Source organism: Alosa pseudoharengus, unplaced genomic scaffold, assembly GCF_046254945.1.
Source record: "Alosa pseudoharengus isolate Yale_2024_CS ecotype anadromous, Long Island Sound unplaced genomic scaffold, YU_APseudo_1.1 YU_APseudo_1.1_scf_9, whole genome shotgun sequence".
NCBI classification, from domain to species: Eukaryota; Metazoa; Chordata; class Actinopteri; order Clupeiformes; family Clupeidae; genus Alosa; species Alosa pseudoharengus.
This window is the reverse complement of record NW_027468881.1, coordinates 2149348-2271243: the sequence shown is the minus strand read 5'-3', so window position 1 is coordinate 2271243 and position 121896 is coordinate 2149348. Positions and strand designations below refer to the sequence as shown.

Below are 121896 nucleotides of genomic sequence, written 5' to 3'. Positions count from 1 at the left end.
CTTATTGACTTTAGCATTTGCTTATATACAAATAAATTGTTTATTCTTATGGACCAAATAAATCTAAACCATTGTGTCTGACTTCATTATTAGTTTTTATGCATACTTTTATGTTGTTGGTGAGAAAGAGAATATGAATTCTGTCAACATTCTAAATCCCATTTCCTGCATTATTTTACACTGATCACTAAGACTACGTTTACACGAAGCAGGAAATTTTCCTAAACGAATATCTGGCCATCTACGTTTGCAAATAAAACTGCATGTACACGAGATCGTTTTTTTTAAAAATGTGTTTACACGAACCCGTGTACATACATGCTGTCATGAGCACGCCAAACCACAGTGGCAGTCTAACGATAGCCTCAAGCTCACATTAACCAATCAGAACCCTGAAAAGTCGCACGTGAGAACATGTAAATGTAAACATTGGTCGCACATTTGGTGTACTTTTGTCGCATACTGTGACGTTGGCTGCCCAAAACTCCGTTTACCACAGTTTAGAACCAAACGCATAAACGGAGTTTTTAAAAAAAAACACTTTGGCCGGAGTTTTTTTGGATAACCGCTTTACGGGGCGAATTCTCCGTTTGCGTCTAAAGGCTCAAACGTAGGGAAATGTCTTCGTTTATAAAAATACACATGCTCGTGTAAACGGGGCCTAAATTTATCATAACTTTTGAAAGGTTCATGATATTCCAATTCAGTCTTTTTTTGTTAAATAGCCCACAACTTGCTGAACATGTCATACTCTATATTTTTCTCTATCTTATAGAGAAATATGCTGAAAATAAATTTTTATGTGAATGAAATTAAATTTTGACGAATTTCGGTATAGATTTGGAAAGGATTTTCAAAGACTGTTCATTACTATATCAACATTACCATATGTATTTTACATAATTTCATAGAACTGATCCTTCTGATTACAATGGTATGTATATCCCATTGATGGTATGTATTATACACGTTTTTTTGTGTAAGGAGGTCATCCAGCACCAAAAATGGAATGTTCGGCACGGGCACGAAAGGGTTAATGGCCGTATTGTGATGTTATAATCACCAATGTTAAGTTTATGGGGAAATTTTGAGGAGTTTTTATTAATAAATAGTTTAAAAAGTACAAAAGTTACAACAATGAAAAGTACATAGCAGCTATGTCCTTTAGAAGACCTACATTACAAAGTTTGAATGAAGTTTCTAAGTTAAACAGTTCAAGAGAAATTGTGCACAGAAAAAACAGTCAGCGGAAGAAACAGAAGAAGTCTAGGAGGTATAGTGCGTTTTCATGCACTATAATAATAAAAGATAAGAAGCCCAGTGATAACAGTACAGTGCATTTTTATGCACTGTAACAAGTTTATTTTTCCCCATAGACTTGCATTGGCACTATGACATCATAAAGGGCCAATTAAATTAAATGTAATAGAGTACCGAAGCCATGACGTAGCGTTGCCAAGGCAGCAATTTCACTGGATCTAAACAAATCAATCTAACCATTGAAATCACCATTAGCGGTGGCTTTCTTAACCTATTTTTACAACGTTTCTAAGATGTTAGTATATTTTTTTACACTGTAGGAATCACATACTACAATTCGTGACTACAGAGTTTTATTTTAGCATGGGTTTCCTCCGTAAAAGAGATCTGCATGTAACTTCACAGCATGCGGTTAAAATCCTTAAATACACGGACGTATTTTGGCTTTATTTTTTAAGCAAAAAACGCCACTCTTAACAGCCGCCAGTCTTTGAGAAGACATGAAATATCCACTGGAATTTTGTTTCTTTATATTACACCTGCCAGTGAATCCGTATTATATGGGTAAGCTACTGCCTAGCAGGTAAAGCACATTTAAATGGCGAAATGGTGCCACTGTCTACATTCAATGCTATTTAAGCCACTTCAAAAGTTTGTTTAGATCCAGTGATTCTGCCGTCATGGAAACGCTACGTCAGACTTCGGTACTCTATAGAGTACCGAAGCCATGACGTAGTGTTGCCAAGGCAGCAATTTCACTAGATCTAAACAAATCAATCTACCATTAGAAATCACCATAGCGGTGGCTTTCTTAATCTATTTCAACAATTTTACAAAGTTTCTAAGACGTTAGTATATTTTTTTTACACTGTAGGAATCCCACACTACAACATATATTCATATCAACACGATCAAATTCGTCACTACAGAGTTTTATTTTAGCATGGGTTTCCTCCGTAAAAGAGACCTGCATGTAACTTCACAGCATGCGTTTAAAATCCTTAAATTCACGGACGTGTTTTGGCTTTATTTTTTGGCAAAAAACGTTGCTCTTAACAGCCGCCAGTCTTTGAGAAGACGTGAAATATCCACTAGAATTTTGTTTCTCTCTATTACACCTGCCAGGGAATCCGTGTTATGTGGCTAAGCTGCTGCCTAGCAGGTAAAACACGTTTAAATGGATATATTTATTTTTATTAGCTAGAAATGATGCCACATGTCTACATTCAATGCTATTTATGCCACTTCGAAAGTTTGTTTAGATCCAGTGATTCTGCCGTCATGGAAACGCTACGTCAGACTTCGGTACTCTATAGAGTACCGAAGCCATGACGTAGTGTTGCCAAGGCAGCAATTTCACTGGATCTAAACAAATCAATCTACCATTAGAAATCACCCTAGCGGTGGCTTTCTTAATCTATTTCAACAATTTTACAAAGTTTCTAAGACGTTAGTATATTTTTTTTACACTGTAGGAATCCCATACTACAACATATATTCATACCAACACGATCAAATTCGTCACTACAGAGTTTTATTTTAGCATGGGTTTCCTCCGTAAAAGAGACCTGCATGTAACTTCACAGCATGCGTTTAAAATCCTTAAATTCACGGACGTGTTTTGGCTTTATTTTTTTGGCAAAAAACGTTGCTCTTAACAGTCGCCAGTCTTTGAGAAGACGTGAAATATCCACTAGAATTTTGTTTCTCTCTATTACACCTGCCAGGGAATCCGTGTTATGTGGCTAAGCTGCTGCCTAGCAGGTAAAACACGTTTAAATGGATATATTTATTTTTATTAGCTAGAAATGATGCCACATGTCTACATTCAATGCTATTTATGCCACTTCGAAAGTTTGTTTAGATCCAGTGATTCTGCCGTCATGGAAACGCTACGTCAGACTTCGGTACTCTATAGAGTACCGAAGCCATGACGTAGTGTTGCCAAGGCAGCAATTTCACTGGATCTAAACAAATCAATCTACCATTAGAAATCACCATAGCGGTGGCTTTCTTAATCTATTTCAACAATTTTACAAAGTTTCTAAGACGTTAGTATATTTTTTTTACACTGTAGGAATCCCATACTACAACATATATTCATACCAACACGATCAAATTCGTCACTACAGAGTTTTATTTTAGCATGGGTTTCCTCCGTAAAAGAGACCTGCATGTAACTGCACAGCATGCGTTTAAAATCCTTAAATTCACGGACGTGTTTTGGCTTTATTTTTTTGGCAAAAAACGTTGCTCTTAACAGCCGCCAGTCTTTGAGAAGACGTGAAATATCCACTAGAATTTTGTTTAGATGTTTAAATGGATATATTTATTTTTATTAGCTAGAAATGATGCCACATGTCTACATTCAATGCTATTTATGCCACTTCGAAAGTTCTTTTAGATCCAGTGATTCTGCCGTCATGGAAACGCTATGTCACACTTCGGGACTCTATTGATTTGCACCTGTATCCACTACCAGCTGCTTACCTAGACCCTCTCAAAGAGCCAATTAAACTGATTGCACCTGTATCAACTGCTGCTTGCACCTGTATCAACTGTGTTCTGATCAACTAGGCAAACTCTCTCTGTCTCACTCCATTCTACAAGGCTACAAGACACATTCCATCCAATGTTCTATCCATCCATCTTCTTTAGACCATTCACTCATCCACCCATTAAACTATCTATCAACATCCATTCAACGTTCTGTCTATCAATATCCATTATACTATCTAAATCAACTTTTAAACTGTCTACTCTGTCTCCAGTGTTTCCCATACGTTGACTAATCTGTGGCGGGGCACCAAGAAATCAAAACCGGCCGCCACACATTCATGTTCTATGTTGTAGGCTACTATTTAAATTAAAGATAAGATAAAAATCCTTTCATTGAGCTGTGCTTTTTATGCACGCAGCCTTTCCTTGCCCCGCCCTGCTCTCTCTCATAACCAACCCGCTGCCCCTCCTCTGCATGTGCATTTAACAAAACATTAATGATTGTTGAAGGATTGTTGTTGCCACATAGAAGCCTTGCATAGAGGACGGCGGGCTAAATTGCTATTAAATCCGCTTAGCATTGTGACCATGCTGCGCAAATTTGTTCAAAACTGCTGCATTCAAGTTAAATCTGCTAAGGTCTTATGAATGTTTGCAAAATCCCGTTGTAAATGGAAAAGTGTTTTCCAAGACTCAAAAGTGCTTGTCCTAACTACGTAGAAAACCTTATGAATTGCATCCACACATCAGCAGCCTTTTAACTGTGTTGCAAGTGTTCCCTCACGAACGTCTTAAAGTGACAGGCACTCAATTAGACCTATACAAAGACAACCTTAAACCTACACATGTAACCCCTCCCCCCACCACCACCACCATCCAAGTCAGCAGCTTCCGTCAGCACAAATTGAATCCAATTATGTGGGAGACACTGGTCTCAGGCTTTAAGCATACAATCTGGCTTTTTTTGATCATACTCACTGAAACCGACACTATGCTCCGACAGAGCAACATAAATCAGCTGGTTTTAGAAAAACAACCTGCACTTTGAATTTCCCCTTGGGGATCAATAAAGTATCTATCTATCTATCTATCTACTTCTATAGAGCCTGTTATTTGTTTTGTAAAAATCCACAGCTCCCGGTTCTTCTGGTCCAATCAGAGCAGAGCTGTGCGAGATCTGACTGTCAATCACAGTCTGGTGCGCACTGACAAACTCGATGAGGGGGTGCTCTGTGGTAGTGGGAGAGGGACATGAGAGTTGTAAACATTCAAAATTTTGGCTAAGTCCCCTTAATCTGTCTGACTTGCCAACTGCAGCTTTAAAGGAGAATTCCGGTGTGATATTGACCTAAAGTGTGTTGAAACATGATACCGAGTGTGAACGTATGTCTCATAGCCCATCTCGGCTTGTCCCCTGCACTCCAAAATCTGGCGCTAGTTAGCCAATGCTACCAACAGCTTTTTCAATGGTGGTGCTTCGGCATCGGGCTAGCCATGCAAATAAATCACTGTTTTACACCATTTACGAGGCTCAATATATCTCCACACTTCATTGGTAGACTCCGACAAAGTTTAGCGTTTGCAGCCATCTTGAATTTAGTCACGATAAGTCGAGCGACGAGTAAGAATGAACAGGTATGATAAGGGATCAGATTCCAAAAATAATTCCGTGGAAATGCATGGATTTCAGTTTCTTCCAGTAGCAGCAACTGGAATCCATGCATTTCCACGGAATTATTTTTGGAATCTGAGTGCAGGGGACAAGCCGAGATGGGCTATGAGACATACGTTCACACTCGGTATCATGTTTCAACACACTTTAGGTCAATATCACACCGGAATTCTCCTTTAAGACTACAGATCCTGTTCAACTATTTCCTCTGCCCACAACTGTTTCAACATAAATGTCCCCACTACAATAATTCACTATTAAATATTTTAACTATTTAAACTACTCAACTATTTTACTGTTCAGCCATTTCAACTGTCAGTCGTCATCAACTATGACTCCCGCCAGCTGTTTCCTAATAAAAGTTTGTTTTGCATTTTATGTTAATATAGCTTATGTTTTGCATGTTTTTCATGTACTGGTAATTTCCTCGAAATTACATTTTTCTAGTTAATTAATTAATTATTTTAGAGTTATGGTTTGTATATTTATGTTTAATTCCATTATATTTAATATTGCTATTGATATAACTGTTTTGATATAATTTATATTATTTTGCTTAATTTATGCTTACCAATATTTTTTATCAAGAACTGTCAATTTTGTTTATTGTTCATATTCTGTAGGCCATCTTTGATTATCTGCTAACTATAACCATAACCTAGCCTGGGTGTTCCCATGCTGCCTTGCGCGCAATTTGATTCACGCTGCTAAGGCAGCCTGGAGACCATGGAGCAAATTTTCGCCTGAGATAGGAGACCAATCACAGAACAAGGGGGAAAGCAAGACGATGATGAGCTATGCACAGACGCATTTGATAGACATCCGTGGCACCCAATAAACGGATCTGGGCATTTTTTTCAAATACGAGAAAATGAACGCTTGGTTCCCAGACCACGTCTCATTGAGAAGTGGTGGCGCTAGCCAGGCTAACCATAACCAGCCATTTTGTTAAAAATGAATTGTTTACATATGTCTTCTTTTATATCAACATGCCAAAACCATATCTTAGAACTTAAATGTATTCTAGACGTCTTGTGCCTTGAAATACACCATTATGAGTCTTGAGGTAGCGTATGCCAGAGAGAGAGAACATGTGCACATTCACAGGTTTAAGAAATGACTGGGTTTCCAATTACTCCTTGTCATCTTTCCACCCAGCTGTCTGAGATACTCAAGCTTAGGCATGCTTGATGACAGCCGCCACCCCCCTCTTCTCTAGTCAATCCTTAAGCAGAAGGGACAATGTGCAGAAACTTATTTCAGAAATATATGAGCAGATATAGATTTATTTTGGCATATTTCAATCCTGGACTGTAAGGGTGAAGTAACAGTTGACCTCAAGCAAAGGTAAAGTATACCGACAAAGTACTCCTTCTTCAAACCTCTCATTTTTGATAAAGGTCTGACTAACTATTTTTTTTCCAAGTTTAACATAAATGCAGAGAGATATTAATTATGCATTCGATCTGATTCCAAAAGACCAATTGTATTCACTATCAATACGATTTATATTATTAGTGTAATTTTTAAAGACTGTGTCCAAGGGCTCTGTATTAACAGAAGTAAATAATAAGCTTAAATGAATTAATCCATTAACTAATCAATCTGTTACAAAATCAGAGTAGAAAGGTAGAAAGGTATTACATGCATATAGAGAGACTGATGGCAACATAGATTATCTGTTACTTACAATAACAGCTATATAAATATATATATATATATATATATATATATATATATATATATATATATATATATATATATATATATATATTTATATAGTTATTTATATATATATATATATATAAATAACTATAACTATATAGAAATAACTGAGAGTAACGAGATAGATAGCATTACCACAATATTTGTCCAATGTATATGTAATTATCTTATATATTCAATACAGTTCATATTGATAGATTGATTGATCACCTTGCAGGGATCATACAGGAATCATTACACAGCCAAAAGCCAAGCAAGATCTATGTATGCACCCCACAGGACACAAGCAGAAAATATTAGGTGGTCAGAACTAGCCAGTAGAGCACAGATAGCCCTTTTCCACTGACAGAGAATTGGTTCCGTTCACATTCGTAAACCGTTCTGAGCATCTCAACCAAACAAAAAACGGTTCAAAATGTGGCACTTTGATTTGGAGCTGGAGCCAAAAATGTTTTTGTTTTTTCCTGTGAACTGGAGTGAGTGTGTCATTCTGCCATTCAGAGAAGAGAAAGCTAAAAGCCTGAGCTTTCCCTCCATATCAACTGTTGCCATGAATAGACAAAAAGCACTACACTGCAGATGTTACGGGACAACTGTCATATATCATCCTCCTGTCATATCATGTTGCATGTCATTAACTTTTGTTTATGCATGCAACACCATTGTTGTCCATTCAAACTGGTGGAAATGCGGGCTGGTACACTAGATTGCACCAAGGTTAAACAAATTCTGAACTGAACTGGTTCAAGATCGTGTTCTCTGTTCTGCTTGAAAAACGCTCAGAGAGAGGTTAGTGCAGATCAAGTTTGTTAAAATCAATTTAAAAAGAGAGTGAAAGGGATCTTTGGAATACTGGTTCAGAGTTCCATGACAGTCTTTTAATTATTGTAAGGATATGAGTGACTTCAGCTTATGGAAGCTTGTCCCAATCAAAGTAAAGCTCAATCTAAGTTGTGTCTTAAATAGATAGATAGATAGATAGATAGATAGATAGATAGATAGATAGATTACCCGGTGGTACGCGAGCTGCTTCTAGGGGGTACGCAAGATGAAAAGGGCTATGGCGGACAGGTGTAAAATGAAAATTTTAAATCTTTTGTAATTAATTCATGAATAAATACATAATTTCGAATCAGGTCATAATGATATGGAAACATGAAATTAAAGGATATAATTTATAAACTCTGTATGTGTTCATCAAAAAAGGGCAGCTTATTAAACATGATGCCTGGAATAGCTAATAGAATGCGTTACTTTTGAATGCGTTAGATGGTCCGTGGGGGAAAGTTTTGAGCCGCGAGCCGAGTCGGAATGTAGGCGGTGGTACGCGGGGGGAAAAGTTTGGGAACCGCTGCTCTATATTGTATCAGAGTTGTGTTAATACTTTGTAGCAAAAGACACTTTCATGTATCATCGTGCTTCTCAACTGTAGGAGTACCCCGAGAGCAAATCTTCTTAAGTGCTGCTTTAAAAGACTATTCGCCTTATTCACACGGTGGCCAGAACGAGGCTACAGGGTACGCCATCACACTTCAGTCCAGCAGATGGTGGTAATACACTCCGTTTGCAAAGCTCAGGTTGGCTGGCTTGCAGAAATTGGACCTGCTTTTTCTTAGTTCACAGCAGGCTGAGGTTAGTCAAATGCTGTTTGAAATTAATCTCCAGCAGATTTGCCAAAACCTGTCCTTTTTTCTTCTTCACATGGACCTTTTCTCTTTCACCATCATTGTTTTTACTTTTGTTTGAGAATAAATCTAAGATTTTGCTCAGTGCTTTTTTATTTTACTACTATTTTACACAAAACTAGGCAAGAACTTACTTGTATTGAGATAAAAGATGTTGTGACCTTTTGATTCTGGAGGGAAATTTCAAAATGGCATTGGGTAGAACAGAAGGCTCACATTGATATCACATGGCAGTGACTGGTTAAAGAGTTGTTGTTCCAGGAACAATATTAGAATGTTAATCCAGGAACAACTGAAGAAATCACGGTCACCTGGCGGGGATATAACAACATTTTGGTGCGGCACAGGTCAACCTGTTGCATCCAGGGAGACCACCCACTGCAAGCTATGTTTCTTGATTCACAACATCCTGCCACTGGGTCTGTCCACAAATGCTCCTATACATCTTTCCCCCTATTCACACTCATCTCAGTACTAGGGGGCAGGGCTCAATTTGGCTTACAAACCCAGAGAGCTGGCGGCTAACCACTTGACTTCTGAACGGTTGAGACTATTGACTACCGAGCTACCCCTCTTAGCTGTGGAGACAATGCAGTGTTCAGAGAGAGAGAGAGCACCATCTACACAGTCTCTCTACTCTATGAAGTTGTTGGTGTTTGCTGACTGGTGTGCTCATAATATCCCATCAAATCAGTGCTTACGGTCTCAACAGTGCCAGTGCCCCCATGGGACCTCATGATGGTTCTGAAAGCTATCGCTAATGCCACTTTCCAGCAACTAGACAACATCAAGCTGAAAATACTGTCCTTTAAAACCACACTGATAACCGCCTTGGCATTAAGAAAAACGTGTGAGCAACCTGACAGCCCTGTCAGTCAACCCTGTGTGTATGCAGTTTGCTGTAGGAAATTGTCAGGACGCCCCTGGAGTCATAAAGTCATGCTGCTCAAGAGTTGCTATCATGACCCAGCCACAGCCAGACACTACTTGAATTTCCCCTTGGGGATCAATAAAGTATCTATTTATCTATCTATCTATCTATCTAGCGTGGTTAGTGTGCTGCTTGTGCTGCGTTATTGCCTTCCTTCTGACTTTTACCGTGCGTGCAACATGAGTGAATGCTTGTGCATCGTCATCAATAAGGGCCCTGTGGCATATGTGTTCCTATTGGTTAACATTGAGTGAACTCGACTGAAAGAGAACGTAAGTTTATGAATATAACCTTGGTTCTCTGAAGGAGAACACAAACCCTCTCATGTCTTAATGCATTCTGGACCTGGTCTGAAGGATTGCTTCTGAATGTCTTGGGAATGGAGGAGCAGATTATGTTTTTAATAAGTCTCTTGAACACCTTCACCTTCATGCCTTTGTATATCTGCCAAATAAAGAGTCGTGCCAAGGCAAAAGGCAGTAACTTCCATAATAATCCAAAATAATAATGGTCAATATCCTTAGGAAATAATATCATTTGGAACACGGTGTATATATTGTAGCGCCAACGAAGAAGTTAGGAGACTGCGAGGCTGTAGCCTGGGTGCCATTCCGAACTTAGTCCCGCCCACAACATTTGAGGTCGGGAAGTTCAGTCTGGCATTGCTCCATTGTGAAGCAAGTATCAAATCGGGCTTTACAATGATGGACAGGTGAGCAACAGCGCCTGGTCTATCACGTCATCTGAGCACGCTTAGATTAGGTTTATGTTTGAAACAAAAACGCTGTGGCTAGAAGGATACATGGCTTTTAAGACCCCATATGAAAAATGCATATTATTTAATGAGGTTTTATCACTGAAAACGATTATATCTGAAAATCTTGGCCAAAGTTGAGATGTGGGAAAACTTGTGGTTTCACTTTCATCAAGGGAAAACAGCGCTGTTGCATTGCAACATGTTCCCTCGTTCGTTTGAAATCTCTGATTGACCACCTGTTCGAGGGATTTGCGACAGCCTTTCCCAGTTGTTTAACATGTTTGTAGCATATCAGTGTTCAACAGAATTATTTTTAAAAATGGAGGGGATATAGGCTATCAGTTTTTCCTAATAGCCTACCCTAGTCCTACTACGTATCTCTTAGATTTCACTAATGAGTGTTGTAGGCTAGGAGTTATTGACGGCACTAACTTTTACAAAAGACCAGAAAACAATGTTAAGGCATTTGTGGAGAAGAAGGATGGTTCATGTGTTTTCTTCCTACACCTCATGGTAAGCTATTTCGTTGCTCTGATTGGTTAGGTCTATCCAATTGAGTGCAGAGGCATTCCCCCCCTGTATCGGTTGAAACACGTCCCATAATTACGTCCCAATGGAGCAGTATCAGACTCATATTCTGACTAGAATTGAGTATGACTGCGTCAGGCTAGCGAGGCTGATTATCGTTCCGAAAATCCGGTAATTTATTTCCTCTACTTAAGTACAGGCTAGGGCACAGGCAGCAGGAGGTGTCCACTAAAAAAAACAACAAACTGATCACTCTAATAAATCACGGTCTCAATCACTCGTCATACACACTCATCGGCCCACAATGCAACACAACTCACTCGCACATAATCCACTTCTATTCTGACTAAACTTACTAGACCCCCTTAGAACCCTCTATTCTATTCCCTCCCCTTATCAATCACTAACCTATCTGAACCCCTAAATATTCCCTCCCGGACACATCCCCCCAAACACATCAGGTTTCATTGACACATTCTATGACACAGAAGGGAGAGGGAGACACAAACACTCGCGCACGCACACAGACACACACACACACACCGGGAAAACAGAAGACACAGGGGAAAGTCCAACACGGTGGCAAATAGCCTCGGCGCTACACTGCCCCCCCTTTTAAGTTCCTCGCCCTCGAGGAAAGATGGCCTCATCAAAGCGTCGAGGCGGGCGAAGTCCTCTCCTGGGCCTCAGGCTATACGCAGGCTGATGTTGCTGGAGCCACTGCGGTGATTTACCTGGAAGCACACAGCACCAAGGGGCGACACAGGAATGTCGTCCGGTGCTGCCGGTCTTCGGTGGGCACGTGGCCTCCGTCCCCTCTCCCTCCACCCGGACGAGATGGTGCTGGACACGTCCGCAAACCGGTGAGCTGAGCTCCTATGAGCCCTCTCCTCCCTGTGGTCGTCAGGCACAGGCGACAAGGAGCACGCCGCCGCTGGATGGCCCTCACACGCTAGTCTCCGCTTGGGCCGACGCCCGTGGGACCTCTCCTCCCTGTGGTCGTCAAGCGCAGGTGCAGCAGGCTTTGGCCAGCACAATCCCAAGCCTGGTTGATCCTGGTTGCCTCCAGGTCCACCTGGCGCTGCGTGTTTAGCTCCTCCAGGTGTTCCTGGAACACTCCCAGGGACCAGGGCAATGGAATTATAGTCCTCGCACTCCTCTGAGGTTCCCCACCCATCCCCTGGCACTGCATGTTCAGCTCCTCCAGGTTCAGGGCAGTTCACCCCAGGAGAACGACGTGGACTTCCACGGACAAAGGGATTACGATTCCCTCGGTAAGGAGCCAGCCTATCACGGTGGATGACCACACACCGCGCTCCAGGTCTTTTACAGATGCGATATGTCACTTCCCCAACTCTCCACTACGTACGCAGGCCCGTCCCATGCTGAGACGAGCTTGGGCGACCGTTCTTTTTGCCCAGACCAACTCACCCACAGTAAAGTCGCGCCCTGTACTATGATGGTCATATGCTCTCTTCTGCCGAATTCCAGCTTGAATGGCTTGATGGCGCGCAAAGTCATGAGCTAGCTGGAGTCGGTCCTGCAGTTGGTGTGCATACTCAAGCCCAGGGGCATCTGGAGCATCAGGGGGTAGGCCCATGAGGAGTGAGGGTGGGGTCCGCAGTTCTCTATCAAGCATCAATAGCGCTGGACTGCAACCTGTGGACTCTTGAACTGCAGTACGACTTGCCATGAGGACCAGGGGAATCTGCTGGTCCCAATCTCTCTGACCCTGCTGCACACAAAAGGCTAGCTGTTCGGCAAGGGTGCAGTTGTACCTCTCAACAAGGCCATCACTTTGAGGGTGGAGAGCAGTGGTCCGAGTCCTCCGATTGGCCGAATCGCTGACAAAAATCTGCAAAGGTGTGGGACTCAAAGTTAAGTCCATATTCCATGACCATCGTTCACTTTGTGATACAAGCACCAAAATTGGCATGAATAATCACTAGAACTTATTTTTTGAGGAAAGCACATTAGCCATCTGAAAATCCAACATGGTGGCCATTTTTCAAGATGCCACATCAAATGTAAGAAAAATGTTTTTGCTGTATAACTTTGATGGCTGGGCGTATTTACATGATAGGCATCAATTTGTATGTATTTTAACATGGCGAAATAAATGGTGCATAGAAAGGAATCTATTTCAAGGCTAGTTTCCGAGATGGTGGCCAAAATTAGTTGGACTGCACTCGAAAATCGTTTATCGAAGCTCACTCTTGAATATCGTTGATCCTCTTTCTATCTCGAATATCATTTATTCTCTCTCTCGAATATTGAAAAAGGCCATACTTCTTTAAGTTGGGAAGACTGGTGTGAGAAGAGGCAGATGAAGAGTCCACAGTTTAAATTCTGGGAGCTTGTGATGTCAATGCAATTGGTCAGGTCTTTCAGAGAAGCAAACTTCACTTTGTATTGTCAGTCATTGTCTGCACTCATCCCCTTTTCTTTGCGATCAATAATGTCAACTATACTAGATGTTTTTCCATACACTTTAGGGACATGGTCTCTTTACAACAAACACATCCTCAGTTGGCCAATGAATTTCAGCAAGGGAACTTTGTGGTCCACAAGACCCACAAAGAGTTTTCCGGATTGGCTTTTGACCAAACCCATGAACAGGCCAATGCAATTGTCAAAGGTGATGGTGGTGCCATTGGAATAACTGAGAACCCATCAGCCCTAATGCGATGGATGGTATCTGGACCAGAGTTTAGTTATTTGGTTTCTCAGTATAAGTCTGCATCTCAGGCCAAAGTAGCCAGTGAAGATATCCGACACCATGAACAGACTAACCAGTCTCAGAAATCCTTAACAGACAAGGTCCAGAAGTTGTTTGGTGTGATGAAGGACCTGGGCAACCCTTTTTAGGAGGAGTCCAGAGATCTTCTCACACTAGTACAATTACTTGTAATTCTCTGTTTGCTTCCTGGTCTGGGGACTGAGAAAAGACCTGACGGAAAGTCGAAAGGAACATTATAAGTTTGTGGAGTGTGACGTACTGCCCAGGCAGAGGTCAAGTGTGCAGGACAAGAGGGGTGTTTGGGACGTTCTGGTTATTTATGCTATGAATTAGGTTATGAAATTATATACTAGGATTGCCTTGTTATGAAACTGTGGGTTTTATGGTATTGACTGTGTTTCTGGATATTTATATAGAGAAGGTGCATTTTATTAGATAATTGATTGATTGCTTGTGCATTGGTTTAGACTGCAGAGTTAAATTCTCTGGTGGGGCAAGGGGAGGTAGAATGGTCTGAGGTGAGCAAGTGATTGCCCCTGCTTATAGGCCTAAAACTCTTTTTGTGATTTGCAGCCTGTTTACCCTATAATTGAAGAGGGTTGTCAAAGTTGATTTTGATATATTGAAAGTTTTAGATAGATAGATACTTTATTGATCCCCAAGGGGAAATTCAAGTTTAGTGATTGATTTGAGATTATTGTTTGGAGAAACCTCAACTCTGTCTCCTATTTCTATTACCGCAACGCCATCCCGATCACACTACTGCTTTAGTCTTGAGTGTACTCAGTTGTGTGCCTGCAAATGCAATGATTAAATTAATTTGTAATGCAGACATTCTAATATGGCTAGCTACAGAGCAGAGGCGTCACTAGACTTAAGACGTTACTGGGGCCCCGTCTTTCTTTCCCACACATTTCCTGTTAGTCTTTGTTGTTCTATTGAGGTATATATATAACTGAAAAAAGAACATGCACTTACTTAGCCCCCCTGTTTTTTATTAACAAAAACAATTTAATTATACTAAAATTAGTACTAAAATGTGCTATTTTCACATTAATTGCATCAATCTTCACAATTTAACACATTCTTTGATATTTTATTGTAGAATTGGAAAGTCCAGACCCTATTACCTATATTTAGATATCAAGATCATCAAAATGTGATTATCCAATCCCAATCCAAGTCAAAAACTAAGTATAACGCTTTCAATGGCGGCCATCTTGGAAAATGGCAGCCATATTGGATTTTTTGCGTGGCTAATGTGCTTTTTGGATAAAGTGGGTCCCAAAGAATATTTGTGCCAAGTTTAATGCTTGTATCACTGGTGCTCTACACAAAGATGCTACTGTAATATAGGCTTGTATTGGGTTTGTTCATCTTATGTCTGACAGATGTCCATTTATATCCACAAAAGTCACCAGAATCTATCATTTAAGGGACTATTTATGAAAATATGTTATCCCATGTTTATTGAAGTTTCTGCCTGCAACAAGTTTTGCGCTTGGGTCCTCCTGCATATCCGTGACACTTTTAGCCTAATTAGCTGTGAAACATTACTCCTTTTATTTTCTTTATCATTACACAACTTTTCCAGCATTTTGTTACCCCCAACTTTTTTTGAAACTTGTTGCTATTATCAAATTCAAAATTCAAACATATATTTTCCATGAAATAGTCAAATTTGTCATTTTCAACATTTGATTTGTTGTCTGTGTCCTTTTTGCAGCTAAATATGAGTTTACGAGATTTGCAGATTATTACATTTAGTTTTTATTCTCAACTGACACACCATCCCAACTTTTTCTGATTTGGGGTTGTAATTGTGAATTGTTTATTTGCGTGATTACTCTGAATTCCTTTAAATTGACAATGTCTTCTGTTTTAACCAACATTCAGACACTGAGCAGAACAGTCATGGCACAGTATGACCAGTAAGTTTACTTTTCATTTGTATGTGGCATAAATGTAATAATGACACTAAAAACAGCAGACTTGTTCTTAAATGTTTTCCCCTCACATTCAGGTTAGAGGATAAGGATTCTTTGGACTTTCATGATAACCCACCTGCACCTGATAATGTGGTGAAAGAAGATGATAACACGGTAAGTGCAAGTCACAAAACTAAACACAGAACAGAACGCTGTTTATGTATGTAACTGTGGCTCTATGACTGGTGGAAGACCGCAGTCATAGAGCCACAGTTTAACTGGCACAACTGGCACAGTTTAAGTAAGTATAAGTATATATAAGTATATATACTCTTTTGATCCCGTGAGGCAAATTGGGTCTCTGCATTTATCCCAATCTGTGAATTAGTGAAAAACACTCAGCACACAGTGAACACACAGTGAGGTGAAGCACACACTAATCCTGGCGCAGTGAGCTGCCTGCAACAACAGCGGCGCTCGGGGAGCAGTGAGGGGTTAGGTGCCTTGCTCAAGGGCACTTCAGCCGTGCCTACTGGTCGGGGTTCGAACCGGCAACCCTCCGGTGACAAGTACTAAGTGCTAACCAGTAATTATTTTCCTCGAGGCTTTGTTTAATGGACTCTATGCAGGACTCCTTTTAATTTGCTTCTTACTAGGCAACTTCCTGTTTACACTTTACACAGTAGGCTATGACAGAAAATGACGGATTACTAGCCTATCTTAATATACCGTATTTTCCGGATTATAAATCACATCAGTCAAAAAATGTGTCATGAAGAGGATAAAAACATATATAAGTCGCACTTATTTAAACATTTATTTCACAAAATTCAAGACCAAGAACAGATAGACTATGTAACTGGACACATAGAGGCCAAAAAGATTGAGAATTCTACCGGAAGTGTTAATGAAGACGAATGAGTGAAATGAGGTGAGCTGGGCGATATGAAGGCGGCCAATTTACAAAAGAATCACTAAACAAAAATGCTGATTTGGTACATGAATATTTAGCTAGAAATGTGAAGAGTGCAATGCAATCAAGTATTTTGGGTATGTGGAGACACGGAGTGAATGGCTGCAAGCTGAGGTGAGCTGGGCGATAACTAAGGCAGCTAACAAGGGCTGGACGGTAATTGTAAAGCTTTTTTCAAAAGATTCACTAAACAAAAGTTCTGATGTGGTACATGAAAACTTAGCTAAAAATTTGGAGAATGCAATGCAATCAAGCATTTTGGGCGATGCCAACGCACAAGCCTGCAGCAGAGCAAATGCTCGGCAGACTACCCCCGAGAGAGCGAGAGAAGAAAAAAAGATCAACGACGCTATACTAAGGAAGCTATCCTTATTTTAGAGACTGTTCACATGCCTTTCTTAACCAGTACGCACATTTAATCTGGAAAGGCAAGTTATTCAACTAGCACACAGAATAGGGTGACCAGAAGTTGCCTGTCCCGAGTCCCAACAAATCCCTGTTGGGACGCTAAAATGTCCCGGTTTACAACAACCACTATTAAAGTGTGTTCTTATTATAGATCCTTAACTAAACCCATGTAGAAAGACTGTAGCCTAAAACATCCGGTGTATGATTTCGATAATGTGTGTATGTTTGTGCGCGCGCGTGTGTCAGTCAATAGTAACAGTCTGCATAATCTTTGCAGGCAACCTTACAGTGTATTTCTGTAAACATTGTTGACTTGGGCTTGGAGTTTTCTTGATGTTGTCTGCTTATCAATACACATACCGTAAAACTTCAAATAATCGCCGAGTCTCTTTTAAACGCCTGGCGTGGCTACAGGTTTGGGTTAAAGGCCGGTCTCCAATAGAGGCCTGGTCTGTTTTTTAGTTTCGGGTTGTATTTAATCTTCTAAAACCCGTCAGATCATCTGTTTAAAGATTCGCAATGACACAAAACCGTTACAGAAAGGAGGTTACAGCAGTGTGAATTAGATGTTGCACGTTGTTACAAGCCGTCGCAAAGCATTCACATGTCTGGTCACAGTTGCAAGGTTTTAGAATGTTGCATCAAGTTGCTGCTCATCTCGTTGCGAATCTTGGGTGTGATTTGGGCTTAAGTATGGCACAGACTGCGCACGCTATGATTAGATGGCATTAAAAGACTGTGGTGGGGAAAAGCTACAGTTCCAAATTGTATAACTTTTTTTCCAATATGAACTATATGTGCCGACTTCGTCATCGTTCAATTCATCCCTTGTGTTTAACATTTGTCGATAGGCCGATTGGCGGATAGGCCGAGGCTTGTTTTTATGCTGGCAACAAAACCAGAACGGTTCGCGAACGTTATTCTTTATTCTAAATGCCATGGCGATAAAGAGAAAGAAGTCAGAAAAGGAATTTACCTTAGACTATAGGCTATATCAGAGCCCGTCTACGGACATTCTCTGGCTATATAACCTACATAAATAGGTTAATGATGTAAAGTCAAGTGCGCTTCTATGGGACTGGTGTGTGTGCGCACAGTTTTTATTGATGAGTCGGAGTGGCAAATGCTGCGCATAGTTGCAGTGGAATGTGGCTGCCCAGGGCATTATAAAACTTCTCACTCTTAGACCTACTCATACACGGCGGTGAAATGGCGTAGCCTATTTAGCTGTCTAAATTCGAATCATATGCTGGGGGAGAAATCGTTGGACATCCATGATTATTTTGTTATTCAGCACCCCTGGTCAAAAATATGTTCCCGCGAGCCTGGAAGTAGGCTATGATTTGAATGTAGACTGTTGTCAAATTTGGCAAATACAAAACGGGAGAAACAGTATGGTTCATGCTCTCTCATGCTGTTTCATTCGTGCCGAAAAGGAGGGAGAATGAAACATTAAGCACGTTCCACTTTTGCATAAATAATTCCTGAACGGTTTTGGTCAGGGCTGATAATGCAACTGTATTTGACAAAGGACCGATATAGGCTATTTGCTAGTGACAAAATATGAGCTTTCAGTGTGATACGATCTCTTTGTAGATTACGTTTAATTAAAACGTGTTTCATCTGTTCTGGCTATCCCCGCTATTTGGATCTTACTGTATCTCACTCAATGAACAACATCTCAACACTAAATGAATGATGATCCGTAATTGTCATCAGATAGCCTAGTCATATAGGTAGACATTCAGTGTGTTTGAAATAATTAATTCGATAATATTTTCCATCTTTGCAGAGGAAAAGTTTTGTGTAAAGGAAATTAAAGGCCTGTCTCATATAGACGCCTGTCTGTAATACTAGCCGGTGCAGTTTGGCGATTTAGGAAAATAAAAGCCCGGGCTATTATTTGGAGTTTTACGGTATGTACCATGTGAACGTGACTTTCCAAAGTTTAGGATTGTCTGTGGCTCAATGGGATAATGCCTTGTACAGGTGATTCTTAGGTTGAGAGTTCAAATCCTGTTTAGAGCATTGTAATCAAGCTGAACATGAAATTCTGCCATTGCTCTGCAGCCCACTAACCTCAAGGCTTTGACACGGTATGTCATTAAAGGAAAATTCCGGTTTTTAGCACTTTAAGGCCCTTTTTCTGGTTTGTTTTGGATGAACTAGAGTGGTGGACACCGACATTTTGACTATTGGTCCTGCCTCGACTTTTCTGACTCGTTTTGAATCGCCTTTTCACTTCTCAGGGTGGCTGGCAATGGGCATACTGTAGTAGGCTACTCAAACATGTCCTAAAACAACCCTTAACGTTCGTTTTCAAAACTGTGCAACTCACGAGTGGTTAGTGGAGTTCGTTGACTATTAAAAGCAAATATATCGGCGCAATGTATGATTCGTATTTGAACCTGAAGCATAGACGGTGGCGCAACGTGCAATGAGTCTTCCAACAGAAATCAATGGGATTTTACAAAATGCCAAATAAAAGACGACAGAAACTGTATTTCGCTACGCTACTTGTTTTGGAACATCAACGAACACCACTAACCACTCTGTGAGTTGCACAGTTTTGAAAACGAACGTTAAGGATTGTTTTAGGACATGTTTGATAGCCTACTACAGTATGCCCATTGCCAGCCACACTGAGAGGTGAAAAGGCGATTCAAAACGAGTCAGAAAAGTCGAGACAGGACCAATCGTCAAAATGTCGGTGTCCACCACTCTAGTTCATCCAAAACAAACCAGAAAAGGGCCTTAAAGTGCTAAAAACCGGAATTTTCCTTTAAGGGGAACATCTTTCCTTCATGATTATGTGTCATATTGATATATCTTCTATGTGTCATATTTATATATGTTCCAAATATATGTTCTTGACTTTTCAGATTTTTCAAGTGTACTCAACAAATATCTTAATCTCATTATGAAATGAGTGCTTACAGAAAGGAGAAATGATCAATAGACTTTTTGACTATGTGAATGTAACATTGCAAAAGGTAGGGAAGACAGTGGCTCAGTGCAATAATGCCTTGAACTTTTTAATCTTACTCTAGGTTATGTGTACAAACCCCAACCAAATCATGAACATCCTCCATGCTACTTTCAACAAACCATTTTCAAGATTTAATCCAATCCGATAGCCGAAATCCGGTAACCGAAATCCGATAGCCGAAATCCGGTAACCGAAATCTGATAACTGAAATCCGATAACTGAAATCCTGTAACCGAAATCCGGTAACCGAAATCCGATAACCGAAATCCGATCACATTTCTTTTCAACAATTGGGCCCAAACAATCAATATGTAAACTAGAAAGCTATTAGCCTGACGTTGTCATACTCAAATTCTAGTCAGAATATGAGTCTGATACTGCTCCATTGGGACGTAATTATGGCGTGGCGTGTTTCAACCAATACAGGGGGGGAATGATAGTAGGGTAGGCCAGTGGTTCTCAAATGGGGGTATGCGTACCCCTGGGGGTATGTGAAGGCACTCCAGGGGGTACGTGAGATTTTACCCCTTAGAACCCGATTGACGCAAAGTGCGTCAAAAAACACACCCTTTCTTCTCTGTTCCATTGCTTCGCAACTGTTCATCGCAGCGAGATGAATCCGTTATTGTATTATATTATATATTAGAGCAGAAGTGGGGCTTTCCAATGAGACCACACACTTGTCTGTACGTTAAAGTATGAAAAATAAAATCATGAAATTAAATCAAATTGCATCATATTTACAGTCTATACTTCTCTGCGTTCACCTGCGCACCCATTACTCTCGTTTGAATTACTCGCGAACTCGTGAACGCATAGACATGGAAAGCATATCAGATGAAAGAGGAGACACAGGGCTATCCTTTGGCACCAAGTATGTCGATCTTTCTGGCTTATGAAAACAGACGAAGTGACTGCAAAATAATAACGTCATGTACAAAAACCAACGCTGCACACCCATTACTCTCGTTTGAATTACTCGCGGACCTGTGATCGCATAGATATGCCACGCATGTCAGATGAAAGAGGAGACACAGGGCTATCATTTGATACAAGTACATTCTTCTGGGTTATAAAACAGACGAAGTGGCAGCAAAATAATAACTTCATATAGCTCGACTTACCTCACGTTTTTGTCTGCTTTTGTGGCAAAGCATGTTTATAATCCAACGCTATTGTGTGTTTCTATATGTCAAATAATGTTCATAATCCGGTTTTGAGATCCTAGCAAATTCCTGCATGGCATCCAATTCAAAGCTCACATTGCATCCCAATTTATTCGACAAAAAACACCTTTTTTGCCTTTACTTTGTTCATGGCAATGCAGTAAAAAGTATCATAGGTGCAGACACCATAGGCACACCACAGGCTAAACTCGGGTCAAGTCAGGTCAGATCAGTTCTGTCACAGATATGGAGCGCAGAAAGGTCATTTTTAGTAAATAAAAAATGGCATTTATTTCTGTAAGGCGCACACCACATATGTCTGTAAATTGCTCAGCCCCAGAGAATCCCTCCACCATGGCAATGATATTGCCAGATTCAGGACAGTCTGCCCTACACACACATGAAATGCACGTAAAGCTGTAAAGCTATGTGCTTGCTGTGATGAGATACATGTCAAAATATAAGATTTTTTATAATACGCTTTTTATATTTTAATTCTTTAAAAATCTAAATAAAATCAATGCTAGTACTAAAACATGAAAACATTAAAATATACATATATTTAAAAAGTAGAATCCATGCAAAAATACTTTAAAAACAATTATTTAATAAATATTTCAGGAAAATATAAGTTTATAAAATGAATTTTATATTTCAGCAGGCTATTCAATTTCATTATCCTAAAAACCCAGAGTCCCCCCCATACCAGGATGGTTCGACCCAACCTGTCACATGGCACCCGCCATCACCTGTCAATCACTGTCAAAACTCAAACGATGGAGTCGTGGTTGAAGCGTATAGCGGTAATTCTTGTGCGCTGTTTAGGGGATACTTGGCTGAAAAAATATTTCACAGGGGGTACATCACTGAAAAAAGGTTGAGAACCACTGGGGTAGGCTATTAGGAAAAAAACTGATATCCTATATCCCCTCTGTTTTTAAAAATAATTCTGTTGAACACTGATATGCTACAAACATGTATAAACAGCTGGGAAAGGCTGTCCCAAATCCCTCGAACAGGTGGTCAATCAGAGATTTCAAACAAACGAGGGAACAACATGTCACAATGCAACACGCTGTTTTCCCTTGATGAAAGTGAAACCATGAGTTTTCCCACGTCTCAACTTTGACCAAAGTTTTCAGAAATAATCGTTTTCAATGATAAAACCTCTTTGAAATAATATGCATTTTCCATATGGGATCTTAGAAGGCATCTGTCTCCTTCTAGCCACAGCATTTTTGTTCCAAACATAATCAACCTAAGCGTGCTCAGATGACGTGATAGACGAGGCGCTGTTGCTCACCTGTCCATCATCGTAAAGCCCGATTTGATTGGTCTGCCCAGCTCTGGTGCGAGCATAGTTGCTCCACAGCAATGCCAGACCGAACTTCCCGACCTCAAATGTTGTGGGCGGGACTAAGTTCGCTGGCACCCAGGCTAGAAAGCTATGCTACCTCATGTTCATTTTGCAAACCTTGAACCCCGTTAATCACCGCTTGCGGTTATATTTGGGGGCCTAGAAGCGAAGCTTTTCCTATTATTATTCCTCTGCCACTGAAGTCTATGGCAGCCCATAGAATGCCTAGACCATACTGAGTTCATCGAACCCTATCCCATTACTTTCCGCCAAATTGGATGTCCGCCATATTGGATTTAGCCCAAACTCTACGAAAAGTTTCAGCGGTTACAAATTTCATCCGATATTCACAAAACTTGGCGGAGATGATCTTCAGACTGTGCTGCACAAACGATACTTGTCAGATTTTTTTAATTTCAAGTTTATTTGCCCGTGACAGCCAATCAAAAAAGACGATGAAGCCACCAAACAGGAATTGAGCTCTTACCTCAGCAAGGCTTTAATGTATGAAGTCCAAACTTGGTAAAGGGACTTGTCACCTGATTGAGAGGACGCACTAGAAAATTGGCATCATTTGGCCTCTATAGGGGGCGCTGCAATACAGGAAGTGAGCTTGTATCTCAGCAACGCTTTGATGTACAAAATCCAAACTTGGTATAAGGACTTGTTACCTGATTGTGAGGACACACTAGGAAATTGGCATCATTCAGCCTCTATAGAGGCGCTGCAATACAGGAAGTGAGCATCAGCAACGCTTTGTTGTATTAAGTCCAAACTTGAAACAGGGTCATGGTAGTTGATTTTGAGGACATGCAAGAAAAGTGGTCTCATTTGGCCTCTAGGGGCACTGTAATTAAGAAAGTGAGGTCATATATCTTAGCAACGCTTTGATGTATGAAGTCCAATCTTGGTACAGGGACATGATAGCTGATTGTTAGATTATTGTGTAAATTGGCCTATGTGTGGACATTGGTGTATTTGGCCTATAGGGGCGCTGTAACAAAGTAAATAAATTGATATCTCAGCCTTCTTTATCCAATTGCCATGAAAGTTGTGCTGTGAGTGCTTGCTTATGCCATGGCAATGCCATTCCTGCTAGTGTACTGCGAGGCCCCCACATTGCTGCTTGCAAAAAAATATCTGCATTACTTCAAGTGTCAAAACTGCAGTTTTAGAAGAAATATTTGCAGTTCTTATGCAGGAAATACAGTATTTTGGATACAAAAAACTACATTGTACTGCATAGTAGGGGTGTGAATCTCTCATGTAAAAGACGATACGATTCGCATCTAGATACATGGGCACGATTCGATACAAGAAAAGATACATGTTTATAAAAAACGATTCAGTACGATTCGATACGATGCGATTCGATGCAATTCGATACAGTTCAAGAATGGAAAGCATTCTGAAAGATTTTTTATAATTTGCTCAAGGTGCACATTCATTTTATATTATCAATTATCATGGTCATGGTTGTCAATTAGGCAACAAAATGTGTGAATATGATTATCTAAACTGAGGTTTGTTTCATATACTGTATTGAAATGAAAAAATGATAGTCTACTGTACATTTCAGTCAAGCACAGCAGCCAAATACAACATAAAAATACATTTTTATAGACTTTACAGATTTTTTAGAGTTATATCTGATTGTTTTCATGGAGCTGTAGCCTTGTTGAGGTAAGATAATACCGAAATAAAATAAAACAGTACTTAAGACACTCTTGGCCTTTTCTCATATAGGCCTAGCCTACCCTACAAGAATAAAATAGGCCTACAAATCAATTAACTCTCTGGGCTTATTTTGTTCAGTAGACCTACTGCAGAAACCTAAAATGCCACAAGTAGACCTAATGCAGAAACCTAAAATGCCACAAGTCTGAGTGAATATGAACAAAATCATTGGCTAATAATTTATGCATCATTTTAGCAGCAAGGGCCAAATTATTATTTAACATTAAGGAAATCCCTTCATCAAAGGTAAGGCTACTCTACAGACTATCGTTGCTGTTTAGGAATGCTATAAGTGCTTAATTTCGCGCTGGATTTCGAAAAACAAAAGCCGACCGAGTGCAAGTTGTCACATGGTTAAGTTGCAATAGATGTATGGGTAATGAGGTCATTTGGCAATGAATGTAACCAAAAACGAACTGCATTACCCACAATTCCGTGCCACGTATAGTTTCAAAACCGGAAGTGGGATGAACGCGCTGCTTGGAACGTAAATGAGTCTGAGCGAGCAGAAAAGGTTGTGCACCGATTCATAACAAGTAAATCGATATAACGACCGGTTCATTTCAGTTTTTTCCGATACGGGGCTTCACGTATCGATGTAGCCGTATCTTACACGTTAAAAACGGATACCAATACGTATCGGTTAATCTTTACACCCCTACTGCATAGCCTACTGTACTTCACTGCAGAAATACAGTATTTTGGAAATACTACTGTACTGCACTGTAGTATAACTGCACTGCACATTATTTGGTAGTGGAAAATGCTACAGATGTACAAATCTACATAAAACAGATATATTAATTATGACCGCCGCTAGCGAAGCTAGCGAAGCGGTCATATAGGGATTGTCAAAGTTTTTTTTTTTTTTTTTTTTTCCCGTCATCTACTTCCTGAAATTTTGGTCAACGATACCCGGGGCACCGAAACACCAGGGCACATGAAATTTGGTGGGTATGTAGCCCCACTAGACTTTTACGGAAAAATTTCGTTTGGTCCCCGGGGGCCACTCCCCCTCCGCGCTGGGCCCCCCGAAACCCAAAAAATGCAGTTTTTCCTCAATAACTACCTGAACCGTGGCACCGAGGATGAAGAAATTTTTATGGTATGTTGGTCTCAAGGGCCCACATCAACTTAGCCCATAATCACTCATTTGTGATTTGCACCCCCCCGGTAAAAAATGAAAATGCAATATCATTCTGCTTTAATCGCCCCTCTCTTCAGTAAAGACGTTCAGAACTGCACCAAATTTTATGTGTATGATTAACCTGACATTCTCTGGGGGTATGCCAAGTTTCGTAGAATTTCATCCATGGGGGGGTCTAAAAAATTAAGTTATGTGTACATTTAGTGACTCTACACTCATTGGCCTGTAGATGGTGGTGCACACATATACACATGCACACACACACACAGGCACCCACATACTATCGGTATTAGAACGGCCGATACATAATTACAAATTCAGTAGGATTAAAAGAAAGCCAAAATAAATATTCATCATCATCATCATGGCTGCATTTCCAGTATTGGCGATAAGTAGTCGTTTGTCCACTAGATGGCGCATCGTTGCAGTGAGACGTAATTTTGTTGGAAGTTAATCTTAAATGGGTTGGAAAGACACTATGCTTCCTACAAGGACAAGACTGTAGGCTACAGTAGTTTACCGCAGAGAACGTCTAAGGGTAGGATGATTTCTGCATGACATGTAATTCCCATTTCCTCTTGAAGCCGAAATAAATCTGAGAATGTTTATCGGACATGCTTGTTTTTTACTGCAGGTAGGCTACGTTAATCCTATCAATAGCAGAACGTAGGTAAAATAATGTTACCGTTAGCATAGTTGAGTGATGGAGGCCAATTTGATTATTGATGTATTTGTAGAAAACCATAAATGCGTTTATAAGCTACCAAGCAAATCGATAACAGCACTAATTGTATCTTTCGACTGTCATCTCATTTGCTTATGACCATAACCTAGGCTACTAACAGGAGCTAAGTGAGTTAGCCACAACACGTTCGCTACGTGATGGTTTTTTAATGGAAAATATATAGGCTACCTGAAAGATAACCTGTCTATGATCCCGTGATGATCTACAATCTCCATTTAAACCAGATGTTTTAGAGCGCACGTTGAGATGTATTCAGGGCAGGGCTGTACCTACACATATTTGTTGCACGTGCTACAAAAATCATTCTTTGCGATGAATGATTTAGTACCAACGTTACAAGGGTCAGATACAGTTTTGCCTATGGCTATTCCGTGAGACTGAGGCGCTTTTTGTTTGTTCGAAGTGCGTGTTTAGGGTGTGAGAGGGGAGTCGATGTGCTTTGATTCCAGCTTGGTAGTTGTAGTCTATGCGATTAAAAAACACGTGTGTGTGAAGTATCCAAACAATGATAACGCTTTCATTATGGCTGCTTTAGCCACAGACCTTGAGCTACTGAACAGTGGGTTGGGTTCCGTTTAGAAATGTCCACTTCATTCGCCCTTTCCGTGATTCACAGCTACGTGAAATGTATTACTACTGATATGCAAAACTATTAACTTTTTCGCCAAGAGGTGGCAGCTTGATACTGTAAGGTGTAAGCCATTGGTTCCAACGGAGATTTTATTTGGGTCGCCAGCATAGCCTAGCGACAATTTGTGTTGTGTAATAGGCCTAGCATAGGGCCTACCTTATATAGCTTATAGTTTGTTAACAGTCACGGTTTTGTCATAACTCCCTCTATGCATTTTTGCATTTAGAATAGCTCTAAAACCGGGGGGCGAACACGTCGCAGGGGGGGCGCCAGTGCGTGGATATCTCAATCGCAAAATTAAACAATATTTCTATCGGGCGCCTACCATGGACTAGGCTGGGTGACCTCATGGTTGCAAAATGCAAGGGAACATGAATCAGCATATTATTTGCACAAACAATAACGGAGAGTAGCTCTTCAACTTTGCCCGTTAAAATGTGTATGAACAGTCTCGCAACGCATTTCATGAAGGCCCTTTGGACATGTCAGTTATTTGCACCACTGGGAAAAACGGCATTTTGTTTTAGACTACTGGTATTTCATTTGTGCATTGACAATAAAGCTGAATATCATTTGAACTAGATGACTAAACTTATGCATATGTAGAAGAAGAAACATTCACAAAAATCCATGACATGACCTCTCTTCTTGATAGCTGTTGAAAACTGCATGGAACTGACAGGGATTGTTTTGTTTAATAATAAATAAATAAATACATTATGCTGCTACCTTCTGCTTTTCCCAAATACAATGTAGCCTACAGGTGTACCTTTCATCAGTCCAGTTGCAATGGATGGACTGTGATGAACTGCCCTACTTGTGATTGTTTAGAGATTTTAAAGGTTTTATAACAATGTTACAGATTTTTTGGCCCAGAAACAAATCTATTCACCTTTGCAGCGCCAGTAGGCTACTTTGTGTGCGGAATGTGTGCAAACACACATTTCAAACAAGCATACACAAAAGTTTCAAGAGTGGGGAATGGAGTAGAAGATGGAGACAAATTCATTAATATGATTTATTTTCGCGGAATGGATGTGCAGGACTGAGCGGCGGTCATATTTTGTACCGCTACGCGGTACATCTAGTTTACTATGAAGTGACTATGGCTAGTTCACAGCATGACATTTGTTGTGCATATTAATAAATTGCACTTATTTTTTATCCATAGTATAGAATATGCTTCAGTCTGTCTACCACATATCGCATATTTTCTTCATTTGCAGAAACGTACATAAACATGTTCTTCCTATGTGGAATTGACTTTGTTTTGACACAAACTTAACATTCGATGTCCCCAATCAATATCACAACCAAGCTTGGAATTTCATAATTTTAGGGGCAAGGCCACTTGGCCTTCAGTTGGGCATATTTGGTGGGGGGCACAAAGGCCACACGTCAGGGCACCAAAGCCAAACTTAACTATACCGTTTTCTACATAAAAATGATCAAAGTTGTATTTAGCCTATTCACAGCAGTAGACCTGCATCAATATGAAACATGACAAAAACATGAAACATGACATATTACATAGAATATGACCAATTTTAATATTTACATATATCTAGACTATATTTAACATTTATTTTCTATTTGGTCTGTTGAAATCATGTATTGAACAATTTAAGCACAACTCAGCTTTAAGAAACTCAAATAGCCTACATGCATGCTTAGCATTTTGTGTTCATTAAGGCTATATTGGCAAACTCTTAGTCAGCTGTTTATCCTCTGATTTTAATATTTACAGATATCTAGGCAATATTTGTAACATTTGTTTGGTATTTGGTCTGTTATGAAATAATGTACTGAACAATTTAAACACATTGTGAATGTGAAATGTAAAGCCCAAAGTTGGAGACATGCATGTGGAAATTTGCTGAAAATTCAAAACTGGATTACATGTACTCTGGAATGGCTAACTGTACAGGGGAATGCTTTACACCTTTGAGTTCGGTAGGGGTTCGTAAAGTATTCCACCGAGATGAATGGGTAGGGAGATGGGCGCAGAACTGTATGTAAAATAATATGATTAAATTAAAGTTACTTTTCTCGTGAACCGTTTACCACAGCAACTAGGGGCTAACATCGTTAAAAAGCTGAGAAGTTTTTTAACGATGAAAATACCTCCATCTATTACAATTCAGCAAGCTTGTAGATGGGGCATATAGTGTCCCTATTCGCCTTATTCACCTGGCGGCCATTTTGAAAATTCGAACGCCGTTGAGGGGTACACAAACCCGGAAGTTTGACTCGGACGCATACGATTCAGCAGCACCAGCAATGGAAACTCCAGAATGGACCACCAATCTTTCCTGTCTGCCCGAATTAACGATACAAAATGTGGAGCAGTGGGCCAGTACCGACTGCAACACCACCCGGGTTGTGTTAATTAAGGGATACAGTAACTGTATCGAAGGTTTTATCCACGACATTGAAGGTAAGAATGGACGCTAATTTGCCTCAATTTCTGCTAGCTTGGAGCAGCTAGGGGTAGTAAGCTTAGCTGTGATATGTTGACTGTCTGTACTATGCTAAATGTTCATTATGAGTTTATATCAACAATGTACCTTTCCCTGTCTGACTGAAAATAACATGTCTATTTTATCTTATTAACATGTTATCTGTATTTGATGTAATATCATATAAGCCTCATTGATATCTACTCAAATATCTTGTTTCAAATTAGCAAAGCCAGACAGGGCTAGGTGCATGTTGCTATTGCTGACAATGAATGACAGTATAACTATTAGGTAAGTGATAAGGTAAGGTAAGTATTAACAATCATGTTAAGATAAGAGTTATACTCAGTTCTTGGAGCAGTGTATCCAGGGTTGAGGAAGGTTCTTCAAAATGTAATTAGTTTACAAATCACTTGTCTGTTTAAAATTGACATAGGATGAAATCCATACTGTTCAATCTTAATATGAGCTTTTCCACAACCCAGACTTTTTTGTACAATGAGTGTCCAAGATATTAGGTATCTTTCAAGTTGTGTTCGCAAGTATCACATCTGTAAACAACCTACCACTACCAGCATGTAGCTGTAATATTTTCATGGCAGATAATTTCAATGCCAGATGTACCTAATTCACTGCACACTCAGTGTATGTGCGTGTGTGTATATACACACACACATGTGTATGCCATATATTTGTTAATAGCAACTCTGAAGTGTCAAGTGTCTAAAGTTTGATTATCTTTTCAGGTGGAGCTGTCACTTGAGCAGCCATTGATAAGGGAGACGCAGTGCAACTACTTCTATGTACAGGGTTACTTACAAACCTAGACCATTGTGCCTATCAATGTTTTTTGAACGGCCTGTTTTGTGATGTTCTGGTTCCTTTTCCATGCTTACAGTATACAGGCAGGCCTTTTTACATTATTCCCCATACCAACTTCTATGTACAAAATTACCTTTACAAACCTAGACCAGTGTGCCCATCAATGTTTTTTGAACGGCCTGTTTTCTGATGTTCTAGTTCCTTTTCCATGCTTACAGTATACAGGCAGGCCTTTTTACATTATTCCCCATACCAACTTCTATGTACAAAATTACCTTTACAAACCTAGACCAGTGTGCCTATCAATGTTTTTTGAACGGCCTGTTTTCTGATGTTCTGGTTCCTTTTCCATGCTTACAGTATACAGGCAGGCCTTTTTACATTATTCCCCATACCAACTTATATGTACAAAGTTACCTTTACAAACTTAGACCAGTGTGCCTATCAATGTTTTTTTTTAATGTTCTCTGATGTTCTGGTTCCGGTATATTAAATTATAAAGTTATGAAGGACATCATCCATGTGTAATACAATTGTACTTTATTCTTTAGATAGATAGACATCCAGTAGCTTATACATACACACACACACGTAAACAATCAAATCACTCACAGGTATGTAAAAGTAAAGAGCATGAGAAGTGATTATGAGGTCTGACAGGTACTGATCCTGTGATACATTGACCATGATAATGTGCTATGGTAACAATACAAGTTTGCATATTGTATAGATTTGTAAAGATGAACAATAATATTGATTAAGGTTTTGTATTCATAAAGATGAACAATAATGGTGGTTAAGGTTTTGTATAGCTTCATAAAGATGAACAATACTGATGGTAAAGTATGTGTATAGATTAATAAAGATGAACAATAATGGTGGTTAAGGTTTTGTAGATTCGTAAGATGAACATTAATGATGGTAAAGTATTTGTATAGATTAGTGAAGATGAACAATAATGATGGTAAAGGTTTTGTATAGATTCATAAAGATGAACAATAATGATCCCACCATATTTTCTGCAGTAGGTTTATGGGCCATAAACACAGCTTTAAATGCATCATAATCTGGGAACCCTGTATAAAATGAAATCTGTTTATCGTCACCTTGAAATCAAAAACTGTTTTTGTTGAAGCTCTAAAATGAAAAGTTCTTGATCACCGATGGTCTTGCGGGCTTCCCCAAGTTGATCTTGAAGTGAGGGAGGCAGTGCAGCATATTCATGGTCTGGGTGCGGAGGGGGTGTCTTCACTGGAAGTATAAGAGAAACATATTGATGGACACATTAGGTCTTTTACAAGGATATTCATGCTCAATTCATGTAACCAATTACACCATGTCGATCATCGAGATCCGTGGAAACATGACTGGAAATCTTCAACAGAGAAATACTGTCACTACACAGTTAAATGCATTACAAACTAGTATCTTAATTCATCTAAACAACACTCCTCTGGTCTGACAGAACTCCATGCAAACACAGTTGGCACAGCTCCCTGTTTCAACTTGGTAATACCAGTCTTGCTTTTCACAAGGCAGTCTGGGAGGAAATGCTGCGAGCACACTCGTGTATGTGTTTATCTGCATCAGCAAATAAAATGTAATCATATAAGCATTTTTACATGTACAATTTTATTGATCAGACTCAATGTGACTCCTGTACATCCTCCTAGCTAGGAAAAATGATGTGACGTGTTCCCTAGGTTAGCTTGTGACTAGAAGCTAACAAGGTCACTCAGAATATGCTTATACTAGTGAATCTGTGGTGGTAGATTTTAATAACATACTAATTTTGGACTAGGCTGTATATTTCAGCAACCTGTCTCTCTGCCTTAATCTATCTATTAAAACGTGCTAGTTCTAGCTAGTTGCTAGCGATACAAGCTAGTTATGGAGACTGCTCAGCCTTACAGCACCAGACATATAATAAAACTTACCTTAAAATTACGACCAGGATCCCCAGGATGTTTATTATCCATTGTCGACGTAGTCCCTGATCTTTGGGGAAACGGTGAAACGTTTGTCCTCTGTTTGATGTTTTCCTGTGTGATGAAGTGCATTGGGGAACACGGCAGTGTGAGAATTCGCGTTGTGAGAAATCCTGGAAGTGGTAAGTGTACCCCTCAGGCTCGGTGGAACGTTCGAGGTGAATAAGGCGAATAGTGTCCCTCACCCCCTGTGAACAGTCTAATAATACACTGCATGACCTCCCAAAGTGCTTCAGTTTCTGCGGTTGATGATGCCACAGACGCCCATTCAACTGGGTCAACAAGTCTACCCTGACTGGTAATTGGCTGGGTGGCCACGTCAAGAGTGCCTTGAGAAGGTAAAACCAAGGGCTATGGACGTGATATGGTGCTATCAGAAGCACTGGCTGGTTGGTCATCTCTATTTGCTGGAGTGTCTGCCAAAGTAACGGAAACGGTGGGAATGCATATAGCATTTAGCCACTGGTTCGCCCTGCAGCGAAAACCACCTCACACAGTGAGTCAAACAGATCCACCTCTGCTTGCCCATAGGTGCTCCAGATCATCTGAACAACCTCCTCATTCAGACACCACTCCCCCATATTACATTGAGATAACACCTGACTATTTGAAAGATTTAATAACCCACTGCTGTCCGGCTTGGCCCCTCAAATCCTTCAGTCTGGGACTTTTAGTTGAGGGACAAGGGACAAGACATCGGCAACACAGGGTTTGTCCCGGGCACTTGAATCGCCCTCAGACATAGCAGGTGTGCATCTGCCCACAGCCAAATATGTCTGGTGGGGCTGTTCAACACTGGCTCCCCTTGGTAGTTGACAGATGGCAGACTGTTGATGTGTTGCCGGAATGAATCAGAAAATGTTTGTGTTCCAAATGTTCTCTGAAGTGCTGCAGTGTAAGCCAGACTGCACACAGCTCCAGATATTTATGTGGTAGGTCTGAAGCCTGCCTTGCCACACACTGTGTACTCCCTGGTGATTCCAAACCCCAGCTCCATGCTGGCTGGCGTCTGTGGTGATGACCTCCCTCCTTGCTAGGGGTGGCCTCAGTGGAACCCCCCTGAGGGGAAAAGACCTCAGCATCCACTGGTCTAGAGAGGCAGCACTCTTGGGGGGACAGTCATTAGCACCTGTTTTTGTGTTTGGGCTGAAAGCCTCATGGTCCTCAGCCGGTATTAGAAGGGCCGGAGATGTAGCCTCCCCAGTGTGCCAACATGCCTGCCAGGCGTAGCAGCATGCCATACCGCACAGTCTGGCTTGATCTTACACGTGTCACCACTCCCCACATTTTCCGAACTCTTTCCTGAGTGAGGCCTGCATGCTTGGTGTTTGATTCTAATAGGATACCTATGAAGTCTATAGACTGGGAAGGTTTCCATTTGCTCTTTGTGAAGTTCAATGCCAGGCCAAGAGCTGCAACATGGTGGAGTAGTGTCCGAGCATTTAAACTGTCCAGGTTTGGTGACCCTGCGTAAAGCAGCCAGTCGTCCAGGTAAGAGAGAACACAGATGCCCTGGTGGTGTAAGAGCAAAGCCTAGTGACAGAGCCTCGTGTATGCATTTGGTGAATACCCAGGGTCCAATGATAGCCCAAAGGGTAGCACCTTGAACGGGTGGCCTTCAAAGTTGAAACAAAGGAAGAGACGGTGTGGAGGAGCAATGGGTATATGTAAGTGTCCCTCAGATCGCCGCCAGACGCCGCCAGTCTAATGAAGTAGGTGGAGAACATGCCCCAAGGGTCTATCTCCTTGATAGCATTCTTGTCTAGGAGGGATTGTATTTCTGAAAGTAGTGTAAAGTGTGTAAAGAGCTGGTAGCGAAATTGAAGGCGGTAGCCATTTGCAAGGGTGTTGAGGACCTATGGGTTTGATGTTCTGGAGCCCCATCACTTTAGCTGTTGAGGAGTGAAACACCCTGCCGCCGGCTGCGCACCTTTCTCGCACCAGTCTCGCACCTCTGTACGGTGTGTAGGTTTGGGAGGGCGGCCATGAGCAGCCTGCTCTGTCCTAGGAAAGGAGCCCTCCTCGTTGAGCAAAGCTGTGCTCCCACTTTTCTCCTATATGGTTGTTGGTTGGCAGCTTGTGTACAGTGGGTACTACTTCAAATTGTCCAGCTTCACACGTGATTCTCACGTGACCTCAAGCGTGAATCATGCGTCTTTTATTTATATTTCCCCAGTGAAGCTGCAATGACCCAAACAACCACCAGGTAGCACTTGTGAGCAGGGTTAGGAACATCCACTTTTGCCGCTTTGAGTCTATTCGCGCCAGTATCCTACAATATGGACCATATTCTGCACATAACTGTATTTAACCTACACTAGCCTAAACATGCCATTAGCCACGGCCACAGGACGTGAGGTAATTGAGATTTTGTGCGTTGTGGACATGATCAATTTTAACATACTCCTCCTAGACAGTTGATCCAATTCATGTCAAAGTTGCTATACAAAGATGGCAAGATGCTCCTGATTCTAAATTGTGAAGCTTTTTTTGATATATTGTAATTTGATGAAATTGCAAAATTATTAATTTTAATACCCTTCCACATAAACAATAAATGTGTCTTAATTCACCATGCATGGCTTGAAATGTTTTATACTTCACAGGTCATTGAATACCATGGCAATGATAATATTCACACACCCATAATGCATATTTGGCATAGCGCCACCCACTGGCATCAGATAGAATGACAAATATAGCCACAAGCGGAAATGGCGGGCCTGAGCACCTGCGGGCCGCAACCCGTGACATTTCGGAATCCAACAAAGCACTGACGTGGTGCGTTTGTGAAATGTACATATTTGATGCGTGGTATCCACTGGTGTCACCAGGCAACAGCAATAATAAACAACAATGTCAATTCAATCAATAGCCTAATAAAATAAACAATGAAAATGAGGGGAAAAGCAATAATAAACAATAATGTCCATTCAATCAATATTATAAAAACAATGACATGGTAAAACTACATTAAGGAGAATATCAATAATAAACAATAATGTCAAATTAATCAACAGCCTAATAGAAATAAAACAATATTATACAAACCATAATGCATAAGAAGTGCTTAAAGAACTAAGTGCATGTTGAACAGAATGTCTTTAGACCCCTCTTAAATGACCCAAAACTACCACAGGAACGGAGAGCACTGGGCTCATTCCACCAACATGAAACCACTTGCAATGCTTGCAACTTGTAATGCTTGCAATCATCACAGCTGACACATAGGAATGTATGGTTATATTTGTAAACAGAAATTTTTTTAGATGTTATCATACAGCTAACGCACTGCAACCTGGGAAATTTCATTCATTCATTAACCCTGTTTATTCTCCATTGACCACCCGCATACATGTTACAGTATATCACTAAAGATATTGACTGATGTATTTCAGAAGTAAAGTTCCAGAGATATGAACACATGCATGTTTGTCTCTCTATCAGTGCATTTCCACAAAGTTGCCAGAGCAGCACTATTAAATACACATATTCACATGCATGTGCTGTTAGATTTGAAGGATCATATGGATAGTGGTTGATTGTTACAGATTGTAGAGAGGTTAAATTGCAATTTTAACAAAGATGATGAACTAATTTTAATTGGAACTAAGACTCTGTTGAAAGGTATAATGGTATGATAACATGGACTTACATACATTACACCATGTTTTTTTTTTTTTTTGGAGGGGGCGGGGGGCTATTGGGTGGGACCGAGAAATTTGGTTTCCCGTCTCAAACGGCTCACTGTAATGTTATTAACTCTTGAGAAGTACAGTGACTGTCTTTGGATGTTAAACAGGCTACTAATATAATAATGTAATAATAAAAACTAATAATGTTTTAAACCTTGCCATGCACGCAAGTGTAAACGCGAACGTGTAAACGTATAGTGGAAATTGCAGTAAATGAAGTGAAGAGTGTTTCATGTTGACAACGAAACGGCATGTTGTTTATTCATTCATACAAAAAACTGTTAAAACGAACATGATGCCACCCGTGATAGGCTATCAACAATCAAGGTGCGCTTCATTAACTCATTGAGTGCCCCCATGCGTTGAGTGCCAAAAACGTAATATTACGTTTTTAGCTTTTTTTTTTAATTACGAAACTAGACACTCTAACACACCTTATATGTGATTTTGGCAACTCTGGTTGACTTTGGCAACTGTGATGAATGGAAATGAAATATATGACGATCGTGAAACTCATGAAAACGCACAATCTGGACATTTTATCTGGACATTTTATCATAACTCGGTTGCCGCTTTGAGTCGAATCAGTGACGCATGCACATCAGGTCAAAACCAGGCCATTTTCGTGGGTCTTCACTAGGTGGCAGTCTCGCCAGGTCTCGCTGATCACTTCCCGGAAAGTTTACACAAGTAAGTAACGGGCAACATATTTCATGAAAGACGTTATATCTCCATTTCTAGAAAAAAACAGCGATTTTGATGAAAACTAGCCACTGTTTAGCTTGGGATTTCTCAGGAACAGAGGCGCGTAGAAATACACGGTTTGCACCCACCAAGAGCTTAAAGTCTCACCTTTTAATCAAGCTATTTAATCAAAGCTCCGAAAACAGCTTGGCATTCAATGAGTTAAAGAGACAGCTTCCCTATAACACAAAACGAGATAATACATTGACGTGTCGTGTGGAATGCATCTCAGATCGTAGCATAACTCACAACACAGAACACACTTACCACAAGCATATGTGTGTAAGTAAGGGGATACACGTCAATAATACAGTATGGTGAATTATGTCCATAGTGTCCATTACAGTATACTATAGCCTAATGGAAATGCAGATACAGTATAGTATTACAGACAGTATACTATATAGCCCAGGGGTGGGCAACCTTTGTGACATGGAGTGCCAGTTTGAAAATTTCTTCTCATCTAGTGTGCCATTATCAACAATAACGCAAAGTTAAATTATGACACAAAATACAAAAACATTTCCAATATACCTGGAATTTTATTCTCAACAATAACAGTATTTGTATTCTTAACAAAATAGCCACATCAACATTTCAAAGACTGAAAAACAGCTAGCCTACACATTTAAACTAAATAAATACCGCAGCATCATTTAATCCAGCTGTTTGCTGAGCTCTGACATTCTCAGCCATTTCATCAATACGTCACTGAACACTTCTAGCTGACGTGGGAATGTCCTTTATTTGTAACTTGATGGTTTCTTTATTTGGCAAGCTTTAAAAAAGAGCATCTGAGCAACTGAGAAACGCCTCCTTAATAAATTCGCCATCCATAAACGGCTTCCCATGCTTCGCAATGCAATGCACAATGCGATAGCTTGCTTCTGTCCCGTGATCTTTAGCAGTGGTAAAAACCTTGGAGGAGCTAGCTTGTTTTCCATATCTGGACACAGCAAGTTTAATTGACTCCACTTTGTCTGCTTGATCTTTGAAGGTCTTCTCGTCTTCTGTACACAACATTCTCACAGCATAAAGTGCACACAACACGGTCCTTCACAAATACACAAAACCAAACTCTTGTGTCCAGCAGGACTGGGATGGCCTAGTTTTAGCCTTTTCAGCAGCCAGCGTTGCCATTGTTCACAATATCATGCTCTGTCATTCATTCATATGTCAGCACGAAGACAGCGGACAGTGCGTTTGGTCACGTCACACACTTTGATCTGACATTTGCGCGCCTGCAACTTAACTGACGCAAATCCACGCAGTGGTGTCCTCTGGGTCCTAGTGCCGGCAGACAAACGCTCACAGACACACAGGCAGATGCTTTTATTTTTAATACGGGACAGATAAAGTGAGTATCGTAATAATACTGAGGTGCCAGCGTGTCAGTGTTTATTCCGCAGTGTGCCACCCGTGGCACTCGTACCATAGGTTGCCGACCCCTGCTATAGCCTAATCGAAATGCAGATACAGTATAGTATTACAGACAGTTAACTATAGCCTAATGGAAATGCAGATACTTATATGCTTAGATGCTTAGATTGTTAATACATAATGTTTTTGAACAGTTTACTTTCTAATAACTAAATAAATCTTCTAACAAAAGTAGGCTGATATATGGATGACATATGTTTTATGTTTTGGCCCTTCAGTTGAGTTCAAAATAAAATGGACATAACAATAACACACCTTATTTTTTTAATTAGTCGTTTAGATTAGTCGACTAATCGAAAAATTTGTTGAAAGATTAGAAAAAATTACAGTGGGTCTCATTTAGAAGTGGCCACTTCATTCACGCTTTCCGTGATTCACGCAGCTGCGTGAAATGTATTATAACTTATAACGTACAACGTATTAAAACTTATAATGTATTACAACATATAACGTACAACTTACAACGTATTACTTGGTTGTTTGGGTCATTGCAGCTTCACTGGGGAAATATAAATAAAAGACATGTGATTCACACGTGAAACCGGACAATTCCAAGTGGTATCAACTGTAGTCGTTAGTGGCAGCACTAAACCTGGGTCCCCATGGGCCAGTTGCGGCAGTTTGTTTACTATTGTAAATAGTTACAAATTGTAACATTTCTGATTATTCTGTTTTCATTTGCCACAGGTTTATTTTCTATATGATGAAGAGGTGGAGGAAGAGGAACCTCCTCCACCCCCTCCCCCAGAACCTGTTGTTAAGGTTAATGATCACCCACACAAATTTAAAGACCACTACTGCAAGAAGCCCAAGTTCTGTGATGTTTGTGCCCGAATGATTGTTTGTAAGTTTTTTCTGACTAATATTACGATGTTTTTTAAAAATAAATAAATAGCCTACAACTCTAATAAGTCTTGTTTGAACATCAAGGATTGTAACTTACAGGCTCTTGTACATTTTATATAACTGGCACAGACACTCCTCAGGATGAGAATTGCGTTGACCATTAAAGGTTTAAACATGTAACATTGAATGTACGGTAAAACTCAGGTAGGTCAATATACTGTAACAAAGTAACACAAAAATAAACTAGAAAATGTAATTCCGAGGAATTACCAGTGCATGAAAATGCAAAAGTTGTGATGTAAAATATCATGTATAGTTAAAATAGATAATGCAGAGATGGTTACTAAGGTGATGCTAGGATAGACATGGTGGTTACAAAGCTTAATAAAAGTTGATAGTTTAAAAGTAGACAGTTTAAAAGTTGAATGTAGATAAAGTGGTTGATAGACTGATAGTTTAATGCAATTTGATAGGCAAATAGTTTAATGGATGTTGATTGGCAGATAGTTTAATGGATGTTGATAGAGAGATAGTTTAATGGCTATGTATAGGTAGTTCACAATAACTGACAGTTGGAATGGCTGAAGTAAATTTTTTTAACTAATATTGCTAATTAGCTAACTATGCTAACAGTGTGCTAACAGTGTTATGAAAGTTAACTTAGCTACAAAGTTAACTATGCTAGCAATGTAAACAAGCTAACTGTAGCTAACTTAGCTAATGTTTGCTAGCAGTTATGCTAACTATGTTAACTAGCTAACTAGCTAGTGAGGACTTATTTTGAAACAGTTGTGTGCAGAGGAAACAGTTGGCGGGAGTCATAGTTGATGATGACTGATAGTTGGAATAGCTGAACAGTTAAAAATTGAGTAGTTTAAATGGTTAAATTATTTAATAGGAAATTATTGTAGTGCGGACTTTTATTTTAAAACAGTTGTGGGCAGATGATACAGAATAGATAGTTTAAAAGTTGAATGTAGATAGTGTAATGGATGTTGATAGACAGAAAGTTTATTGGATGTTGAAAGGCAGATTGTTTAATGGATGTTGATATGTAGTTTAATGGGTGTATGAGTGAATGGTTTGAAGAAAATGGATAAAAAGTTGGATGGAATGTGCCTTATACTGTATCCTTGTAGAATGGAGAGTAAGTATAAGTATAAGTATATATACTCTTTTGATCCCGTGAGGGAAATGAGGAAGGGTTAGGTGCCTTGCTCAAGGGCATTTCAGCCGCTTCCTACTGGTCAGGGTTCAAACCGGCAACCCTTCGGTTCCAAGCCTGAAGCACTAACCAGTAGGCCACGGCTGCCCATAAGGCCCATGAGAGGCACAGAGACAGTTGGCCTAGTTGAGCAGAGCAGTTGATCCAGGTGCAGTCAGCTTAATTGACTCTTTGAGGGGTGTGTTGCCCCCTGCAGGTAACCCCCAGAACCTAGTCAACGTCAGCCGTTTCTCAGACGTAACCCCAGGCCTAAGCAGTTAAAACCTACGATACCTCCCTTGAGGTTATTGTAGATAGCAGGGACCTACTGTCGAGTGCAGTCGCACGACTTCCCTCTACGGCGCAGATAACCTAAAGCTCCTATTTTTAAATATCCCCCTTGGAAGTTAATCAGCCTTCCTTGGTGGATTTTATTGAGATGTTTATGAAGTAAGGAGCGACTACGCCTAGGTCTCGAACAGTTGGCTAACGTGCGAAGATGTTTGACCCTAGAGTTTATCTAGAGACACAGGTTATAGGCTACTTCTTGCTCAGGTTTTATAAGGATGGAGATTTAGTTACCGTCCAGCAGCACCCAAGTCCAACTAACCCAAGTCTTAGACAGAACAGATGAATAACCACAGAAGAAACCAGTTATCTTACCCTCCTGCTGGAATTCGTAGAAAAAACCAAGAAAAGACAAAAAATACTGCTTGAAGAATGAGATGCCAAGGTTAAATGAGTTCTTTACTTTTCAGCACTTTGGTGATGTTAACAAAATGCGGCGTAATATCCACTTACAGGTTACAATGTTGTAGAAAATATAAAAAGAGTAAATCCACAAAAGAGAGTACAATAAAAATAGTAATCCACAGATGATGAAGAGAATACAATAGTAAATCCACAAATGGAGAAAAAGGTATATAAGAAAAAAGAGTAAGTCCTCAAAAAAGGGAAAAATCCGCTGATAGTCGTTCGGCAGTCTCTTTACTGTCGGAGTAACAGTGCGATCCCGGCAACAGGTGGTGCGGAGTTACGATCCGCGGCTTCAGCCTGGCACGACGTCCAACACTTTGCTTCTCAACGAATTTCGGAGGACGAATTCTAACAACCACACGCGACATCATAAAGCAAAAACCCAACGAGTTGAAGGAAGGAAAAAAAGAAGAAGCAGCCTCGATCATTTGGTTGGACCCCTATTTATACTAGGTAGACTTGACCTCCCCCACACATTCCTGAGACAAATCAATCCTACTTTCCCACGACAGTTTACCTTCTAGAAGGTTCCCACGAGGGCTGGGAATATTCTCACGTTAGCTGGGAATATAGCTGGGAATATTCTCACGATAGCTGGGAATATAGCTGGGAATATTCTCACAATAGCTAATACATTCTAGAAGTCACTGATCTTACCCAACAATTTAAAATGAAACGCATTAACCTACTTCTCCGTGTTACATTTCGGAGATGATACATTACATTCAGGTTTACAGATAGTTTCCAGAGGTTACACAAACAGTTTACATTCAATGGCATTTTTAACCATGTGACACATTACATTTAGCAACATACACTTTTACAGTCATCAAGAGAGATCGGTTACATTCTTACAGGTTACAAACACTTATGGCATTAACTCTTCACACAATGCAATCTGAATACATTCATTTAAACAGTTTAAGGCACTTTACCCATTTCACAGTTTTGAGACATGCAATTCTTTACATGCATAACTCCCTAGACTTTACAAAGTCAGGCTACTAAAATACTTGTAATGATACATTTCATTCATCGCACTTTATTATTTATTATGAGGTCATTGTTTGCAGTTATGGTTCATTTTCCATTCTTTTATTCACATTCAATAATCATCAACTATTTCTGAGGTCAAGGTGATCTGGTTTAATAATCCTGCACATTGTTCAACATCTGCTTCAACACATTCATTCACTTCCACGCTTTCGGGTGAACTTAATTCAAGAGTAGTTTGCAAAGTAATTGGTTTAACATTACGATTCAATTCCTGGTCAGTTTCTTTCCTAATTTGTCTAATCATATTTTCTAGATCAGAGAGATTACCTTGATAGCTAGCGCTGAATCTAGCCTTTCTGCGTTTTCGCCTTGTAAGACGTATTAGTTTTGTGCTATGCTCTGTGGTCCATACGGTCGGTGTTCTGGCAACACGTCAGGGGGCCTAGTTGAGCAGCTGGCTCAATTGTCAGTTTATTGCTCATAATCTGCGGAATCATTTTATGTAAGCAAACTGCATACATGGAGCCTTAATTGTTGATGTCGGACATGATTTTCAGTGCTGCCAAAACTCTGCTACCCCCCTCAGTCTCTGGTCCCACATGCTGTGCTGTGTAAGAGGGGTAGTAAAGCGAAGAAAGCCAATGTGTGCTACTTTTAGTGATATATTTAACGATACATGCATTAGGCCTACTAACCCAAACAACGTCAAACTTGGCACTGCACATAGTCTAGTGAGTGTTTGGGAATGATAACCAGGAACAACAACTTCAGGTAAATAACATAAACATATGTTTACAAACAAGCAGTAACTATTAGAACTACAAGAATGACAAGATAACAGTATAACAAAGATCAACAAAATACTTTGACATGATGAACAAAGCATCAATTCATATTAACATTCACACATATAAACAATTAAAACATTAGAAGAAATTCAATACATTGAACAACCATACAGCATATAATTCGATACAATATATAATTATCGATATCATTTGCCCTACACATAAGGTGATACACTAACGCCGCATTCACAACAGATCCGTGGTGTGTGTGTTGTCACAGCTGTGGCGTGTGTGTGTGTGTGTCCATCTAAGCCTAGCAGACGATGAGGTGTAAATGCTACTGGAGTTGGTGTCCCTGTCTGTGTTAGAAGGATAGGCAAAGTGTATGCTTTCTACCTGGCATGGGACTTGACCAAGCTCAAAATAAAGACATTGTCAGATAAGAAATATAGAAATTGAATTACAAATCTAACTATTATCACTATAATCCCTCTTATTATTGTTATAAGCAACACTCTTATCACAACCAGAAATGTGCTTGCGCCCAGATGGACGCACACACACACACACAAACATGCTTACCCAGCTGAGGATGATGGGAGATTATCTCCTCCTGTAGCACATCATTGTCTTCTTCTTCATCCAGAAGCTACCCATGTCCATGCCATCGTGGTCCTTGGGGTCATATTTGCCATCAGCAGTCGGCTGCTTTCACCCCAGTTGCACGTACTTCTCTCCATCCATCTAAAATAACAACAAAAAAAATCACAGGTCTGATAGTGAATAGGTTGTTTTACATTACTTCCACATAATCTTAATCACCACCAACCATGACTCTTTTCACTAAAAGTATTATTGTCACTGGAGGACTCCAATATTGCTTGGAGAAGTAACATTAGTCTCAGAGCTCACTACAGTAAGTGTTATTGCCTTGGCTAAACCATACATAGCATACCAGCTTACAAGCAAAAATTGATTCATTAACATGAGTCAGGAGATATGACAGAAAACATCTAAACAGCGTATGCATACACATACACACAGTGCATAGGCTACTGCAGTTGCGTAAAAACAAAACACCCCCTTAGAAAATAATGTGTCGACGAGTAGGCTTGGGTGTATGAGCTCCCATCATAGTTAGCCACCCAAAAACCTCATAATCGTAGCAGCCAACCTTACAGCCTAAAAGCTAAACAATACTAAGACACATTTATAACAAATCTTCAGTCATGTATTCATGAAAACAGCAGTCAATGAATAAAATCCTTACGTTACACCATCGGTGATCAACACAGTCTTCACGTCGGTAACGTAACATTAACGTTGTCATTCATGTCAGATGTTTCTATCTAAGTAAGCTAAGCAACTTGGCTACAAACAACTGTAAATTGTGCTATACATATTACGAAGGAATGAAAGGTTTATTTGACAATAAAATACCGATTAGGTGTACTTGACATAAAGTTGGCAGTCATGAAGCACGGGAGTGAACTTTATCGCGACTACGCGTCAAGGACATGTTGCAGCCTCTCCTGATGCTAACGTTACCCAACTTAGCTAGTTTTCTATCAGATGACAAGCAAGCAACATCGTTCAAAATAGAACAAATCGTTAAAGTGTCAGTCTTAGTAGGTCTGTAATCTTGGTTGACATATAGTAACCCCCCAAAAATGACTGAAAATTATGAGTTTACTAAAGATTACGGTGTGCTAAAATACCAGCTGTCATCAGCTGAAGTGAACACACACACGCATTATGTTACGGCCATGCATACAAGGTGTAATTACCAGCAAAAATAACTTTTAAAAACGATTTTGAAGTAATAACATGGATAACAAGTAATAATAACATAAAAAGACTTGTTTTTACCTCAGATGATCCAGTAGTTTCTCCTTTAGACGACGTCAAGATCAACGATGCATAGTGCTTCCTGCTGTTTTTCCTCTAGTGGAAGGAGACGTCAACTCTTGATTTTTCCTTCACGTAGTAAAATAAATTCGCGCCACAAATCCCTTAACCAATCATATTGCCAGAAAGCCTATGATGTGACGTTTTTGAGGAAGTTTTCATTGATAAAATTGGTTGGGGTATGGCGGAGTTATTAGACTGAACGTCATCGGTACTGGGGTACCGAAATTAGAATGGGCCGTCTGCAAAGGGTTAAATTAGAAATTGAATTACAAATCTAACCAAACTATTATCACTATAATCCTTGTCATTATTGTTATAAGCAACACTCTTATCACAACCAGAAATGTGCATGGGCAAACACACACACACACACACACACACACACACACACACACACATAAACATGCTTACCCAGCTGAGGATGATGGGAGATTACTCTCCTCCTCTAGCACATCATTGTCTTCCTCTTCATCCAGAAACTACCCATCCATGTCCCATGTCCATGCCATCGTGGTCCTTGGGGTCATGTTTGCCATCAGCAGTCGGCTGCTTTCACCTCAGTTGCACATACTTCTCTCTAGAGGTGGGCGATATATATCGTCTGCGATAATATCGTGATTGTTGTTTTAACGATGTGCAATTTGACATTATCGAGTATTTAAATTACTTATGGGGAAAAAACACTCGAAATCACGCACTGAAGACTCATACATTTCCAGGAAGTGTATGCGGGAGAAGCCCCTGGCTGCAGCAGAGCAAGTGTCACGTGATCACTAGTGGGTCACAACATTGTCCCACGCACACCTAATGTTTATTTTGTGCAGCGAGAGTAGCCTACTTCGGATTTTATGCGGCTACTTTTGTCAAGTATCTGTTCAAGTAGCATTGATGAGACAGTCACGTTTTTTCCTACACGGTATTATATGGAGAGAAAACATTAGCCTTTGAGTATTTTAATAGTCAGTTGTAAACAAAGAACTATTCAAGTAACTCTTTTGTAAATGGACTGAAGTTCGCTGTAAATATCTACGTTTACCGATTATGCTAACGTTAGCATCTCTATGGGATTTCTCATATACATTAGCCATAAGCTAACGCATTAGTTTATATTCTGTAACTTGGAATGGTAGCTTCTTGGAAGGCTAGTGCTCTTAAACAAAACATAGAAGGAAATAACTGATATGTACTCTGTTGGTCTGCTTAGTTTTACAGTGAATCCTATGTGAAGGTTTGAAAGGAACTTCAGCCTCAGACTTTCTCTTGGGAAACTGTTAGGCCTATTCATCTTCTCTAATGTAGCTGGCTAGACCATGCCATTCCCACACCCAAGTGGGGGCAGAATTGGAAATGTGTCATAGAGTGACAATGCAATGGTTGATTTGGTTAAAAAGTCACAGGTTAGGTTATTGGTTATTATTGTAATGATGCTATTCATAAATAATTAGCCGTAAAGTAACTCAGACTTTAACAAAACATTTTTTTAAAGGATATCGACTAATTATCGTTATCGTCAAAATCACAAAAAATATCGAGATATTATTTTTTGTCCATATCGCCCACCCCTACTTCTCTCCCTCCATGTAAAATAACAAAAAAATCACAGGTCTGATAGTGAATAGGTTGTTTAGTTTTATTTTACATTACTTCCAGATAATCTTAATCACCACCAACCATGACTCTTTTCAAGTATTATTGTCACTGGAGGACTCCAATATTGCTTGGAGAGGTAACATTAGTCTCAGAGCTCACTAATTGGTATTTCCTTGGCTAAACCATACATAGCATACCAGCTTACAAGCTGTTGCAACTTAATGTTTAATGTTGTTGAACAATTTACGTTTGAAATTGTATTTGAGTTACACAGTAATAATACATTACCCATAATGCAGTGCACGTTACGTTAGACGTGAATGACGTAAGTTTAGAGAGTGTTATGAGAGATGCTATGCCTGTTACACACGTGATTTCTACAAGTAAAAAGAATCCTTGTTTGAAGCCGTTTCAGTTTGCCATTTATTTGCTGGCTAGTTAGAAAGACAGAACATTGTTTGGTGCCGAAAACCCGGATATCTAGTCAGAAACGAAAACGACGAAAGAAAATGGAAGAACAAACAGAAAGATTGGTCAGAAAGCGACGAGCGATGCGTGGAGCTACAACGAGACTCCTGCAAAGTTAGTTAGTAGTAGTTAGTGAGTAGAAGTAGGCCTAGTAGTTTCTGGGTTTGTTTGATAGCGTTAACCTTTACTGTTTTCTCTTCTGACCTAGTCGGAGAACAGGGAGCTTGTTACCACTCCAGGGCCGAAGTTATCCGTAACTTCCGTAACTTCCGTAACACTCTATCTGAAAGTGGTTAGCAAATGAAATGGTGAGTTGCACAGTTTTGAAAACGAACGTTAAGGGTTGTTTTAGGACATGTTTGAGTAGCCTACTACAGTATGCCCATTGCCAGCCACCCTGAGAAGTTAAAAGGCGATTCAAAACGAGTCAGAAAAGTCGAGACAGGACCAATCATCAACATTTCGGTGTCCACCACTCTAGTTCATCCAAAACAAACCAAAAAAGGGCATTAAAGTGCGAAAAACCGGAATTTTCCTTTAAACTACCGTGATCAATTTAAGTTCCCATGCCCCCCCTGGAAAGGTGTAATGCCCGTCCGTGAATTTGTGTCTGCCACCGGGTCTGCTCTGTTAAGTTACCCAAATTGAGCATTCAAAGATTCAGTGGTGATATAAGCTTATGGAGAGACTTTTGGAACCAATTTGAGACTGCTATTCACCAAAACGAGACATTGTATAAAACGGAAAAGTTGACTTATTTGAAGTCATACCTCTCTGGTGTTGCAGCTAAGACAGTAGCAGGGCTGATGTTAACAAACAGCAACTATGACCATGCATTGGAATTGCTACATGAGAGATATGGGAGAAAAGACCTTGTAGTAAATGCACACATGACAAAATTGCTGAATCTTACCCCTGTGAAGAAATCATCAGACATTGTTGCATTGAGACAGCTGTATGATGAATGTGAGATCCAGATACGCAGTTTGGAGTCACTGGGTGTTGTGTCAGAGACTTATGGCAGTTTACTCTGCCCAATCCTACTGCAGTTGATACCCGAGGACATAGCTCTTCAGTACAGCCGGCAGAGAGGATTGAGTGATGAATGGAAAGTCTCAGAGGTGATGGAGGTTCTTCAAAATGAGATCCTCAGCAGGGAGAGAACCATGCAACTGACACGAGGTAACAAAGAAAAGGATAACCAGAGTCTACATAAGACATTTAAAAGAAATGATACAGCTTGTGAGCTGAAACAGAAAAGACAGAGCCTGCCATCAGCCGCTGCTTTGCACACGGCCAGTCTGAGGACACAGAATTGTGTTTTTTGTGACAGTGCAGAGCACAGACCAGAACTTTGTCCTTCACACAATGTAGCTGAGAGGCGGGATATTCTGAAAAGGATGGGAAGATGCTTTGTGTGCCTAGGGCCGAGGCACATAGCAAGAAACTGTAGTATTAAAGACACATCATGTGACCATTGTGGAAAAAGACATCACAGTGCTGTGATCAAGAGCATTTGCCAGTCACCAGTCTCTTCATTCGCTACCCATTCCATGAAAGTCAAACCAAAGAGCCAGAGTACAGTGCTGCTACAGACTGCCCAGGCATATGCAGTGGGTCCAGGTGGAAGAATAGTCGTACGCTGCCTGCTAGATGGAGGAAGTCAGAGGAGCTTTGTGTGTGAAAAACAGTCAAGGGCCCTAAAGCTGCCTGTTGTAAGACAGGAGACCTTCACTCTTCATACATTTGGCTCCGCTGCTCCTGTGACAACCAAATGCAACACTGTGAAACTCGTTCTGGAGAACATTTGGAATAAGGGACAGAAAATAGAAATTGAAGTGATCGAAACACCACAAGTGTGCACTGCTGTGATGAAAGTTCCAGGAGAGCGTATCCAGCGTGAACTGGAAAGAAGAGGTCTGCAGTTTGCTGACGCAACTGAAGAAGGCGCTGACACTGAGTTGTCAGTGCTTAAAGGAGCAGACTACTACTGGACCACTGTGTCAGGCCGCGTAGAAAGACTCACTGACACACTGGTTGCACTTGAAAGTGTATTAGAATGGTCTGTGCAAGGCCCAATGACAATGTCGAGCATCACTGAAGCAACGTGTATGCACATTCACATTGAAGACAGACGGATTTCAAGCCAGCTGAAAGCATTCTGGGAGATTGAATCTCTTGGTATCGCAAGACAAGAGCCTGGTCATACAGATGAAGAAGAAGCTCTTCAAAGGTTTGAAAAAACAACGCAATTCAAGAATGGGCGATATGAAGTGGAGTTGCCGTGGCGACATGAGAAACCAGAACTCCCAGACAACTACAGAATCGCAAAGGGAAGGTTTGAAGGACTGAAACGGAGGCTGCGGGCAGATGTAGTCTTCTTCCAGAGATATAGTGAAGTGGTAGAAGATTATCTACAACAGGGCATTGCTGAAGACGTGACCGAGGGTGAGTGTTCAACATCGAACGTCAAATACTACTTACCTCACCATGCTGTGCTCCGAGAGGACAAATTGACAACAAAGTTGAGAGTGGTGTTTAATGCCTCGTCACATGAAGATGGCTGTCCCTCCCTGAACAACTGTCTGCTGACCGGTCCGAAACTCAATCCAGATCTGCTCGGCATATTGATCAGATTCAGACTGCATGAAATCGTATTCATGGCAGACATCAAGAAGGCCTTTTTGCAGATTTCTCTTGCAGAGAAAGACAGAGATGCAGTGAGATTTCTATGGCTCGCTGCTTCACCAAGGGAAGAAGCTGTTGAGAAGCTGCGCGTGTTGAGGATGACCAGGGTGGTGTTTGGAGTCTCCCCAAGCCCATTCCTGTTAGCAGCTACAGTGAAAAGACATCTCAGGCAGTATGAAGAACAGCCTCACACTGTACAGCTTATTAAGGAGTCATTGTATGTTAATGATTTTATAGCTAGTGTCCGTGATGTAGACGAAGCCGTCTCTGTAACGACCGGAGCAAAGGAAATCATGTCTGCTGCTGGCATGGACCTGTGCAAATGGATGACGAACTCTGCAGCACTGAAAGAAAGGTGGAAGGAGACACCCATTGGACCCACTGAGGAGCCAGAGGCTCATGGAACAGTGTTAAAGGTACTAGGCTTAGTGTGGAGAACACAGACTGATGACTTTGTGTTTGATCTGAGACCTCTGCTGGAAAAACTGACAAAGAACAGCACAAAGAGAAGCGTTCTGCAACACTCTGCTAGCATCTTTGACCCCCTCGGCTTCCTAACACCCTTCACCATAAGGGTAAAATGCCTGCTGCAAGAGATGTGGGAAAGAGGGCTGAGCTGGGATGAGGAGCTGCCACCTGACCTGAATCAACAATGGAACAGCTGGCGTTCTGAACTTCCCCGTGTACACCAGATCTATATAACGCGATGGTATGGAGAAAAGGATGAGCAAAGTGACAAGGGAACGAGACTGCATGTGTTCTGTGACGCTAGTGAGAAGGCCTACAGTGCCGTAGCCTACCTGCAGTGGCAGGGGAAAGACAGAAGGATGGCCGCTAGTCTGGTTGCATCTAAGTCAAGAGTGGCCCCTTTGAAGAAATTGTCACTACCACGTCTGGAGCTTATGGGAGCATTGATAGGAGCAAGGCTTGCAAGAAATTTGATGAACCTGCTGAAAATTGAAATCTATCAACTTCACATGTGGACAGATTCAATGATCGTGCTACACTGGATTCGCAGCTCAGCGCACAAGTGGAAGCAGTTTGTTGCCAATAGGATGGCAGAAATTCAATCCCTGAATGACCCAGAATCATGGTCTCACTGTAAGGGAACAGAAAATCCAGCTGACCTACCCACCCGTGGCCAGACTGTGGTGAGCCTGAGTCAGAGTCGCCTGTGGTGGAAGGGGCCTGTGTTCCTGACCTCATCTGAACATGAGGAAGACTCTGATGACCATTCAGTGGAAGACGACGCGGCTGAAGAAGAACTGAACGTAAGTGAACATGTAACTGTACAGCTCAGCAGTGAAGAGCATAACGCAACAGAACCGGTGTTAGACCTACAAAGATACAGTAAGTCAGTTTTACGAATAACAGCCTGGATAAAGAGATTTACAGACAACACACACTTGACACTAAAGAGAAAGGGAGAGCTGACAGCAGAGGAGTTGTTTCAAGCAGAGAAGTACTGGATAAAGTTAACGCAACGCCAGAACATCAGTCAAGAAGTCGCTCTCCTGAAAGCTGGAAAGGCATTAAAAAGGACTCAAAGATCAGAGAGTTAAGGCCATTTCTGGATGAGGATGACTTGATGTGTGTTGAAGGCAGGCTTCAGCAGTCGAATTTCAGCTTCAGACAGCAGCATCCGTGGATTTTGCCTGCAAGGAACTGATACTGTGAGTTGTTAGTTCAGCACAGCCATGAGAACCTGATGCATGCAGGCTTGCGAGACACACTGGTGCAAATAAGAGAAAGACACTGGATAATGAGAGGGAGACAGCTTGTGAAGAGTGTTCTATCAATGCAATGTGTGCAGAAGATTCAAAGCAAAGCCTGTGCAGCAGGTTACTGCTCCATTGCCACGTGACAGAATTACAGAATCCCCTCCGTTTGAAGTCACAGGTGTGGATTTTGCTGGGCCGCTCTATGTCAAGGTTGGTGGTGCGCTTAGTAAAGCCTATATTGCATTATTCACCTGCGCTGTGACGAGAGCAGTCCATCTGGAGCTCGTCTCCAGTCAAACGACAGAGCATTTTCTGTTGGCTCTGAAAAGATTCATTGCTAGAAGGGGGCTATGCAAAGTAATTTACTCAGATAATGCAAAGACTTTCAAGCGAGCTGACCAAGACCTGAAAGAACTCTGGAAGGGCATCAAAGATCAGCAACTCCTAGAATACTTCTCAGAGAAGGGTATAATGTGGAGATTCATTGCTGAACGAGCTGCCTGGTGGGGTGGTTTCTGGGAACGACTCGTCAGGTCAGTGAAAACTTGCCTGAGAAAAACTCTAGGGCGAGCTTCCCTTAGCTTTGAAGAACTGACCACCATCCTGACAGAGGTGGAGGCCATCTTGAACTCCAGACCACTTACCTTTGTCAACAATGACCTAGATGAGCCACAGCCGCTGACACCTGCCCATTTCCCTGTGGGAAAAAGACTTACCTCTCTGCCACCGAAGCAGTCTCCAGCTGGCAGTGGGAATACAACACTGAACCGAGAGGAGATGACAAAGAGATGGCGGTACAGGCAACGGCTCATGACCAGTTTCTGGAGCAGCTGGCGAAAGGACTACCTCTTGGACCTGAAATCACCCCATCGATGTGACACCGCAACCTACCTCGTTGAAGGTGGGCGACATCGTCCTCCTTGGAGATAGCAACATGCCAAGACAGACTTGGAAGCTGGGAAGAGTTGATTAACTATTTCCAGGTCGTGACGGGAAAGTGAGGTCCTGTGTGGTCCGCACATCATCTGGGACTTTACTGAGAAGACCAGTTCAATTGCTATATCCTTTAGAGACTTGAGTGATGAATTATTATTCATCGGAGGGGAGGATGTTGCAACTTAATGTTTAATGTTGTTGAACAATTTACGTTTGAAATTGTATTTGAGTTACACAGTAATACTACATTACCCATAATGCAGTGCACGTTACGTTAGACGTGAATGACGTAAGTTTAGAGAGTGTTATGAGAGATGCTATGCCTGTTACATGCGTGATTTCTGCAAGTAAAAAGAATCCTTGTTTGAAGCCGTTTCAGTTTGCCATTTATTTGCTGGCTAGTTAGAAAGACAGAACACAAGCGAACATTGATTCATGAACATGAGTGTGGAGATATGACAGAAAACATCTAAACAGCGTATGCATACACATACACACCGTGCATAGGCTACTGCAGTTGCGTAAAGACAAAACACCCCCTTAGACAATAGTTCTAATGTGTCGACGAGTAGGCTTGGGTGTATGAGCTCCCATCATAGTTAGCCACCCAAAAACCTCTTAATCGTAGCAGCCAACCTTACAGCCTAAAAGCTAAACAATACTAAGACACAATCATTTTTCAGTCGTGTATTCATGAAAACAGCAGTCAATGAATAAAATCCTTACGTTACACCATCGGTGATCAACACAGTGTTCACGTCGGTAACGTAACATTAACGCTGTCATTCATGTCAGATGTTTATCTAAGCAACTTGGCTACAAACAACTGTAAATTGTGCTATACATATTACGAAGGAATAAAAGGTTTATTTGACAATAAAATACCGATTAGGTGTACTTGACATAAAGTTGGCAGTCATGAAGCACGCGAGTGAACTTTATCGCGACTATGGGTCAAGGACATGTTGCAGCCTCTCCTGATGCTAACGTTACCTAACTTAGCTAGTTTTCTATCAGATGACAAGCAAGCAACATCGTTCAAAATAGAACAAATCGTTAAAGTGTCAGTCCTAGTAGGTCTGTAATCTTGGTTGACATACAGTATAGTAACCCCCCAAAAATGACTGAAAATAATGAGTTTAAAGGTGTGCTAAAATACCAGCTGTCATATCAGCTGAAGTGAACACACACAAGCATTATGTTACGGCCATGCATTCAAGGTGTAATTACCAGCAAAAATAACTTTTAAAATCGATTTTGAAGTAATAACATGGATAACAAGTAATAATAACATAAAAAGACTTGTTTTTACCTCTGATGATCCAGTAGTTTCTCCTTTAGACGACGTCAAGATCAATGATGCAACCAGAGCCCGTCTAGACATTATCTGATGCAACTCTTGATTTTTCCTTCACGTAGTAAAAGAAATTCGCGCCACAAATCCCTTAACCAATCATATCGCCAGAAAGCCTACGATGTGACGTTTTTGAGGAAGTTTTCATTCATAAAATTGGTGAGAAGCCCCTGGCTGCAGCTTGCAGATCGGGGCTGGGCTCAATGTGGGGCGGAGCGCAACGTTGAGCTCAGCCCACCTTCAGCACGTCTTCTCACGCTGACCATGTCCGTAGGGCCTACCTGGTTTCCTACAAGTTATATTTCTCAACATAATCTCTAACAAGAATGCTTAAATCTATAAAAGCATTTTCTCAACTTCAAGAGAAAAAAACACGGAGGTTAGCTTCTAGACGCTTGTTAGGCTAACAGTAGGGCCTACTGGGTAGGGTCTACAATGCGTAGGGGAGCTGTTAGCCTACAATTGTACAGCTGTACAAATGTAACAATGTTTTATTCTCAAGATATGGTGTAGCTACGGAAAGATCATAGCATGTAATTCTTACAGCCATCCAAACATAAATTGTCTACTTAATACGACCAGAGATAAAAAAGGTGCAAAATTCAAGCATCACGATTTATTTATTTTTTTAAACCGCAACTGTTTGTTTAAGTTTGCTTCGTGAAATTTGAGCGTGTGGACTTCAATCACATGTCATTCATATCTTCAGTCCCTCTGTTTCAAGTTAACATGAGTGCCATTTATATAGTCATAGCAAATGCAATTAAATGACCTGTGCTGTGCGGGTCAATTGTAAGCCGTCTCTATGGCAAAATGAACTGATTTTTTCGCGCAACACTTCTGATTGCAAGTTATGGATTTTGGATTTTTGTGCCGCGATCACACAATTAAAGTTAACAGATCAACTTGAAATATCACTGTTGGACCAAATGTTTCAGACATGTAAGAAATAAGCAGTTTATAAACTATATTTACTGGTTTTATCAAGTGGACCAAAATAAAGGCTATCTTAACACTGTGACATATGGTTTGCAATGGCTAATGCAATAAATTAGCTTTAACAGTCATACATTTGGACTTTTTTGTTGATTTTATATGAAAACAAAAGCTCTTTGTTTAATCCAGCAGGATTCACGATTTTACAACTTACATTCATGACCCTATAACTGTACCGCACTTATTTATGGCTGCGTCAAGGTTGTAACAAATGCCGCTGTTAATTAAAAACATGCACATAAACAATAGGCTAGGCTATATAGAGGCCAATATTATGTTATTATATTATATTATTGTTGCATGCTCCCTTTGCGACTAGCACAGGCTACTTAACTATTGTAGCGTCGGTGGATGTACATGTCTAACGTTGAATGAGTGTCTCCCAGAATGCAGTGCGAGTGAATGTGTAATGTCGATTATAATAGTTGTAGTTACGTTTACCATGTTGTGTATTTGTTAGCGTGTTAGTCTCTTTAGTTGTACCTCATGTGTTTATCCTCGTGTTGATGTGTGTGGTAAACCCTTATTGTGTGTAGCATGTGCGGCTGAGACTACCCCTGTGTTGCCCTATGTAGTTGTCTATGTACGTCTAAGTCTTCCTGTTCCAATAAATGGCCGTCCTGGCCAAAGGTGAATCTTGTCTGAGGGTGAGATTGCTACATTGGTGTCAGAAGTGGGATGGGCCCCTCCCCTCCCGGGGCGCGAAGATCTACGCCAGATCAAGACGGAGAAGAAGGCCGAAGACCAGACCAACAAGATGGCGGCGAACCTCAGCAGATGTTCCAATTGTCCTTTTAAGGACTAGCCAGCTCGCTGAGCTCGCCACTTCGGAGGATGGAGGACCTTCCGGCCCGGCGCGGAACCTGTGCAGGCGACCAGCGGGACCAGCCCTGCACAGCCGACGAGAGCTGCCAGCGCTGGAGGAAGCGGCCCCGGCTGAGGAGTTCCCGGCTCGACGCCGATGTCGATGCTGCCGTCATCCGAGGATCTCATCCATAGAGAGCGCGAACTCTCTGACGACCTTGGAACACGACCACAGCGGCCGGGTTTACACCGCCAGCTACTGAAGAACTTCCAGAGTGTCAGTTGCCGGTCGAGAGTGTGATGGAGTCATAGCTGCTAGTTCGGGAGCTTGCGGTGCTCCAGTTAGTGACCAAGAGGGTAACGTCAACCTGTAGAGCCTTGGGAGCTATCGTTTTGTGGACTGTTTGAGATTTTTTAAGTGCGCACGTTCCGGTTGACGCAAGTCTGCGCAATGTTTTTCATGTTTTGTGTGAGTTTCTGTGTGTCCCGAGCCTGCTGAGAGGGTCGGGGTCTCCATTTCCCGCCACAGTGGAGCATCGTTGTGCTCGAGAGACAGCCGACAAAAGTTCTACAAGAGGGCAGCGCGAGGAGGGACCTCGACGTGGACAGCTGACCGCCTGGAGATCGGCACACTGTGGACAGGTGGCAACGGCCACGAGCTGTCACAGTAGCCAAAAGGGGCTACCGAACGTCCAGGGGTTCCAGCGTATCCGGGGGTTCGGCTTGCAGTGGGACTGTTTGCTGCTGTTTGAGGTAGCGCAGCTGCACGGCGGGAAACCGAGGGCCCAAGCGACACCACGACCCACGTCTGGCCGGTTCTGGTGCTTGTTCGGGGGAGAACTGACGTGACAGAGGCAGCCGAGAGCCCTTCCAGTCGGGAGGGGTTACCGTGCAGCCGGAGGCTTTCCGGTCACTTGGACTAAGCACTGGGACTGACACCGACGCAGCCGCGAGCGGTGAGCTGAGCTGTCATTGCCGGGGACGACAATGGCTCGGGAGGGGGTTATGTAGCGTCGGTGGATGTACATGTCTAACGTTGAATGAGTGTCTCCCACAATGCAGTGCGAGTGAATGCTAGAATGTGTAATGTCGATTATAATAGTTGTAGTTACGTTTACCATGTTGTGTATTTGTTAGCGTGTTAGTCTCTTTAGTTGTACCTCATGTGTTTATCCTCGTGTTGATGTGTGTGGTAAACCCTTATTGTGTGTAGCATGTGCGGCTGAGACTACCCCTGTGTTGCCCTATGTAGTTGTCTGTGTACGTCTAAGTCTTCCTGTTCCAATAAATGGCCGTCCTGGCCAAAGGTGAATCTTGTCTGAGGTTGAGATCGCTACACTATTAAAGAAAATACTGATAGGCTAGAGATAAAATGCATTGATAATGTTATTGCCATAGGCCTATGTTTATGCAGACTGGATGTAATGATCTTTATAGCGTAGCCTACTTAGATTACCCAAGAAACGCCGATGGTGTACAGATTCTAGAAGACTAGGGGGTTAAGGGACATGATTAACGTGGGCAGTAGTTCAAGGAGGATACGCTTTTATAGTGAAGCATTGTTCCTTGAGAAAAATTGAACTCAGAGTCCGGATAAATAGACGGACACAGAGAGGACGGGGAATGACGAGCCCAATGACGAGCTGATTTTGGGCTGAGCTCAACGTTGCGCTCCGGCTCACATTGAGCCCAGCCCCGATCTGCAAGCTGCAACCAGGGGCACTTGAAATTGGTTGGGGTATGGCAGAGTTATTAGACTAAACGTCATCGGTACTGGGGTACAGAAATTAGAGCGTGCGGTCTGCAAAGGGTTAACTCTGGAGTTACAAGTGGTTAGTTAATGATATTTTGTGAGCTTATCTAAAGTGAGTACTTTCTATGCCTTGCAACACATTTTCAAATGAGTTGTAAAGATTACATTCATTCATTTAGCAGACAAGCGACGTACACATGTCAATGACATGTCAAACAGTGAAAGCCGGGAATCGAACCCCCAACTTTTCGGGCTACTGCATGCTAGTCCAGCTCCTTATCCACTACACTGCCTTGGCCCAGATAGAAAACTCTACAACTATGCAAGAGTTTCTGTTTTCTTCTACTACACACTGTTATTAAACATCTGTAAACTATTATTAAATGCTGTATTCTTCATTTGTAAAGCATTATTCCTACATTAATTCTCATCTGTAAATCATGTTTACACAGTTAAAAATGGTTTGTTCATAGTAAACACGCATATCTATATTATATTTTTGAATTGACTGTAATACCACTGGGCAGAGGTAGTGTAGTGGATAGGGAGCCGGGTTAACATGCAGTAACCCATAAAGTTACTGCATGTTAAAGTTGCAGGGGCAGCCGTGGCCTACTGGTTAGCACTTCGGACCTGTAGCCGGAGGGTTGCCGGTTCGAACCCCAACCAGTAGGCATGGCTGAAGTGCCCTTGAGCAAGGCACCTAACCCCTCACTGCTACCCGAGCGCAGTTGTTGATGCAGGCAGCTCACTGCGCCGGGATTAGTGTGCGCTTTACCTCACTGTGTGTACACTGTGTGCTGTGTCTGTTTCACTAATTCACGGATTGGGATAAATGCAGAGACCAAATTTCCCTCACGGGATCAAAAGAGTATACTTATACTTATAAATAAGTTGGGGGTTCAAACCCCAGCGTCCACCAATGTGGCCTTGCCCTTTAATTTCATTGACATGTGTAAGTCGCTTTGGGTGAAAGTGTCGGCTAAATGAATAAATGCAAGTGTAAACTTTATAACTCATTTGTAAATGTGTTGCAAGGCATAACACGTCCTCACTTTAGATGAGCTCACAAAATATCATTAACTAACCACTTGTAACTCCTGAGTTAATTATTAATTATAGTATTAGGAAGTGGTTTATAAAATATGTATCCTCACCCTAACTAATCATTAGTGCATGTGGATGTAACAACTGTTAAATAATGGAAATATTACTTAATCAAAAACATATTATTGCATCATTTATTAAGTATTAACAATAATGTATAAACATATATTAGATATACAAATGAACAAACCATTAACTAATAAGTAACAAAGGCTTAATAAATGATTAATTGTGTGTAGTCATTATAAAGTGTTACCGACGGGTGAGTTAATAACACATTCGTAGCAGCTGTCATAAACTGCACATAAAGCATTCATGATGCATGATGTTTTTTTTCTGAGTGGGACCTACAAAGGGTTAAACAATACCTTTCAAATACAACCTCAAAAAACAATTTGTAAAGATCTTATTTTTTTACCTAATTTCTATAGTAGATATAGTGTATGAGAGATGGACAATGTTGTGTTCTCCTCAGTAAAAAAAAAACAGAATCAATTTATCACCTTTGGTTCAGAAGTTATGATCAATTTACTCATGACTGCAAGTTGCCGTAACAAGTATAATTTTTAAAGAGTAGAATGTTTTCATTCCCCGATTTGACATCTGACCCAAAAATACACCAATATAATGGTCATGTAACAGAAATAAGATGTTTTACCATCTAAGCAAGATGAATACAATAGCTACATATGGGATGTCTTAGTATACTCTGAAGCAGTATAAGCTCTGAAGCTGCTGGTCTTTCAAAGAGGGGAAGCTCATTTTCGGCCTACATCATAAATTGTCCATTTATTTATACGTAAATTCTGCCCTACGTTCCTTTTCAAGAAAATGCTCTGTAACTCTGTCGTACCAACTAGACGTCTTTTCCAGTGACTTGACCAATGTCCTCTCAGTGGCTAGCAGAGCTAGGCTGCTTAAACGGACTTGAGCCGCTTTAAACAGGAGAAGCTGCAGATGTTTCTACACCTGCAGATGTAGCTCCAATTGTTGCCACTAATGAGTGAACTCCCTGAAATTCCCCTTGTTGGTTCATTCACTACTCATCATGTCCGATAAATGACAGTTCCTGCTGGCCAAGCAAGGATGTCACATCAATAAGGCGGTTTAGGAAGGCCCTGTTTTGTTCGACTGCTTCATTAGGTTTAGCCACTTGAATGCGAGCACCTTCATTGATTGCATGCTCAATCCTGATCCTGCCCATAGAACTTTGTCTTGCACATGCACTCACATGTTCATTGCTCGTTTCATGCCTTTTATATGCCCTGTCAAAGTTAGACAGATCTCCAAACCCCACCTTTGACCAAATGTAACACATCCGTGAGATGGTTTCATCAAGAGGCATGGCCAGCAGTACATTTTCTTTGACACAACTTCCAATCAGCCAGCTAACTTATACAATGAGAGAGATACTAGAGATACTAACTTATACCATGGTCATACCAGGAGAGCTGAAAAGACCTGTTACTTTTCCCTATGTTTTGCACTAAATCAATCCCAGGTGTTGATCAGCCCTGCTGTTTAATTCTAAATTTCTCCTCGTAAGGAAGATGGCAAATGGCTTCACCAAAATCAGGTCGACAGTATTAGCATTGTTTGCCATTGTGTGCCGTTTGCTAGCTGGCTAGTTTACTCCTACGACACTAGCCTAGCCTACTGTATGAATGAATGAATGAATGAAAGAATGATATAACAACAATATTAAACTCAAAGGAGGAAATGTGGGAATTGGGTTGAACTGAAACAAGGAATGTGGTGTATAACTGTATGAAATGTAGCAAACAAGCAAATACGAAGAAGGTTGCAGCAGTTTGTCTTGTCTTTCGACTACACTTGCAAAATCTGCGATGGGACTGAGCTTGAATAGCTTCGGCGACTTTTTACAGTACAAAATTGCTGTCAATCAAAAGGAGATGCAGTCTTTCGAACAGACCCTCCAATCATCACGCAGAAGCCCGGAGTCCAGGCCAGCCCACTCCTCCATTCGCCCCCAGAGATGCTGAGCGTCCGTGGGCGGGACATAATCGCAGCATTTATCCAATGACCGTAGTTTCTGTTCAAAGCAGCCCCGTTGAAGTCCATGGACGCCAAGCTTCAACAGGGAAATGCTGATTCTGAACGAACTTGTCTTCGAGATGAACGTGTTCTAACGCATTTTTAGTCAATAAAATCTTAACACAATAGTACATATTTCACCATTCTTTTTTTGACATTTTAGGGGAAGCCCATCACGATCGGCAATTGCAAGGGAGACTGCAAGGGAAGCTCCCCAATTACCACAAGCTCGAGCATCCCTTGCAGTCTTAAAGAAATTGCCTCTGTTCAAAATCAATTGTTGGAAGGAAAGAGAAAAGCTAAAGTACAGACTAGCTGATGATGACTGCTTCTCCATGTGCTTCATTTACCATTTACTATTTCTGAAATTTCAGAGGTGGATAAACCGCATTTACTTGTGGTTAGCCTCCACTACATCCCTGGTCTCAAACAATTACATAACCAGGATTAATAACTTCTGGTAAATTACATAAACATAAACAAACATTTAGTAGAGTAGAGAGTAGAGTAGAGTAGAGTAGAGTATAATTTATTAATCCCGAGGGAAATTAAGGTGTCCAGTAGCATACATACATTACACACAAGACATTACACACATCTTTGCACATATATTCACCATACAGCACATGCTTACATACATCTAGCCAAATTCAGATCTCTCACACACACACAAACACACACAACACACACACACACAGCTGTGGTTGTGATGAGAAGAAAAGAGTGGTTCATCACATGTGCCATAGCTGAGTGGTACATAGCAAAGAGCAGCTAAAAGAGTCAATAACTGGAAAAAGTGTTCAAAGTGTCCAGGTGTCTCAAAGTGTCACTATGCATTTACAAACAAGCAGTAACTATTAAGTATAAGTATATATACTCTTTTGATCCCGTGAGGGAAAGTTGGTCTCTGCATTTATCCCAATCCGTGAATTAGTGAAACACACTCAGCACACTGTGAACACACAGTGAGGTGAAGCACACACTAATCCTGGCGCAGCGGCGCTCAGGTGCGCCAGGATTAGCGCTGGTCGGAGTTCGAACCAGCAACCCTCCGGTTACAAGTCCGAAGTGCTAACCAGTAGGCCACAGCAGCCCCAAATATTAGATCTACAAGAATGACAAGACAGCAGTATAACAAAGATCGCCAAAATACTTTAACATGGTTGACAAAACATCAATTCATATTAGCACTACTGCTTGTTTATAAATCAGTAAATGGAGCAGGACGTAAATATCAGACATGCTTCAGCAGTTATCACCTTCTAGACCTCCCAGGTCTTAGGAGAACTTACTTTTTAAACATTCTTTGACAATTGCCCTTCTATGCTTGTACATGCTATTACTGTTTGGTTTTGTTTATGTAAAGCACATTGAATGACCTCTGTGTATAAAATGCGCTATATAAATCAACTTGACTTGACTATCAATTTCACTGAATATATTATTCCATACTGTCCATCTTTCCCTCAGTGAACAACAAATTTTGCATTCGATGCAAAAACTGCAAGACCAGTATTCATCATCAATGTCAGTCCTACGTGGAGTTCCAAAGATGCTTTGGAAAAATTGTAAGTTATTCCTTTATTCTTGATATTCAGAAAAAGAAAGATTTGTTTTACATTTACTGTTTGTCCATGTAGCCTCCTGGATTTAGAAGAGCTTACAGCTCACCACTATATGACCAGGAGATAAATAACCCAGGTAAGCATGTCAAAACTTACATTGTAATGATATTTTTGCGTGTGGATACATGCCTGTGATTTCTTGCTTATGTGTGTTCTAGGCCAGTCACACCGTTCTGATCCTGTGTTTGACACCTTGCGTGTGGGCGTTATTATGGCCAACAAAGAGCGCAAAAAGAATTCCGAGGACAAAAAAAATGTAAGGGGTATCATTCAATGGAAAAAAATGTTTCTACCTAGATCCCTGCTGTTAGAGGTACTTGAGTACTGTCGACAGGGAAAAATGAATTTAAAAAAATGGTTCAACATTGATGTAGCTGTCACGCTAGTGGCAAGAATGGCTAGGCAGCTACAAAGCTACCATGTGGGGGCAGAAGCTAACGTCAAAGTAGACCACTTGTTGTGCTACTGAAGAGGTTCAGTATACATTACAAGAGGTGTGCAACATCGACAGGAGCCTTACAGAGATGGGAAAGATAGCAAAGAAACTGTATCAAAGTTATAACTGTATCAGCAACCAAAGAAAACAGAGGTATATGATTGACTGCTTGTGCTAATAAACAATTTATACCCCTGCTGAAAAAAAACAGCTAGAAACCAGCTTATGCTGGTATGGCTATGGTTATGGGATTTTGCAGATGCCTTTGTCCAAAGCAACACACAAATACAAAAACATAATATTTAAAATTTAACAGGGAACAGATTAGAATGTTGGTCAAACTATAATAAGGAAAATAGCAATAATAAACAACAATGTCAATTCAATCAATAGCCTAATAAAATAAGCAATGAAAAAAGGGGAAAAGCAATAATAAACAATAATGTCCATTCAATTGGTAGCTGGATTTAGCTTGTTTTAGCTGCTCTTTGCTGATTTTCTTCCTGATCTTGCGGGTCTTTGCTGGTGTAACTGGTTGGGCCACCAGGTGGACATGCTGGCAAAACAAAACATGTTTTAGCCTAAAAGACGTATGACATTGCTTAGAGCACCTTTAATAACTGAGTTAACAGAGATCACTACTATTAGTGTAGTGAATCAAATCTCAACAACTTTGAAGTCTCATCAGTTTTTTTCCCTCTAAAAGATGATGATGATAATGGAAGAGGAAGATGCACAACAACCAAAGGAAGAGGAGGAGGGTGAGGAAAGTAAGTAGGTCTACTGCTTAGGTGTGGACAGATGGGAACTTGTGGACTGAAAATGGAAGTTGCATTAATGTGGATGTTTAACTCACATGAGGAATGGGTATTTTATTCAGTTGATTATTTTAATACCAGATGTTATACACACACCTAGTTATCATTATCAAAATGTATGTAGGGCCTATAGTAGCTACATACAGAACCATTAGTGCAGTTGCGGGCACTCAGAGGCTGTGCTTTGGTGTTGCTTGCTGTTGCTATAGCAACACTAAGATTTGGCTTAGCAACACTAAGGTTACCAGAGGTTTTTTTTTTCTTTTAAGAATGAAAGAAAGAATTAAATGAAAGAATGAAAAGTGTGTGATACAATGTTATAAATATAATGATAGTGTTGTGATAATTTTATTTGTATTTGAATATGACACTGTGCCAACGTCTTGCTCATCTCATCTGCATGCAATTATTGTCATCGCCTTCTAAACATGGTGCCGCTACTGGCACAAATCAAACTTCACTCGTGTTGATGAATACACAAAGCTCAGATGAAGGAATTCAAGAAAATAAAACTTCGGTGTGTGATTGTACACAGCATGAGAATAATATGTAACCATAATTTGATAGTCAATCAACATAAGATGTGTATGTTAAAAAGTAACAAAACAATTTATTGTCAGTAAGTGGATGAAAGAAAAATCTAATCGAATCAATCAAATGAGGCATTGAATCGCATGTCACCCGACACCCCATCTTTTTTTGAAGCCAATCCATGTCAAACAAATCTTTGTAGATCCACAGTAGACCATATACATGACCTGGATTGGCTTTAAAGAAAGATGAATTGTACAGTGGGCAGTGCTTCGACTTGGCCAGCTTCACTCGCGGTCCGCGCGTGGGATCACTTTAATTTGTATTTTTCCAGTGAGACGCTGCAACAACCCAAACAACCGGTAGATGGCTCAAGTGAGCAGGGTGTCTCGTAAAAAGAAATGGAGCCTGGAAAACCCTACACAGACTTCACTACAGACTTTAGCAGACTGGTTTAGAAATAATTTAATAGCCAGAAATATGCCTGCCCTGCCCTAATAAAGAAATATTTGGTTAACTGCGAGTGAATCCCGTTTGCAGCCGTAGAAGAAACGCAGGACAAATTAAACATTCTGGTTTTCTCCGAGTGCAACGATGATAGACAGACATCATTTGGACAAAATATAGAGCATATTAACCTCCGTTGCTCAGCCAAATGCCTTCCTGTTACGTCCTGTTATCACGGAGTTACAGGCGATAAACGATTGTTGATGGTCACAAGTTTACTTCATCGGTTTATTTTTTTTTTTTGATTATTAAAGAGTGTTTTTCATTTAAAGGTTTGACTTCGTGCTTATTCAGTAGAGCATTTAGTGCTCTCCCAATCCCAGACGTTCACATTGCATGTTTGTTTGTAATGGATGCAACCGCGAGATAGGCTATGCGGTTGACGGCAATGAGTTGTTGAACCAAGACATATAGCCCAGCAGCAATCTAGGGACTGTTCATTATTTATTGAAGGGGCCACCGGAGGAATTTTGAGTGCTTCAGTCAAAGGTTGCATGACCCTCTCTTGCCTGCTAGAAATTGTTCAATGACCCTCCGACAGAATTGTTAAAAAAGACATGACCCTCCCCTGCCAATTGTCGCTGTCTTCCGCCCGCGCCACAGCCACACACTGTGATAACGTTCTTAAATCAATCTTTCCCGTGAGCTTGCATGCTACCAGTCCTTCCTTTTCAAATGTGTTGCGCCTGTTTGCACAATTTCACAAATAATCATATGTGATTAATAATATGACAAATAATGCCTGTGCACGGGGACCGAAACAATGCATGCCAACTTTTTCCGTGTTTATCACGTATTTTAACTTTCCCCCGCTGTCTTGCCGTTTTAATGTTTTTCCGTAGAATATCCCATATTTTAATACTCTCATAACAGCCCTGCCATCGGGCCTGTCTCGGTGTTGCCCTGTTGCTACCCCTTGCCCTTCCAACGAAACAGATGTCTTCAAATCATCGTTTTCCTTGCTTGAAGGCGAACTTAAAGTGATGTTAACCTATTTAAGTTTAACGGCGTGATTGTCGTGAGAGCACGATTCATTGGCGCTTACATGTTCGGCCTTATGTTTACGTGCGCACCTGAGGCTACTCAGCTACAAGAGAAAGAATTTCCCGTTTGTATGTTCACTCCAAGCTGGCCTACCATAACTTACCAACTCTGCACTGTAGACCCTAACTGGCTATTTATATTTTCTGTGAAATAAGCAAATGTATTTGTTCAACTTTATGAAGCAGAATTACGCATAGGCTACTTGGAACATAATACATTTGACAAAGGACAGATGTATGTTGCTAGTGACAAAATATTAACTTTCAGTGTTTTTCGATGTCTTTGTCATGGGGAAGTGTTTTTCCCCATGCATTTATTCTAGGTTACTGTCAGTGACTGCCGTGAGAGAAGCGGGTTCTGTGTTTTGTTCATGTCAGTGACTGACGCGAGAGAAGCGGGGTCTGTGTTGTGTTGCGTTGCGTTAATTTATTTTCATGGGGCGTGCCGTGCCGTCCACAGCTCTTCAGTTCTGACAAAGCCAAAATTACTCCTTTTGAAACAATGAGTGCAGGAAGCGCGTTTGTATGGTTATATTGCTTGACGGGGGGATCCCAAGCAGCTTTCAGCCATAAGGATACTTTGAGAACATTTCAATTCACCCGACACTAATATTCAAAATGTTGAAAACTATTTCGGCATAGCCTATAAAGCAGTTTAATTAAATGGAATGTTAGTTGTAAACAAACAAACTACTTGGTGAGGCTTGGCCTCACAGATGCGCTCGTGCCTTAGATGGCAGGAAAAATCTTCACGATAGGCCTATTAACTAACCACCCGATTCACGTTGGCTGGGGGGAAGGGGGGCCATCAGACATTTGTTGCCAGTTAATCCGGCCCTGCCCCCAACAAATCACACCTTCCCACCAAGTCAAGAGGACTCCTTACTCACAGACCTATTCACAAACCTGCGGCATTTTGCCGTGTTTTGAAATCATATGCAGCTACAGTATGGAGTCAGAACTACGACATAAAGATTGTGTGTCCAATATGATTTGCACAAGTGTAGAACCGTTTTGTAACTGTGGAATTAATTTGTCTGTGTGCAAAACAAAATGCGTACCTGCAGAAATATTTTGTGCACTTGTGAAGAACCGTTTTGTAACTGTGGAATTAATTTGTCTGTGTGCAAAAAAAATGCGTACCTGCAGAAATATTTTGTGCACTTGTGAAGAACCGTTTTGTAACTGTGGAATTAATTTGTCTGTGTGCAAAAAAAATGCGTACCTGCAGAAATATTTTGTGCACTTGTGAAAAACATTTGTCCACTGGATCTACGAAGCTACAAAACTTTTTTACAGACACGAATTTTGGCAGTGTTTTGTCATTGTTTCTGAAGAGCCAATCAGTGAATTTTGGCACTGTCTTGACAGTTTCTGCAGAGCCAATCAACACATTGCATCGCCTACCGCAGCAAAGATTCTGGAACAGAGCTGGTCGGCAGGCACAAAGCTAGCGAACTTAGGTCGTAAATCTAACAAGTTAGAAGCTATGCCTTTTACAACAAGGCTTTTGATGGAAAAGTGGTGTTTATTTCCATAATCTTTGTTTAGTGAACGCATAAAACCGTCAGTTTGTAGGCTAAGCAAGAAGAATCAAGAATTACGATCTTTGAGTTTGTTTATCGTAACCTAGCAACCGAGGCTTTAAGTGTTAAAAATTATTGCCGTTTCAGTAGCTGTGCTGTAGCACAGTGGTTAGAGGAGCGAGCTTTGATCTAAGGATCTTTGGTTCAAGTCCAGCATCAATCATTCTGCCCATGTTAGTTTTGCACTGGATATTTACATGCCAAAACAAAAGGTTGTAAAAGTAGCCAAATAAGAGTTCGTTAGTGTGTGTCTAGGCCTACAGTTTAAGTGCATTTATATTGGTAGCCTAGCTATAGTGAGGTAGGACTATTGCTGATTATGGGTTTGTGTTGCTTGGGCGGTGGCGATTAAAACACCATAATTCACAAAGCTGTCTTCTTTTAATGTAGGTATACCTTCATCAAAGGCTAGGTCTATTTAAATCTATGTGCGTGTGGAAACCATTATTATTATTCCATTCTCACAGTTTTATATGGGTTTATCATGGTAAAGTAGCTTATTATCAGTTGGATTTATTTTCTCCTCCCAACTGCAAGGCAGTGCTTCACGTGTGCGTGCGTGAAGGTGAGAGAGGCAGACGGAAAGGAAGAGTCCGGCAGAGTGACATCAGTTGAACTTGTTTAACATTAATTTCTGAAGAAATGCTGTTTTCTTATAAATGGTGCATGGTCACTTTAAGAGCATTGATCTTTACGTTCTCATAATGTCCTTTTGCCAGCTCTTGTTTACAAGCCTTGTTTGTTGAGTTACATTGATAGCACAATATTAACAATAATATGCACAATGTTAAGTTGTTTTAAGCAGCCTTCATTGCTTTGGAAAGTATGCAATGACATGTTGCTTCACATTTCGTTTTGCAAATAAAAGTGAATTATGAGCCTGGTATCCACCTAGCTATCTGAATGGATTTTTTGTCGACTTGTGTTAATATTGTGCTATCAATGTAACTCAACAAACAAGGCTTGTAAACAAGAGCTGGCAAAAGGGCATTATGAGAACGTAAAGATCAATGCTCTTAAAGTGACCATGCACCATTTATAAGAAAACAGCATTTCTTCAGAAATTAATGTTAAAAAACACACAGTAATGGTCTGTATAATAGTCCTTTTATTTTACTTTAGGTGTTTGAGTTACCATTTAAATGTCACTCACTCAAAGCCACTCACTTAGGGCACCGAAATGGCCAGTAGGCCACTATCTTGACATGTCTTTATTAAGCTCTGATTTACAATAGGCTCTCTATTGAGCAGGCCTAGGCCTTGAAAGTTACAGTATTTATATCACAATTTACCAGACTTTGACCTTTTGTCGGTTTTTAACAAAATTCTGACTATGATTGTTGCTTGTTTTGCATCATGAGCACTGCGCCTATTGCATTCTTACTGTATGTTGTTAGCCTTAAGCCTAGCTCAGTCATTATGCTATACCACATCTCCCTCCATTGGAAGAGCAATGAGCTGCATTGAGCGTAATAAACTGCATTTAGAATGGCAAATCCATATTTCTAGATATTTTGGTGAAAGTAACTTAAAAGTAATGCAATAGTAGTGTAATGCCTTACAATTCAGAGACAGTAATATTATAATGTAACAAATTACTTTGAAATGACAGTAATAAGTAATGCATAGTACATTACGATTTTGAAGTAACTTGCCCAACACTGCCAGCAACCACTTGTATAATGTCAACCTAGCAACCACCATATCAACCAACAAGATCACACTAGCAACCACCATAGCAAACACGCTATTTAGCATAGCAACACCCATATGTACCAACGCCCTAGCAACCATCTTAATTACCCTAGCAACAACCTTGCAACCACCTCTATAATGTCAAACTAGCAACCACCATAGCAACCAACATGATTACCCTAGCAACCAGCATAGCAACCAAGTTATTTAGCATAGCATCCACCATATGTACTTTAGCAATGCCCTAGCAACCATCTTAATTACCCTAGCAACAATCTAGCAACCACCTCTATAATGTCAACCTAGCAATGACCATAGCAACCAACATGATTACCCTAGCAACCAGCATAGCAACTGCATTATTTTGCATAGCAACCACCCTAAATACTCTAGCAACACCCTAACAACCATCTTAATTACCCTAGCAACAACCTAGCAACCACCACCATTATGATAACCTAGCAACCACCATAACAACCAATATGATTACCCTAGCAACCACTATAGCAACCATATTATTAAGCATAGCAACCAACATAATTACCCTAGCAACCACCATAACAACCACATTATTAAGCATAGCAACCACCATATGTACCATAGCAACCACATAGCAACCAACTTGATTACCCTAGCAACCACCATAGCAACCATGTTATTTTGCATAGCAATGCCCTAGCAACCATCCAAATTACCCTAGCAACAATGCTAATTAGCATAGCAACAACCTAGCAACCACCACTATAATGTGAATCTAGCAAGCACAACCACCATAGCAACCAACATGATTACCCTAGAAACCAGCATAGCATAGCAACCGCTTTATTTATGTTTTGGCTTATTGGATGTTGGAACCTTTGATCCATGTGCCTGCCAACATCATCAATATTCATCGTGTAGGCTTGTTGGCTTTAGGGTAAAACATTTTATACTAAAGTTTTAATTCTTTATAGTGAAACTACATAACATTTTTGAATGCTTATATCACCTATGTGTAGCCGACACCTATATTTACAAGATTCAGAGCTCAAAAGTCTTGCCAGAAATGTTTATGATGCGTTCTTTACAATGTTTGAGCTCCTTTGAAAATAAGTCCGTGTTTACATAAAGTTTAAATATTTTTTATTACATTCCTTTTACTCTCTTATAATGATTGCTGAAGATTTCAAGATTTAAGTGTCAAGTGTCACTTTTGCATCAATGAGTGTAGATAGGTGAAATATATGGAAATATCAATGTTTACAGATAACCTCAAAAGTGTCTGACAGGCCTTGGACTTGGATGTGTAAAAATTAGGGCTGTCAATCGATTAAAAAAATTAATCTAATTAATTACATACTCGTGATGATTAATTAATCTCACTCATGTGAATTAAAATCACTCATGTGATTAATTAATCTAAATTAATCGCATATATAATTTTTGCTGTGAAAGTATTTTAAATATTTAAATTCAAATGAATAATTGAATAATCAGCATTAGTGACATTAAAGTTATTATTAGAGAGCAAATTAAAGAGCAAAAACTCTTATTATTATTTTCACTGTTCAAATAACGGCCATAATAATCTATGATATGACCTAATATGCTGAGGAAATAAATTCAGAAAATAAGTTTTTTCTTCACATACAAGGCATTTCAGGCCACAGATATAACCTAGGGGACACAATGAAAATAAATTAACACTCCCCTCAATGTCAACACTTATTTCTTTGCATTGACGTGCGACTATAGAGTTCATGAACTCTGGTGATATGCAAATTCCTTGCTGCAGACATGGCAAAGGACTTTATTTTTAACACTTTGTTTTTATCAACACCATCAGGCCGTTTTTTAAAAGTAAATGTTCCAATCATTGTTCCAGACAGCATGTTTTCTTCTCTCTCCTTCATTTTACAGTCTAATTTTTACTGACTAGACTTTACGGCTCGGGGTCAAAGGTCATAAGGAATCGATTAATCTGCACTAAAAATCAGTTATTTTTTCTCAAATTAATTAATCAAAATTAATCAGTTATTTTGACAGCCCTAGTAAAAATCTTTGAGTAGCCCACTAAGGAACCTAATGGGTGTAGCAAAATCAAGACAGCTAATCAGTTTGCTCCAGATATCTGACTAAATTTATCAGTAAGTAAATTTTAAAAATTATTGACTGCCATGTTGTATTTTCTCACACCAATAAACATGACATTCTTTACTAATACTGCTGACCTTCTTAACAGCAAAGCAAGATGGAGACAAGAAAGGAGACAAGACAGCAGCAGATGACAAGGTACTCATATTACAAGGAAAATATGTACAGTAGAATGAAAGTGAAAGTAAAACTGTTGGTCTGATTCTCACAATTTTAATGGACATTCTACCAGTAACTTCCATTATCTGTCCTATAATTGTTACAACTAGTGCAGTGCCCGTTCAAACATGCCATTCCTGTAGAAAACCCATAGCTCAATTACATGTCTCATCGTATGAAATTTGCAACAATGTGACTCAACTATCTCTGGTAGCCTATAAGTGATATCACGCACGTCTGCCATTCGTTGTCTGTAGCTAATCGAAATGACATAAGTGTAAAGCTTTAATGTAAGGCTATGTTTAGCCTATTAAATAACTTAATGATTTAGAATTATCATCTCATCATTTGAGATTTGCAATGATGTGACTCAGAAACAGTCTTTGGTAGAATAAGTGACATGCCACTCGTCGTCTAGCTGTGTGGCATTCTGAAACGTCCTTAAATTCGGGACCATCATCCTATCGCTAGTTTCAATTTGGGACCTTGCAGTTGGAGTTGTCGTTGGTTTATTCAAAGTGTTCAAGTCCAAAGTAGCCTGGGACTTCGAGAGGGGGAGTGGCTACAGTAGAGCGGAGAAAGCCAATGTGTGCTTCTTTTACCGGTATATGTAAGGATATTTTTGTTGCCCCTCAACGCCCACAGCATCAACCAGCATATCAAAAGTGGCCTCCCCCCAGGGCTCGGCCTCAAAGTCGGTGCCCCCCCCCCCCCCCAAACAGCTGCAGGGTCTAGGGGTAAGATCACCTAGCAGTGTGAGGTGGCCAGTCGAAGTTGTCTGCACCTGGACAGCTGGGAAGAGTGTGTATCAGACCAGTGGGTGCTGGCTACAGTCGGGAATGGTTACAGGATTCAGTTTCGTGCCGCCCACCTTCCTTCTCTCAGGTTCTTATGACGATGGTCAAGGACCCATATCAGGCAGAGATTTTACACAGAGAAATTTTAACCCTTCTAGAGAAGAAGGCAATCAAGAGAGTAAACGCCAGCGCACAGTGTGCTGGGTTTTACTACAAATATTTTATCATTACAAAAAAAGACTGTTGCCTGCATCCTGTCCTCGATCTAAGGCGGTTTAAACGCTTTTTGAAAAGTCTGGCCATTCAAGATGCTCACCACTCATCAGATTCTGGTGTCCATCGAAAGGGAGGAGTGGTTTACTTCCCTGGACCTGCAAAAGACGTTTACTTTCACGTCCCCATATGTTTAGACCACAGGCCTTTTCTGAGGTTTGCATTACAGGGACAGGCCTACCAGTTCAAGGTGCTCCCTTATGGCCTGTCTCTCTTGCCCAGAGTTTTTACAAGGCTGGTGGCAGCAGCCTTGTCCCCCCTTCAAGCAACGGGCTTGAAGATCCTGCCCTACTTGGACGACTGGCTGATCTGTGCCCCAGATTGCAGCCAAGTCATGCGAGACACACAGAGGGTCATTCAGTATGTGCATAACCTGGGGTTCAGGGTGAACCTGGAAAAGAGCAACGTCATTCCCACACAGGATTCAACATTTGTGGGGTTGTGTGTAAATTCAGGTGTTTGGGTGCTCTGAAAATGATAACCAAAATGATTTTTCAGACTTGTGAGGTCTGCTGTTCAGACCCTGAAGGGATTTATTTTCTGTTCATTGCTTTTTGTGAGAGTGTTTCTACTTATCTCAGTAAGGAAAATAAATCAAGATCCTATGTTGAGTACAAATATGTCTTCTGAAGGCTTAAACAGAGCCCAGCCAAAAACTCCAATAAAATTTGTATCAACTTTGAGGGACAGCTATGACCATGCAGGATTATCCAGACCAAACGTGACGATTTTGCTACATACTATTTTATTTATGTACCAGCATGCAAAATTTGAGCCTTCTACATGGTTTAGTTCTTGCGTTGTGGGCTTGTGAACTTTGACAAAAAAAAGAGGCTGAACAAAATCGACACCCCCTCCCCCTGTAAAACTGGCTGTATCTTGGAAAGTATTGATCTTACATAAGAGTAATTTTATAGTGTGTCTCCTGGGTAACATAAGTACACCTGATAATTTTTTCAGAATTTTTTGAGACCTAAGTGCGTGGGCCCTGGTTGAACTGACGTGGAATGACCCAAAGAAAACATACCGCTCTCTCAGGAAACCAGCAGTCTTCCCCGTTAAGTCAGCCCCGCTGCCGGATCCACCCTTTATTAAATAACGTGAGAATTACCAACTCTGCGCTGCACAATAGTTCAGCGACAGCAACAAAAAGCACTTCATCAAATTAAAACCTGGCCTACCTCAAACGTCCGCTCACAGTAAGAGGAGAAACGCCGTGCTTTCCCAACCTGACACACCTTGCCTCCGGAACAGGTAGATTAGGACCGAGCGGCCTCTTCCCACTCCCCTTCAATAACAGGATGTAATCAGGTAAACCCCCCCCTTTTTACAGCGTAGCGGCCGCACCAAGTCACTACTGGTTGTGCAGGGACACACTACCACAATTCCCGCTCTCCTCCGTAGCCATGGCCCCTTCCAGTCAGGGCAGATCTCCTGTCTCAGATCGATGGACAGATCGGACAGATCTGGCACCCCAAGTCAGAACTGGGGGCATGGCCGCTGCTCAGCCCCTCTCTCAGGAGTTAGATGAGGCAGTTATGCAAACCATACAGAGTACCAGAGTTCCCTCTACGCAAGCGTACTACAGCCAGAAATGGAGGGTGTTCTCGAACCGGTGTCACGATAAACAGTTAGTCCCAGCCACATGTGTGGTGCACATTATTTTAAGCTTCCTTCAGTTGCTTCTGGACATGCAAAGAGTGTCCAGCACTATTAATAGTGAACCCTAGAAGGGCATTTTCACTACCTTTAGCTAGAAGCATTTATCCTGGTCATTGTAAATGCCATACACACATGCTATATACTGTTTTTTCGGCAGAGTCTGCCACAATTTCATGTACTAATACTTGCATTGATTTAATTTTGATTTTTAAATAATAAAAATACAAAAAGCGTATTGTAATTTTTTTTATATTTTGGCATGTATCTCACCACTGCAAGCTGGCAGCTCGACTTGCCTTTCATGTGTGTGTAGGACTGTCCTGAATCTGGCAATATCATTGCCATGGTAGAGGGATTCTCTGGGGCTGAGCAAATGTGAAAAATATGTGGTTTGTGCCTTATGGAAATAAATGACATTTTTTATTTAGCCCTATGAGCACTACTCTATGTTTGGCCATTCTCAGTATCTTTAGTTATAAGCATTTATCCTGGTCATTGTAAGTGTCATTTACACATGCTATTTGTTTTCAGCACAGTCTAGGCTACCCAGATCTGCCACCATTTCATATATTAGTACTTGATTTGATTTTGATTTTTAAATAATGCAAAGACAAAAATCATATTATTCAATTCTTACATTTTGGACATGACTTTCATGTATGTGTAGGCCAGACTGTCCTGAATCTGGCATATAAGAACTATGGTGGAGGTGGACTATGGGGCTGAGCAATTTACAGACATAAGTGGTGTGTGCCTTACAGAAATAAATACCAATTTTTTTTTTATTTAGTGATGAAAAATGACCTTTCTGCACTCCATATCTGTGTCACGAACTGATCTGACCTGACTTGACCCAAGTTTGCGTGTTAGCCAGTGTGCACTCATGATGATTCTCTTCAACAACTTTTTACTGCATTGCCATGAACAAAGTAAAGACAAAAAAGGTGTTTCTTCGTCGAACAAATTGGGATGCAATGTGAGCCTTGAATTGGATGCCATGCAGGAATGAGCTAGGATCTCAAAACCGGATTATTAACATGCTTTGCCATAGAGAAACACATGATAGCGTTGGATTATGCTTTGCCACAAAAACACACAAAAACGTGGGGTAAGTCGAGCTATATGAAGTTATTATTTTGCTGTCACTTCGTCTGTTTTATAACCCAGAAGGATGTACTTGGTATCAAATGATAGCTCTGTGTCTCCTCTTTCATCCGACATGCGTGGCATATCTATCCAATCACGTGTTAGCGAGTAATTCAAACAAGAGTAATGGATGTGCAGCGTTGGTTTTTGTACATGACGTTATTATTTTGTGGTCACTTCATCTGTTTTTATAACCCAGAAAGATGTGCGTGATACCAATGGATGGCTATGTGTCTCCTCTTTCATCTGATATGCGATCTATCTATGCGATCACAGGTTCACTAGTAATTCAAATGAAAGTAATGGGTGCACAGGTGAACGCAGATTAGTATAGACTGTAAAATATGATGCAATTTGATGTAATGATGTACATGATTTATTTTCATACTTGATTGTATAGACAAATCCGTAGTCTCGTTGGAAAGCCCCATTTCTGCTCTGTCACGCTATAAAGGTTTCATCTCGCTGCAATGAACAGTTCCGGAGCAATGTAACAGTTGACGCACTTTGCCTCAATCGGGTTCTAAGGGTTAAAGTTTATGCAGCAGCTATCTCTTCCTTCCATCAGCCAGTTGATGGACTTGCAATAGGGAGACATCCCTGGGTCTCTCAAGGAGCATGTCGCCTCCTGCCGGGCAGGGCGCTGAGAGCTCCATCATCGGACCTTCCCACGGTGCTGCACTCACTGACACTAGCCCCATATGAGCCGTTAGACCAGGCTGACCTTAGGTTTCTCAGACAGAAAACAGTGTTCCTCTTGGTGATTTGTTCAGCCAAAAGGGTCAATGTGAGCCTTCAGTGAGCAATGTCTTAGATGGAAGGCTGACTACACTGGGGTGTCACTATGGCCGTATCCCTCTTTCCTTCTCAAGGTCATGAATCCTCAGACCGTGAACCGGGTGATTGAGATCAGTTCCTTTCACAGAGCATGCTGTCAGGGTGGATGACCTGAACTTGGAAAGTCTTTGCCCTATAAGGTCATTAAGGACTTACGTGACACATTCTCATACAGCTGTTCGTCTGTTATGGTGGAAGTAAACGTGGCGATCCTGTATCCAAACAGTGCCCATCACATTGGGTGGTTGACACCATTTCCCAGGCCTATGGCAGTCTGAATCTTCCCACTCCTGGTAACCTGGTGGCACACTACAAGAAGTATGGCCACCTCGTGGGGTGCCCATTTCTGTAGCGGATATCTGTGCAGCTGCTTCATGGAGCATAACACTGCACATTTGCACAGTTTTATAGGATAAATGTGGCAGTTTTGATATCAATGTTTGCACATTCATTTGAGTGATTAATATTGATCAAATGCCAATTACATTAAGTTCATGAAATTTGAAATGATGGTGAATTATGGCAAGACTTGATGCTGTGTTCTGTCTGGCCAATTGAGCGTGACGTCTGATTGTCTGATGTCTATTATAGTGGAAGTGGCAAACAAATATTCAAGCGTGTTAATGCGATAGACATCCTTTGTTTGTATTTTGAGTTAAAAGATAACAAATAAACTACTATATATAGTAAGACGTGTGTTGTCCGGAGTTACCTGTTCTACCCGGCCTACATCAAGTTAAAAAATTGTGCTCCTGAAATGTCAGACAAGCTGGGAAACTTGTGGATTATTCCGTGGATTATACACTTGGAAATACCTTGAACTACGTTCACCATCTGCTTGTTTTGTGAGTAACCTGGCGATTTGCATTCTCTTCAAACCTATACGATCAGACAGAATGAGAAAAGACTTTGAAATGTTTGATGGGACAATACAATTGCACAGTTGCTGAAAACTCAAACTGATGTTGATCATTGAGATCCCAATGTGTTAATTTAAAGTGAACACTCTTTCAAGAAGATTGCTAATAACAAACTAAGACTGCACATAACCTGCAATAAAGCAGTACTATAATTACCCAGATAGCAAGAGGCTGGTGGACCACTGTCGGCCCATTGGGAGCTAATCTGGCAGTCCGCTGGCGTTTTGCTCATCGGTTCTCTGGTGGTCCAGTTCTTGGAAACGTTATAAAATTTAAATAGATTAACCACTGCTATGGTGAATACTGTGGTTAGATTGATTTGTTTAGATCCAGTGAAATTGCTGCCTTGACAACGCTAGGTCATGGCTTCGGTACTCTATTGTGTGTTTACAAGGGCATGGAACTCAGCTTCATCCAAGGATTCAAACGGTACTTCTTTTTTGAAAATCGGACATTATGGGTCAAAAGTTACATGCACACACCTTTACAGACAGCCCAGCCCAGATTCATAATTATGCAGCTGCCAGATGACTTAGAACTCTGCCAGGTGTTTGCAATCAAGACTGGCAGTTAGAGAGCAGTGATGTCGTAGGGGGCCAACATTCCGCCATTCATTTCAATGCTCAAACGCTCTAGGAGCAGTGGTGGCTCCAAAAAATGGGTGGATGGAATAATATGTATACTTGAACAATAGTGGGCTTGCTTGATCAAGCCCACTAATAATGAATGATCCAGTCTTTGGCAACATTTAAGATGCTCGCAATATCAAAGAAAATGGAAATCAAACTAAAAATCTCAGAGAACGGCTGGATGAACTGGGTAAAGGTAAAAATGTTTGTTTGATTAAAGGACATCTCAGTAGTACATGTAAGAAACACCTGACATGTCATACATGTAAGAGTGAAGGCGACCAAGGGATTGCATTGAAACATATGCGTTCCGGGCAGTGACGGACTGGGATTAAAAAACGGCCCTGGCATTTTCACCAACCAGCGGCCCACACGGGGACGCGCATGCATGTGCCCGCAACACACAGATATAACTTCACATGCACAGACATAACACGTTTGTAGCCCCATTGGTGATGAACTCTAACTTTAAAGGGACACCAGGCAAGCCTGATGCTTTTTCTCTACAAAACTCCCCCTCGCTCGGTCTGAAGCTCTTTTCCTTTTCTTTGCATCTTCCGTCAAGGGTTTTCGCTGCTTCTTTGCCGGCTCTGCCATTATACACACGTTTGCAACAATCGCTAGCGTTTCGTTAGCCTCCCTCTGTGCTGTGGATGCAGGATGGAAACTGAAACTGCTTCGGTCGCCGGGTACGATACACTGAACTTGCAAGCGGGATATTCTTCCTACAGGCAGTAGGGGCGGGCGAGAGTCTTCATTCGCCCTGTAATGAGTCATTTAACCATATACCGACTTACGAAGATGAGTAATTAACACAAAAACGTTGCCTGGTGTCCCTTTAATATGCATAAAGACTGAACCAAGAACATGGATATATCAATGCACAACTCCAAAAAATATGAAAATTAAAAAAGAATAGCCTAGAATACATGAATTTCTATGCAACGTCACGAAAACATGCGTGCGCAAGAGGCAGAAAGCACCATAGAACAGCATAGAGCAGTGCTCTCCATGAAAAGAATAAAATGAGTTTTTGTGCTAAAAAACTGCACCAATTCGAAATCACGATGGTTAGAGAATGTTCAATATGTTCAATATCCCTAAAGGAATGCATGTCTTCGCCAAAAATGACAAAATACGATGTTAATGCAAATGAACGGCAAACTCTGAAATATAGCCTGAAATGAGATGTTATTATCATTGAGACCGCAGGGGACCAGGGGTATATAAAAAATCCCGATTGTAGCTTACAGCAGCCGACTATTTAGGTCAAGTTTATAACGTTGTGGCACCAAGCGTCTTCTGCCCCACGGCTGCGCGCAAATGTAGTTTTGTTGGTAAACGGGAAACCCATCAGAGCAGCCGCTCCACAAACGTGTCTTAATTAACGTCATGCAGTTAACATTTCTTGCTCACCAGGTTTATTTCTGTATCTTCCTATATCTCCGCGGCATCATCAAAGTCCGACGCTTTGACTGTATACTCATTTAGAGGAGACTTTTTCAGGCTGTCCCAGTACGTGGCGAGATGTGTCAATTCCGACTGTAGATTTTCAACCGTAGCACCACTGAATTTAAGCAGACATTCTCTTATGTTTTGAAATGCATTTGGGGGCAGTTTATTAGCTTTTATAAGGGGGAAATTCCGAGGATCAAGGCATGCTAGATCGGCAATTCCCCGTGCTGAAGAAAGTAGACGCATTCGGTTTTTAAATTCCCAGAAGTCATTGCTTCATGTAGCCTAACTTTTGTAAACCAATAATAAAATAAAAGATACAGGCAGCATATTTATTGTATTCCAATTTCAAACAATGCACTATTAAATCATTTGATTGAATAAGGTTACAAAAGAATGTAGACTGATGTAAATATTGAGGGTCACCATGACTGTAGTGTAGAGACTCATGTCTGGTATAAATACTGATCAGTTTCCCACTATGAAGGAGGAAAAGGGAGTTAGAGATAAATGGCTTATTCAAAGCCATGTAACACTATTGATGCTTAAAGGAACACGCCACCCAAAATCAGTAGTAATATATGTTCTTACCTTAACTTTCACGAGTTGAGTCATACCTCTCCCGCGCCGGTAGGTGCACTCAAATGCTCTGTCGCGCGGCGCGAATGTGTTAGCATGTTGCTATGCTAGCGGGCTCTGCCGTGGCCGTAGAGAGAGGAACATACCAGTAATCAAACACCTCCACGTTTTGCCTACTTAAATACAGTTGCACGAGTAGTTAATAAAAATGTGTACGTCACCCAACATGAAACGTGGCGATTTTCCAAGCGAATAAACAGGAGAACTACAATGTGTGGCGCAATAGCACTTGGGAGTACTTCGACCTAGCGTGGTAATATTATTAACACCTAATTGTAGATCCTATCCACCACAGAGTTTAGAATCCATGCTGGATCGACCCTCAGCCTCTCCCTCCCCTCTGAGCGAGAGAGAGGCACACACACTAGAGATGCGCTGATGGGCTATTATTTCAACCATAACTGCATAGCAAAACTTATCATCCATCAGCCATCCATCAGCACCAAAGTTTGTTGACCAATTTTCAAAACCGCACCCGCGGCCCGCCCACCATCCGTTGGTTGTTTTAATGTAGGCAATATGGGTGATGCAGCGCTGCTGACGTGAGGCTAGAAAGCCCTTGCCTGTTCTAGAAAGACTGATCTAATGCAGCAAATATATTAAAAGGCTAAAGTCGTACATTGGCCATGTTGTAGCCTATCCCCAGAATATCAGCAGCAAACTCAGTCTCTGTCGCGCATAACAGTCTCCAAATAAAACGCACATCGGCCTGTTGCCTATTCTGCCAGCTTGTGACAATATATCGTCCAAAATGCTTGATTGCATTGCATTCTCCACATTTTTAGCTACATTTTCATGTACCACATCAGCATTTTTGTTCAGTGAATCTTTTGTAAATTGCTTGTATACATTAAAACAACCAACGGATGGTGGGCGGGCCACGGGTGCGGCATGTTCCTTTAATAGTGGGCCGAGAGATATTGTAAAACCGTCCTTACGATAAATGGGCCGCGCAAACCCGACAAGCATGCCGCTCCGTGATTGGCCGGCCCAAACGGCCCACGAGGGGCCGCGGCCCTTCTGGCATCTGCCCAAATGCCAGACCGTCCAGTCCGTCACTGGTTCCGGGAGTTCCGCAACCTTCTGTATAGAGAAACTACTGGAACAACTGTCAAGAGAAAAACTGAAATTCTACTTCAAACAGTTATGAAAAGCCTGTGAAAGTGTATAAATTGAGTGGAATGGAAGTATTCAGCCTTGATGGTGATGACTTCATAGAACTTCCAGAGGTCTTCACACAACAAGCCATTCCTGTTAATCGTCAGAACATCCCGAGAGAAGAACACAAAAAAACAATGGCCTAACCTGAATGCGGTCAAATTGAATCAGCTCACCTGTTGACAAACATGACGACCACAGATAAAGACCTTAAGAAAATATTTAAGAAGGATGAGTCCTTTAAAAATGATTGTGTACCTGAAGAAGAAGAAGAGTGGTGAGCAACAATGGTGGTATAAGATCAATCCTTGAGCTAACATGGATTCACAACAGGGGGCAATACACATCAATTGACATGTTGTTTTGTCATTTTTGTATGTTTAATATCACGGTGGTGTGTCGAGAGAAAAACATTTGGGACACACTGAATTAAATGGTGATGATTGAATCACCATCGCCTGACATGCTGGTTCGAGTGGAGGGGGGATTAATAATAATTAAAAAAATCATCAGTGTATTTATCGCTAGCATTAATTGTGATTCCCAATCAACTTATTGGTTTATGTCTGTTTCTGTATGTTTTAGAATAAGAAGAACCTTGGCACCTTCTCTCAATCGCATTACTACATGGCCCTGTATCGCTTCAAAGCCATTGAAAAAGATGACCTGGACTTCCAGTAAGCGTCACCTCTCTTTAACATTTCCCATGCAATTCAATTTTATTGATTTATATAGCATAACAAAAGACGAAGATACCCCTCTGGTAAGCTTTGCTGAGGTGCTGGAGTTTAGAGTCAAGAAACTGTAAAATAAATAAAAGGTTTGCTCACTCAAATCTGTGCAACCAATAAATGAATCACATTATTCTGTCTAACAAAGGTCTTCTTCAGAGATAAACTCTATTTGGAAAGGAGGTCAGCAGTAGCCTTTCAGGGAGATCTTGTCTGAAACACCACAGTTCATAATCATTTCCCTTAGACATGAAAAATGTCAGGCCAATCAGCGATGAGAAGGGAAGACAAAACCGAAACTTATTGTGATAAAGAGTAGCAGTAACATCTGCAAACATCAAAAAATGCAGTTGGGAAAATGCAGAAACGTATTTACAGCAAAGGTAGACCCACATACATTGTTTCCTGACCGACTGTTGATACTGTTTGTTGTCAGTTTGTAAGCTTTGCTGAGGTGCTGAGAGTCAAGAAACTGTAAAATACTGTAAATGAAAGGTTTGCTCACTCAAATCTGTGCAACAATAAATTAATCACATTATTCTGTCTGACGAAGGTCTTGGACTGAAAGCTTACAGATTTTTGTTTATAACTCATATTTACTTATATGGCACCATTGATAACTGACATTTCACCTGACAAAATGCCCTTGACTAAAAGAAACCGGGCAGATAAGTCAAAGGACAAGGCAGAGGGAGTGAGTAAAAGAGAGAGAACAGTTCACAACTAGAATACATTTCTGAGGAATTGCAAACTGTACTTGCTTAGGTGTAGTTCACCAACAGGAGCAGACCGTGGAATAGGGTACATTGAACTACGATCAAATTTCAGTTGTCAATATATGCCATTGTAGATGGCCGATCCTCATAAAACATAATTTTCTTCATAATGACACAGAGAAGTTACACATCAAATATGACACAAATTGGCCACAAGATGTCGCTATAATATGCACATTTACATTTAGCTCATATTTCAGGACCTGCAGGAGATAGCACAAAAAATATATTCATTTCCTGTAAACTACTGAATCTTGTTTTCCCATTGCCACCCCTTTTTCTGCCAAATTTTCTCAAATTCCGTACATAGGGATGCTAAAACTGCCACATGTCAATATGTCACAACCCGATTCACATAGACATATAAAACTGATGTGCTCATACTTTGTCCCATTTCCTCGATCTTAAGGGCACTTGATGATTACCGTTTGCAGTTATATATTTTTACTTATTTGTTATTTCTCTAAAGGTATGTATACCTCTGATAGGTAACACATTGAGGTTTGTGAAAAATACAGTATCTGAAATATGTATGTCTTATGGAAATATTTTCTGATGTTGAATGTCAATAAATTTAAATAGCAAAAAATGACAACCTTTTTTTAAAAAAATGGGATTAAATTATTTCAGTGATTTCAATTCAGTGTATTCAATTATATATAGATATTATTCAGATGAACAGTGTAACAAATCAGTGAAAATAACAACTTGTACAGTTGTTACTAAATTGTGTGTCTCTTTTCCTGCAGTCCCGGGGATCGAATAACAGTCTTAGATGATTCAAATGAAGAATGGTGGAGGGTGAGTTTTCAGTTTTATTACAGTGCATGAAAATGCACTGTTCTGTTATACAAAGTCGTCTTCTTTTTCTTCTTCTATTTACAGTGCATGAAAATGCACTGTACTGTTATCACTGGGCTTCTTATTATGACCGCCGCGCAGCGAAGTGGGGTCATATAGGTTTAGTCAGATTTTTTTTTTTTTTTTCTTTTTCACATGTCCAAATGGGAAACCCCGGGACACTGTAAGACCGGGGTACATGAAACTTGGTGGGCATGTAACCCCACATGGATAGCATGGAACCATCGTTTTTCGTTTTGATCTGTAGCCCCCCCGCTGGACTGGACCCCCCCGAAAGGAGGGTAGGGCAGACACAGTTTTCTGTGAATATCTTGAGAACCGTAGGGCCTAGGATGACCAATTTTTTGCATATGTTTGCCTCCAGGGGTCATGTTAACCCATTCCATATGCACACATGTGCATAAAAAGATACACACGCACACACATACATTCACTGTAATCCTACGTATGACACATACTCACACAGTAGACATATATACGCATGCATGCACATGCACACACACAGGCACATAAACAGGCATAAACAGACAAGCACATGTACGCACACACACCCACCCACCCACACATAAACATAAACATAAACATGTACAGTACACGCACACATGCACACAATTCAAGAATTTCTCAGAATTATGAACAGGCAAGATGTGGGTGGGGTTGTATAAAATGTATTTTACATGTGAAATCTATGAACTACCGTAAAACTTCAAATAATCGCCGAGTCCCTAAGAGACGCCTGTCTCTTTTAAACGCCTGGCGTGGCTACAGGTTTGGGTTAAAGGCCGTTCTCCAGTAGAGGCCTGGTCTGTTTTTTAGTTTCGGGTTGTATTTAATGTTCTAAAACCCGTCAGATCGTCTGTTTAACGATTCGCAATGACACGAAACCGTTACAGAAAGGAGGTTACAGCAGTGTGAATTAGATGTTGCACGTCATTACAAGCCGTCGCAAAGCATTCACATGTCTGGTCACAGTTGCAAGGTTTTATAATGTTGCATCAAGTTGCTGCTCATCTCGTTGCGAATCTTGGGTGTGATTTGGGCTTAAGTATGGCGCAGACTGCACACGTTATGATTAGATGGCATTAAAAGACTGCGGTGGGGAAAAGCTAGAGTTCCAAATTGTATAACCTTTTTTCCAATATGAACTATGCCTATATGTCCGACTTCGTCATCGTTCAATTCATCCCTTCAACCCATCCCTTGTGTTAATTTGCGGATAGGCCGATGGTAAGCTTGTTTTTATGCTGGCAACAAAACCAGAACGGTTCGCTAACGTTATTCTTTATTCTAAATGCCATGGCGATAAAGAGAAAGAAGTCAGAAAAGGAATTTACCTTAGACTAGGCTATATCAGAGCCCGTCTACGGACATTCTCTGTCTATATAACCTACTGAAATAGGTTAATGATGTAACAAGTGCGCTTCTATGGGACTGGTGTGTGCGCGCACAGTTTTTATTGATGAGTCGAAGTGCTGCGCATAGTTGCAGTGGAATGTGGCTGCCCAGGGCATTATAAAACTTCTCACTCTTAGACCTACTCATACACGGCGGTGAAATGGCGTATTTTGTTATTCAGCACCCATGGTCAAAAATATGTTCCCGTGAGCCTGGAAGTAGGCTATGATTTGAATGTAGACTTTTGTCAAATTTGGCAAATACAAAATGGGAAAAACAATATGGTTCATGCTCTCTCATGCTGTTTCATTCGTGCTGAAAACGAGGGAGAATGAAACATTAAGCACATTCCACTTTTGCATAAATAATTCCTGAACGGTTTTGGTCAGGGCTGATAATGCAACTGTATTTGACAAAGGACCGATATAGGCTATTTGCTAGTGACAAAATATGAGCTTTCAGTGTGATACGATCTCTTTGTAGATTACGTTTAATTAAAACGTGTTTCATCTGGCTATCCCCGCTATTTGGATCTTACTGTATCTCACTCAATGAACAACATCTCAACCCTAAATGAATGATGATCCGTTGTCTTCAGATAGCCTAGTCATATAGGTAGACATTCAGTGTGTTTGAAATAATTAATTCGATAATATTTTCCATCTTTGCAGAGGAAAAGTTTTGTGTAAAGGGAATTAAAGGCCTGTCTCATATAGACGCCTGTCTCTAATACTAGCCGGTGCAGTTTGGCGATTTGGGAAAATAAAAGCCCGGGCTATTATTTGGAGTTTTACGGTAATCATGTTTTGGTACTTGTTGTCTAGCAGATACCAGTGAGAATTGAGTGTGCATAATGCAATTCAGTGAGACAGTTAGAATCATATATGCCTTTCAGCGTGACTTATTTTTGTTGAAAACATTTGCTGGACTGGGCGGCGGTCATATTTTGTACCGCTCTGCGGTACATCTAGTTAGACTGTTATCTAATTTATTAGAGTGCACTCTACTGTTCCATCCTATTTATTAGAGTGTATGGAAATGCACTCTACTCAGGGGGTAAATTACTCATCTAATTAAAATATTATGACATCCATATGACATGAAAAGAAAAAAGGTCAAATGTAAACCAACATTAGTAAACTATTACTAAATACTAAAGCCTACCATAAAGAAGGCTAATAAATCTACACTAGCATCACGTTTACAACTGCCAAACAAAGGGTCGAAATAAACATTGTATGCTTAGTGGACATGGTCGTGCAAATGCAAAGACGCACCTCCATTCAGACACACCGTGACTATAATAGATGATCGATGTCATCTCCAAAAGTCAGATATTCTCCTTCAAAATTAGAATAGGTGAATAACAGATCCAAGTCTTCATCACAAGTGAATGTTTTATTCACCATTTGGTGCATTTCTGCTTCAATTTGCACGAAAACGATGGCCAGAATCACTTCCATGTCGATACAATCACATGCATGTATTCTCCGGTTTTGTCACATTTGATTGTACTACTTCCTCTGCACTTTGAGAAGTGAGATCAGGCTTGAATTGAAGCTCTGGATGTCTGCCATCTAGTGGTAAAGAGTGCATATGAGATTTTACACTGTACTCGGGTCTATAATGTGACTTGGGCTGTTAGAGGGTTAAGTACTGTTGCTAAGTCTGACAACCTCCGACAAATTTGACTGAAGTTGATTAGAACTACAATGGTGGCTGTCAGCCGGTGTGTAAAAAATATATCCCGACCGATAAAGGATTTTGAAGGCCGATACCGATACAAATATTTGTTGATTTAAAAATCCGATATTCCGATATATCGGCCGATATATTTTTTTTTTCAGAAACGCGCAACAAAACATTAACAGATTTCCCTAACATTAGTTATTTGTAGTTATTTATGAGTATTGACTAAAATAATATGATAATGCATTTTAAAAACAAACTTGTTTATTTTTAAATAATATTGTCACAGTGGAACAGAGGAACATCGAAATATATTGAAGTTCTGATAAATAAAATGTATAAAAATAGAAACTTAAGATATTAAACTTAGTCTTTTGAACAAAAACACAATAACAACAACAACCAAATCAAAGTTACCAGTATTAAAAGACTTGGTAAGCTTCATAAATATAACTTTGAACTAAGACTTAATAATTACAAAAAATAATGATGACATTATTACTATCATCATCATTTGTATTATCATTAAACAAGATAAAGGTCACTCCTAAATGTTTGAGTGTGCGTGTGTAATAATTAGTCCCTATTGCCTTATAAGCTACCTTATAATTACAATGTCAGCTTGCTTATCCCTTAACCTGCACTTTTAAAATTATTTCCATCAAGCTACATCAAACCATTTTCAATCATCAGTTGCTGCCTGCCTTCTAAAACCTACTATTTAGTGATCTAAATCCATTATGTAACTCGTTAATGCTGCGGCTGAACGACAGTCTGAAACGCACACTTGGCGTCATTGGATTTCACACACGTGTAAAAGAAAAGGTAACTTTTATGCACAAGCTACGTTTTGCACAAGCTATGTTTGATACTTTTTTCTCTATGTCTAAATGTTCACTCCTCGCACGTCTAGCTTACATTTTACGATGCCGGGACTTTACAGATATACTAGTTATAAATACAGTAATCATTACTTTATTTAGGCAGAATAAGTTCGTTGTGGTTTCCAAGCTCATTAATGTTAACGTTAGCGGTCTTCCACTGATATTCATAGAATTAGCTAGCTTTGTGGTTAGCTAGTCTATGATGAGCCATAATTTAGCAATGGATAACGTCATACTGCAAATTGTAAAACATACGCTTTCAAAATAACAGGCCGGGGAGAGATGATACGTCTCACTGCTATAACTGTCACGCTATTAAAGAAATACATATTCAGTCACATTGTCAAAAGTTAAAAGGACAGACAGTCAACTACACTGTAACAACGTAACGTAATTACTAGCTAATTCCGCTTCACTCTCGGCTTATTTAACAGCAGCAAAACTGGACATTGTTTTCACGAATTTTGTCATGCTTATTTGAGTTAAGAGAACTGATAGGGATGTTCTTTTAATTGTTATTCAAGCAATGTATGTCTCGTGACTAAATCACCATGAACACACTTAACTGATGATCTCACTTGCGGATAACTGGTTCTCTCTGCCCGACTCTGGCTGGATCAGCAGGTTGTAGGATGTGTGGCGCGTTATACACGAGTGTTGCCAGTAGGGACGGTGTAGAGTGCACTCTGGTGGACAAACTATACAACGCCAACACTCATGACATGGTTGAAGGGTGTTTCGTCCGTTTTTATTTTATTTTTAAAATATTAATTCATTCAAATATTCATTATCGGCCATTATAAATGCCAATACCGATAGTGGCTCTTTTGGAGACTCAAGGGCCTGATTTCATTTAGAGTCCAAATTAGGTATAAAATTAAAACCAACGTTATATCATATTTAATGACTGAACATGAGTCTTTCTTGAACATGGTCATTCTTATGTGTGTATGTATATACTTTTTTTTCAGGGAAAGATTGGGGAGAAGACTGGCTATCTGCCAATGACATATATCATAAGAGTCCGTGCAGGAGAAAGAGTATACAGAGTGACACGCTCATTTGTAGGGAACAGAGAAATGGGCCAGATCACACTAAAAAAGGACCAGGTATGATCCAAATGTTTTTTTTGTTATTTGTTATTATAACCAAATAGTACGGGTGTCAATTGTGTCTCCATGATTTTGATGTGCTATTTGCCATGACTTCACAGGTTTCTTATACCTCACCCACTATTGTTATACCTCTGCCCACAGTTTTCCGGGCATCCATCCATGCTTGTATGCATGGCTCCATCCTTTACAGCAGTGTTTACATTACATCTCACAAACAGGTTTAAGGATCGTCATCAAACCTGGCACACATACTTGCTCACTAAGAACAAGAATTTCATCGTTCATATTTACTTAAAAACCCTACATGACGAATAGGTGCTCAAAGTAATTGGGTCAGAATCAGAATTCTTTATTCTTCAAGTAATGAGTACATTGAGTACACTATATATATTATATAGCAAAATTTGGGCAAAAACATTTTGTATGCACTTGCGGTGATAGACTAGCTGGCCCCGTATGTTGTACTGGACGCTAATGCTACCGCTACGCTGTGGCTCCTCCCACCACATCTAAACAAATACAAGGACATTATCGAGATCTGTGAAATGGCTCATGGAGTGATGTCGTAGTGACTTAACACTGTCATTTGTCCAACATACTTTCAATCATCTTTACATGAATGTGCAAGTCCGTACACAGCTCATGCAATAATAATGTCTTGGACACTAAAAAGTCTTAAAAATCATTATTTCTGAAGCTGTATATAATATTTTTTTCTTAAAGAAGAAAACTGAAAAAACAAAAGCAAGGAAAATAATTTGTCACTCAATTACAACATTTGTTGAATGGCCACCAGTTGAGGTTTATTTATCAAAGATTAATCCTCAGGTATATTAAATGTTTTACAGTGGGTACTAGTTAAAAATGGACACTTCATTCACGAAAAAACGTGATTCACGCAGCTGCGTAAGTCCTGGGCTTGTCGCCCAGGGCCCTTTCAAGGAATTTGGGGGCCCCAAGCAAAATGGACATGGAGGCTCCCCCCCCCCCACCGCACGCAAAGCCTACAGGAACCACCACATAGCCATACAGTTTAAGTTCACCCACAGTTTATATAAATACAACATTTTGACAGTGCAAATACTGCAGTTGCATATATATACTGTGCATTAGTTTTGAACATTTTGAACATTTGAACATTTGCAAAAACACCACCGTACCATAAAATCCTATATAAATGTAAAAAAGTGCACAATAACTAAATCCAACATACTTAAACACACACACACACACTCACATTAACATTTTCAGTTCTCACAAAGTGAGAAAATAAAACACTGCCATCTTATGCAGAAAAAGGATGCATTGTTCAAACTATAAAGAGTGCAGGTTGTATAGCAATTTAAAAATCCAACATAAATACAAGTACACACACAGCCACACACACACACACACACACACACATAAGATTAACCTTTCAGGCCATCTTCATCAGTGGAGGTATCCTTAGGAAGAGCCTGAGGGCTGAGAAATTTAAGCAAAGCACCTTGAGGGAGAAAGAAAAGATATGTTAGCATTTCCATATTTTGATATTTAGAAGGGATGCAGCTGCTTTCACAACTACCAATGCTTACTGTAAAAACATCCCAAGCTAATGTTATACATTGACCTAGGCCTACTTGTAGCTTAACATAGCATTTAAGCATTCTGCTGTTTGAGAATTACACAGATGCACCTGGTGCTTTAAAGACAGTAAACAGCTGGCGTGCATGAATACTACTAGACATGAAAGTTCCAGTCTGCTTTGATGCACGGAATTTATCGTGTGGTTTTCCTAACCCCCATTTGGTAAATAGATTATCACGGTCGAATAGTTAGTATAGCAGAGAAGCTATGCCACTTTCATCAAAACCTATTACAAAGCTATAGCAATGTTATGTCATTAAATACGATAAACAGTGATTCTGGAACAGATCTGCGTCTTCCTTATCCCGTTAACACATATTACAGTATGTAACCATATTCCGTCCGTTCGAAAAAAAAAAGTTGCGCTTACTGTTCTAGTTTGTTACAAGCAGCGTCAGGCAGGTAGTTAACATAAACATTTTTTGCTAGGCTAGCCTTCCTGCTGCGACATTACACCATTTGTACAAGACAAGTAGAGCTATTTTATCCAGTGTAATTTATCACTTACCACTATCTTGTTTTTTCTTGTCATCCTCTTCCTTTCTCTTCTGCCGAGGTTTTATATTTTCGCGGCAGCAGCAGAGACCACAAACCTGGCTGGCTGGCTGCTGTCAGCGACTACTGAGAGGGGCCCCCTTGAGGGGGATCCCGGTATTGCCGGTAACAGTGTCGTTGCATTTTACTGCATTGACTATCAAAGGGGCGCTCACAGTTTGTCGTTGCATTTTATTCTTAACCAGTCGTTGTCTTGGGGCCCCTGGCCAGCTCGGGGCCCCAAGCAATTGCTTGGTTTGCTTGCCTTCTAGCGACGGGCCTGTTGTCGCCCTCACAGAATTCTGAATATCTTTGCTCGCACACTGTAGAAACTGTAACGTGATTACTGACACGTTACACCCAACTCTGCTCAGCTACGAGTAGCCTAGAGAAAGAATCTCCCGTGTGTAAATTCACTCCAAGTTGGCTATTTCTATTTATCTATAAAATTACCACCTGCGTTTGTTAAACTTTATGAAGCAGAATTACGCAGGCTATTTGGAACGCACACATTTTCTTTGCGCAAGAAAGAGAAAATACAGCGCACGCGATTTGGGGGGGGGGGGGCGGTGTTTGTTTGCTCGTTCTGGCGCCCCTGCCTTGTTGCCTTTATGATTTCCTTGTAACTTTCTTATACTAAATAGGAAATGCAAAAAATTATATGCCCAACCCTGGAACTGACTGACTTTCTGTCTCTCTCTCTCGTGCGTGCGCGTGCTCTAAGCAGCCTACGTTCCAAATTATGGTAGCCTAAGGTAACGTTCGAGTTAGATCTGCTGCATGAAGGAGAGTGAGAGGAAACCTGTGTCCTGCTTTTATATTTGATAAATAGGTCCACCTCTTCTCACAGTTCCAATGCATGATCCGAATAATGGTTTCATATTTGTTAGTCAACTTTGCAAAATACATTCGGGGCTACACTCGAAACATTCGGGGCTGAAGCCCCGGCAAAATCGGCTGGCGACGCCCCTGATAAGATATATAAACTCACGCTATTGTATTATCATATATGTTTGGTAATGGCTCAACTGTCTCTGATTGTTCTACTGACTTCGAAACTGAATGCGTCATGGAAGCAGTAAGTCAAGTCGCATCAAAAATATAGTGGCAGAACTCCCAAGAGCCACCTGGTGGTTGTTTGGGTCAACTGCAGTTTGTGCCATTTCTGATGAGAATATGGTACGCGTTTCGTGCGTGATTCATGCAGGAAACCGCCCAAACTTAACTGATACCCACTGTATATAGTTTAACAATGTTTAAAATAATTTATGTTTGTATTTATTATTATTTATATTGTAACTGTAAATGTATTTTACAGATTGTCGTAAAAAAAGGAGAAGAAGTTAATGGCTATTTGAAAGTCAGCACTGGACGAAAACTAGGCTTTTTTCCAGCAAACCTGCTCCTGGAGTTATGAATTATGGAAACATGACAAAAAAGTATCCCTATGCATGTTATTGATTTAATGATTTAATCGAGGAATAGAGTAATTATGTTCTGCTGTTTTGCTGTACACTCAAGTAGGATATGTGTTTCCTAGACAAATAATGTGTGTTCATAGATTTTTTGTTTTTAAATATTTCAATAAAAGAAGAGTATTAATGGCAGTCTTTCACATTAGGAGTAAATTGACATTGGGTAATGTTATGGTGGTATTTGCACTTTTCCTTTCACGGCAAGCATTGTCATGAAACAAGAGATTACAACACTGTTGGCAATTTCTATTATTTTGGATTGCTGTAAGTAAAGTTAATTTGGAGTTGGGGATATGTAAGTCAGTGTTAAGTAAACACTTGTCAGTTTTGTGGTATATAATGGAGGGAATGAACATCATAATGTACAAGATCAAAAATGATTTTTAATGATTGAACTCTACAAATTCTATTGCTATAAATGTAATTTCTATTTGAAATAAACTATGTTTTAAATGCATGACAATAAAGGTATCATTTAACAATCAAATTGATATTTAACTTGAGTTTTTATTTCTGAAATCAATAATTGGAGAAAGGTTTGTGTCTGAGTGTGTGTTTGGATGTATATGAGGGGCCGCCTAGGACAGTGGTTCTGACGTGAAGTCACTCCAGGGGGTACGTGAGATTTTAACCCTTAGAAGCCGATTGATGCAAAGTGCGTCAAAAAACACACCCTTTCTTCTCTGTTACATTGCTCCGCAACTGTATAGCAGCGAGAAGCCTTTATTGTGTTACAGAGCAGAAGTGGGGCTTTCCAACGAGACCACGCACTTGTCTGTATGTTAAAGTATGAAGATTAAAATTAAATCAAATTGCATCATATTTACAGTCTCTGCGTTCACCTGCGCACCCAGCGAGTTGAATTACTCGCGAACCCGTGAACGCATAGATATGGCAAGCATATCAGATGAAAGAGGAGACACAGGGCTATCCACTGGTACCAAGTATGTCGATCCTTCTGGCTTATGAAAACAGAGGAAGTGACTGCAAAATAATAACGTCATGTACAAAAACCAACTGCACACCCATTACTCTCGTTTGAATTACTCGCGGACCTGTGATCGGATAGATATGCCTGCATGGCATTCAATTCAAGGCTCACATTGCATCCCAATTTGTTCGACAAAGAAACACCTTTTTTGCCTTTACTTTGTTCATGGCAACGCAGAAAAAGTTGTAGAGAATCATGAGTGCAAACAGGCACACACACGTAAACTCGGGTCAAGTCAGGTCAGATCAGTTCGTGTTCCAGATATGGAGTGCAGAAAGGTCATTTTTAATCACTAAATAAAAAAAAAATGGCATTTATTTCTGTAAGGCGCACACCACATATGTCTGTAGATTGCTCAGCCCCAGAGAATCCCTCCACCGTGGCAATGATATTGCCAAATTCAGGACAGTCTGCCCTACACACACATGAAATGCAAGTAGAGCTGAGCTTGCTGTGGTGAGATACATGTCAAAATATAAGATTTTTTATAATACGCTTTTTATATTTTAATTCTTTAAAAATCAAAATAAAATCAATGCTAGTACTAATACATGAAATGATGGCAGATCTGGATAGCCTAGACTCTGCCGGAAAAAAACAATATATAATATGTGTGTGTGGCACTTACAATGACCAGAATAGTGAAAGTGCCCTAAAAAAAACTAAGGGTTAAAATATACATATATTTAAAAAGTAGAATCCATGCAAAAATACTTAAAAAACAATTATTTAATAAATATTTCAGGAAAATATAAGTTGTATGTGTATGTGTTTATTAGTTCCATAGTTTAATAAATTAGACACTGATGGCACAGTGCTCTGTTTTAAGTCTTTTTTTCTCAACTAAAAATGATTTGCGCTGGTTAGGGGGTACTTGGCTAGAAAAATATTTCAGAGAGGGTACATCACTGAAAAAAGGTTGAGAACCACTGGCCTAGGACATAATTCATACTTGGTCTTACACACACTATCATAATCTTACATATACAACACTATACTCATACACACTCATTATTATAGTCCTTTTACATGTATGTATGAGAGGGAATAGTCGTGTATGTGAGAGAGTATAAGAGTATAGTAGTATATGTGAGAGAGTATAAGAGTATAGTAGTATACAGTATGTGAGAGTATAGTAGTGTATGTGAGAGGATAGTACTGTAGATGTGAGAGAGTAGTGTATGTGAGCAAATAGTAGTGTGTGTGAGAGAGTTTGACTGAAATGGAAAGAGTTTAATTTATAATTGTTGACAGTGTAGGTCCCACCCCTTCCTTGATTTTAACTGGCTAGCTAGAGAGAAGTGACATTGACAAACCAATCAGGAACTGAGAAATTAAACTCCTTCCGTTTCAATCAAACTCACACACACTACTATTCGCTCTCACATATTATTCTCTCACACATACACTACTGTACTTTCTCACATATACTACTATACTCTCACATACTATACAGTACTATACTCTCTCACATATACTACTATTCTCTCTCACATACTATACTGTTACCTCTTTTAATTTCATGCAGTGTGTGTGTGGGCCAACACATTACCCTGGCCATACACTGGACCTTGTTTTTACCCTGGGTGTAGAATATCCTCTGTCAATTACCTGGATATGACTATTTCTGACCACAAATGTATAGTTTTTACCACCTACTATTGACAATATGTCACCCCACTCCTCCTGCACCCGCATCTTTAATGAGTTTAATGCTTCGAAATTCTTTGCTTTATTTGAAAGTGATTGCCCAACCTTATCTGAACATCATTGTACTTATGATCTGACTGAGCATTTTAATTCCATCTGTTTATCTTCTATTAATACAATAGCACCTCTTAAGGTTAGGACCAATCCTCATAGAAAAAGCCTTGGATTAACAATAACATTCATAGTTGTTAACGAGAGTGCAGGAAAGCAGAGCATAGGTGGAAAAGTCTGGTCTCCAAATACATTATGATATTGTGAAAGATTTATTATTACAATACAACAACATGGTTAAGAATGCAAGATCACACTATTTTATGCATTAAGAACAACCCTAATTTTTTTTATTCAAAACAGTAGATTATCTGGTAAACCCAAACCCACCTCGTGCCCCAATTGAAAGTGATGCTGATTGTGAAAAATTCTCTTTTTTTTTACTGAGTATGTGGTGGCTATTAGAGCCTCTATTACTCCTGATCCAAGTTACTTAGAAGTCCCCCATTATCAACAAGATATTTTGAACAAGTTCGATCCCATCTGAACTTTTAGAAACTGTGGGCCAGATGTACGTACATTTGTGAACGTAGCGTTATCAGCGTCATGGACAAACCGCAGATTGCGAACGCTATCAGACCCAAGTTTCCGTCGTATTTATCAAACTAGTGTAAACTGCGCCTTTCTCTGGCTTTCTCCGCCCATAAACGCAATTTACGAATGTCCACAACTGAATGGCAGAGCCTATACAAGTGCAGTTGAATGAAGTTAACTGATGACAACATTAAAAAGAATCAAACGTTTAGCGATCATGAAATTACACCATAAGATGTCAACAAGCAGGGAGATAATGAAGATCAGTAGTTTTACTCAAAGTACTTGTGTACGTAGGCTATGGAAAATTGGTCAAATCTAGCAAGTAGGAAAGTTTAAGTGAATGACGTGAAAGTGAAAGTAAGACATTCAAAAGGCCAACGAAAGTTGAGGTTGCTTTTGATAGTACAAATACTTACAAAACTGGTGCTCTAAATAGCGATTCTGTTGTCTTTGAAAGGTTTTCTTATTGACGCATTGAACTGCAATTTGGATTAACACCTGCTTTTACAAGGCGTAAGTATTTAGGCGCAGAATAGACGTGCGCTTTCAGGAGCAGGAATACATAATTAAGCGCTCTTTACGCTTCCCCTCCCATCTTTTTACCCTAAACTCCCACTTTCCCCTGGATCCTCCCATTAATGCATATGCATGACACGAAAAACGCAATTACAGTGGGTCCCCGTTAAAAATTGACACTTCATTCACGATCATGGTGAATGGTGAAATGTAAGTACAACTGCAGCCGCTTGGGGGCAGCATAGTCCGCTGTGGAGTTCCACGGTCGGCCAGACCACAGCAAGGGCTGTGATTGGCCGAGTTTTCAGTGCGTTTCTCTGTGTTTTTAGCAGCCCCTGCAACATGCTAGTCCACTGTAGCCTAAGCCTTGTACATAATGTTAAACATAGTTTTGGATTCAGTGGCAAGATTTCTTGATTGTACAGTGTCTGTCTCTCAGTAATGTTTTAAAATGAGAGCTTCGTCAGCTGGCAGTAGGCTACTTTGTCGGTAGTCATGAGAAGTTCGCTTGCTAACAGAACATTAAAACCTTGTGAATAGTTGACACTAATGAGGTTGAAATATAGCTTTTGCCTACAGCATCTCCTTAACAGTAGCCTAATGTTAACAAAATGACAGCATTCATATGACAAAGGAAAACGAATCCGGTCACTCAAGACTGTGCCGCAGCTGTGGGGCAGAAGACGCTTGGTGGCCGTCCACAACGTTATAAACTTAACCTAAATAGTCGGCTGCTGTAAGCTACAATCGGATTTTATTGTATACCCCTGTTGTCTCAATGATAATAACATCTCATTTCCGACTATATTTCAAAGTGTGCCGTTCATTTGCATTATTAACATAACATCGTATTTTGTCATTTTTGGCGAAGACATGCATTCCGTTAGGGATATTGAACATATTTAACATTCTCTAACCATCGTGATTTCAAATTGGTGCAGTTGTCAGCACAAAAACTCATTTTATTCTTTTGCTCTTTTGCATTGCTCTATGCTGTTCTATGGTGCTTTCTGCCTCTTGGTTGCGCACAGCATGTTTTCATGACGTTTCATAGAAATCCATGTATAATGAGCGCATAAAACGACTTGTTTTGGGACATTAATCTAGGCTACGTTAAGCTTTAAGGATTGTATGTCCTTAATTTATTTATATAGGCCTATTTAGGCTAGGCTACTTGCGCAAACCCTGGATAGACTTTTATTGCCACACAACAATATTGGTGGTATTTGTTACATTAGCTTCAAAAGGCACCGCTTCAGAAAGCTGCACTGCTTGTGAAAGAAGGGGGTGGGGGAGGGGAGCTTGCAGCCAAGTGTCGGAAAAATGCATAGCCTACAACACAGAACCCGCTTCTCGCATTAGTCACTGACAGTAGACACGCTTCCAGCCTAATGACTTTCACACATTTTGAATGATTTACAGTATGCCTAGACACATTAGCGCTCCACGTGTAGAAACTGTGCAGAATACAATGTGTGAATGATGCTCAATGATTTGCCAATAGCCTATAATAGTCTTCTGCTGGGTTGCATGTACTGTAGGCTATAGCCTACAGTTTTACTGTAGGCTACATGTTTTCAGCCTTTATTGGTTAAATGACCATTTTTATTACGAAAATATTTCTTAACTTCAAAAACTCAGTGTCTAAAACTCGGTGTCATTCAGACTCAACCCTCTTGACGTTTGGTGATTAATTGACAGCTGTTTTGGGACACGTTAAACTTTCTTTATAATGAGCGCATAAAACGACTTGTTGTTTTGGGACATTAAGCTACGTTAAGCTTTTTCACGTTAAGGATTGTATGTCCTTAATTTATTTATATATTTAGGCTACTTGCGCAAACCCTGGATACTTTTATTGCCACACAACAATATTGGTGGTATTTGTTACATTAGCTTCAAAAGGCACCGCTTCAGAAAGCTGCACTGCTTGTGAAAGAAGGGGATGGGGGAGGGGAGCTTGCAGCCAAGTGTCGGAAAAATGCATAGCCTACAACACAGAACCCGCTTCTCGCATTAGTCACTGACAGATTCACCAACAGAGCTACGGCCAAGTGGGCAGATACGGATGCCTGCTCTTCAGGTCCATCGTCACAGAGGAACACTATAAAGCCTGGAGCAAAACCACCAACTGGGATGGAGCGAAGGGCAAGCGAGCATTGCCACAGAATGTGAAAAACTTTGTGGTCTCAACACTGCAACGAAAGTTCCCTGCTATGGGGAGGAGTGAACTGAAGGACTGCATCAATAAGATCAACGAATTCCTCCGCACAACACGCAGATCTTCCCAGGGATTCAACGTGCTTTAAATTTAGACTGTAGAATGTAGAATGTAGACTGTTCATTATTTCAATAAATACGTTTTCTCTGAAGCACTTTCCCGACTTCGTCTTGCATATCATGGAGATAGAGTAGAAAACTGGATTTAACTAAACAAATGTAACTAAGTAAACTGATTGTTTACTCTACAGTAGGCTATGTTCCCCCTCTCAGGCTGTACAGTAGGCCTATTGAAAGTAGGCTAATGAGCTCAATAGACACGTTAGCGCTTCCATTAGGAAACTTTCGTTGCAGACTTTCACAACAGATTGTTTAGCCTACTGTAGGCCTACTCTACAGTAGCCTAGGCCAGTGTTTTTCAACCTTTTTTGTGCCACGGCACACTTTTGACACTTAAAATGTCCCACGGCACACTAACATCCTGTGTGAAGAAAAAATAAACATACCATAGCCTAAAATTTCAAATAATACAGATATGGCCTTATTATGGCTTCTATGCAAGACCTGCTCAATAAAACAAGCGCCCTCTGTTTCATTTGTAGGTGACTTTAATTTAATTGTTGTTATGAACTGGATATGTGATGATTCTGTGAATACTGGATATGGGGCCCCCGTTGTACATTGCCTGCATACCACAAATAGTGCAATCATACAATCAATGAGAGCATGTGGTTATAAATTCTTTGATGCAACAGTTGCTTTTCTGGACCAGTAAGTGACATTTGGGTAATTTTCTGCGGCACACCTGATGATCTCTCACGGCACACTAGTGTGCCCCAGCACAGTGGTTGAAAAACACTGGCCTAGGCTATAGGTTATGTTCCCCCTCTCAGGCTGTACAGTAGGCCTATTGAAAGTAGACTAATGAGCTTAGACACATTAGCGCTTCCAGCCTAATGACTTTCACACATGAATGATTTACAGTAGACACATTAGCGCTCCACGCAGTGGCGTAACTATAGGTGCAGCAAGTGCAGTCGCACCAGGGCCTGTGACCTCCCGGGGCCCGTCGCTACCCCCGCAATGCAATTGCTGGAAAATTCTATACCGGTCTTTTCTGACTACCTGCGTGCCTTTGACCAGGCCAAGGCTACAGCGCAGACACTCGCAAATAAATGGGGGTTCAGAGTACATTTGAAAATGTTAGAGCACAGAGAGTGAAGCATCACTTTGACGAACTATCGGAAGATGAACGCTTAACCGATGCAGAGAGATACTTCGAAGTGCAGGTATTTAATGCAACTCTGGACATCATAATCAGTCAGCTCTCCCAAAGATGTGCAAGCATGCGGGAAACTTGTTATGTGTTTGAGTCTTTACGTCCTATGATCCTTCAACTCGCAGGTGATAATGAACTGCTTGAAAAGGCAGTAGCCTACGTTTGTCAGACCATTATAGCATGGACATTGCACCGACATTCCCAACACAACTCCACTCATTTAGGTCTTGCTTTAAAGCAGAGATTTCACAGAAGTCATCTATTTTTCAACTTGCCAAAATGCTGGTGGTAGATTATGACACTGTAACATCCACATTCGGGGAAGTGTGTACTGCTCTCATGTTGTTTCTGACATTGCCTGTGACTGTGGCAACAGCTGAGCGATCTTTTTCCAAATGTTCAACAATTGCTGGTGTACAGGCTATAATCATTTAGCTAAATCATTTGTCCAGCTGTTTAACCCTTACAAGCCCGACCGTTCTAATTTCGTTAAAATTTTAACGATGACCAATCATCTAATATCTCAGCTGTCCAATGACTGATTTTATTTCTGAAATCTTCCCCGTAATGCTGACAACATAAGCTTCAATTTGATATGATTGGTTAAGGAGTTTATGGCGCGAAATGTTTTGGATACTTGAAGATGAGTCTTGAAAAAATATTTTCACTTGAGTCGGTGCATTTGACGTGGACAGCCGGATGCCACCTGCACTTAAGTTGGAGTTTACCTCGACTGGAAACCACAAAGCTGGATAAACTGAGGTAATATTGTTTTTACATCGGTTCTAGTTATGGTTTATCTTAATTTGAAGTCCTTAAATCATGTTATTTGACAGTAATATGCTTTCTCATCAGCGTCAACATCAGGGGCGTAGCACCACATTCTGGGCCCTATGCACAAGTGGTGGCCATGGGCCCCCACCCCCAACCAACCAACCACCGGCATAGCATATAGATATATTAGCAGGCAAATCCAATGTAGCCTTATGGATGTGACTGAACATGCTTAATATTTAAATATTCTGTGTAAAATGTCCTCAAATTTCATTTTTCATTTGCTTCATAAAAACATAAGAACATTTTATTTTTCTGATGGTTGTGGCAAAAAAATGGTCTATTCTAACTAGACTAGACCAGTGTTTTTCAACCACTGTGCCGGGGCACACTAGTGTGCCGTGAGAGATCAGGTGTGCCGCAGAAAATTACCCAAATGTCACTCACTGGTCCAGAAAAGCAACTGTTGCATCAAAGAATTTATAACCACATGCTCTCATTTATTGTATGATTGCACTATTTGTGGTATGCAGGCATTGTACAACGGGGGCCCCATATCCAGTATTCACAGAATCATCACATATCCAGATAACAACAATTAAATTAGATATAGTCACCTACAAATGAAACAGAGGGCGCTTGTTTTATTGAGCAGGTCTTCCATAGAAGCCATAATAAGGCCATATCTGTGTATTATTTGAAATTTTAGGCTATGCTATGGTATGTTTATTTTTTCTTCACACAGGATGTTAGTGTGCCGTGGGACATTTTAAGTGTCAAAAGTGTGCCGTAGCACAAAAAAGGTTGAAAAACACTGGACTAGACTACAGACAGAGCATGACAGTGTTGCTAAATATACATTGCAGTATAGCCTTTCATGTTATTTCATTTTAAACTATAGGCTCACCTTGTCTCAAGTCCACATCAGATGGTGAGAGGTCTGCTGCTGCTGCATCACCCATAGACTGTATATATAGAACTGGACAGTGTGCCGTCTGTTAAGAGTGATGCGAGCGCTAGTCCAGAGCCCCCTGGTGGCTGGCTGCAGTACAATGTGTAACTCCGCCCACCCCCATGTATTTCAATGGCCAAGTAGCCAACTTTCCGTGTCACTTTTCTCACCTAAAACAATTTTTGTATCAACAACTTTTTATTCGAAAAAATAGTTTTCAAGATGCTTCAATACAGACAATTTTTCTTTTCTCGCTGAAATTATTTTTTTTTATGTTATATTAACAAATCTAAAAAGGGCGTGTTTAGACCTATGATTGACAGCTGGCTGGCTGCAGACACGACGCTTTGTCCATTATGTTTTACCGTCTAGGCTGCAGACACTACCACGTCATCGCTCACTTATTTTAACGACACCTGATTTCGACACATAATCTAACCTAAAGAAGTGTTGCTGTTATTATCATTAGGCTATATCTTATCACAGTCTGACTAAATACATATTGATAGTCATACATTGTGTAGTTGTTTGTAGGAGACATCGTTGTTAGTTGTGACCGATTCTTTGTGAAAAAAGATATGTGCTGTTCTTTCGTAGATGCTAAGTATATTAGCTCATAGCATGCTACATCATGCTAGCATTAGCCAGTTGATAGGTAAAGTAAAAGGGCTCTGCTTGCTATATTGATCCGAAGTGACGTTAGCCAGTCACCATCATTTACAGTCCTACTTGTTTCAAATGGTATAACGTAACCAGTGATTGCCGTCATCATCGTTGCAACTTCATTTGAATACACTTTGTCACTGGAGAAGGCGATGTTAAGTTTCATTAACGTTAACTCTTGCTTAGTTTTGCGAATGGCAATAAACGCCACCTAGCCTGCTAGGTCGACAACCTCAGTAGATTCTATGCCCATTTATGAATCAGCCCGACAAATAACGTTACTTGTGTTTTAGTGAACACATTATTGGACCATAGCTTAACGTGAGGAGGGATTCAAAGTTACAAATGGCCAATTTGCTTAGTATGCTCAGAATAGCGGTATCTGAAAATGCGTTAAGGTATCGTTGTTACCTGCGATTGCACTGCTGGAGAAGCATTTTGCATTGGTATGATTTGATCAGGTCTTGCCAGTGATGTGTAAATCCTCCCGTAGATGTACATCATTTCAAAATAATACGTCTAAATTGAATAGGCTCTCTCAATATGTCTGTAATCGTATGCCTCTACCACATGCTTGCTAGTCTTTCACCAGAGAGGGTGCTCCATTATAAATCAAAAATGTAATATTGCAGCCTTCATGTCAGCTGTAAAAATATGAGAACATGGATCTACTACATCAGGATACTCTGTAAACATTTTACACATAATCAGGAAGCTACTTTGCTGTTCAGTGTGTGATGTGTTTAAAGTGGTACTACGTTTAAAGAAACATTTTTATTCTTTGTTTCAAGTGCATAAGAAAATACCACATTATGATGATGATGGTTATGGTTACCCTTAACAAATACAAAACAATATAATACTTAAAACAGGGATCAATCAATAGCCTAATGAAATAAACAATGAAAATGAGGGGGGTTAAGCAATAATAAATGATAATGCCCATTCAATCAATAATATAATAACAAAAACATGGTAAGACTACATTAAGGAGAATATCAATAATAAACAATGTCAAATTAATCAACAGCCTATAATGAAAATAAAACAGTACTACTGCATACAAACCATAATGTATAAGTGCTTAAAAGACCAAAAACTATCACAAGAACGAAGAGCACTGGGCAACTCATTCCACCAACATGGAACCACTGAGGAAAAGAGTCTTGAATTTGACCTAGCGTTTAAGACTGGTCGACACAACAGACGCTCATCAGAAGACCACAGTGGGCGGTTGGGGATGTATATCTTGATCATTGAATTAAAATAACAAGGAGCAGATCCAGTCAGTGTCCTATAGGCCAAAGTGAGAGATTTAAATTTAATTCTGGCTACTGTAGGGAGCCAATGGAGAGTAACTAGGAGTTACGATGTGTCCTCTTTGGCTGATTGAAGACCAGTCATGTTGCAGCATTCTGAATGATAGATCACACAAATGAAATAAAAAAAACATTCAATATTGATTTAGTATCAACCAATAATTATTCTGATATTAATATTATTGTAATGTCTACATCTTTGTGTAGGCTACAGTTAAATACTAAGCAATGACCCGCTGACTTAAATACCAAGGCAGTTAAATGACCGTGGTATGGTATAGTCTACGTGATACACAGGACTACACAGTAAACCCATTTGAAAAGCATCATCATCTCAGTATACCCATTTAAAATAGGCAAGGATACGTATTTAATAACATTTGGGGTTGCTCACAGTATACCCACCACTACAACTAACTAACTAGACTACACCACTGGTTAAATGGCGCATTGCAATTTACAATTTGTGTGAGTTCAGGGGCATACAGAAAGTTGAAGTTTGGGTGACATCAATAAAGAAAATAGAAACAAAGGGATGTGTACAGCCTCAAGTATGAATGATGTCACATTAACAGAAGGTTCAGAGCAGCGGCAGACCTTTCTTGGTGCCACGCAAGTTATTGAAAGTCATGTGTTTTCAGAACGTAGTGGTGCTGTGCCATGTCCCATGTATAAGGGGCTTCAGGTTGATCCAGTGACGGTGGGTGATGATGTCAGGGAGATGGATGTCAGGGGACTTGGAGAAAGGGGGAGGACATGCCACCTCAGACCACCCCAGCCAAACCACTTCACGTAGGCATTCCCCCTTGCTTGCAGAGTAATGTAGACCATGGAGACCACCTTGCCGCCACCTCCAGTACATTCAGCCATCACCCATATCTTACCTGCAAAAAGGAAAGTTACAATAAAGTTAGTCAGACAATTTTACAACATTACAAAGCATCTAATCAGGCACTCGACACCACTAGTAATACCAACTAGAAATGCAATTCCAAGGAATTACCAGTGCATGAAAATGCTAAAGTTGTGATGTAAAATATCATGTATAGTTAAAACAGATAATAAAGAGATGGTTACTACGGTGATGCTAGGATAGACATGGTGGTTGCATAGCTTAATAAAAGTTGATAGTTTAAAAGTAGACTGTTTAAAAGTTGAATGTAGATAGTTTAAAAGTTGTTGATAGACAGTAGATAGTTTAAAAGTTGTTGATAGACAGCTAGTTTAATAGATAGTTTAATGATAGTTTAAAAGTAGACCGTTTAAAAGTTGAAGGTAAATAGTTTAAAAGTTGTTGACAGACTGGAAGTTGAATGAATGTTGATATTCAAATAGTTTAATGGCTGTGCATAGGTAGATATTTGACGATAACTGAAAGTTGGAATGGCTCTAATGTTCGCTAGCAGTTATGCTAAGATTTTTAACTATGCTAACCATGTTACTTATCTAATGTTTTATAGCAGTGCTAGCAATGCTAACCTGCTAACCATGCTACTTAGCTAACGTTTTCTAGCAGTTTAATGAATGTTGATATTCAAATAGTTTAATGGCTGTGCATAGGTAGATATTTGACGATAACTGAAAGTTTGAACGGCTCTAATGTTTGCTAGTAGTTATGCTAAGATTTTTAATTCTGTTAACCATGCTACTTAGCTAATGTTTTATAGCAGTGCTAGCATGCTAACCATGTTACTTAGCTAACTTAACTAACATTTTCTAGCAGTTTTACTAAAAATGCTAACTATGCTAACAATGTTAGCATGCTAACTATGTTAACCATGTTACTTAGCTAACTTAGCTAATAATTTTAGCAGTTATGCTAACTATGCTAACTAGCATGTTAACTATGCTAACCATGTTACTTAGTTAACCTAGCTAATCATTTTTAGCAGTTTTGTTAAAAATGCTAACTAGCATGCTAACATGTTAGCATGCTAACTATGCTAACCATGTTACTTAGCTAACTTAGCTAATCATTTTTAGCAGTTTTGCTAAAAATGCTAACTAGCATGCTAACATGTTAGCATGATAACTACGCTAACCATGTTACTTAGCTAACTTAGCTAATCATTTTTAGCAGTTTTGCTAAAAATGCTAACTAGCATGTTAACATGCTAGCATGCTAACTATGCTAACCATGTGACTTAGCTAACTTAGCTAATCATTTTTAGTAATTTCGCTAAAAATGTTAACTAGCATGCTAACATGCTAGCATGCTAACTTGCTAGCATGCTAACTATGTTAACCATGTGACTTAGCTAATCATTTTTAGCAGTTTTGCTAAAAATGCTAACTAGTATGCTAACATGCTAGCATGCTAACTATGCTAACCATGCTAACTAGCTACAGTGGGTAGGAGTCATAGTTGATGACAAGTAACAGTTACAATGGCTAAACAGTTAAAAAGTTCAGTAGTTTAAAGGGTTAAATTGTTTAACAGTGAAATATTGTAGTGAGGACTTTTATTTTGAAACAGTTTTTGGCAGAGGAAGCAGTTTAACAGGATGTGTAGTCTTAATAGGGCCAGTTTGTATGCTTAAAGCCTGAGACTGGCAGTTGAGATCCAGGTGGCCTGAACACCTGCCATAGGATTCTAATTGCTTAATGGCCGTATTATGATGTCATAATCGGCAATGTTAAGTCTATGGGGATTTTTAAAAAGTTTTTCTTTAATAGTTTAAAAAGTATAAAAGTTGAAAAGAGATAGCAACCCGATCTGTTTGAAGACCTACGTTACAAAGTTTGAATGAAGTTTCTAAGTTAAACTGTTCAAGAGAAATTGCGTCTAGAAAAAGTGGTAAGCGGAATAATAATAATAAGAAGAAGAAGAAGCCTAGGAAGAACAGTACAGTGCATTTTCATGCACTGTAATTAATTAAATATATGTGTGCAATAAAGTTCACAGCCTACCTAATGTTAACTACACATTTAAATATGCGGTGTGAATGTTATTAACTTGCGTCAGCTTGAAAAATAACGTTATAGGTATGACTGATCATTGACGTTAGATGACAAACTAAGGTCTTTCTCAAATGTTCACCGATATCCCTGGGAAGTGACTGGTTGTTGGCGTAGCTGCTAGTGTTTAATGCAGGCGTTTCATTTATCGATCATTCACTTATGCGGTCTACAACTACCGACCTATTTTTTACAGTCTATGCTACCGACCTACCATCACAGAAGTAGCTCTAACAGAGGTGTCTGTCGTTAACGTTAGAAAAAATGCAACGCTGGCAAACTGGCTAGTAGTTACATTAACATGACAGGTTGATGAGGTCCATGCTTCACATTAAGTTAACGTTAACTTGCGTTGCTTTATCACATCATACCGTTGTTTTATCACACACTGTACTGACTGTCTAGTGTTATTAATCCCCATGTACAATGGTTACTCCATGTTGAGATGGCATACATTGAGATATTTGAAAACAGCAACAACTAATAAAACCAAGTATATCATGCATCGACTGTTACGGGAGCTGTGTGCTAATCTTCACTTCAATGACTAACTTAGCCTCCCGTTAACGTTCTAAAGAATATCTGGGTTCATTGAATTCAACATTGAATTTTAGAACCTTCAATTGTTGCGGAACTTAGAACGTTCAAAAACCTACACCTTTAAGGGTTAATGTAGCTGCTAACGTTAGCATGTAATTCGCTGTCCGTATTTCTGTTGTTAGCTCATTAGTATTCACCATACTAAATTGTCACAGTCTATAATCAACATAATAAGCTCTCTTAGACGTATTTAAGAACACCAATAGACAAAAAAAAATTCAGTTGATACGCAAGACTTACCAGACAAGAACAAACCGATTGTTGTTTGTACTGTTTGTACTGTTTGTACTGTAGCTAACTCACAGCCGCAAAATTCATCCAGCCAGCTAGCCTTCGGCGGCGAGTCGACCTGCGTTGTGGAAAGGAGAAGGGGGCGGGTTTCACTTGACAAGGGGCGTGTTTAACTCGCTGAGTGACAACTGAGTGGGCGTGCCTGACCGCGACTCCTCTTCACTGCGCATGCTTCAACTTTTGCTGCGCAGCCGCACTTCAAATTGGCTCCAAATTTTCCAAGATGGCGTCGCCTCGGCGGCTTCAATTCCATAGAACACTGCAGAATGCAGCCACACTGTCCAGTTCTATATATACAGTCTATGGCATCACCCTCTGTGACAGTTTCTGAAACTGAGTGTGATGCGTTTCACAAGTTAGCTTTGCTACTAATTTGACAGCCTTTCCTCATGAACCTATATAACATTGAGCCTACTAAGTTAAGCTATTAGCTCATAATAATTTTCAAATTAGTAGGCTATTGAAATGTTGTGGTAGGCTATAAATCAGGCATCATGTTATTTCTAATTTTGTGTTAATGCTGTTTTAGCACTGATAATCGCGGATTCGCGGTGAAGTGTTTTGTAACCTTCAGGAGTTCATTTCATTTGTAGACTATTGCTTTCACATTGGGCTCACCTTTCTTGGGAAAGACGTCTGTTAACACTTGTTTTCCCTCATTTCTTTTTTTCTCCCTTTCTTGCCTCTCTTTTCTTTTCTGGGAACCGGATTTAGCTTTCTTAGACTTAGACATCTTCACATCGTGACCGTCTTCATTGCCGCTTAGGCAGAATCAAAGCGCTCTAGAATCTTTGGGCAGAATGAACGATACTTCAAAAATGCGCCTAGGAGGGGAAGGCGGACTGAACCATTTCGTGCAAGGGAGAGGGTGCCTGCCCTCAAACAATGTTGGCTTGGACACAATTTAATACATCAATCAACTGATGCATTTACCCGAAATATTTGCATCTATATTAGTTAATAACATTTATTAAGATCTTTAAATTAAGGAAATTATTTATTATTAAGGAAAATAAAATTCAACTCCTTAGGGGCCCTCCCCCCACTTGGGGCCCGGGTAATTTATTCCCACTTGTCCCCCCACTACGACGCCCTTGGTCAACATTAGTGATGGGGAATTACGGCTCATCTTAAAGAGCCAGTTCATTTGGCTCAGCTCAGCAATGAGAGCCGGCTCTTAAATAATAATAACTAGTTTCTAGTTATGGTTTATCTTAATTTGAAATCCTTAAATCATGTTATTTGACAGTAATATGCTTTCTCATCAGCGTCAACATTATGGCTTAGCGGGGGGGCTAGTGCATCGTCACGTAACTTTAGCTAACTGTATAATTCTGAACTGCTTGCAGTATTATCGTTTGCTTTTGATGTCAGTTATTTTCATTTGACAGTTTCATTTAAAAACCTGTTAGTATATAACCTGTAGGTAAGTTTGTTTTCTAGTACCAATTTGCTTGTTAGGTAAGCATTATATTGGCAAGACAGTATAGCAAACCAAAGCTGAATAAATCAATGGGCGCCGCGTTTCTAAGTTGCGTTCTCTTACATGAAATAAGTTGAGCGATATTTTTACTCCTCTCAATTCAGCTTATTCCGCGCGCATACATGGGGGCGCTAGCTTTGCCCACATTGTCTCCGAACTTCCGTTTGAGCAGTAGCATCCATTGCGATACATTGAGATAGCAGAGCTCTATCGAGATGACGGGCATCATATGTTATGGGTCATCCTAAAGTTAGGAACGTTTATTTAGGATTTTGGTGACTTAAGACATTTCTGTTATACACCTTTCCTATCTGAAGTTAGGAAAACACTGACTTTGGAGCGGCTGTTCTGTAATGACTTTCTAAACTAGTTACCATAGTTACCAAACAGATACGGATTTGCGAGTTTCTCCATGATACAGCGGCCACTGCCGCATATCGTCTACCCACTCCATAGGGGTGAATAGCCTTGGGTAGCGAAGTACAATAGCAAATCTGACCTCCTGATGGCATTTGTCGTTTTCCTCCCAAGATAGCCTCTCTATCCTCTTCTGCTGTGTTATCCCAATGAAGCTAACTAGACGTAGCTAACCGACCGGAAGTTTAAAGACAATGTGGAATTTTAAAAAATGGGCGGGGCTGAATAAGGTGAATACATGGATTTCTATGGAACGTCACGAAAACATGCGTGCGCAACCAAGAGGCAGAAAGCACCATAGAACAGCATAGAGCAATGCAAAAGAGCAAAAGAATAAAATGAGTTTTTGTGCTGAAAACTGCACCAATTCGAAATCACGATGGTTAGACAATGTTAAATATGTTCAATATCCCTAACGGAATGCATGTCGCCAAAAATGACAAAATACGATGTTATATTAATAATCCAAATGAACGTCAAACTTTGAAATATAGTCTGAAATGAGATGTTATTATCATTGAGACAACAGGGATATACAAAAAAATCCGATTGTACCTTACAGCAGCCGACTATTTAGGTTAAGTTTATAATGTTGTGGACGGGCACCAAGCGTCTTCTGCCTCAAGGCTGCGCGCGCATCTAGTTTTGTTGGTAAACGGGAAACCCGTGTATATGTAACGTTAGTTGTAGAAAATAAGATGTGAAATCACATATTCTGTCAGAAATGTAATTAACTTATTGCCTTTCCTCCGGTTGTTATCTGTAGTGCAGTCTGTAGTGAACTATTTCAGCTTGCTAACTTCTAAATAACAAACATCAGACGTGCTTGTCTCAACATTTTCTAAGATGGCATGACTTGAAATAGATGAAGCACAACTCCTCCCAATATTTAGTTATAGAAAACATGATGTGAAATCACATATTCTGTCAGAAATGTCATTATTGCATTTAAGCAGTTTGTTACTAGGTGAAATGTAATCTGTCTTTATCTTGATGCCAGCCAGGCAATCAGATTTAGGGTAGCTAAACCCATGTGTAATACAATGACTTTTTATAGGCCTACTTAAATATTTCGAGTATATTCTGAGGATGCTTCAATAGTTTAGGCTACCTCTTCTTTTGTGTGCATACATGCACAAATCTGTAGTTTTGTGATTTTATTTTTTACATTAATAAAGGTATTTGTATGATTTCGCTCTTGTTTCAGATGGAGGATGACAAGACCTACACAGACCTTCTCGCAAGCCTGAAGAGGTAGCTGACTGCTCATGAGCTTGCGCTCACAATGCTGAAGACCATGAGGGGATGGAGGAAGAAGGTATAGATTTATGTGCCATGTGTAGGATGGTGCAGACTAAAACACTGTGTGAAATAGACTTGTTATGTTCTTTTTTACTCACATTGTTGTCCCAGGCATATGTGGTTTTACCAACCGGAAGGAATGGGAGCTTGTGCTTAGTAGTCCGTCGTATGCAAACAGTGCAGGGGCATGGGACAAAGACCCCAGAAGAGTTTCACAGGTTTCTGGGATTGATCATTTACATGGGGTTCACTTCCCTCCCTAATATCCATTGCTACTGGGGAACCAAGTCTTGGCAGGGATCAGGGGACATTGACCAAATGATGAATACATATTGTGTACTCCAAAAAACGCAGAATACCAGAAAGCACTTTTTCTCCATTGACATTGCCGTTGTCAGTAGCTTCTTGTTATTTCAAGTTTGACAATGCAATGCAGAATCTGGTGTTGAACCTAGGTTTGGTAGCTACCAAAAAAAGTTGGAAATCTATCACAACAGCTGGTAGGCATTTCCGTTGAAATTTCAGCCTCACCTTCAGCTGCTCCAACTACTACTCTGTCGTCTTTCCATCAAGTACATATATTCCTGTACAGCAGGAGCTTGTTATAAAAAACGTACATAATAAAACTAAAGTAGCTTGTATGGCCCTGGAGTGTAACGGTAGGCGAATTTGTTTTATTGATAAACAAATTGCTGTCAGATTTGGCATTCTGCAAAAGGGGATGTGTTTAGTAATGAGTCATAGCTCTTCTGTGTTCAACCTTCAGGTTCCCCACCCCACCTTTCCCTATCCTCCTCTGTAAGTGTGTGTGTGTGTGGGTATGAGTTTGTGTGTATATGTGTGTATGTGTTTATTCTCCACAGGCTTGTTCTAAGTATGTAATCCACTTTCAAATGTTTAGAACACATTGAGTTTTGAGTGATGTTGATTGTATTCCTAGCTTTTCATGAATTCATCATCATCATCATTCAATAATTTTATATATGTATATAATTTTCATATTATACTAAATTTATATAAGGAAGTTGTATTTGTTGAATCAAATGTATTTTATGTCTCTTTTCCGAAATGGTCTTCAATGAATACAGTATACTTACTTCCTGTATTACTGGTAAGGTACAGTATGTTTTTTTTATGTCATTCTTATTGACTGTAGCATTTGCTTATATACAAATAAATGGTTTATTCTTATAGACCAAATACATCTAAACCATTGTTTCTGACTTGATTATTAGTTTTTATGCATACTTTTATGTTGTTGGTGAGAGTGAATGTGAATTCTGTCAACATTCTAAATCCCGTTTCCTGCATTTTTTTACACTGATCACTAAAATTATCCTAACTTTTGAAAGGTTAATGATATTCCAATACGGTCTTTTTTGTTAAATAGCCCACAACTTGCTGAACATTTCATACACTCTAAATTTTTCTCTATCTTGTAGAGAAATATGATGAAAATTCATTTTTATGTGAATGAAATTAAATTTTGACAAATTCCGGATATACATTTGGAGAGGATTTTCAAATACTGTTCATTACTATATCAACATTACCATATGTATTTTACATCATTTCATAGAACTGATCCTTCTGATTACAATGGTATATATCCCATTGATGGTATGTATTATATTCAAGAAATAAGGTTTTTTGTGTGAGGAGGTCATCCAGCACCAAAAATGGAATGTTCGGCACGGGCACGAAAGGGCTAGAAAGTGAAAACTCTAGAAGTGAAAGTAGGCTTACTATATGCTCCGTGTCTGTGGCTGTCTGTACATGTCCGCAATCGATTAGCCTACGTTCCTCAAATGGAAAACACATCCATGTTCCCTCGCATCTCCTGGCCACTCTATGTAATCCTTCTGTGTTTGCAAAATTCTTGACAGTTCTTAAATTTATAAAAAATAAAAAACTGAAATATTCCATTTACATAAGTATTCAGACCTTTTGTTATGACACTTGCCATTGAGCTCTGGTGCATCCTACTTCTATCAATGGTCCTTGAGATGCTTCTACAACTTGATTGGAGTCTACCTGTGCCTAAATTAATTCACTGGACATTATTAGGAGAGGCACACATCTCTTTATATAAGGTCTCACAGTTGATGTGTATGACCATTGATAGAAGTAGGATGCAAGGATAGTAGGATGGAAAGTGTCGTAACAAAAGGGGTGAATACTTATGTAAATGGTATATTTCAGTCTTTCATTTTTTTATACATTTGCAAAACACTCCAAACACTAGCTTTTTGGTGGGGTGTTGGAGTATTGTGTGTAGATTGATAAGAAAAAATAAATAATTTAATCAATTTTAAGATGAGTCTGAAACATAACAAAATGTAGAAAAAGTGTAGCGCTGTGAATACTTTCCGTATGCACTGTATGTAGATCAGATACTGTATTGAGGGTGACTTTGAAATCTCAATCTGGCAACCAACGAGAGGCTTGTCTAGCGATTAAAAGGAACACTTGCCAATGTTTTGAATGTGAACATTCTCTGACAATCCTACATAGCTACTTAAATGAAATTGACACTTACTTCCTTGGGAGGGACAGAAAAACGCTTTCCAGTATGATCTGGAGATTAAACAGTAGCCTATAGGAAAGGGGAGAAGAAACAAAAGATGGAAGTTCAGCAGCACATTCATTTTCTTTCAACAAATACTGCATGCTATATCATCAACTAGAAAATCATTATTTTTTTTCATTAAGAAGTACACTTTCATGAATAATTGTGTACTGGGCAATAGTAGGGAAAGTATTTAAGATTTTTGGTTTGAATAAAAATAGCAGTTTTAACTACAATACAAGTTCAAATACAACTACAATACAAGTTATTTTTTTATGTCTGGGCCAAATTCAGACAAGAGGTGTTTACATGATTACATTTAGGTTAGGGTTTTCATTTTTTATCAAAGATCAGATTTAATTTAGTAGTTTGACATGGTAGGAATAACATACAAAATGTTTGGACAGTTGATCCCGAATTTGGTCAAACAACAAAAATAAAAGCCATAATCAAAGACCAATGATAAAACAGTTTAAAATTATCGAAAGAGACAAGTGCAGTAAAATTAAAGTATGAGATAAAGTTTGATATGGTCAATATCTGGAATTTAGCAATAGGCTATAGTCGTGGATCATAATATATAGGCCTATAAAATGATGGGATAACTAACCTAGCAAATATGTTTAATATTCATTATGAGTAGTTCATAAATTGAACTGGACCATTGCATGAAGAATGTAGCCTGTTGGGCTACAGCTTTATTCAAGAACACCATTGCAGCCTACAGAGCAAGTTTTTTTTATGTGCATTTGATAAGGTCTGCTGTTTAGTCCAACATAATTTGTTGGTGTGCAGATGGATGCAGAACTGCAATGTAGGCTGATATAGTGAATGATTGAATTGCATGTAAATTCAAAGTAAATTTTATCGCGAACCGTTCATCAGAGTGACGAGCAAGAGGCGCCATTGGAAAGCTTAAATCGTGTAGTTTCGTTTAGTCTTGGATGTGCTGTGAGGGAATGTGCATAAGTGTGTACAAATATTTCCATGTACATGACTAATGCATCTTCTCTGCCTACCTTGCCTAAAGGTTACTGACCCGCCAACTCTCTATCAAAACGTAAGAGGGCCAGATAAGACTACAACATTCGTTACCTCCATTTCTCTGGCTAGCCTTCCACTAGCCTACTTTCAGGCATGCACGGGCATGCATAGTTCAATTAAATCTGGCTCATGAAACGAAATGCAATTTAGAAGGCTCTTGAGTGTATTCTGCCAAACATACAATTGTTATTTAGAAGAAGAATGTTGCAGCAAGTAGCCTAGAAGCTCATCTATCTAATCTGATGAAAAGTGCTGCCTTCTTATGGGTTTTTTTTCCTGCCATTAATAAAATTAAAATAAAAACAGTGAAATTAAAATGAAAAACTCGTTTTGCCATTTAATTTTCAAAGTGTCAGTGCAATTATCCTGCCAAATTTAAAAATAAAATGAAATATATACATTTGGGTTTTAATTTTCCTGATAAACACGATACATTTGTGACAAAAATAAAAATAAATTGAAAACGTATATTTGTCATTTCATTTTCATTACCATCCTGGTATATTACTGCCAAAAATTGAAAATGAAAATGTTAGTTGGAAAATGAAAATGCAAACTTCACTTTGACTTTGCCTTTTCCTGACAATGCGCACAATGTATGCCAAAATGATAAATAAAATGAAAACTGACACCTGCTTGCGATTTATTTTCCATTTCTCGATTTTCATTTTCATTTTCAAGTTCACAATATGCAAATGAGCTGCATTGTTAATGAGATGTATGTGGGTGGTGCTCTGGTGACGACAAATGCAAGTGACTAAGAGCGCCATTCACTTGCATTAGAATGAGGGATAGCCGTGACACTAAACACCTCCTCTTAAATGTACAAGGCATTAAACAATTTGATAAACATAACGTTTTTAAAGACTTGCATAAAAACAATTGATTGGTGCTGTGAATATGTAGCCTACATAAGCAGCCAAATTCGCCTGCAATATTCTGATGTTGCTGGCTAACTCTTGTATTGCTAATGTTTACCGCTAGTCCCGGTTAGCTAGCTAACAGGCAAATTGGGGTATATTAGTGTACATAGCTAACTGGCTGGCTGACCTTACTTGTTGAAAGTAAGATCAGAGAATGTCTAATAAGGGGAGAACCGCCACTCTCGGGAAACTTCCGGTTTCTGAACTGGTTGCAGTTCCTTTTCTGGTTCCACATGAGGGCGCTCACGAATAAGTGCAGAATGAATGGAGGCCTATGGAGCTGTACCCCTCAAATCCACTTTTCTCGGGATACAATTTTTTGCCCAGAAATTCGAATGTTGCAGTCAAAAGAGGGGGCAGAGAAAATACAAACCGCTGAGTATTATATTTTTTGAGTCACTTATTTGTTCTAAAAAGCCTTTCAAATGTGTCAATGACGTCATATCATCATATCATCCATATCACCGTCGGGATTTCGGAGGCGTTTATGTTTTTCGCTTAGTGGTGTAATTGCATGGTATGGCCACGTGGTGGCGATCTGAATAGTTTAGGTTCAAATGTATCACAACCTAAGTAGAACAATACAGGCGAAGGTCTGCGCTCTCTGAGTGTTTTTCTAGTTTAATGTTTCTGGAGGATTGGACCGGGTTGGTGTTTGTTGTTGCTGCTGCTGTTGCTGCGCCTCCAGTGTGGATGCTGCTTGTCTGAGGAGGTCCACAACTGACGGTGGCCTTTCTGTCGTCGCCATTTTTCTAAAGTAAATCAAAACCATGTGGTCGGTCGTGGCTAAGCCAAAAATGTAGTCACTTGCATTTGTCGTCACCAGAGCACCACCCACATACATCTCATTAACAATGCAGCTCATTTGCATGTTGTGAACTTGAAAATGAAAATGAAAATCGAGAAATGGAAAATAAATCGCAAGCAGGTGTCAGTTTTCATTTTATTTATCATTTTGGCATACATTGTGCGCATTGTCAGGAAAAGGCAAAGTCAAAGTGAAGTTTGCATTTTCATTTTCCAACTAACATTTTCATTTTCATTTTTGGCAGTAATATACCAGGATGGTAATGAAAATGAAATGACAAATAGACGTTTTCAATTTATTTTTATTTTTGTCACAAATGTATCGTGTTTATCAGGAAAATTAAAAGCCAAATGTATATATTTAATTTTATTTTTAAATTTGGCAGGATAATTGCACTGACACTTTGAAAATTAAATGGCAAAACGAAAACATTTTAATTTCACTGTTTTCATTTTAATTTTATTAATGGCAGAAAAAAACCCCCATACCTTCTAGCCTGACGAGCCAGACCCACATTAAATGTAATTTGCTGCCGCTAGGGTGCGTCTAGATTTCTAGGCTAGCTGCCTTCCCTAACTCAGCTGTAAAACCTCACGTTAGAAATTATCATGCAAGATCCGAAATACTTATGCTACCATTTAAACTCAAACTTTTCAGGCTTTGAGGTTATTGTAGAATAACCAATAAATAAAAAAGAATGTGTTCAGTAGCACTAGCTGTGATGTCCATTGACTTACCTTAATAGCTCATGAAGTAGACCTAGTAAGGCTAGCAAGAGTTCATAATAGCAAATTGTGCAATTTAAATTATCAGAACACAGTCGAAAATGTTGTAGCCTACATAAGCTAATACTTTTTACACAACTTATCAATGAATCACAATTGTACTTACCTATGGAAGCTTTCGACGATGAAAGTTAGGAGTGAGCCCAGGTAGAAAGTCAATCTCCCGCGCATATCACTATGATAACGTTGATAACGTCAACTGATACGTTGGGTGACGTCGACATTCAAAGCAGAGCCCACCCCGAAACATGATAATGAAATAACTATGATAGTCCACAGGTGAACAGCCTGTACATTTGTCAATGAAAAGTAAATAAAAAATAAAGCTAATTACACTATAAACCTAGATTTTCTAAAATCTAGGTTTATACATGTAGGCCTATGTGCTAGAACTCTGTGCATTCTGCATTCTGCATGTAGTATTGAATCAGTGGTCAACTTTACATTTTTAGATATGCTAGTTGTAGTAGTTTTAGGCTAATAATAATAATAATAATAGGCTATGTGTTTAAGTGGTCTTTGGGGACACAGCGGGTATGGAGAGGCAGTTGTGACATAGGTTGTTTTGGAAGGCCCTGTCTCCAGAGAAATAGGAAACTGTTAAACCCTACAGGATGAGGATGGTGTTTGTCATCAGCAATGAGGGCATTGATGGTGATATTGATGACAGCAGGTGGGCTCTGAAACTGGATTAGACGGGTTCAAAGAGCTCATGGTTGGACATGTAGTGCTGGAGTTGGGCAGCCATTGCTCTTTCCAGGTTTAGACTCAAGAAAGGGGAGGTTGGAGATTAGGTGGTAGTTGGGTCCGCTGAGAGTATGATAGCTGGGTATCAGGACAGAGACTTCCAGTTGATGATGTTGAACAGAGGGTAGGAAGACAGGCCTTTAACAGGGTGGGCTTGGTCCAGGTAAGAGGTCTTGATGTTGGCCGCGTGTTCGATGAACTGTGATGTGACCTCTTTGATGAGCATTTTTTAGATCAGTGTTTCTCAACCTCTGGGTCGGGACTCAAATTTGTGTTGCGTGAAATTCTGAAATGGTTGCAAGAGTCAATAACCTGAACCTTAGGCCTGATAAGCTTTCAGCCTTTGTCTTAGGGTCACAAGTGGTAGGCTATGTTTAAATTTGGGTCACAGAGCAAAAAAGGTTGAGAACCACTGTTTTAGACCAGGGCAGTGCTATAATGAGCAGTTCAAATTGCTCCAGCGTTAGGTGCTGTTACTACAGTTGAATGTTTGATTCAATGATATAACCATTTTAAGTCTAACTCGTTGGTATTTATGGTCACACTGTATTGGTGCTCTGTAGACCAAGGTTGAAGAGGGAAATGGAGAGGTGCACAAGGCCTACCTGGTGTCAAATATTGTGTGGCTTGCTGTGAGACCCTTTGAAGCACCCCCAATCTCTGAACTGCACAATGTTTTAAGTCTAGATTAAAAATATTTCTACAGAGCCTGCTTTCCCTTACATGTAATGGAAGGCCATTCCACAAGTAGGAAAGGCAATTGCTCTCTGAACAACAGATTTTTCATGAAATGAATTGAATGTTTATAGACCAGCATCAAAAGAGTGCAGTGGCAGTACAGCACCCTCAGTTCACATATTAAGTCAGCCCTTGCTTGTAGAGTGTGCACTATGCAGGGTTAAAAAAGTATTAAAATTAGCACCCACAACTGGCCAAATGCAGGTAAAAATCTGCATTGGCCAGTAAAATCAGATAGCCAACAGAAAACAGAATCAATGTATCACCTTTTGTTCAAAAGTTATGATAAATGTATTAGACCTTTGCAGACGGCATGAAACATTCCGATTTTTCATACTTGATGCCCTTGTGAGACAAAAAGGCTTATTGTGTGGCCATGCTACATGGCAGAGATAAGATATACCCACCATTGTAATCAGGAGAACTAGCCCTTTAAAATGGTAAGTTTGAGTGTAACACACATTGTTTTTAAACAATACCTTCAAAATTCAACATCAAAAAACACGAAAATATCAATTTGTAAAGATGAATCTTGCTTTTCACCTAATGTCTATTGTAGATATAGTGTGTGAAAGATAGACAGTGTTGTGATCTCCTCAGTGAAAAAAAACAGAATCAATTTATCACCTTTGGTTCAGAAGTTATGATTAATTTACTCATAACTGCAAGTCGCAGTAACATGTAGAATTTTTAAAGAGTATGATGTTTTCCTTTCCTGGTTTGACATCTGACCAAAAATACACAGATATAATGGTCATGTAACAAATATAAGATGTTTTACCATCAAAACAAGATGCATAGCTAAATATAGGATGTCTTACTGTACTCTGAAGAGGCTAAATCAATTGTGGGGAGGAAAGATAAAGGCTGAAATAAAGACTAGCCAGATGGTAACTGCTTCTCCGTGTGCTTCATTCTACTATGAAAACAAGAATAAGAGACACTAGCACATGTGTTAGGTTTACGAAAGAAGAAATAAATCATTTTTATTTAGATAAGTCTTTAACAATTTCATTAAATAATCAGGAACAACAACTTCAGGTAAATAACAAAACATATGTTTACAAACAAGCAGTAACTATTAGAACTACAAGAATGACAAGACAACAGTATAACAAAGATCAACAAAATACTTTAACATGATGAACAAAGCATCAATTCATATTAACATTCACACATATAAACAATTAAAACATTAGAAGAAATTCAATACATTTAACAACCATACAGCATATAATTTGATACAATATATAATTATCGATATCATTTGCCCTACACATAAGGTGATACACTAACGCCGCATTCACACCAGATCCGTGTGTGTGTTGTCACAGCTGTGGCATGTGTGTGTGTGTGTGTGTGTGTGTGTGTCCATCTGTAGCCTAGCAGACGATGAGGTGTAAATGCTACTGGAGTTGGTATCCCTGTCTGTGTTAGAAGGATAGGCAAAGTGTATGCTTTCTACCTAACATGGGACTTGACCAAGCTCAAAATAAAGAAATTGTCAGATAAGAAAATTAGAAATTGAATTACAAATCTAACCAAACTATTATCACTATAATCCCTGTCATTATTGTTATAAGCAACACTCTTATCACAACCAGAAATGTGCATACGCCCAGTTTGGCGAACACACATACACACACACACACACACACACAAACATGCTTACCCAGCTGAGGATGATGGGAGATTACTCTCCTCCTCTACCACATCATTGTCTTCCTCTTCATCCAGAAATACCCATCCATGTCCCATGTCCATGCCACCGTGGTCCTTGGGGTCATGTTTGCCATCAGCAGTCGGCTGCTTTCACCTCAGTTGCACATACTTCTCTCCCTCCATCTAAAATAACAAAAAATCACAGGTCTGATAGTAAATAGGTTGTTTAGTTTTATTTTACATTACTTCCACATAATCTTAATCACCACCAACCATCACTCTTTTCACTAAAAGTATTATTGTCACTGGAGGACTCCAATATTGCTTGGAGAGGTAACATTAGTCTCAGAGCTCACTAGGTGTTATTGCCTTGGCTAAAACATACATAGCATACCAGCTTACAAGCAAACATTGATTCATGAACATGAGTCAGGAGATATGACAGAAAACATCTAAACAGCGTATGCATACACATACACACCGTGCATAGGGAGGGAAAGTGAAAACCAGCGGCCCAAGTGGTTGCGTTCCTATCGAAGAGCAGCTCCAATGTTAAGTCCCATACATGGATTTCTATGGAACGTCACGAAAACATGCGTGCGCAACCAAGAGGCAGAAAGCACCACAGCATAGAGCAATGCAAAAGAGCAAAAGAATAAAATGAGTTTTTGTGCTGAAAACTGCACCAATTCGAAATCACGATGGCTAGAGAATATTAAATATGTTCAATATCCCTAACGGAATGCATGTCTTCGCCAAAAATGACAAAATACGATGTTATATTAATAATCCAAATAAACGTCAAACTTTGAAATATAGTCTGAAATGAGATGTTATTATCATTGAGACAACAGGGGTATACAAAAAAATCCGATTGTAGCTTACAGCAGCCGACTATTTAGGTTAAGTTTATAACGTTGTGGACGGCCACCAAGCGTCTTCTGCCTCGCGGCTGCGCGCGCATCTAGTTTTGTTGGTAAACGGGAAACCCGTGTATAGACCTATTTTTTTTTAAAAATACTGTGAAGCCAAATCAGCGATCTTATCCACCAAAAATATTTTTCAGTGTCTATACAGTAATAATCTTCTAACTGTGAAAATGTTAGACCCTATTTTGCCTTATTTAAAAAAATCGAAATTGCTCCTTTTGTTTCATAAACGAACTACAAAAAAGCCACGTGACTTTACCCTTCGACGTTACTCACGGTAGCATGGTTTGTTTATTAGCCTGGTTAGCATTGCCACATAACACTTACTGCCAGCTCTTCATGTGAGTAGAAGCACAACACCAGTTATCCAGACATAAAGGTTATCACCACGCGGTTTACATCACCTTCCGTTATTACAAAAATATGTAAGCCAGTTAAGCAAATTGCCGTATTGATCAGTTAGAGATTAAGCGCCCAAACCTGTGACGTCACATGCAACTGTAGTTTGTTATCACCATGTTACGACAAAAACTCAAAACAATTCAACTGATCCTAAAAATAAGGTATAACCACTTGAAGCAATAGAGGTGACCCCAGTGCCTAACATATGGAAGGCATTAAATTATTTTTTCTAAAAACAAAATCCCATCCCCTCCGCTAAACCATAGCCACCCATAAACCTCATAATCGTAGCAGCCAACCTTACAGCCTAAAAGCTAAACAATACTAAGACACATTTATAACAAATCTTCAGTCATGTATTCATGAAAACAGCAGTCAATGAATAAAATCCTTACGTTACACCATCGGTGATCAACAGTCTTCACGTCGGTAACGTAACATTAACGTTGTCATTCATGTCAGATGTTTCTATCTAAGTAAGCTAAGCAACTTGGCTACAAACAACTGTAAATTGTGCTATACATATTACGAAGGAATGAAAGGTTTATTTGACAATAAAATACCGATTAGGTGTACTTGACATAAAGTTGGCAGTCATGAAGCACGGGAGTGAACTTTATCGTGACTACGCGTCAGGGACATGTTGCAGCCTCTTCTGATGCTAACGTTACCTAACTTAGCTAGTTTTCTGTATCAGCTGACAAGCAAGGAACATCGTTCAAAATAGAACAAATCGTTAAAATGTCAGTCCTAGTAGGTCTGTAATCTTGGTTGACATATAGTAACCCCCCAGAAATTACTGAAAATAATGAGTTTACTAAAGATTACGGTGTGCTAAAATATACCAGCTGTCATATCAGCTGAATTTAACACACACACGCATTATGTTACGGCCATGCATACAAGGTGTAATTACCAGCAAAAATAACTTTTAAAAACGATTTTGAAGTAATAACATGGATAACAAGTAGTAATAACATAAAAAGACTTGTTTTTACCTCAGATGATCCAGTAGTTTCTCCTTTAGACGACGTCAAGATCAACAATGCATAGTGCTTCCTGGTGTTTTTCCTCTAGTGGAGGGAGACGTCAACTCTTGATTTTTCCTTCACGTAGTAAAATAAATTCGCGCCACAAATCCCTTAACCAATCATATCGCCAGAAAGCCTATGATGTGACGTTTTTGAGAAAGTTTTCATTGATAAAATTGGTTGGGGTATGGCTGAGTTATTAGACTGAACGTCATCGGTACTGGGGTACCGAAATTAGAGCGTGCGGTCTGCAAAGGGTTAACCCTAATGGGCCCCATAAGTGTTGCCCAGCCTGAACCCAATTGTTGAGTTCCCATTAATGACCTGCATGGCACCAACATAGGGAGCCCACATAGGTTTATCCCAGTTTGCCCATGTCTTACCCAAACATTACATAACAATGGGCCCATATGTGTTGCCCATTCTGAGACCATATAATGGTTTCACATTAATTACCCATCTAGAACCCATATGGATTGCCCATGTGGGTTTGTCGAGGTTCTCTCGTATCCAACCCGAGTGGTTAACCCTAATGGGCTCCATATCTGTTGCCCATTCTGAGCCCATATATTGGTTTCACATTAATGACATATGTAGGACCCAAATGAACTGCCGACGTGATATTGTTCGGTTTTGCCCATATCGAACCAGGCAGTTAACCCTAATGGGCCCTATAAGTGTTGCCCAGCCTGAACCCAATTGTTGATTTTCCATTAATAACCCACACAGCACCGACGTGGCAAGCCCACAAGGGTTTGTCCAGGCAGGGTTTCCGTTGTCCGGTAATTACCGGACATTGGCCAAAAAAAAAAAATGAAATGTCCGACAAAATTAAATCTCTCCGGTCAAATTGTCCGATTGAAATTGGCTAATAATCCCGTCCCCTAACGCAATCTGAATTTGAGAATAAGCCTTAATATGTAAACCTATATTATACGTCCTCTGGCTATGTTTTAAAATGAACTGGCTCTACCGTTTGAAAAGTAAGCTATTAAACAACACGCATAGCCTATGCTGCATTTCAAATAGGAAGCGCACGCTTAAAACGTGGCGGTTCAAAC

The 121896-nt window shown here is 40.0% G+C and overlaps 1 protein-coding gene across 1 annotated transcript; it reads left to right on the top strand.

Annotated features, from left to right (window-relative positions):
• The first annotated feature begins 6666 nt into the window (after positions 1–6666).
• On the top strand, positions 6667–91580 carry LOC143114339 (SH3 and cysteine-rich domain-containing protein 3). The gene is made up of 13 exons (XM_076275873.1): positions 6667–6778; positions 15694–15728; positions 15821–15899; positions 38714–38870; positions 61470–61567; positions 61640–61700; positions 61783–61880; positions 62767–62830; positions 70462–70511; positions 80634–80725; positions 82305–82356; positions 87356–87493; positions 90978–91580. The coding sequence occupies exons 2-13, from the start codon at positions 15712–15714 to the stop codon at positions 91074–91076; spliced, it is 1005 nt and encodes a 334-aa protein (XP_076131988.1). The 5' UTR covers positions 6667–6778; positions 15694–15711; the 3' UTR covers positions 91077–91580.
• Positions 91581–121896: the final 30316 nt, after the last annotated feature.

What these genes read in the sequence shown, in the direction of transcription:
- LOC143114339 (XM_076275873.1), top strand. An exon ending in TGAAAGAAGATGATAACACG is followed by an intron (nt 15,900 to 38,713) that starts GTAAGTGCAAGT and finishes CATTTGCCACAG; the next exon opens with GTTTATTTTCTATATGATGA. An exon ending in TTGTGCCCGAATGATTGTTT is followed by an intron (nt 38,871 to 61,469) that starts GTAAGTTTTTTC and finishes TCTTTCCCTCAG; the next exon opens with TGAACAACAAATTTTGCATT.